We start from the raw sequence: 144,179 nt of genomic DNA, 5'->3' as shown, positions 1-144,179 counted from the left end.
CCACTTTCAGGTTCAGATTGTATTTTTATTAGATTTCTATCTTTGCTAAAGTTATATTTCACCAGGGGAAATATGATCAGTTTAAAATAATGCAAATTCAGAGAGTAAACCCAGGAAGCCATATATAAACTGACTGAATTATTGTTTCTTAGGTCCTGTACTGAGATTTGTCAACTAAACGACACTTACATTTTCTGTTGTTAACCTGAAGACCTGGATGGTTGATACATATGGAGAAAATATTTCTCTCAAGTAAAATTACTTACCTCAATAAAATAAAAATAGGAAAACCCCTAAATTACAGGACTACACAATGTATTTCTTTTTGGAGCCAAACAATGTTGGTCCATAATGTTCTGCCTGTGTGAAAACTGCTAATCTGTCAACATCTCCCAAATAAATACAGAACTCTTTAAGACTGCAGCCCCAAAACCACTTCCAGAAAAATAACCCCACTCAACTCACTGGGACCTATGTGTGAGTAGATATTTGTTATTATATTGCACTGCTCGTGTATGCCTATGACCATACATGTTAAAATAACAATTTAAACATTTTCTGGCCACAATACATTTTCTGGCTGCTCAAGAATAAGCAATATACTTAAGAATACTTAGAAAATGCATATATGAATGAAGGCTCATAAAGACAATATATGAAAAAGGTCAGCCTTTAATTTCTATAATAATGTAGCCTCTAGCAAGAGAATATTTAATTAATATTTTATAACTGGAATTGCACTTTTGGCACCAAAATATCTTTGAAGAACTGGACTCTATTGTGCAAGTTTACAAAATCCCCCATACCTACTGTTATTTTCACATTTATCCATATTTTTATTTCATTCTGGCAGCCTTTGGCAGCATTTCTCATTGTTCACATACCAACTTTGGAAACAAGAAGTCCACAAAGTCATTCATTCCCACAATGACTTTTCAAAACACACTGTGTGGGTCGCATACAAAAGAGCTTGTTTCCTCCCCACCTGCTTGTTTGGTTGCATTCTTTAGACCATCCATATCTACTCTACTTTTAAACCAAGACCCACAGGCAGTTTCCCTTCTCTCTTTAGTTATACTCCCAGACTGAATTCACATGATTGATCAAAGGGCTGCTTTTGGTGTTTCTCAGCTATATGACTTCAAAAAACCACGAGAAATAGCCGATGGCCACTTGCCTGAGAACACACCTGAGGCATGTATTAATGGAGCAATAAAATATGGCCTACAATGTCTTAGTACTGCAGTCCCATTCCATATGAATTACATTTCCCCCAAAATTTGCCATTGGCAATCAGATATTTCATCTTCATGTCTGTTTTGAGACTTTTTTCCCATGTCATTTTAAATTGTTAACCAGCAGATATGCCGTTTCATGTTCATTAATCTCTAGTCAGGCATTTGGATCTGGGATTATTCTGTAAACAAACAGTCCTAGATCCCATGCAATTGAACATATTGATTTTCTTTATATTAGCTGAAACACCTCTCCAGCCATTAGGCTTACACTGTTTCATCAAATAAGATTCCAAATTAATAATATTCCCTTATGAATAGAGTTACTTTTTTGCAGAATAAATTGATGTGATTTACTTTCATTTCCTTTCTTTAATCGAATAAATCCCAAAGTCAGAAATGATCCAATATGTTGCAATCACTAATCAAGGTAGATTGGGAAATACTCAGAGAGTTAAGTATTTTATATAAATTGGATGAAAATAAATGAAGTGCAAAACTCCATAACAAACATTCTCATAGACTTATTATAATAGCAGAAACTGTAGTGTGACTTTAAAAGTTTGATTTTAATCTGGACTGATTCTAATTTAAATGTTCAAATAAAGCATAGGAGAACAATCTTATATTTGTGTTGTCGAAGGCTTTCATGGCCGGGATCACAGGGTTGTTGTATGTCTTTCGGGCTGTGTGGCCATGTTCCAGAAGTATTCTCTCCTGACTATAAAGTTTATCCATACCTCACAACCTCTGAGGATGCCTGCCATAGATGTGGGCGAAACGTCAGGAGAGAATACTTCTGGAACATGGCCACACAGCCCGAAAGACATACAACAACCCTCCAATCTTATATTTCCCTGTTACTCAAAATATTCGGGGCAGCTCAGGTCCACAACTAGAAAGGCCAGAATATGTGTAGAGTTTTGTATAAGAGTCAGTGTGGAGTCATGGTTTGAGAGTTAAATCTCAAGCTCACTGAGTCATCTTGAATAAATCATACTTTCTCAACCTTACAGCAAACTTCTGCTGAATAAATCTTGTCACGAAAACTATTTTAGGCTAGTACTCTGAAAGCCAAGGGATCAAATCCTTGCTCAGCCATGTAAATGTGTTAACTAATTTTAGGCAAGATACTTTATTTTTGTCTCATGTGAAGATAACCCTTTTCCAAATAAATCTTGCTAAAAATACACCTTGATTGTGTCACCATCATCCAGAGTTAATTTAAAGATACATGACAACAACAGAAAAATCTTCTAACTTCTCCAAACAAACACGTTTACAGTGAAAGACTTAAGAGTGCCTGTGTTGTCACGCCCAAGCTGCTTTTAAGGTCTCTTTGGAATTAATGTGTCTTAAGTCTGTCAGCTTGGGAGGATGCTGGATTGCCTTCAGAATTAATGTCCTCTGTCAGCTTGGGAGGAACCCCACAGAATTAATGTCTATACTGTTACTTTGAGGAAATGGTAACAATTTATTAACTGAACTTGGGTCTAACTCTACCCAGGCATTAGCTTTATTTCCTCACAACAAAGTTCATATTTAAAACTTGAAAGGTAACTAATTGATTCTGAAGCTGCCAGATGTGGATGTTTCTGAGGAGAATAGATTATAGTTTCCTGAGGAGAACAGATGACAGTTTTCCTTGCCCTCAGTCTCTGGTATAGGGGCCTCTGAAGCATCCAATGCCCAAGGCATCAATCAGTTGTTGCTTAACTAATTGGTTGTACAAGGTAAAACTGGCTGTAAAGTAGTAGTAGGTAACTGGTTGAAAGAGTATTGACTTGAAATGGCTTGTGCAAGCCTGGCTCTCTGGGATCAACTAAAGACATCCTGCCTCCAAGATTTCCTATGATCTAAAATGGCCCCTTTACATCAGGCCAAGGGACATGGCCAACTAACTGATACAAAATGGCTCCCTTTTCCTCAGGCAAAGGGGCAAAGAAAATGGCAAATTGAGTGCTAGTGCCACAGTACAGGGATTTAGGGGTTTAAGAGAGTGGCCTCCATGCCTCGTGCTTTTGTGTACTTTGGGAGATTGCTATCTCCTTTGGGAGACTGCTGACCGATTTATTGTGGTTTGCTTTGAGGAATTTTGGGTTAGCTGACAAAGGTGTGAATAATTCAGATCAAATTTGTTAAGTTTTATATTTAAGAGGCAATATCCAACATGTAGGCATTGCCCGTGCCAAAAGTTTAACAATCGAAATATGCCCCATACTTTTTCATTTTAGCTTTGTAAATCTCGGAAGGCTCCCAATGTCAGTTTCCTTTTCAAAGCGAAGCCAAAAAGGCTGCCTTAGTGCCTTGCCTTGCCTTTCCCCTAAATTAATGGAGTCTCGGCATTAGGAGTGGGAAAAAGAGGGAGCAATGTTTTCTGGGAACAACACAGAATTCTGGGAAATGTAGTGTGGGAAGGGAGGGGCTCTATATCAGAGAATTCAAAAGGCCATGTCCTAAACTACATTTCCCAGAATGCATCAACATCAGAAAGCACCCATCAGGGTAGTGGAGAGAGAAATTTGACCCTCTCTAACACCATCCAGCGAGGGTTTCAATGAATGGTTGAATCTGCAAAGAGGAGGACTGACGGATACTCTAGTAAGTAAATCTCTGTGCTGGGCTGGGAAGAAATCCCTAAATTGATGGCCCCCATGCTATAGAGGCAATGAAGCATACTAGTTAATTTAGAGGCTGGATGGCTCTTGGGGGTCCTCTCCAACTTGAGGATTTTATGAAAATATAGAATTGGTTAATATTGATTTCTATTGGTTAATATCAGGGACATTCAATGAAATAGCTTTTGTGGCTTTTTTTAAAAAAAACCTATTTGTCAAAACTTTTTAAAATCCCTAAAATTAGTAGATGTATGAATATTTCTATACAATGGGGGAATTATCCCATTATCTCCTGTCATTGTATAGAAAATTGATGGAGATAGTTCTTGTGGTTTTTTAAAATGTTGCTTATGAAAACTTTGAAAATTCTCCAAAACTCCATGGATAAATGAAACATTTTGATCTTTGGTGGGCTAACAATGGCAAATGTGTTCTACCATTGTACGAAGTTTCACCCTAATAACTTTAAAAATGAAGGAGAAATGAACCCCTGAAGTTTCCCCAATTACAGTAATTTATGTGCAATTACTGTGATGAAATTGTAACGAAATTTCATTACTCTCATTACGGTAATGAATTTTTCACTAACTATACTTGAGAATCAATTTAGAAATGAAATGCGAGCATCTTATTGTCATTATTGTCATTTCTAGTACTTTAATGACTATGTCAATTATGTAACTACCTCCCCCCGATTTGACACATTCGCCCTTTGGCCTAGACTTGTGTTTTATATCTGCTTTTAACGCTTTTTCCTGCAATATTGTTTTTATGATGGTTTTACTGATATTGTTGATTTATTGTTGTAAATTTATGTGTTTTGATTTGTTTTTATATTGTGATGTTGGGCAAGGCCCCATGTGAGCCGCCCCGAGTCCCTACGGGGAGATGGGGTGCGATACAAGAATAAAATTATTATTATTATATTATTATCCCCAAGTTATGTAATGACTTCTGAACAATTTTTTATGGATTGCACATCCCTAATTTTGAGTGGTTTTTATTTCTGTTATGTTTGGCTTCATGAAGAGGGAGAGAGAACAAGAGATGAAGAGAGGCTGCAATGAGTACTGTATGAAAAAAATGATGTTTCTGCCTCTTCACTTTGTGCTTTGTGCTTCCTTGCCACAACTTTGTACTTCTACCATGTTGAAATTGATCTTTCTTTTTTATTATTCCATATGAATGTGCAAGTTTTGCCTTTCTGGCCACAACACATTTTGTCACCTCAAATGTGCTTCCTTGTCACAACTTGGTGCTTTTACGATCTTTTTCATTGTTCCTTGTGAATGTGCATTTATATATTATTTGCTATTTATAAAGTATATTTTCTTATTTATTTTTATTTAAAAACATGTAACAAAAATGAGAGGGGTTCCGAGGGATGTAACTGAGTAACAGCATTTCAATGTATTTCAATGGAAAAATTCACTTTGATATAAGAACAACTTGAGTTAAGAGCTCAGTCATGGAATGAATTAAACTTAACTCAAGGTATCACTGTATTTTGACACAAGCTTTGGTGGATTGCCACTTAACCTCTATACCAAATATTCTGGGCATTTTCATTAATCTAGATTTAGCTACTCATTTTTCATTATTTTCTCACCTTCATTTCTGTCCACTCTAAACTATATATATAAAAATTATGAATGATTATAAATTTCAAATTGAACCAAAAAAAACTTAGTTCCCATTGTATTTTCTTGCAGACTTCATATTTGTAAATGTGCAACTTTGTTCTGAAGCAAAAAAAAAAAAAAAGTATGATCAATGTCACTTCTTATCCAAAAGGAAAGTAGAATTAATGTTCAAACAGTGAACTTGCCTCTCCATATGTTAGGTCCTCTATATGTTATGTCCCAAGACAAAGAAGTAAGTCATCTCATAATAGGGTTGTTGTATGTCTTTCGGGCTGTGTGGCCATGTTCCAGAAGTATTCTCTCCTGATGTTTCGCCCACATCTATGGCAGGCATCCTCAGAGGTTGTGAGGTACCTCACAACCTCTGAGGATGCCTGCCATAGATGTGGGCGAAACGTCAGGAGAGAATACTTCTGGAACATGGCCACACAGCCCGAAAGACATACAACAACCCTGTGATCCCGGCCATGAAAACCTTCGACAACATCTCATAATAACTTATATTTATCAGGAGTTCTGCAAAGAGCTTCAGCTGTTTCTCAATCCTGTTTACATGATGCCCTGCTATACATAAATAATATGCTCTGGTTTCTAACTATTTACTTCTCAAATGCCTCTGTGATTACAAATGTAAAGATTATTGAAAGGCACAAAAGATCATATAATCTAAGGTAGCAAGTGATTTATGGCATAGTTACCTCCCATCACTGAGTAAATGAGCCTTGAAACTGACTAATGTTTTCCTTTATTTTGTTTGTCAGAAACATTTATAACTTCACAAGCAACTGTTTTGAGAGCACCGGGTATATGATATTTTAAAATTATTATTGGCCTGTCATTTGATCTTAATTGTACCTGATTAGCATTCTAATTCAAGGAATGGTTTTAATTAGTCTGAACTGCTTTAGATCTAACATTAATAAGAATAATCTCATGAAATGCATTGTAGACCACAAAAGCATATGCCAATTTTTTGGGGGGACTAAATCTAATTGTTATTTGCAACCATGGTAGAATTGAATTGTGCATTTGTTGGCTCTATTCTAGTTGGAATATATAATTGAGTTTAGACAAAATTCATTTTATTGACGGGCTAGGTCCAACAGATTTTTCTGTTATGTCACATTCCAATTGAGTGAATTGAGATATTTTATTTACAACTCTTGGACTGGAATCTTAGCTTTCAGGTGACACAAACTTTTCGCTTGTTTGTTTTTTGCTGCTGCCCTCTGAAATTTCTTGTAAATTTTATTTTTGTGATTTACAGAAATTAAAGTCAATAGTTCAATCCTATAGAAACAATACACATAAAAGACTATGTGGTCAAGCTGCTGTGGCAGGAATGCTTTTTTGGGTGTGTGGTCCACATGTTAGGGCACTTTTTTCTTGTAAATGAAAGTCAACATGTTTTAATGTTTTGAGCTGGATTTGGAGAGATGGATTTTCTCAGCCATGAAATTTCATTGGGCAGCATTGGAGCTCTTTCTACCTTACAGAAAGGCAAACGTCCATTAAATATATGTTTCTGAGAAAACCCTATGATATGGCCAACATAAATTTGAGTTGACTTGAAGAATAACAATGCATATCAATTGGCATGTGGTCACATATGGAATGTTTAAACCAAACAATTTTGTTTTTCTGGGGAATATTAGTGAGAAGAATTGGATTGGATTGGCTTTTTTCTTGCCCCAATGTGTTATGTTTGACTTTTTTTTAATGTTTGACTTTTAGGTATTTGTTCTTTCAGTTCATTGTAACCTATCATTTATTTTATGGATTTATTATAGAATTGTTGATTAATTTAAATTTATTAGAAAATTTCACCAATAATTATAATTTTGTCAATGGTAGCTGATCTTTACTGAATGTGGCTTCAGGCAATACATTCTATGGGAAAACTGCATATAAATAGCTCTAAATACAGTTAGTAGAGTTGAGTTTTTTAACTCCTCCTTGGGACTAACTATTAGATGTAGAAAATAAACTTTAAGCAACCCACCAACTAAGCGTGATAACTTTGTTTATTTTTTTTTTTTTTAACCCTTAAGTCACCATTCAGCATTAATTTTTAAGCTACCTTGTACAAGAACTGGGAAGCCAATTGTCCATATGCCAGGTTTAGATGACCAAGTTCCACATATTTTTTCCAAACACATTTTTTTATCTTATAATAATGAAGTTACGTTATCCCCCAAAATATTGTCAATGAATATTATGTTCTTATATCTTCAAAGTAAAAAATATAATGATGTGTTTGTTTTCACCTTGCTCATATTTACAGAAGAATAAACACTCTGCTTCATATTTAAGGCGTAGGAGGAGAAAGACATTTCTCCTTCCTTCCTTCCTTCCATCCTTCTTCTCCTCCTATTTATGTATTAAGAAACAAATGGAAAAAGTGTTAAAACCTAGAAATAATTTTAGCTCTTAATTGTAAAGTGCACTTTAGATTATGAAAATATAGGCATCCTTATCAATGACACAGAAGTCTAGATGTTTTACATGCGATTCAGTATCCAGTAGATACAACTTCTGTTTGCTAAAATGTGTATCAAGGGAAAAATCAAAACCAAATCACATTTTCACATTGAAAAGAATCAATTTTTGAAAAGGACCATTAAATCACATACTGTGGCCAAATCCATCCATAATAAGTACATGTAATATTTCTTCTTATATCTTCTTCATTTACTGCCATACATATAAAAGTATTTATTTATTTATTTATTTACAGTATTTATATTCTGCCCTTCTCACCCCGAAGGGGACTCAGGGCGGATCACATTATAACACACATAGGGCAAACATTCAATGCCCATAAACACATCAAACAGAGACTGAGAGACACACGCAGAGGCAAGTTAACCTTCTTCTGAGGGGATGTTCGATTCTGGCCACAGGGGGGAGCAGCTGCTTCATCATCCATACTGACGGCACTTCCTCATTCCAGGTCGTAAATTAGTTAATCTTGCCTCCCCACTTTATAAGTGGTACCTTATCTCCTACTTGATAGATGCAACTATCTTTCGGATTGCTAGGTCAGCAACGAGCAGGGGCTATTTTTTATTTTTAATTGACGAGTGCTCACCCCGCCACGGGCTGGCCTCGAACTCATGACCTCATGGTCAGAGTGATTTAAGGCAGCTGCTCAACAGCTGCACCACAGCCCGGCCCCAAGTAAAGTAAACATCTATAGCTCTTCTACACAAAGGTGGGACCTCTGGCAATATAGAATTGAGAATTAAGGGGAAAAGTCATTTGGCTTTTGTTATTTTAATATGATGCAAACTAATTCACACTTCAATAAATGAACTCAAAAAATGATTCTACAATTTCTATGCTTTTCAGAATTTTGCAATGAAAACTTGCACCCCAAACAAAAATGCATAAATTAGGGGATCAGTATACAAGAAAAAATTGTTTTTAGTTGTATGCCTTCAAGTTGTTTCTGACTTATGACTCTAAGGTAAATCTATTTTCCTTGAAAAGATTTGTTTAGAGAAAGTTTATCTTTGCCTTTCCCTCATGTTGAAAGAGTGTGACTTTCTCAAGACCATCCAGTGGGTTTCTATTGCTGAACTCTATTTCCCAGACTTGTAGTGCAATACTACATTACACTGTCTCTCAGAATTGTTGTAAATATGCATTTTTACTATTGTACAGGTATCGGCAAATCCAGGCCCTCATGCTGGATGCAGTCCTTTGGGTTCTTTCATCCCACCCTCCTCTGTCTCACCATTCTATGAGCATGAGAACATGCAGCCTGCAACATCCTCATGCTGAGGACCAGGGCACTCACACACGACTGCCCAGAAATGTCCCTCTTCCTTTTCCTCCTGCTTCTGATCTTCTTTAGGCTGCCTCCTGAAGACCATGGACCAGGGCTAAGAGACAGGAGCCCAATGATGCCATGCAGGCAATTGCCACTGCAATCAAGTCATAGACCAAGGGTGCCAAGGACTATCTGCACTGCCACCCCAGGAATTCCAACATCAGTGCCAATGAGCAGCCGCATGAGTGAACCCACCCCCCACACATACTACACACGGCCTCCCCCCTTCACCAACTGCCTCCAATACGTTGAAGTGTCAAGCTGCTGCAAAAGAGTATCAGCTAGCCTGTTTGTCTCCAGTAATATCTGTCTCAAAATAAAACAAAAGGCTCAATGTTGATCTGTCGAGGGTGCTTTAATTCGGGCTGGCCCTTGTGGTTTATTTCAATTCTATGATTCTATGTTATTTATTTCAGACATTTATATACCACTCTTTCCTTTCTAAGATATTTGATAGTGCTGTGTGCCTTCAAGTAATTTCCAACTAATGGTGACCCTAAAGTGAGCCTATCACTGAGTTTTCTGGAGTTATAAGTATGTGGCTCATTCAAGTAGGAAATAAAAAGCGGGTCTCCATACATTTAGTCCCATGCTCAAACTACTACATCACACTTGCTCTCTCTAAGCAGTTTATTATTATAGTGGTGTTCTGCCCCTACGCTATCTTACCTACTTTGAAGGTGAATTGGCTGTGCAGGGAACAGATTGGAGACTATATAGTTGAATCAAACAGGAATGTATTAACTGACAAGAATTTTAGACTTCCGGTGAGTGGTTAATGGCGACGGACATGGGTTACCAGGGCTCCTGGTGATCCACCCATATGCTGCACCTGGGTAGAACTTAACCTCCCCTCCTCACTGCGGATCGAAGCAGGAGGAGTTGCGAAGTTGGCTTGAGACCCCCGATGGCCCCAGTAGTCACCCACTCCTCAAGAGCAGATGACTGAGAGGTTCCGGGGAAGATCCGGACAGGCAAGGCGCGGCATGGGAAGCAGGGTATCTCCTGCACAAGCCGTTCGCTCTGCTCATTAAAAGAATAATGAGAAACAAGAAGAAAGCCAGTTGAGAAAGGAGACATCCGGCAAGGAAACATATGTTTTCCAAGAATTGCTCTTGGCTTCCAAAGAAGGCGTGTTATGGAAAGAAGAGAAGGACAGAATATTGTGAGTTGTTGAAATGAAAAAAATATTTTTCTGGCAGCACCGGGGGAATCTGAACAAAGGGTCAACTAGAGATACGGAGAAGTTGATCCCAATAAATAAAATCATAATTAGGTATTGCAGAATTGTCTAGCTGACATATACGAAGAGCAGTAAAGGAGAGCAAGGTGGGCTGCTTCTTCGGCTCCCTCTGCTCCCCACTTGTTCCCTAGTCTCTCTTCAGACAATGTGATGTCTCATGGGCCATGTAGTCCCCTTCCTAGTACTATTGTGGCAGACGAAGAGGAAAACTTGGGTTTCCCACCGTTTCAGCCAGAATTGGAGGCCTTGCACCTGCAGGATGTTTGCCTTCCAGAAGTCAGCCAAACAAGCCTTGAGCAGAATTCTCCCCCGTTCTCTCGTAAGGATAATTATAATCGAGATAGAGGCGCTAGGGAGGCGAATCGCCGAAGCGCCAGAATCGCTGCCAGACAATTAGCTGATTAAGCCTGTTTCCCTTGGGAAATCTTAAGGAGTCATGCATCTGGACACAGTATGAGTTTCACTTCTTGTTCCCCAGGGAAAGTGTTCCTTGGCGGGAAAACAAGATCCTATATAGGTGTTTACCCGCAAGGAGATCCTTGCGGAGTCAATTCGTCAGCTTCGGGAGTGAGATCGTGTGTGGACTACGCTACTCCTGTTCCTTGCTTCCAGGACCTTGTTCTTGTTCCAAGCCTGCCTTGTTCCCCGGACCTCGCCACAGACCCAGTTCTTGCTTCTGGCTTCTTGTTGCCTCGAATCAAGTCTTGTTTGCCAAGAATCTAGTTTGTTTTCCAGCCTTGTTGTCAAGCTCCATTGGATTAAAGGACCCTGTCATTTCCCCACACTTTGCTCGGCAAAGTGTGTGTTTCGGTTATTGGATTATAACTTTGGACTCTAATATCTCATATTGGACATTGATTTCCTGGACTATATTTGACCTTTCCTGAAAGGTCTACTTCTGAACTATATTCTTCACTTGTTTTTATTGACTTTATATATTCCTTTAATAAAGATATTAGATAGATTCTGGTCTCTGTGCATGGTTATTGGTGCTCTGCAGCCTGGGTCCTGACAGACAATTCTAAGGACTCCAAAGTCTCAGGGAGACCAAGGCCTCATTATTGCCAAATTAGAGCACTAAGAATTTGGGATAGAATAGCACTCCCCCCTCTCCCTGCAAGTAAGAAATAATATACTCGTTCCCGAATTTGGGAGTTTGAAATAGAAGGGACTGGAAAGTTTCTTTTTTTTTGTTTGGCTGGGCAAGACGCTGCCAGTGGATAACAACTCTCCCCCCCCCTTTAATATGAAATAGAGAGAGACGCTGACCTTGAAGGTATTGGTGTTTTGTCTATGGTGCTGTGTCGGAGTGCGAAGAGAGCCGACGCAAGAGGCAGTGTGCATGGGGGGGGAGCCTGCTGAAGGAGGAGCGTCGCAAGAAGAAAGAAGAGGAAGTGTGGCACTACGGAAACTCAGCCAGGAACACCAACCAGCGAGAGGCAAAGAAAGGATAGAGCAGCAGGAAGAGGCCAAATCTGACGGAAATGCGGGGGAGAGTAATATCAGTCATACCAGACAGCCAAGGAAACTAAAGAATCTACCATAGAGGGATTGCGCTACAGAGGGGCCAAAAAGAAAGGACTGCAAAGATTAAAGAAGATCAAGGTAATAAGTGTGAAAAAGGCCAATGTTGAAATGGACAATATAATAGAGTGAAAATAAGAGAGAAGTGAGGAAAGAAGATAGGAAGATACAAGAGGTATGGGATGTCAAAAAAATAAAATAAAGGTGAGAAGGAGCCATCTAGGAAACCTAAAAAGGTAAACCAGAAAGCTGCGGAGTGTGGCTTTTAACAAATAAACTAATTAATTAAGCTACATAATTTATTCTAATCTTTTACCATGAAATTGAAGGAATAAAATTATTTACAGAAGTAACTGCGATTTAAATCAATTGATATATTGAAGTGGAAGAATTACGTCACTTAAACTAAATTAATTAATTTACACCAAAGAATTAATTCATTAAACCATCAGGACTGTATAAGCAACATTATTAATTACCAAGAAATTGAGAACTCTTCGTGATTCTAAATCAAATAATGACTGCGGTGAAGTGGAAGATGGATATGGACATTAAGGATAACAAGTATTTGCTACACAGAGGGTCGTTAAATGATGAAATAAATTTAAGGGACCTAATGAGGGAGATTCAGAAAATATCGGAAAAGCAAGATACACTCCAAAAGGAGGTGCAAGCCATTGCAGCAAAGCAAAACTTGCAACAGAAGTCCCTTCAAGAAGGCATGATGGAATTGAAAGAAGAAATTGGTTCCTTAAGAAATGGAATGATCAATAATGTGAAAGACATAAAGGAACTGAAAGTTGAAACAGCCAATAATGTGAAAGATATAAAGGAATTGAAAATGGAAAATTAGAAGACTGAGAAGACTCAAAGTAAACTGCAAAAGAAAATGGAAAATTTAGAATCCAAAAGTCAAAATTTAGAAAAAATACAATAAAAATTTGAACAAGAAGAACTAGAATTTCAATTAAGATTTAGAAATATCGAAGAGGACTCCAAAGAAAATATTAGATCGGTGGTGACACAATTAATTGCTAAAATTCTTCAAGGCTCAGAACAAGTTGCAGGTAGCCAAATTGACAGGGCTTACAGGATACAAACTAATTACGCAAAAAGGAATAAATCAATAAGAGATGCAATAGTCCACTTCATTAAGAAAGGCACAAGAGACGAGATATTAAAATGTAATTCGACCAACCCACTCTACTACAAGGAGAGAAAAGTAGCAATATTGAAGTGAATTCCTTCATCAATTTTGAATAGAAGAAAGAGATATTATTTTCTCACCGACGAACTGAAAAGACTACATATCAGGTTCAGGTGGGAAAAATTTGAGGGGATAATGGCAACTTACAGAGGAGAAAAAAATTGGTTAACAACAGAAGAGAAAGCCAGAGACTTCTACAGAAGACTAAAAAAAGATACAGATACAGAGTCAACACCCCCAAATAAAGGGAAAGCGACTAATCCGAAGAATCCCAAAAAAAGATTTGACTCACCAAAAGAAACTGAAGAAAGGATAGGACAGAAGGACAGAACTGACAAAGAAGAACCTACCTCGGAGGCAGACGACGACGAAGAAGATGATGATGACAGTCCAATCAATAAATGACTTTATTCAAACAATTATTTATTATTTATTTATTTACAGTATTTATATTCCGCCCTTCTCACCCCGAAGGGGACTCAGGGCGGATCACATTATAACACACATAGGGCAAACATTCAATGCCCATAAACACATCAAACAGAGACTGAGAGACACACGCAGAGGCAAGTTAACCTTCTTCTGAGGGGATGTTCGATTCTGGCCACAGGGGGGAGCAGCTGCTTCATCATCCACACTGACGGCACTTCCTCATTCCAGGTCGTAAATTAGTTAATCTTGCCTCCCCACTTTAGTGGTACCTTATCTCCTACTTGATAGATGCAACTATCTTTCGGGTTGCTAGGTCAGCAACGAGCAGGGGCTATTTTTTATTTTTAATTGACGGGTGCTCACCCCGCCACGGGCTGGCCTCGAACTCATGACCTCATGGTCAGAGTGATTTAAGGCAGCTGCTCAACAGCTGCGCCACAGCCCGGCCCCAATAAAATGCTTTTCAAACCATATTAATTGTTTGAAGTCGCCAGGTAAAAAAAATGATTATTCAATAAATTGTGGAAAGAGAAATATAACATCACAGCCCTGCAGGAGACCGATATGATCTGGGTGACTAAAAGGTTAGCAACTAAAATAGATAAAATTAAGATCTTACCAAGAGATCTTTCCGACCACTGCCCACTTATTATGGAAATAAATCACAGAAACCATAAAAGAAAATGGAGGTTAAATGACAATCTGATAAAACAAGAGAAAGATATAGAAAGAATAAGAGCAAAAACAAAGGAGTTTTTTGAAATAAATGACACACCTGAGGTTAGCCCACAAATAATCTGGGACACTTATAAAGTGGTAATTAGAGGATATCTAATTCAACGAAGTGCAATTAAAAATAAGAGAAGAAATCAAGAAATAAATGACTTAGTTAAACAAATTGAAGTAAAAGAAAAGGAATTAAAAATTAACCCCAAAAACCAATTGTTAAGAAAAAAATTAGAACTACTAAATAAACAAAAAGATACTTGGGAAATGGAGAAAATAGCTAAACAATTAAAATGGGCGAAACAAAATACGTTCGAAAATGCCAATAAGCCAGGTACGTGGCTATCACAGCTGATAAGGAAGAAAAAACAAAACCAACAAATTGTCAAAATAAGGACAATGGATAAAGAGATAAATACAGATGAGGAAATAAAAGAGGAATTTAAAAGGTTTTACAAGGATTTGTATACAGAAGACCCCATAAATCAGTCAGATATATTAAAATATTTAGGAGAACAAGGTCTATCAAAAACTACGGAGGATCAAAGATATGGACTAAACAGGGAAATCTTGGAAGAGGAAATTAAAAAAAGCAATACAAGGTTTAAAGGCAAATAAGTCGCCGGGCCCAGATGGCTTTACCGAAGGATTTTGTAAGGTAATACAAGATGAGGTAATACAGTATTTGAAAAAAATAATGAATCAGGCGCTAAATTTAAAAAAGATCCCTGACTCTTGGAATGGGGCCGAAATAATTATGTTACATAAAGAATTGTCTGACCCAAAAGAGGTCCAAAATTATCAACCTATATCATTACTTAATACTGATTATAAAATCTTTACAAAAATCTTAGCAAATAGATTTAAAGAATTTTTAAATGAATGGGTTTCAGAGGACCAAATGGGTTTCTTGGAAAATCAAAGTACAAAAGATAACGTCAGAATTATATTAGATACAATAGAATACTACGAGTCAAACCACCAGAAATAATTAAGGTTAATCTCAATAGACGCAGAGAAGGCGTTTGATAACCTGAATTGGGATCTCTTCAAATTATTGCTCCAAGAATTAGATATAGGATGGCAATTTCAAAATGGAATCAACGCTATTTACAAACATCAAAAAGCTATAATTAGGATTAATGGTCTTGAAACAGAAGAATTTTCCATCAATAAAATAACCAGATAAGGTTGTCCCTTGTCCCCATTGATATTCATTTTTGCTCTAGAAGTGTTACTTAGAGCTATAAAGAAGGATAAAAAATTACAAGGGATAAAATTATATAAACAAGAAATAAAAATTAGAACATTTGCCGATGACATAATTTGTATACTCGAAGACCCAAAAAGAGATTTAAACAATTGGTTGAACAAAATTAAGGAATTCGGCAGGGTGGCGGGACTTAAATTAAACAAAAAGAAAACAAAATTATTAACTAAGAATATGATGAAGAAAAACCAAGAAAACTTACTTAAAACTTCAGGTCTAGAAACAGCAACTAAAATCAAATATTTGAGGATCTGGCTGTCAGCAAAAAATAACCAGCTCCTCGAACTAAATTATTTAGCAAAATGGAAAGAAATTAAAAAGGACTTAGAAAATTGGCAAAACTTAAATCTCTCATTATTACGGCGAATAGCAATAATAAAAATTAATATCTTACCTGAATTACTTTATCTTTTTCAAAATCTCCCAGTATTAAGGTAGGTGATACAATAGATAGATATAGATAGATTGATAGATGATAGATAGGTAGGTAGGTAGGTAGGTGATACAATAGATAGATAGATAGATAGATAGATAGATAGATAGATAGATAGATAGATGATAGATAGATAGATAAGTTAGGTAGATAGGTAGGTGATACAATAGATTTAGATATTTAAGGATTGGAATGAAAGGCCAAGAATTAAATACTCTACTATGATTACTCCCAAGATAAAAGGAGGATTTGGTCTTCCAGACCACAGATTGTATTACGAGGCATGCACATTGGAATGGGCAAAAGAATGGGTAACCTTAAAATAAGCAAAAAATCTCACTTTAGAAGGATTTGACCTAAGGAGGGGGTGGCACAGGTACATGTGATATGAAATGACCAAAGTGGAAAAAAAATAGAAATCATTTTATTCGATCAGCCCTGCTAAAAGTTTGGAACAAATATATAAACTATTTCTATACAAAAACCCCATTATGGGTATCACCCCTCAAGGCGAATCAAAGAATACTTTTAGGTTGGGCCAATTGGCCGACCTACAAGGAGATCTTGAACAGATCAAATACTAGAGAGAAAGTGCCCACAGTAAAAGGCACAGAGGAACTACAGAAACATTATAAAAATGTCTCGTGGTTCCCATACATTCAAATTAATGAATTTTATTAAAAAGATAAAATAGTTGGGTTCAATCAGGAAAATGGATTTTGGGATAAGCTTTTGCAATTGAGGGTAAAAAATATAACAATTCTTTAAAAAAATTACTAGAATGGGCAACAGAAAAAGAGGAAATTAAAAATTCGATGATACAGTGGGCAAAAAATATAGGGAGACCAATAGACATAGAGGAATGGGAATCAATTTGGAAAAAGAAAATCAGATACACCTATGCTACAGATCTTATGGGAAATTGGTTAAAACTAATACACAGATGGTACCTAACACCGAAAAAATTGGGCTTAATGTATAAAAATACCTGTAACAGATGTTGGAAGTGCAAAGAACAAGTTGGCTCCTATTTCCACATGTGGTGGAGTTGTAAAAAAATTGAAAAATATTGGAAAATAATACATGCGGAATGCAATAAGATTCTTAAATTAAATATGATTTTGAAACCGGAACTCCTCCTGCTAGGGCTGTATAAAACTGAGAATACTGTTGAGACAAATAAAGACAAACTCTTTACTTATTTTATAACGGCAGCCAGGATGCTTTTGGTGAAATATTGGTGAAATTCCTACTACAGAACAATGGATAAATAAAATTATAGAAATTAAGAGACACGGACAACTTAACTTTCCTGATAAACAATAACTCCGGTAAGGCCATGAAAAAAAAAAACCAGATTGGACAGACTTTGAAGATTATTTAAAAAGAGAATATGAATGAAGATAGAAGAAAACATGTTGGAAGAGAATAATGGAAGTCACCCCCCCCCCCCATCCCCTTGACATAGGCAACATTCCCCTGGCACAGAGCCAGAATCTTTACCCTTCCCCTTCTAAACCATGCTTACCCCTTCTCTCCTCCCTTTCCAACCCCCCAAGTCCTACTTTACTATTCCGTCTACCCTCTCTTCTTTTTCCTCGCAATTCTTTTCCTTTTAATTCCACATTTCACATTTATGTAACAGAAAAGCATTAATAATTTTTTTTAAAGAATTTTAGACTTTCTCTTATCCTGAGTCTCACTACAAAGTCTTTATGAGGAGAGGTAAAGTAGCTGAGAGATATACACAGTTCTCTTCAAACTGAGGCTCTTAAATCTTTATTTCTTCTTATTGTCTCTTTCTTGTATAGTGTTCAATTGTCTCTAAAATAGTCTCAATATTTAATTCTGACTGGACTTTACAGCTCATATAACTTTGACTGGATGTACTATTTGTAGATCTTTTGGCCTTCCCCTCTCTTCACTTTCCAGTCACAAAACAGGCTGACTCTTCCAAGAACCAGAAGTGCCTTGTCTGAGGCTCTACTCCTGAGGGGATTCTTAAAGGGATAGGGTGATGGAGGTTTCAAATGCAAAGAGGTTGCAGAATCTCTACATAAAATATTAATCCTGCTAACTAAAAAGGGCTTAAATAAGGGTAAACAGTGAGGGTCTTCATGGGGCACAACAGGCAGCATTAATTTTTTTAATACTGCCAGGACAGAAGTTAGACAAAGAGTTTGGAGAAGAAAGCCAGTATTTTCTTAATCTTCTCATATCAAGGGGGAAATAACACTTTGGATATAAATGCTTCAGGTAATACATAAGTGGTATGGAAACCATCCCACTTCTGTACCCTTACATGGATTCCAGTTTCTGTCTTCCATATTTACAAAGTTCATCTTCTGTGAACTCATTAGCAACAACATTTAACATGAAAACCTGTGTGGTCCCATTTCATTTTTAAGAAGTGTTTGAAATTATCACTGTAGATTTCCCTATTATTGTCTGAGATTGTAGATCTATTGGAGACCTATCATGCAACCTTATGTATAGGTTGAGGCCAGGTTTTGGAGGTAAAATTATGGATTTTAGTATCCCCCATGAATAGATTCATTTCGTTCTCTGGAGAGGAAAAAGCACCAGTGCTGACCATTGATCACCACTCCATTCCCTCTACTGAAGTATTTTTTAAAAGCTAGAGTCAGCACCATGGAAGAGAGAGTAGAAGTGGTCAGATATTCTTTGAGATTACCTCAGGGAAGACCAAACTCAGAGAAGAGGATGGTTCTTTATTTCATAAGAGTTAAGGTACAGTGCTCACATTGGGTTACACATTGGTACTCACAAATGGGTTAAGTCGACCCAGTTTTTTGAGGCTGATTTTTTGACTAAACTTTCTAGACTTATACATGAGTATACAGTATAGAGTATTTAATATATACTTGAAAAATAGCATAAATCTATTACAATGGTGTAATAAGAGTAGTTCCTTTCTTGTGTTCATTATTTTTTTCTAAAAAGAAAATTTTGTGCAACAACGTATTGCTTGAGGGCATAATTCACATCCTCTTGAAGTGAGTCGTGAAACTTCCATTTATATTACTGTAGCTGAGTTTCAGTATCATATAATTGTGTACAGAGAGGTCAATGAAACATAGGATAAATGTTTCTGTTCTCATTATACTAGAATTCTAAAGTAATTTTACATATTTTAGGTCAAGCTATTTCATAAAGGTTGTTCATAAAGATCTATGATGCAGTAAAGATATAAGCAATATGAATCATGCCTAAGTCACTTATAATGACTGAAAAAATGGTTGACATTGACGCTGTAAATGTAGATTAAAACAACTCTTTTCAGAAGCTGAAAGGATACATTAGGCAATAGAGCAAACAGTCATGTTCTTATGATCATATTCTTATGTAGAATCTTTTGGGTCACAAAAAGTTTTAGCTAGACCAATTCAATAAAAAATCTAATCTGAAATATGTTTTTAAAAATAGTTGACATATTTAAGAAAAGCCAAAATGATCAATATTTCTGACTTTTATATTCCCTCTAAAAGGATAGTTACTGACCAGAACTACCATTGACAAAGGTATAAGGCTAACGGCAACAGGCTTTTTTTTTTTTTTTTAGTAAAATGCAGTGTTGATGTGAGTCTTTCAAAGTTTAAAAACATTAAAGTATTTAATTAGTGAAAATTGAAGATTAGCAAGACATGTCCTAAGAAAATGCTCTAAAATCTGAACATGAATTGTAAATTCACATTTCTCAATTCATAAAGTGCACACAGAATCCCTGAAGATTCCTAGTTTATTCTGGAAGAAGAATGTACTATATATCCAGATGGTATTATAAATTTCAATGGCTTGATGCTACAGAATCCTGTGATGTAGTTTGGTGAGGCACCAGTACTCTTCAATAGAATGCAAAAAAACCTTGTAAGACCACAACTCCCATGATTCCATGGCAGTTATATTAGTGTCAAACTGCATTAATTCTACAGGATAGGTGCACTTCAAGAAACCTTTGTAAACACTGATGACAAACAGATTCAGACTGCAAAATTAGTGTTATTACTCCCTTTTAACCGGCCAATCTCCAACCTCCCATTTTTGGGCAAGGTCCTGGAGAGAGTGGTTGCTTCTCAGCTCCAGGAATTCTTGGTTGAGACCGTTTATCTGGATTCATCACAGTCTGGCTTCAGGCCTGGTCATGGGACTGAAACGGCTTTGGTCGCCTTGGTGGATGACCTCCGCAGAGAACTAGACAGGGGGAGTGCATCCCTTCTGGTTCTCCTGGACATCTCAGCGGCTTTCGATACCATCGACCATGGTATCCTTCTGGGGCGGCTCTCGGGAATGGGTCTTGGGGGCATTGCTTTGCAGTGGCTCCGCTCCTTCCTGGAGGGTCGTTCCCAGATGGTGAAGCTGGGGGACACTTGCTCGGACCCCTGGCCTTTGACCTGGGGGGTCCCGCAAGGTTCCATTCTCTCCCCCATGCTTTTCAACATCTACATGAAACCGCTGGGAGAGGTCATCCGGGGTTTTGGAGTTCGGTGCCATCTCTACGCAGATGACACTTAACTCTACTACTCTTTTCCACCAAACTCCAAGGAAGCCGCTCAGACCCTAAACCGGTGCCTGGCAGCTGTGTCGAACTGGATGAGGGCTAACAAGTTGAAGCTTAATCCAGACAAGACAGAGGTCCTCCTGGTCAGTCGTGGGACCAATCGGGGTATTGGGTGGCAACCTGTGCTCGACGGGGTTGCACTCCCCCTGAAGGCGCAGGTCCGCAGTCTGGGGGTCCTCCTGGATTCATCTCTGGCGCTTGATACCCAGGTGTCGGCGGTGGCTGGGAGGGCCTTTGCACATTTAAAACTTGTGCGCCAGCTGCGACCATACCTTGAGAAGTCTGATTTGGCCACGGTGGTCCATGCCTTAGTTACATCCAGACTGGATTACTGCAATGCTCTCTACGTGGGGCTGCCCCTGAAGACGGCCCGGAAATTCCAACTGGTTCAAAGATCGGCACCCAGATTTCTAACGGGAGCTGGCTATAGGGAGCACACAATGCCTCTATTAAAGCAGCTCCACTGGCTGCCGATAAACTGCCAGGCCCAATTCAAGGTGCAGGTTTTGACCTATAAAGCCCTACACGGCTTGGGCCCTACCTATCTCCGTGATCGCATCTCCTCCTATGAGCCAGTGCGGACCTTGAGATCTTCCGGGGAGGCTCTTCTCGTGCTCCCACCACCGTCTCAAGTGCGGTTGGTGGGGACGAGGGAACGAGCCTTCTCGGCAGTGGCCCCCCGGCTCTGGAATGCATTGCCAAAAGAGATCAGGCAATCCCCTACATTATCCAATTTCCGTAAGGAACTGAAGACCTGGTGGTGTCGGCAGGTTTTTGAGTAATTATATTGGACTACCACCGACTTCTGAGCCTGAATATATTGCATAAGATTTCCCTTTATGGTTCCCGTCCCCTTGATCTGATCATGTAAGTGTGATTTATTGTTATAATTGTATTATTTTACTTTGTTTAATAATGTGTATTATGTTGTTATGTAATGTTTGTGTTGCTTTTATGACTGTAAACCGCCCTGAGTCCCATCCGGGAGATAGGGCGGTATATAAATAAAGTTTTATTATTATTATTATTTTAGCTGCCATGTTTCCATCCAATGAAATCGTGAGACTGCAAATTAGTGTTATTACTCCCTTTTAACTACCATGTTTCCATCCAATGAAATCATGAGACTGGCAGTTCAGGGAGGGGCATTTAGAATTTTCAATTACTGCATCCCCAAAGTACAAGCCTCTAATTTCATAGGACAAAACCATGGCAGGATTTCATAGGACAGAAATATGGCCGTTATTATCACTTAAAATATTGTAATGTGAATAAATCTCTTGGAAAAGCAAAACTTAAATATTTCAGCTTCATAGAACATGTTCACCCAAGGTCGTTATTACCCTTCAAGAGCATAGATAAATTCTGTGCTTGTGTGTATGATGATACCACTCTGATGGCTGAAAGTGAGGGTGAGGAGCCTTATCACCAAGGTGAAAGAAGAAAGTGCAAAAGCCGGGTTGTAGCTAAACATCAAGAAAACCAAGATTATGGCAACCAGACCAATTGATAACTGGCAAATTTATTTATTTATTTATAGCATTTATATTCCGCCCTTCTCACCCCGAAGGGGACTCAGGGCGGATCACATTACACATATAGGCAAACATTCAATGCTTTTTAACATAGAACAAAGACAAACAAACATAGGCTCCGAGCGGGGCTCGGACTCATGACCTCCTGGTCAGAGTGATTCATTGCAGTTAATTGCACTGGCTTGCTCTCCTGCCTGCGCCACAGCCCGGGCCTAATAGAGGGAGAAAACGTGGAAGCAGTGACAGACTTTATATTTCTAGGCACAAAGATCACTGCAGATGCAGACTGCAGCCAGGAAATCAGAAGACGTTTACTTCTTGGGAGGAGAGCAATGGCCAACCTTGACAAAATAGTGAAGAGTAGAGACATCACACTGGCAACGAAGGTCTGCATAGTTAAAGCAATGGTATTTCCCGTAGTAACCTATGGATGCGAGAGCTGGACCATAAGGAAGGCTGAGCGAAGAAAGACAGACACTTTTAAACTTTGGTGCTGGAGGAAAATCCTGAGAGTGCCTTGGACCGCAAGAAGATCCAACCAGTCCATCATCCAGGAAATAATGCCCGGCTGCTCACTAGAGGGAAGGATATTAGAGGCAAAGATGAAGTATTTTGGGCACATCATGAGAGGACAGGAAAGCTTGTAAAAGAACATGATGCTGGGGAAAATGGAAGGGAAAAGGAAGAGAGGCCGACCAAGGGCAAGATGGATGGATGGTATCCTTGAAGTGACTGGCTTGACCTTGAGGGAACTGGGGGTGGCGACAGCCGACAGGGAGCTCTTGCGTGGACTGGTCCATGAGGTCACGAAGAGTCGGAAACGACTGTGTGATTGAAGAAGTGTATGAAGCAATATGCAGACACTACCTATATTGCTTTATGCACATTATACTATAGTCATCTAGCATTTTTTTTCATTATAGGAATAGATGTGGAAGATAGTACCACTCTTTTACACTGATACAAAGTTAATGAGTATTTATTAATGATAATTAATGTGATTGTGGGCCATTTTACACATGCAGTAAAACCTGGAAGTAACTGAGATAAAAGGGGGGTGGCTAAATGATGTTTGGGGAAAGTGTAGGCAGGGTTAACAGCTGAAGACCATGTGTTTAAAAGATGTGCTTAAAACTCAATTCCACCCTTAAATGCATGCCTTCACATGACTGTATATTTTTGTAGTCATGCAAAACACTTGACTTCCTTTCCATCCCTCTGTGTGGACTGCTTCAGTGTATGTGTTTTAAAAGCCTAAAACAGCTGATCAGGCTGTCAAAAATGGAGCCATGTACACACAGGTGGCTAAAGGAAAGCATAATTGGAAAGCAATTAGAACTCTCTGCAACCATTTTTTTCTTATAATATTAAACTGAGCTTGAATTAACAGTTGGGTGAAGAGAGAGGGAAGAAATCTACTTGTATGTGCATTGGGATCTCTGCATGTGTGCATACAAGGTCCAGCGTATCTCAGAGATTTTTAAAAAATGAAATGAAATGTAATGAAACTTTATTTATAGCCCGCCCTATCTCCCAAAGAGACTCAGGGCAGCTTACAACAAAATAAACAATTGCAAACATTCAATTTCTACTGCAGTACATAAAACAAATAAAAATAAATAAATTATAAAACAACTGAAATAAGCAAGACAATGCATAGCACAAACCACATCATTATAAACATATTAAATCCTTAAAACTTATTAAAAGCCTCTAAAATTTGGCTAAAATAGTTGTAAGAGACACGGTGAACAGTGAATTAACAGTTGTTAGCAGCTAGGTGAGGATGCATATAGATGTACGTAATCCTCCTCCTCTCCATAAGCTAAATTGCATAGATGTTTTTTCAAAAGATTTTTGAAGGAGAGGAGAGAGGAGGCCATTTTTAATTCTTTAGTGAGTGAGTTAGGTGGGGAGCGATGACAGAGAAGGCCCTCTTTCTCATTTCCACCAGCTGCACTTGAGATGGGGGTGGGAATGAGAGGAGGACCTCCCCAGCAGACCACAGTGCATGTGTTGGATTGTTTATGGAGACACAGTCTTTCAAATAGTCTGGGCCTGAACTGTTTAGGGCTTTATAGGTAATGATCAGCATTTTGTATTTAGTCCAAAAGCAGATCGGCAGCGATAGGAGCTGCCATAACATAGGAGATGCCCGCTCCAGTTAGTAATCTGGCTGCCAATCTCTGAACCAGTTGTCTTCAAAGGCAGCCTCGTGTAGAGAGTGTTGCAGTAGTCCAAACAGGATGTAAACAAGGCATGGACTATCATGGCCAGTTCTGGCATCTCAAGGTACAGGCGCAGCTGGAGCACAAGTTTTAATTGTGCAAAGGTGCTCCTGGCCACCAGCAACACTTGGGGTTCCAAGGTCAGTGATGAGTCCAGAAGAACCCCCGGACTGCGGACTTGAGTCTTTAGGGGGAGCGCGACCCCATCTAACACTGGTTGTAACCCCACATCACACAGAAAAAAAACTTCTGGCAGATGTCCTTCATCTGCCCTCCATCTTGATCTGCTTCAAAGGAAGATGTGAGGATGGCAGAGGAGCATTTTTGCCCCACTTTTAGAACCCATATTTTACCACTGTCTGGAAGAGCCCTATGCCTTGCTCAAGATGCTCCGTTGTATTACAAATGAATGTCATTCTCCAAAAACAATTTTTTCCTGCTCAGAAAATGAATGGGATTTTGAATATACATAATTAGCAGGTGCAATACCCAAAAACATCTGCCTTCATGAAGAATGTGAAAAGAAAGGGATAATTCTTAAAAGTAAAATAAAGTTCTTCATTCTTAATTAATGTTATTTTCCTCTTATTCCTGATTAAAGTCTGACTGGTTGCTGAAAAATTACTTGAAGTACAAAACCAGGTGTTTCATAGTTTTATGTGCAGGTAACTTTACTGAAGTTAATCAAAGCTTATACTCTCAATAACGCTCTCATTGATTGCTTTGAATTATGTGATCAGACAACTTGATAAAGCATCTTTTAGTCTAATAACTCACTTCTCCATTTTACTTTATTCTCTCAGTTGCTCCCTGCAAATATAGTACATGTCTTTTCTGAGGCAAGCAAACAGGTGCTGCCAGATGTTTTAGCCTGCAAGTTCCAAACAGAATGTCTAATAAACAGGAATTATGAGAAATGATGGAGAGCTTCAGTTTGTTCCAATGTTCCTCAATATTTTCAGGGTGTTCTATGGGTAGAGGATCCTTGTTGTTTGGAGAAGGCCACTTTTGCATGGTTCTTGAAGGGCTTGGGTCTTCATTTTTCACTTTATCTTTCTTCCTTGGAGTTGCATTTGGGGGTGATCCTGATGGCCATCATGGATTGGATAAATATGTGGTCTATCCAGTAGTCATCAGCACTTGTCATGGCTCTCGTGAGGAGCACATCACGGCAGCTTCTGGCACATATAATTACATATTTATTTATTTATTTATTTACTACATTTATATCCCGCTCTTCTCACCCCGAAGGGGACTCAGAGCGGCTTACAGTTCAAATGAAAATACAATATATTATTAGCATAGCACAATATAAGCATTAAAGTACTATATTGTACTATATCATTATATGATAATATTATTAGTAATATTACATTTAATATATAATATATAATTAATATTATATTATATCATATTATATTATATTATATTATTAGTAGTATAATATTGTATTCCATTATAATATTATTATCAATATTATATGTATATACAATATATTATATATTTATAAATTATTATAAATTATATATGTGTGTGTGTGTATGTGTATGCATATAAAATTAGCATAGCATGTTGCTATGGCACAGAAGACAAGATCTCCCTGGCTCTCAGGTTGGTATGATGTCTTCCTGGCCCCCTCCTTCTTCACTCCAGCCCCAGAGTGGCAGTTATTCCTTGCGGGGGAGGGGCTCCCAACCGATGACACAGGAGACAGGTTGGTATGATGTCTTACTGGCCCCCTCCTTCTTCACTCTGGCCTCAGAGTGGCAGTTATTCCTTGATGGGAGGGGCTCCCAACTGATGACACAGGAGACAGGTTGGTATGATGTCTTCCTGGCCCCCTCCTTCTTCACTCCAGCCCCAGAGTGGCAGTTATTCCTTGCGGGGGAGGGGCTCCCAACCGATGACACAGGAGACAGGTTGGTATGATGTCTTACTGGCCCCCTCCTTCTTCACTCTGGCCCCAGAGTGGCAGTTATTTCTTGATGGGGGGGGGGGCTCCCAGCTGATGACACAGGAGACAGGTTGGTATGATGTCTTCCTAGCCCCCTCCTTCTTCGCTCTGGCCTCAGAGTGGCAGTTATTCCTTGATGGGAGGGGCTCCCAACTGATGACACAGGAGACAGGTTGGTATGATGTCTTCCTGGCCCCCTCCTTCTTCACTCCAGCCCCAGAGTGGCAGTTATTCCTTGCGGGGGAGGGGCTCCCAACCGATGACACAGGAGACAGGTTGGTATGATGTCTTACTGGCCCCCTCCTTCTTCACTCTGGCCCCAGAGTGGCAGTTATTCCTTGATGGGGGGGGGGCTCCCAGCTGATGACACAGGAGACAGGTTGGTATGATGTCTTCCTAGCCCCCTCCTTCTTCGCTCTGGCCTCAGAGTGGCAGTTATTCCTTGATGGGAGGGGCTCCCAACTGATGACACAGGAGACAGGTTGGTATGATGTCTTACTGGCCCCCTCCTTCTTCACTCTGGCCCCAGAGTGGCAGTTATTTCTTGGCAGGAGGGGCTCCCAACCGATGACACAAGAGACAGGTTGGTATGATGTCTTCCTGGCCCCCTCCTTCTTCACTCTGGCCCCAGAGTGGCAGTTATTCCTTGATGAGGGGGCTCCCAGCTGATGACACAGGAGACAGGTTGGTATGATGTCTTCCTGGCCCCCTCCTTCTTCGCTCTGGCCTCAGAGTGGCAGTTATTCCTTGATGGGGGGCTCCCCGCTGATGACACAGGAGACAGGTTGTTATGATGTCTTCCTGCCCCCCCTTCTTCATTCTCTAGTATATAGTCTAAGTACATAGTCATAGTACTTTGAATGCTATTTCCTGCTTCTTGGCAGGGGGTTGGACTGGATGGCCCATGAGGTCTCTTCCAACTCTACTATTCTATGATTCTATGAGTACATAGTCTAAGAAGTGCCAATGCTTTGACAGAGATTGTTTCCATGGTGGCTTAAGCTTGTTTTTCAAGTGGAAGAGTGTGTTTGTGATGACAAGGTTGTGTTCCACATGTTTAATAAGAAGTAGGAAGCCATTCGAGTTGCTGTTTCCAACCCCATGTCTTCCTATGGTCCCTGGCCACAGGTTGAAGTCTCTTAAGATGTTTGTCTTAAAGTTCCCCAGGAGGATGATTTTGTTCTTCTTAGTTATCTCTGATAGGATGGTTTCCTGCTGACAGTAAAAGATTACCTTGATATCTTCATCAGCATCTAGTGTTGGTGCATAGGCACTTATGATTATTGTCTGCCAGTTTTTGGTAAGGTTAATTCAGAGGGTTGAGAGTCATTTATTAATGCCAATGGGTGTATGCCATCACACCCAGGCACCCTTTAAAGCTTTAGGATGTGCTTCTTCCTTTGCCCAGGTGAACTGCAGGGGCCTTACTTAGAAGCTCTGGAAATCCCAGTAACCAAAGGCACTTCAAGTAGAACAATCAAACAAAGTCCTTGGCAGACTTGGCACATATAATTAAGGTTGCAAATAAAAACAGTCAACTTATAAAACCTTGCAAATGTTCCTTTCTTGCTTTTCCCCTTTAGTTGCTGGGTTAACTTCCACCAAAGGCGAAGAGATCCTGAGATCCTCTTTATCCTAGCCCTGAGCTGCTATTAAAAAGGTCTATAACTGTCTAAGTTCAAAGCTAGTTTTTGAGGCAAAGTTGGTAGGGCTTCTTCCAGTGGCAAAGAAATCTGGAGATGTTATCTGCCCCAGTGCCAAAGCTATTAGAAAGAACAGGTCTTTCCCCTATCTATGCTCAGCACTGGTTATAAAGGCAGGTCAGTACTTACGATGGCCTTTTCAAGCCACACAAGCACATCTAGGTTATTTCTTCTTCCTGTCTAGAAGGCAAGAGGCTTCTCAAAATGGAGCCTTCGTTCCCCAGGAAAAGGGGCAGTCTCCAGAACAATAAGATACATTTGCAGGCTGCAAGCAGCAAAGCTTTGCAAACTGAAAGTAGCAAAGGCCTGCATGCTGGTTGCAAACCAAACCTCTGGGGGACGGAACAGGGTGCTTCAGACAGATGCTTCACCAGGTTGTTTCTGACAGCAAAGCCAACTCCATATATTCTTTGCTCTTCTTCAGGTAGTGCCTATCAGAAGGTATAGCCTCTTTTTTTCCCCTCCAGCTGTCCCTCTCCTGCTTTCTGGGTCTCCTGAAATGCTACGTCAATGTTAAAGTGCCTCAGCTCCCTTGCAATAATAGCAGTCCTGCATTCAGGGCATTCACTGTCTGTGTTCTCCAACAACATCTGTATGTTCCATGTTCCAAAGTTCTTATTTCTTTTTTAGCCCCAAAATGGTGACTCCTCTGAACACAGCAGTCGAGTCAGGGATGAGAGAGGTGAGGTGAGCAGAATGGATCCAAATAGGGCTGCTCAGTCATGGTTAAAGCTGATGGATTACTCAACTGCCCTGGATCTTGAGGTAGAATGACTGAATCCATATCCACTACCCATGTGCCAGTCTGTGATTAGGGGCTTCCAGATTTCACAATCCTGCCCCCATCACCACTTGCTGATTGTCATGTGACTTTTGGCTTTGTTTTATTTTTCTTGGATGACACCCGTGTGTGCATTTTTAAAAAGTGTGTGGTTGTCAGTGCATGACTAATTAACACGCTGTCTTCACAGAATGAGATTCCCAACCAGTGGCATGGTTAACATGATGACAGTGACTTCTCATCTGTTGCAGCCTTCTTCCATCTTCACAGCCATTGTAACATGTACCATTTTATCTTCCACCTGCTCCACCTATGAGGTCTTTGGGTCTTCAGAGTGTGCTTCGTCTGGATTCTGCCCTGCAGCCCCTCCTGGGAGTACATGACTCCAGTGGTTATACCCACAGGCTCTTTATTTATTTACAGTATTTATATTCCGCCCTTCTCACCCCCGAAGGGGACTCAGGACGGATCACATTATATAAATATAGGGCAAACATTCAATGCCCATATACACATAGAACCAAAACAGAGACAGACGCAGAGGCAATTTAACCTTCTCCTGAGGGGATGTTCGATTCTGGCCACAGGGGGGGGAGCAGCTGCTTCATCATCCACTGTGACGGCACTTCCTCATTCCAATGTCGTAAATTAGTTAAATTTGCCTCCCCACTTTGTAAGTGGTACCTTATTTCCTACTTGATAGATGCAACTATCATGTTCTTTGGAACATGCAAGCCCCCTCACCATGACAAGTTAACAATCCATCAAGGGGGATGTGATGTCAAACAGGGGACTTTCTGATTTATGAAAGACAAATTACTATTGGTCCATCATTTTATCATATTTCCCAGAAAAATTGATATGGCTATAAAATATATTATAGACATTATCTGCTAAGACACATATTCTCATCTTCACAAGCAGTGTCATGAAAAATTCCTCTCAGCACTTTCAGCCTTTTTTATGAGAAAGTAGGAATTCAATTTTCATTAAGAGTTGTTAATTAAACAAGGAAATGTAGAGGGCTCATAATTAGATAATATTCATGTTGTGGCCATCTCATATATAACTTTTTAAGTCAAGGAAGTTCTATCAGTAAGAGTAGTGTGCTTCTTTTACCATATGTCTCATGAGAACCAAAGGACATATAAGGTAAGTAAAATTTCCAAAAGCATCTTTAAAAATAAAAGAAGCTGAGATGTTCTGTGGTAGGCTCAAAAAAAAGCAAACAACTTTTTCATAATAAAGCTATATTGTCAGTTCTGGAAGTTGATAAAACCTGAGCTAAGGAATATTTGTCTCAAGCTTTATTTACAATGTGAACATTATCTTCTTTTTCTTTTCTTTTGCACTCTTACTAAGACATTGGAGCATGTTATCAATAGTTCTCTTTGTAATTTTCATCAACAAATTCCTCCCACCCTTTCCAAGCAGTAAGTGTTGAAAAATCTGAATCAGAATTTGAAGGCTCATGGCTTCCAAACCAGCAGGAGCCAAGGTTTAATTGCTTGGAAATACATTTTCACAGCTGATATTGAAGAACAGAAAAAGTCTGCATGTCAAGAGGCTCTAAACTAATCATTTAACCATAACATACACCACCCCACACCTAGGGACAGAGTAACTGTTAACAGCTTGAAGCTGTTAAAAATACACCAATGGGCTGGTTTCCTTTTTCACACTCCCAGCGATATATTTCCTCTGTCTGAATATATTAATGGGAGGAAAAGGTCCTGTGTTCCATTTTGCCACTGTAAATGACAGTGATAGTGTGCACACTCACGTTTTAGGTTCAGAAAGCATTACATCCTTTAGTATTCATTAAATTGTACAAATGTTAATCCTTCACCTGCACAAATTTAGAATTCTTTGTTAGGTCTAGTTACACTCAAGAGACAGAGGTTTGATTTCTGGGACATGAGAACTGGACAAGGATTGCTTAAGCAATTAGCTATTAGTCATTAAATCTTAATTCTCCACAATAAAAGGACAGTTTCTTTGCCTCTTTGTAAGTGGGAGAATTACATTTCTGGAAGTGCAGGGATTTTTTTAATTCTTTGGAAATCATAAAAATGCAGATCTGGAACTTGTTTTGGTGCCTTGTTAATGTATCATCATATTACTAGTGGGATACAGAAGAAATTGAGAAATTAATTCTTCCAAATGTCAAATGGCATTTAAAAATGAACAAAAAACTTTTCAGTTTTGTGAATCTGCATGTAGAACTGTTAGAAGAGTCCAAGAGACATGGTAGAAATAGCATTCTGTTTCCCTTGCCTTTTAAAAAAAATAAAACCAATAGAGATATATTTTCTTAATATATAAAACATACTACTGCTACGTCGACTAAACGTTAGTTACATACAAATCTACAGTACCTAGTCTAAGGGCTTTACATTCTCAGCCTGATGGTTTTATTTGTTCAATTTTCCATTCCCATTGAAATAAGAAGAATAATTAATACATCCTTTCTCCATAAGACAACACTTTTCTATTATTATTTTTTAAAAAAAATAAATAAATAATGGAGGTTTTTCCCCATCTGGGCTGAAGAAACTTAATATACGGGGCCCCCATCTTTATTGTAATTGATTAGAGATTTCTCCTTAATCAACATCGTGAGTTTGTCCATTTCTGTTCACACATTTTCACAAGCCAATTTTCTTGTGTCAGGATGGTGGATTCTTTCCATCTTTGAGTATAGATTATTCTTGCTACTGTAGTCATATATATTAACATTAGTCTTCCACGTTTTCTATCGAGTTGATCATCTAATATCCCTAACAAAGAGAATTCAGGTTTCACCTCAAATTTAACTTTTACAATTTCTTCTAGAACCACTGTGTTTCTGGGCCTTTTTACAAGACTACCACATATGATAAAATGTATCAACATTTTCCCCACATTTCCAAAAATTACTTGAGCTACTTTTATACATCTTAAAAAGCTGTTCTGGTGTCAAATACCATCTATTCATCAATTTATAAAAGTTTTCTTTCAAATCATTACTCAATGGGTTTTTTTCAAACTCTTTGTTTAAACCCTTTCCCATTGCTCCATCTGTATTCAGTACCTTTTTGATGGTGGCTTTATTAATAAAAATAAAGGCAGTCATATTGACCCTGTTTAGAAGCAAGATCTGTGGTGTTCCTCATATAGGTGAGTTTCAACAGGACTGCTGTAAATTGAACTGGATCAAAGGTTGTATCACATTACTGACAACAGAACCAATCTACTGACTAACCTCAAATACAAAACCTATCCTTTATGCCTGCAATTTTTTTATTATTGAAAACAATCACAGTTTTAAGAGAGCAAACAGGTTTTAGGATGGGTACATACTAAATGAATCAATAATTCTTCATTTAATCTAGAACAAAGTTAAATAAATTGAACTAGTTTATCTTGTATGCTATAACTCTAGTTGTTTTCCCAGGAGATATGCAAATTGCACTACATTTTAATTAAGCATCTTAATTGTTCATCTCTTCAGATTTTATACATTATAGAAAATAATCACAACTGTTGTAATGTCTGTTACAGTATCTGTTTGTCATAATAGTAAATTTCTCGAGATGAACGAAATGAGTACAAGTGAACAATAAAGCACTACTAACTGGTTCAATAAAGCATTGCAATGGTTTATAGGTGGCATTTCTTTAGTAAAAATATACTTTTATCATAAGAAATAAACGTTGCTGTATTTTATAAGAAATAAAGTACTTTTTGTGAACTCATCAAAGGCTTAGGTGGAAAAGGTGCTGTGTGATTTGGCTTTGTTAGACTCTAATCTATAACAAAGAAAGTAGGAAGGCATGTCAGCTGAGACAGTAGATTGTATTTTAGATCAGACTGTCACTTTCTAATGGACTTTAGCAGCTCCTGATGAGATTATAAGGGAGACTTCAAAAGTTGGAAATCAATATCCTAAGGTAGTCTTCCATGGAAACAAGAATGTGAATAAAAAACAGGACGGGGGATACATCCCAATTGATCTAGAGTTGCATCAACTGACAAATATCTAAACATGCAAGGGTCAAAGTTTGGCTCTTAGGTGTATATGCTATGGGGTTGTTTAGGGTGAAATATTGCTGGTATGTTTGATACAAGCATGATCTGTCTGTCAAAAAAAACCCTCAAGGTACCTGTTCATTCAAATGAGTGATGATTTTTTTAATGGTTTAACTATCCAATTTAAAATCATCTTTAGAAATATTTATAGGAATGTATGAAACTCTGCTTTTGGATGTGTGGAAGAGGAGAAGAATTTCAGCAATTGCCTCTTGCCAAACTTAAGACAAAAACAGATACATAAATAATTAAAAGTGATTTCCCACTTTTCTTTCATCAGTTTCACATAGCTTTACATTGTTCTTCAGCCTAATACACAACAACTATTTACTTCTACATATCTCTGCATAAAAAGTAAAAATCTCCAACAGTTTATATATCTTTAAATTTGTTTATAATACGTTTTTATCTCGAGCAAGGATGGGATCAGAGGCGGTTCAACCATTAGGCAAAGTAGGCAGTTGCTGTAGGCTCCATCCCTTAGGGGGCACCGTTGAGGCACCTCTTCCCAGGCTTGGCCTTCCCACTTTCACAGCCTGGCCTGGCCTCCGCAGCAGCCGGGCCACCATGGCAGTTAAAAGTGGCGCCAAGCAGAGGCACAGAGTCACTTCCTTCAAGTGCTTCCCAAGCTTCGGTGGTGACCCAGGTGTTTTGGACTCCAGTTCCCACCAACCCCGAGCATCAGCCAAAGCAGTGAGGCTGTTGGGAGTTGAAGTTTCCTCCTTGGAGGCATGGCCTCAGGAGGAGGCCATTCAAGTTCGGGCTGGCGAGGAATGGACGGCAGCGGCGTGGAAAGGGGGGGCCAGGGCAATGGGGGCGCCTATGGAGCGGCCAAGGCTGGCAGCCCCTCTGACCTGTGGCGCTTCCTGCAGCAGCCCCAAGTCCTCACCCGACTCCTCAGTGCTGTAAGCTGGGACTCGGGGTGGGCGGGTCCCAGTGGGAGGGGGTTGATGGAACTCTCCGAGCGCTCCCAGGGAGGTTAGGGTTATTATTTGCAAATAATATTATTATTTGGAGCCCCGGTGGCGAAGTGCGTTAAAGCACTGAGCTGCTGAACGTGCAGACCGAAAGGTCCCAGGTTCAAAATCCGGGAGCGGAGTGAGCGCCCGCTGTTAGCCCCAGCTTCTGCCAACCTAGCAGTTCGAAAACATGCCAATGTGAGTAGAGAAATAGGTACCGCTCCGGTGGGAAGGTAACGGCGCTCCATACAGTCATGCCGGCCACATGACCTTGGAAGTGTCTACGGACAACACCGGCTCTTTGGCTTAGAAATGGAGATGAGCACAAACCCCCAGAGTCAGATATGACTGGACTTAACGTCAGGGGAAAACCTTTACTGTTGTAGTGGCACCAAGGGGCAGTTCTGGTACTACTGGTAAAATTGCTAGTAGGAGGAAAAGGGATAATGTTAAGCAGGTGCTTGATGAGGAACAGCAAGTAAAGCAGATTCGGGAAATACTTATGGCTCCTACTGATGAGGAGACGTTTGAAGGCTTCTCTAGTGAGAAGAACTCAATGGAGGAAGATGATGGGTTAACAGAAAGTAGAGGAACTAAGAGGTCAACTCGGGAGCAAGAGTCAGATGAGGAAAGGGAAAGAAAGAAGATTTGTGATATACTTACTGCTCCCACGGAAGATGAAACATTTAAAGGTTTTTCTGGGGATGATGGGTCTGAGAGTGGGATGGAAGAAGCTGCAGGTTGGACTCAAGTAAATGTGTGTGCAGCACCAGTTTCTGAGGGCGCATCGGGAGACTGGCATGCTACTGGTACACCAGAGACATGGGGAGATCTAAGTCTTGTACAAAGATGGAGTGATTGGAGGGCTGGTGGGCGAGGTTCACATATGAGATCAAGATCAGCTGTGGATAATGATGACAGGGCGGAGGCCTCATCATCATCAGACTCCGAGGTGTAAGTTAAAAGTGGAATTGAAAGTGAAGGTCCCTTGCAGAAGGCCATGACTTTATTTGGACATGGAGGGGCAATGGAGCCACATATCCCAATCCAATGAAGAATTTTTCAGAGTTTAATGCAAGAAAATTAGAGTTCACAGAAAAGTCCACTATCTACAGGAGTAAACCAAACAGTCTGATTTATATAGGCAAATTAGATGTAAACGAAAGAATTTGCATTCCTTCTTACTTTTAATTACTTCCATATAATTTTAGTTGACATGAATTTGAGCTCTCTGAGTAACTAAAAAGAAGAAAAATCTAACACTTTTTGGGTTTCTGTGAATTTTCTGGGCTGTATGGTCATTTCCAGAAGCATTCTCCCCTGTTTCGCCCACATCTATGGCAGGCATCCTCAGAGGTTGTGAGGTCTGTACGTAGATGGGGGGTGAAATGTCATGAGAGAATGCTTCTGGAACATAGCCATACAGCCTGGAAAACTCACAGGAACCCAGTGATTCCGGCCATGAAAGCCTTCGACAACACACTAACACTTTTTGTTTGTAATGCCACTATTTTAGGTTTTATATAAACACAGTGTATGTGTGTATGTGAATATATAAATATACATTTACACACACACACACACACACACACACACAAGCTTCTCATAAAATGAACTTGAAAAATAAAGGAATACTAATTCTACCCATATAAAACAACTTCGTTATAGTTTTTCTTGTTTAAACTTGAAGGTTGCAAGTTAGTTAAATGAAAAGTTTCCATTAATCTGTGCTCTTGAAATCATTCCTTAGTTATTGTGTTACAAAGAATAAAGACAAACAAAGAGCGTGGGGAACAAAGCTGGCTGTACACAGGGTATTATGGTGAGCAAAACGCTAGGAAGATGCAACTTTAAACATCACAACTTTAAAGGTTGAGCCCATGTACTGTATCATGTATTTCTATCCCTGGTGTCAACCTTTAAAATAAGGTTGAAAAACAGGGCAAAAGCTTTGATGTTTCAGTAGCTATTTTTTAAAAATATCAAGTCAGGGTTTCCCAATGTGTACAATGTTTTTTTCCCCACAGATTATATCTGGGGTTTTTTTTTACTGAAGGTTTTTTAGTGCTTGTTTGGTTCATTTGATGGGCAGACGTATGTTATCAATGTCTGATGAGAAACCAACGGGTCTAGCTTGGCCAACTCTGCTCTGAGCTGTCAGAACTATTTCTCCAGAGCACTTTTGTTTGCTGTGCATCAGAGCAAAATAATATTTTACTGTTCACAGTAATCAATAATTCATCAAAAGAGGTGTATGTGCATACACATGCATGTACACACACGAACCTACACACACAGATATAGATCACAGAATGTCCCCTAGATAAAACTGCTTGGCACAATTGAGGAATTTTCCACCATGTCTTATATCATCTGATATTGGAACAAGCTGGAAAATGTAATATAAAAATTTGATAAATTGCTTTCTGTCCATAAATGAGAAAACAGACTTGTTAAAATGTGAAATGAACCATTCTGGCAAAGTAGAATTTGAGCTAAGAGTGTAAACACTTGAGTTACTGGCTAAGGTATCTTAGAGTCTCAAAAGCTGCAATACTCAGGGAGGGTGAAACTGAGGTTATGGAGTCTCTTCAATATTTTACATTGAACATCCTTACAGGCCATAATTAGACAGATTACCTGTTATGCATGGTGTAGTGTGCTGAACAGTTTTAAACTGGCTTGTCCTCAAGGCAAATGGAAGCAAAGTCAAAAAGAATTACACTCTACACAAATAACACTGAATGTTCTATTAATGGCTCTGGCAAAAATGAAACCTTCCCAGTCAATGCTGTATTTAATTTTTAACTCAATTGAATACAAAAGAGTTGGTTAAATATTTACTGGCCATTTGAATTTATGAATCTAACCTGCCCTACCCTTCTTGCCTTATTGTATATAGTTAAAAAAATCACCTACTGACAGGATTATAAATTGTCGAAACAAACCATAACAAAGCCCTGTGTTGCAATTACTTGAACTTAAATGTGAACTCCAGGATTGTGTTTTGCAGTTTTATGCATCTTCAGCTATCACAGCATTAGCCTAGAGGAGAGATTTATGAGCATTTCTCTCTCTCTTTCTCTCTCTCTCATGGATGATTTCTGCAAGTAGTAATTCCTATTCATTTGGAGACATAAAAACATATTTTCATGCACAAAACAACCGGGCCTTCTGATGAGGGATTTTGGTATTCCAAAACAAAGAACAGCACAAAATATTAGAAATGCCCCAGTCCAAGAGGACTGAAAAGCTGTCACTGTTTGTATGAACATTAATTAATATGCATGTGGACTAAATTTTCATAACTTCTGAAAACAATGCAGATTCCAAGATCTTTCCATATAAAATGTTGTCACATGACAAATCACAACTGCAGTGTAACTCTTCATAATAGATACCATCTCAATGAAATTTTATCTTCTAGCTATTTACATACCAGCCAATTTTTGTGTTATTTTTCTTATGCTTTCATGTAGGACTATGGCTGAGGAAGAATTCACATAGGAAAAAGATCTAAGACAAGAAATAAACCATCTTCAAATAGTAGAATATAGTAGAACAGATATACCCAACTCCTGCGGAAATGCTTCTAAATGTATCTCCACTTCAGTTTACATGGAACAACAGCACAGTTTGTTTGTCAGGCTGTTTTGTATTCACGGAACTATTAAATTAGCTGACTATAACAATAAAATGGTCGGATACAATGATCCTCACTTCACTTTGAAGTGGTACAGTACATTCTACCACTTCAACATGGCATTATCATTTCAGCTTACCATTTTTTAACCCTTCATTTTGAATTTGGTCATAAAGACGCTGTGGATCCAATGTTTTTTTGTGACTGCTAGACTTTGATTCATAAATAAGGTTTCTGTGAATAATGATACAAACCTCAAGTAGTTATTTCTAAGAAAATGTGTAAAATTGCCTTGAGCATTCGTTTTAATAAAAAATCTGAACCCATCAGCCCTGTTGTAGCATTGTTGTAAATTATGTACTTGTAACTTTGGATTCCAATCATATGTAAATTACATGATAGAAAAACAATTGTCTGGCTATGTAATTCCTTCCAAACTAATGGGAGAATTATTTGTTAATTACCTGCCTGCCAGATACAATGTGACATATTACACAAATAGTGGAGGGAAGGTTGGGGGATGATTTTTTAAAGACACAAACATACGCTGCCACCAAAATATAGAGAAGATCAATGGGGTTTTCAAATATTATCTCTGCTGCCACCGTTCATGTGTTCAGGAGCCTTACTTTTATTATTGTTGGGACTTGGAGAGAGAGAGAGAGACTGAATAAGGTGAAACAATAACTGTTTATTTGTCACTGGTGAGGCACATAAGCATAATGGTTTCAGTAATATATATACAGTGCAGATGCTTGGTGGTTACAACAATGGCTTTTGATTATTCTCTTCTGAAGATGTTACTTTAAACTAGTTTCGGTGTGTCTTTGTTCCTTATAGTTCCTTAGCCTTTTTCTTCCTAAAAGGCTTTTACTATATTTCTGACTTTCAAAACCTACACTTCTTAACTGGACTCCAAAACCTGATTAACTACATTTTTCAAAACCTCCTTAAACTCCCTGCCTGAACCAAATTTTCAAGTCACTTAAACTAACTGCCTGAGATACCTCCCAGCTCTCAGCTAACTGCCTAACTCCATTCCTTAGTACCAGCTAATTGCCTTAGCTGTCTCATCTAACAGAAAAAGAATGTTCGGTTAACCCTTCTAACTGCCATTTCTGGCTCCGCCCATCTCACGTGCCTCAGTCCCTGCTCATTTGCATTTGACCAATCAGGTCGCTCCTATGGAAATAGCGGCTAGACGGCTCCTCCCCCAGGCTCTGCTGAATGGGAGAGCCACAAAATGGCTGCCTGACTTCCCAGTTCTACAAAATGGCTGTGCACACACCGATCCTTCGAAGCTGGGCACATATCAACTTTCCTACATAGACCAGATCCGTTACACGGTCCCTTCCAAACTAATGGAAGAATTATTTGTTAATTACCTGAATGCCAGATACAATGTGACATATTACACAAATAAAACTAGATACAGTGAAGATCAAAATTATTCAAATAATGTGAGCTATAATATTTTAGCTTGGCTTAATCAAATTGCAACACAAAGTATGTGGAGTTAATTGTCCCTATAATCTGTACACTAAAAATATATTTCTGCATTCTGTGGTGTAAACAACCCAAATGATCGAACATAAAGGCTTTTTTAAAAGTTACTGTATATATGCTAAATTGCTGAATCCATTTATTCAGCCTATTCAGCCAATCACCTATTGAGAAATTTTATTGTGCCAAATAATCCTAAATTGTATTTTGTATGAATTGGTAACAGAACATTTTTAAGGAGCAAAGATTATGAACATAAACCAGATGTCTTCTATTTATTTATGTATTTATTTATTTATTTATTTATTTATAAAGGCCATGCACCCAAATCTGAAAATTGAGCAGGCATTTTTCATTGAAACTAAGTTTTATACAGGTATGAATTCTGATCATTTCTGCATTTAGATGTATTTTTCTCTATTCATAGCCTGATAGTCATCTCACAGTTTCACTAATCCAGATGGATAAAAATAAGTGTACTTATACCTCCTTACTCATGTATTTTACACCATTAAATGTAGAAAGAAATTATTCATTTATAATAAAGAATCCACTTATTTATGTTCTCTTATTCTGCCAATTTGTAGGCCATAAATTTAGGTCATAGTACTCCTGTCAAAAGGAAGGATTGTTCTTAAATGTGGTTCTCTAAAAGTTGATGTCTTGTCAGTCCCTAGTGGTCATATTATACATAATCTAATGTCATTAGTTTGCCTTCAGAATGACGATAGAGTATGCTGGCATGAATGAATCACCTGATAGGATCTAGCTAATTTATTGTAATGAAACATACTGGATGCAAAGATTAAGGTAACATTTTCCAGAAATACATATGTCTAAGCAAAAAGCACTTTTATATGTTTTTGAATACTCTTTAAATAAAGAAATAAGTTTACAAGAATTTATTATTTATTTATTTATTTGCAGTATTTATATTCCGCCTTTCTCACCCCGAAGGGGACTCAGGGCAGATCACATTACACATATAAGGCAAACATTCAATGCCTTAACATAGAACAAAGACAAGACAAACGTGGGGCTCCGAGCTGGCCTTGAACTCATGACCTCTTGGTCAGAGTGATTTGTTGCAGCTGGCTGCAGCTGGTTGCTCAACAGCCTGCGCCACAGCCCGGCCCCAAGAATTATAAACATTTACATCATGCATAAATTAAAAACGTAATACTCCATAAAATTAAAAGTGGTTAAAAACAAACCATTAAAAGGAACAAATACAAAAATAAAGCTCATGATAAGCCTTTTCCCTCTGAACAATAAACTTTCAAAGACCACCTCTAAGACAATGGTCTTCACCTCCCAACAAAGGAAGAACAAGGAAAGTATCTGTCTCTAAAAAGGAAATTCCAAAACCTGGGTATAGCCATGTAGGTCATCTCCCATATCATCATTAGATATGAGGATGGTGGAATAGAGGGAAGGGCCCAGAAGACCTCAAAACATAGGAAAGTTCAAACAATGAAATATGCTACTTCAGATTACCTAGATCTGAACCATATTTGGCTTTATGGGTTATAAACAACACTTTTAATTGTGCCTAGGAATAAACCAGAAAATAGTGGAATTGTTACAACAAGGATGATGTGTGCTCACCATAGCCAGCTCCAGTTAATAATCTGTCTGCAGATCTTTACATCTACTGATATCTCTGAATACGCTTCAAATGCAGCCTCATGTAGAATGTGTTAGTGTGATCTAAATAGGATGTAACTAAGGCATGTGTCACTGTAGCCACATGTGATGTCTCAAGGTATGCTCACAGCTAGTAGACTAGACTTAACTATGTGAATGAACTATGGAGCACAGCTGAAACCTTAGCTTCCAACCTCAGGGTCAAATTCAGGGGTGCACTGAAATAGTAGTTGCCTTCTCAGAAGAAGAGTACTAGTTTTAGTGTTAACCCTTCAGAAGTGGAATTCCAACCTTTTCTAGACATCTATATTTAACTTCTATTTGTATTATGCTAACAGAACACATTATAAATATTTAGAAAATTAAATAAATATTTTAATTGAAATAATGCATACACACAAACAGACAACCTACAACCTATAGAAAACTTGAGAACACAATGTCTGTATTTGTCACAGATTTGTTTGGCTCACCTAGTGATGTGATGTACAAGTGCTCTGCCCATGTAGAGCAACAGTTTAATGTGTATAGTGATTTTAAAAAAAATCCTTAATAGACAAGAAAATCATTTTATAGTGAGATAAGAATGTTATTTCCCACTGGCCTTCTTCTATTACAATTCCACTCTTTCTATCTAAGCCTAACACACCTCTCATTTTTGTTTTCTAATTGATGGCTCACTTTTTAGCCCTGACTTTATGGGGAGTCCTACAACTCGGGGGGAAAAAATATCAGAATTTGTTACTAGAATGCCACATTTTGGTAGTGAGAGTACTCTAGGATACGAAAGATACTTAATGCTATCACCACTCCCTAGTGTTTCATGTTATTATTCTGAAACTTTCAGAATATAATAGGTCCTTTATATCAGCTGGGTTTGGTTCCAGTTGCTATTGAGTTTGTACCAGGGGCCTTAAGCATACACCAGTCCCATGGATACAGGGGTTGTATTATATAGCATAACATGATATTAATGTTACATGAAAACCAAGTTTTAATTAGCTATCAAATATGCTAAAATCAAAAGTTTATTACCACTTAACTATTGTTTTCAGAACGGTCTGCATTCCTCAGTCCTCTTCCACTCCTCCATTATACTGTAAAAACCTGGTTCAGAAGATTGTCCTGTTCCAATGTGTCACACAGGACTACAGATACAGGGCTGCCAAAAAATCCATCTGACTTTGGATCTTGATCACAGCTCCATGTGATTCTTACCACCCACTGAATTTACAGCTGCCAGTACATCTTTAATTATGATGTCAACACTCCTACTATCATGTAATAATGTAGACAGAAATCCTTCACATTTAGTACACAGCACAGCAGTAATGTTGAAACACAGTAAGTAGAAAATGTAGCTGATGGTATTCTTTTGACATATAGAGAGAAATAGATGAGATGCAAACGAATCTGTTCTCTTGGAATATTTGTTCCTTAAATTGTTACACACCCATTTAAATCATAACACACCCTTGTCATTTACTTAGTGCATTGTTATCAAGGGCCTATTTGGACATAATCATGAAAAAGATAATTAAATTTCAGAGGAAAAGATGGCCTCCAGAAGACAAACTGATAAGGATATCCTGGGTTAAAAATTGGCATGTAGCCTAAACAGCACATTAAAAACAGAGCTAATAGAACACCTCTCCTCTATGGCTCTCTTAAGAGGAGATTGAAGATCTCAGAGTAATGCCAGGGTCAACTACTACTAGTCTATATTAAAAATGATAAGAGTCATTGGGGGATTTAAAATTAAGTGGAGCAAAATTAAATATTCCAGGAGGAACGTATTGCAGGGTTACTGAGTTTGGGCTTTCATTTGAATGTTGATAGCCATTTAGTCCAGGAGGAATTTTCAATAAAATTAAAAGAATGAAGCGACATAAGTAGTTCTCCAAAGCAAATGCTGCTGAATCCAGGCACAATATATATTGCTTAACATGTATATTGTATTATAATATGTAGACATATAGTTTATTTGAGAAGTTATATTAGAGTTGCATTTCCATTTAATTCAGTCTACTCAGATGGTAATCTTACAAATATGTCTTGGATCGAATCCCACTGAATTCAAATGGGGTTTATTTCTGGGTAAACATGTATAGGACTAACAGTCTCAGCACTCATAAGCTCCTTGTAATCAGATAATCACAGATTGCAAGTTCATCTATGTCAACAATTAATTTCTTAAAAGATAATCAGTGCAGTTGCTGTAAGTTGTCACTCATGCTGGATTTCTTTAATCACTGTGCACATCATACAAATAAGGCTGATTTTCCTTTTAATACCCTTCAAAAGAACAACAAAGGAAACAATACTCTGATTGCCTGAAACAAGAGCAACATGTACGTGCATCCATGTTGGTGGAAGGGCTATTTACATAAAAATATTTGAAGAAAAATTACAACCTACGTAATTCCATCCAGAAACTGTAAACTGACATAGAGGAGATGAATGATTGAGGTTAAAGTGGGGGGCCACTACCACCTTCCAGGTGAAAAGGGCAGGATATAAATGTGGGAAATAAATAAGATAAATAAATATATAAAAAAGAAAGAAAAAGAAAAATCCACTACTTTCTATGTGTTTGGGTTAGGGAAAAAAAGGGAAGGGAAGGAGGAAAACTTTTGACTTCCAACCTTCTTCATCACATGAAATAGAGGGCTCACTTAATGCTGACGTCTGAGATAGAATGAGATGACTTTGTGGCTATCATAGGCTATGGTCAGAAACGTCCTTTCCAGAAGAAAATTTCTCAAACAGGGAGAAGCAAAAGAGTTGGGAAGGGCAAAGAACCACAGACAGATTTGATAAAACAAGAAATCAAAGATCTTTTAGAAAAAAAAACAGAGTCAAGTGATTGAACAGTCAAGTCTTCAACAGAACAGGAAATCAAAGGAAGAAGAGAAGAATGGGCCATAAAATGGATGTCCAAAGTTTAAATCAAATATGAGAGGAATAGCCCGTGAAAAGAACAATAGAAGGAGTAACATGGCCATGAAAAAGATAAATAATGTGAGTGGATGAATTCTGGAGACAAACCAAAGGTGAGAAAAGGGGAAAGCAAAATGAAGAACATCACATTAATCAAGAAGAGACATGATTAAACATTGAGCAAGCATTTTTAATATTAGAAACAGATGGAAAATGATAGCAACACTGAAAGGGGGAAAGTGGTAAGATCTGGCAGCAGAATCTATCTGCTAGGAAATAAAGGGGAGTGAAAGACAACACCAAGACAATAGACACACTCATAGAAGTGAAACACAAAATCTTGCCAGAAACAGCAATGGAAGCAGAAAATAATGATTTAAAATGTAACACAATCTATTCATTCTTGTTATTTTTACATTTTTATGTTGTTCTAGCTAGCTGTAGATGTCAGATAATTGAAAATATTGATCTGAAATCAAAATGGGCAGAAGAAGGATAGAAGAAAAACTGAATGCTGTCAGTATGTAAGTCATGATAAAAACTGAAATAATTAATTAATTTATCAATATAAGTAATGTACAGAATAAAACTAAACAGCCATGTCAGAACCCTGATAAGGAATGCCTAGAGCTCAAAAATGCACTTTAAAAAGTAAGTCACAATTTTGATTCCAAGATGCAAAAGACAAAAACAAAAATTAAGAAAAGAAATAATAATTTTAAAAACTGTATAGCTTCATTGAAATTAACAGATTTAATATTCATTATAGCATGTGCTCCTCCTTACCATCATTTTTCTTAAAAGTAGCAAAGATTGATACTTTTAGTTACTTTAAAAATACAGTACCATAAAGGCAGCAGTTTAAGAGTAGCACTATAAGGCAGGGCACAAGTTGGGGGTTAAACCATATTGTATCACACTTTCAGTGGCTACTGTGCAATGATTGTTGTGCAAAGAAGTTGTATTTTATGCAGAAAAACACTCATCCTCTTTATTAGAAAGAGAACAATGTTTGCATTTCTCAGTTCTTATGGATAATCACAACAGATGATTTGCATAACTCTAAAGTGGGTAAAAGACAATGAAACAGGCAAAAGTATCTTATGCCTTATTTAATCATTAAGAAAAAATATTACTGAAGTCTAGAACTCAGAACATGAACACTTGGAAGGGCAGCAAGGAAAGAACAAGTAAGGTCCTCAAGTGTAATGATATAGCATAAATACCAAAGTCAGAATCCTTCTGGCCATGATTGCAAAATCTGGGCAGCTTAAAAAACTGAGAGGAAAGAAACAGTAAACCCGCTTGAAATGTGGTTCTGGGGAAGAGTTATATTGGTATCACAGACACTTTAAAAAGGTCATCAGAAAAGATAATAATTCTGGATCAAAAGGAAGTGCTAGGAAAAGAAGGAGGTCACTTTAAGTGGATCGAGTCAACTGAGGAAACCACAGCCCAGAACTTGCAAGACCCGAGTAGGGTATTTCATTCATAACTTAAAGGTAGACCTGACAGCAAGTAATTATCTCAGAAAATCATGTCTGATTTTAGTTGCAACAATTGAATTCCAAATGATGAATTTTCAGTGAAAAGATGTCATATAAGACAATCAGCATGTTCCACCAGTTTCATGATGTTCAAGAGATATTGCATGGGGTTTGAAATAATGCAAAGCATTGTGAAATCTTTTGCCTGGCTTTGTTAAAAGCTGGTCATTTTAATTGCTGAGTTTCAGGAACCTCTGAAACAGGATAAAATACATAAAGTATTTGTATGTCGTGCTCCCTTAAATATATTGCATTTCCATTTAGATTTTTTAAACCATGAAATGCCTGGTTTAGATTAAGCATTTGTTCTTAAGTGCCTTTATTTAGCACCAATTTAATCCTGAATGCGTTCACTTATAAATTTGCTTTGCTTCTGCAGTTCATTGTAGACAGCTCACATCCGGAGAAGGCAGTAAAGAATAAGAGCAGAAAAAACCCAACCAGTACAAGTCTCCGGGGATGGGGGAAATCCCAGGAAACAATAGGTATTGTTGTCTGCCTAGTTGTTTTTCTGACAAGAAGTTCCACTAAAAACCTTGTAGTACTCTCTTCCCTGACCATGTTTTATGCATTACTCTTTCCTGACATAGAGCTAATTCTCAAGGTTGGAAGAAAGAGTATGTGCTTCATGGGATTTATAAGGCAACGAGAACCTCTCTGTTACCCTTAGGTCACTTTATTGAGAAGGAAAACACATTTCTACTTAAATTTAGCTGGGATGCAAAACACAAAACCATAGACACAGGTATCCCTGCAGCAAAAAAAAAAAAAACTGCATCAGAGGTCCAAATGCAGTCTCTTTAGTTTTAATTTTGTGTTTAAACAAATTCCTCACTGCATGGTACGTGAATTTTGTTTTAGAGGTAAAATGATAATTTCTCCAGGTTTTTGTTCAATGAATCTTCATTTGGGAAGAGAAAGAATTTGGTACAAGAGAGCACTATTTTTTGTGGGCAAAGGATAGGTATGTTGTTTTTATTGTAGCTGCAGTAGTGCTAATGTCTCAGGCCCCTTCCACACAGCTGTATAAAATCCCACATTATCTGCTTTGAACTGGGTTATATGGCAGTGTGGACTCAGATAACCCAGTTCAAAGCAGATATTGAGGATTATCTGCCTTGATATGGCTGTGTGGAAGGGCCCTCAGAATGAACTGTCCCTAGCTCATTTGGATAAAAAAGGGTATCTCAGATGGTAAGAACATTGTGATCCTAATCAAATCAAGAGCCTAATTAATTGGGATCCAAACCAAGAAGGTGGGGGCAATGACATGTAGAATACTAACTGGTAAGTCATTTATTTACCATGTCAAAGCCTTTAGAACTTTTGTGGACATTAATATTGAAGTCTATGTATTGAAGTTAGTTGGAATCAGTTTCTAATGTATCTTAATGAAAAAGATTTGTAAGTAACTTCTACAACATTGTTCATGAGTGCACATATTATTTTGTTACTATTTCTAGAAAACAAGTTCTGAGAGCAATGGGTCTGAATTTTTCCTCAGAATTAGCTGATGGAGAACTATATCAGGTCATTGGTATTGCTCCACAGTTTTAATGGTACCTTAATGCTAATTTGCAAGCCACAAATGGATCTATTTATGTAAAATTAGCTTCTATATTTTGATAAGCCTCTTTAAATGGTAGATAAATCTTTTCTTCCTGTAGTGACTCCACATTTTTTGGGCATTCTTAGACAAAGTACAATTAGTGAGTGAATATGTGTCATGGCATTGAGTTCCTTCTTATTAATGTCAGCATTGTCCGTTCACTTGTCCTTTCTGAGCAAAATCACACATTGCCCAAAGAAAAGGGTAACGCATATATCAGTTCTTGTCACTGTCTGCACACCATGAAAGGCAAATGAACAGGTAGCAATAGCAAGAAGGATGATATTAAAACATGATTCATTTCTCTGGGGTTCAGCAATGGACTGTATTCTAGTTATCAGATTCAAAAGGTAGTAACTAGCTCTGATACTAATCTTGTTTTTTTTCTTGATTTGTGTGGCTTTTTCATAAACCTTCCAGCAGTATTACAAAGGCTAGGCTGTTCCATTAAGTCTTCTTCAGAGCCAGGAAAATTGATTTCTAGACACCCTAGTCATTGACCAAGGTGGCTAGAAGATTCTATGAGACCTAATTATTTTATTCAAGGGTCTGGTTTTCTAACATTGCACAAGAAAACCTTTACTGAGTATTCATGTTCTCTAAAGGATAGAAGGGTACACTCTATTATGCAGACCAAGATATGGAAAATTCAAACTGGTTTGCATAAAGTGCATTAAAATGTGGGGGAGTTTTACACTAAGGACCCTTATACATTTCAAGTGTGGTTATGCTAAATCAATTAAATTAAGCAGCAACGAATATAGGAAATTTAATATTCACAAGTGGAGAAAGTAGTGTCATATAAATAAAACCATTATTTAGTGTTGACTCGGAGTACGAAAACATGTCTGCACTACGTAAAAGAGTAGAAGGGGAAGCAAAATAATCTTTTAAAGGAGTGGCAAAATTTAAGGACCAAAAATATCATCTGAGACAGAAGCCAAGAGGTACTAAATGCAAAAGAGAGATTTGGAGGTCACTGGGGAAGTTAAATATTGGAATACATATTTATACCAGCCAAAATAAACATTGTTTGAGAAATATAACACTATTCATTTAGAAACAAACATTTTCTTCCTTTGTTCTGAGATTTGTTCAGGCTAAGAAACACTGTTGGGAAAGACTTAGAATCTCATGCACCTGTCTATGTCTGTTTGTTCAGTTTAACTTCATTTATTCCTCTCATCTCAGGGGTATTCCAATCCTTTTAAAAGGTTAGCTTAAGCAGAAGAATTATTTGCACAGAATTGTTTTATAGTGACATAATACCACATGAGAAACATGCACATGTTTGTACAACAAATTATTTTGGATATAAATATGTAAATATGAATGAAAAGCATTGCTTTATTACTAGGGAATCTCCTGCTACTCTAACTTACAGTATTAAGGTATTCATAATCATTCAACATGGTGTCACTGAGCTTCCAAACAACTTCTAGATTGAAAGAGAAATCATCTCTTTGTTTACTTATGCAATTGTTTATACAATCTTGTCACCAATTCTGAAAAGGCTAATGCCAGTTTAGTATGTCTAAGGTCAAAAGGAGGGGAGGAACAGTTGAGCCAATCTTTGTAAGAAGTTCCTGAAGTCTTTTCATTGATAATGTGACATGCATGAGCCAATTAGCTTGTATTTGGGTAAGGACCTCGTGCATTTGCTTCTGTTGTGTTTGGGTTGTGGGTAAATGACGTTCCAAAAACCTCCACCCCATATCGCCTCAATCCTTCTTATTGGTTTGCAATGTATTTCTGATTATTTATTTATTTATTATTTAAACTTATATGCCGCCACTCCCCTAGGGCTCGGGGCAGCTTACAAGAAAGGCTAAAATCTAACAATTTAAAAACATTTTTAAAATATCTTTTAAAAAAAAAATCTTAAAAACACTCCCCCAAGGCTCGGAGTGGCTTACAAAAACAAGCTAAAATCTAAGCAATTTAAAAACAGCAATAATGGAGATCAAAAGCCTGCCAAAACAGGTGTGTCTTACATGCCCTGCAGAAGACTGATAAGTCCCGCAAGGCACGAACTTCAGGCGGCAGAGGGTTCCAGAGTGATGGCACCACTGATGTAAAAGCTCTACGTCTAGTTGCTGTTAGACGCAAGGTCTTAAAATTGGGAACTTCCAATAGATCTTGGTCCTCAGAACGGAGGGATCTCTGGGGTTGGTAGGGGGTGAGGCGGTCCCTCAGGTATATTGGCCCTAGACCATGTAAGGCCTTAAAGGTAAGCACCATCACTTTGAAAGTGATCCGGTGCTCAATTGGTAACCAGTGCAGCTGTAGTAAGATTGGTGTTATATGACATCTTATTGGGGCTCCCGCAAGAAGTCGAGCAGCTGTATTTTGTACCAACTTGAGCTTCCGGATCAGTGACACAGGAAGGCCAATGTAGAGGGCGTTACAGTAGTCCAGTCTTGAGATGACCGTGGCCTGGATCACTGTAGCTAGGTCATCCCTTGAAGGATAGGGGGCCAGCCGTCTAGCCTGCCACAGGTGAAAGAAGGCGGTTCTACTAATGGCAGAGACCTGGGCTTCCATCGTCAGCAGAGGGTCCAAAAGGACTCCCAGACTCTTTACCAATGGTGACGGGCATAGCGCCTCACCATCCAGGGTAGGCAACTGGATATCCCCACTGCCCGGTCGACCCAGCCATAGGATCTCCGTCTTTGCTGGATTCACCCTCAACCTGCTGGCACGCAACCATCCAGTAACAGCCTTGAGGCATTGATGAAAGTTATCGGGTAGAGAGTCTGGTCGGCCTTCCATCTTCAACATAAGCTGAGTGTCATCAGCGTACTGGTAGCACTCGAGCCCAAAACCTCGAACCAGTTAAGCAAGTGGTCGCATATAGATGTTAAACAACAGAGGGGAGAGAATGGCCCCTTGAGGAACCCCACAAAGTAGAGAGGACCTTTCAGAGACCAGGCCTCCCCTCTCCACTCGCTGTCCACGGTTGTGAAGAAAGGAGGCCAGCCAATTTAAAGCTGTCCCCCTGACTCCAACAACGGCAAGGCGGTGGGTCAAAAGATGATAATCAACTGTGTCAAATGCTGCAGTGAGGTCCAATAACACGAGCAGCACCGACCCGCCCTGATCGAGCTGGCATCGAAGATGATCCGTGATGGAGACCAGCACAGTCTCTGTCCCATGCTCCGCACGAAAGCCGGACTGGAAGGGATCTAATCCGGCTGTGTCGTCAAGGAACTGTTGCAACTGCTCCGCTACTGCCCTCTCAATCACCTTGCCCAGGAACGAGAGGTTCGAAACTGGGCGATAGCTGGAGGGAACTGAACAATCTAAATCTGGTTTCTTCAGCAGGGGAGAGACCACTGCCTCTTTTAAACCCTCTGGAAAGACTCCTTGCTCAAGGGAGCTGTTTATTATCTTCAACAGAGGGTCACGTAATCCGTCCAAGCAGGATTTAACCAACTAAGAGGGACATGGATCGAGGGAGCAAGTGGTCGGTCTAGCTGCAGCTATGAGCCTATCGACAGCCTCTGCGTCCAGTTGGATGAACCGGTCGAGGGTGGGCCCAGCAAGTGGCCACGGAGTCTCAAGTTCTCTCATTGTATCAATTGTGGTGGGGAGGTCCCGGCGTAGTAGTGAGATCTTGTCAGCAAAATAGCTTTGAAAAGCCTCGGCTGAAGGGGCCTGGTCATCACTTTTTGGGTTGGTAGGAACCGTCGTTAAAGATCTGATTAGAACTCAGAAAATTAATGAATCCATTAGTTAACTTGACCATGGTCCTAGTCTACTTCTGATTGCTTCACTGGATTAACCTTGACATGGCACAAAGGGACTTCAAACAATATGAAGCACTGTACCATTAATCCTATTCATGTGGCCTGAGCCCTCAGGATTGACACCCTGGCATGAACATTTGCAGAGATAAAGACTACATGTAAGCAACTTCTGACCTATTATTCAGTTCTATTTCATTTCTCAGTTTTTCTCAAAAAATATGGGTTGTGCAAAATAACAACAACAGTGTTTGCTCCACAAAATAATTTCTCTGCAACACTTCAGGACATTTGAATACAAGGAAAATACTGCAGAGTAATATTCATCACATGCGAATATTCCTTATGTGAGAGGATGAAAAAGTCAATAATTTCTATCCTTAATTTGGGCCATCTACAGTACAATGGAAGCCCCACCTAACTTATTCCATTTACATGACAGGTCTTTAATAGGAGATGCTGAAATATAGGAGATAAAGGTGATGTTGGGGTCCAGAAAGGACATTGTTGAAAAGGCGTTCATGCAAATGGTTAACATAGCATACATAATACTTATTTCATCCTCCATCTACTCTTAAAATAATTTGGTATTTTGAAAACTCAGCACTTGAGTGGCCTGACATGCATAGTTTGATAACCATTCCTTAATCCAGAGTTAACCGATTCCTCATTAGGTCTGAAAAAGTGCATTTTCCCACACTCTTCCTAAATACAGCATATCCAGTTCTTTCCATCTGATTACTTCCACGTAGTTGCCTTAGCATAGGTTCAGCCAGGGGAGAGATGGATTAATATGTCAGCTAAAATTGACAATAGGATGAGCAATACTCTGACTTCATAGAATTCCTTGGAGTTTCCAGCTTTCTAAGTGAATACTTATAGTCAGAAAGATTGTTTTAAGTACATTTATGTGGTGACTGACATCAGTTCTAAATCTGGATGAAACTAGAGACTTTTTAGTTATTTAAAAAGTTGTGCCATTCCTTTCAACAAAGAATTCTCACATAATAGAATGTTAAGTTTCTTTTAAAAACTGTTTCTACACATGCTGTGAACTCTCCACAACAAAGGAAAACCAAAACAGAAAGAATGCATAATTAGGATTTGAATACTAAAGTCGCAATACATTTTTCTTTTTTAATAAGGAGTGGGAAAACTACAATGACATCCTCGTAACTGCAGAACCCATATCAGCAGTTGCACTTACCCATGCCTGGGGGGAAATTGGCTCTCTAGGAATTTGTGAAGTCCTCCAAGATATTTTATTGCAAGTGAGGTTATTCAATGGTGTTCAGTCTTATCTAATGTTTCATGTAACCATGATCTGGCCAAAAACATATCCCCTGTGGATATGGAGGGGGTCTTATTGTAATGAAAATTGCTTTAGATTCCATATCTTAATGCTAGGGGAGATGCTCACAATGTTATCACATTCAGCAAGACTGCAAGGACTAGTTTATAAAAGAGAATACTTTTTCCCCCTGAATAAAACCTGCTTTCACTCACTAATTTCAAATTCCATCAACTCACTCAGCTTTTGCGCTTTTAAGTACAGTGCTTGCTATTATAGTTTTTGAATTGTGCTGGAATGTCAGAAGAACATTCATGTTTGCTTCACATATAGAAACATTGCTACAAGGAAATATGTTGTACAGATTGCTTCCCACAATGTGCTGTATTCTTAAGACTTGCTTTTAAACATAACCACTCCACTGCTTGCTCAGATGAATTGAGTTTTGGGCTTTAATAATGTGCAAGAAATGGCACAGTTAGTCCTTTGCCATCAAGAAACAAATGTAAAAACTGCTATTATGAGTGGCAAATGGCTCTTTTCTATTTAACCACATTTCTGATAAAATTCTGAATAAGTGTAAAAATGTAATTTAATCCTAATTTTGATCCTGTGTTTATTGATATTGTGAAGATCTTTCTCTAAGGAATCAAGCTGCAAAGAAATAGATTCCTTGTTGTGTTTTTTAAATTGGTGGAATCTTTTCTCAAACACTGAAGAAGACTTATAGTGTTATTGTTTATGATTTGTTGAGCTTCAGTGACTTCAAAGGGTAATGTACAGGGATCCTCTTCCTTCATTTCCTTCTCCTTTCATATTCAATAGAGATAAATTTTGACGCCAGTACAATCAGCTATTGTTCGCATGTTTGGTTATTTATGTAAACCTTCTCTACATTAATCCATATTAATCCACATCAATCTATTCTATATACAGGTGATAGACAAGCGACATGGTGACTGCATGATAAAGAAATTTAGGCATTATCCACTTCTTACAGTCAAGTTTTATCCTGAGGGATAAAATGTCCAAACTGTCCTAACATTGTGTTTCATGATACAGAAGGGGAAAGCACAACAAAAGTGGTATATAACACAGCTCTGCCGACCTTCCTCCTCTTCCCAACATTGTTTGCCCATTCATTTAACCTGGAGATTATTACGCTCCTCAACTGGTTGTCTCAGGGCCAGTAGGAATTTGTTTTTCTTTTGGCCCTAACAGAATGGAAAGTGATTTGACTATACTATAATACCCATAGGGCAATTGGCTTTGGATATGTGGCTTTATTAAATGTATTGGTCAGTGGCTGTGTTATTAATCTAATTGATTCAAGACATTTAGTTGGCTAGACATTTCTCAAAATGAAAATTCCCCAATGCGTGTTGTAGCACATATCAAGAGCAATACAACACTTTTTTAAAAGTCTGTATTCTGTTAAAAAAAAAAAAAGTACTTCAGCTGATCGATGTGTATCCCAGAACACTTATCCCTGCTGTAGCACAGTAAAGGATACCAAAAGGGGGTTGCCAAAGCACATGACTGGGCAACAGGGGGCTAATCGAGCCCCTGGTTGGTGAAATTGGTTGCCTTTGCTACTGTCACTTTCCCCTTTCTCCCTATTGTCATTTCTCCCCTTGTATGTCTCTGATGCATCTCTGTGGGAAATGAGGAGAAAAAAGCCTGCCAAGCGATTTGAAGGCAGGTTCTGTGTCCAATGTAAGCATGTTTCTAGCCTCAAAATAAATTTGAGACATGTCAATCTATTCATCCCATGATGAAGCCAGTTCCTTTTAATCCACTTCCAAACTGGATATTGTTTGTGTAGAACTACCCTAAGGCAAGTTATGCCAATAAATAATGATGAAGGCAAGGTCACCCAGTAATTTTCATAATCAAGTGTGGATTGTAGCCCTATTATCCCCAGTTATGGTCCTAACTCTTCAATGACACCCAATGTTGGTTTTTTGTTTTCTTTGCCAGGAGATTAGTAAAAGCTCTGGATTGATATTTGACAACAGACTTAGATCTGATAAGGATGGCCATTTCATGCAAATAAGAAAGAACAGCTGAAGTTTAAGAGTTTTTCAGATCCTGGTTAAGAGTTTTTTTCTGTTTTAGATGTAGTGAAACACAATTATTGAATGTGAATAATAATAATAATAATAATAATAATAATAATAATAATAATAATAATAATAATAATAATAATATTTCTTACCCACCTCTCCTTGTGGCTCAAGACAGGTTACAATATCACAAAAAACACAATCATCTGAAACATTATATAAAATGCACACATTAAAACATATTTCTACAAAAACATATTAAAATACACAGAACAAAGATTAAACATAAGACATAAGTTTAAAATTCATGATTAAAATATAAATATTGAGAACCAGCATAGAAGAGTGATGTAGAACTCTGGGAATACCTCTTCAGCCATTAAAACCCACTTTAAACAAGTCATTCTTTCTCAGCCAAAGAGGAATACAACAGCAAATCTCCTCTGAAGAAGAAGCTAGACTTATAATTCAATGTTTAGAAAATAGAAATGACCAGAGTCTGCCCTCCCTCCCTCCTCCTGACTTTGGCTTGTTGGAGAAATCAGTCACTCATGTACTGGTCATATCCAAGTTAGATATCTATAAGGTATTTAACATGGGTCAACAATTTTAAAGATAGTCCAAAGACTACATCTGATCTTGGGTGTAAGAGTTTCTGTTTGAGAGGTACCTGTTCAGATCATATTACATCAAGATTCATAAGCCTCACTGATTTCACATTCCCTTCAGTGAATCCAAGATGCTGAATTTCACCTTTAAATTTATAAATTGTCCAGAACAACTCATCTCAGGAACTGCATGGCTCCATAATAATCTCCCTAGAGCATTTGCCTTATAAGTCAACTCGAAGTCTTTCTTTCTTTTCACCTCATGCATTTTACCTCAGTAAAGTCCTCCCTATGAGAGAAGAAGCATTCACCTTTGACACCAATTTTGATTCTAACTAGCCAAGATGTCCAAAGACCATCTAAGTCTGAATTCAAACCCTGCCCTGTCTTAACCGTATGCATACATTGTGGCTGTGTTCCTGTCCTGCAGGGATTTTAAACAAGACATAATATTAAATTACCTTTATTTTTGGCTTTTTCTTCATACAGATCTTTGTCAGCAAAGTAATTCTGCTGGAAGATTTCTTTGTTGTCAGGTTTCTGTGATCAGCTGATATCAAAGGGTTCTGCTATCGAAAAGGCATTTAGGCCAGCCAAAGTTACTAATCCTTGCCTATATAGCTGGTGAATGTTGAATTAGAGTTGTGCTCTGAGTTTGAGCAACCCGTCTCTCATGATGATACTATTAACTTTTCTTGATTCTTGCTTTGGGTCTTGAGTTCTGCCTTTAACTATGTAACTTCTCCTGTTGTTGCTTTGAAATTTGACTTCTTTCTGTCTCCTTCCCCTCTGGTTCATGTCTATCTTAGGCACCTATTTCTTTCAGGTCATGTTCCTTCTTTTGGCCTTCTTTAATTCTCATCCAGCTTCATCTAAGTACAAGGACGCAGCAGCACATAGGCTAACCCTTGAAGCAGCTTAAAACACCCTTGGTTCCAATGATTAATTCAGCCTTGTATTTGTTTCACATGCAAAATGACAGGTCAGTTGTAGAAATCTCTAGAATGCAAAGTGAATGAAAACTAATTCTTCAAAGCCAGCAGAAAAACATCTAGAAACAGGGCCCTGTTGATGCGTCTCATAATACCCAAATTTTAACATAAATGTCATGAAAATATAGTCTGCCTGGATATCCTGTCTTGTATGAAATATTGCTCACTTTCCTGTTTTTATCTTCAGACACAATTCCACTGTGGGCTATCTTGCTATGTTGACTTTAAACAGGAATTTCTTTTTGCATCCCTTGGAGAAACCAGGTTTTGACATTGTCATGACAGTATTTCCTGAATTACATTAAGATACACTACAAGATCCATCTCTACCTGGATTCCAATATCTTATCTTCTTGAAGTAGGGTCAACAGGAGTGAAGTGTTGACATGACAAATGAGGAAATATTTAATCCAGATGCTGCACTGATGAAAGCTGGATATTTGTACATTCCAACTCTATTGAAATTAGAGATGAGGAAAATGCACTAAATTTGTTAAAAGGAACATTCTTTAGCCAATATAGAATTTTCATAATCCCCTAAGTGTAATTTGGAACATTGTCTGGTCTCGTTTGTGAAAGTTCAAGTGGTGAGACTTCCATCACTTCTTAAGGGGGATTATTTTATAGTTTAATAAAGTGCAGCGTTGGAACATATTTTCCTTCCAGTCATCCAAAATTACACCTTCTTAATATCAGTGTTGTAAGAGTTTCCCACATCTGGAGAGTTCTTTTAAACATTTCTCACGCTTTCCTCAGATATTTGTAAGCCATTTGCCATGCTCCATCCCAATCACTGTTTGCGGGAAAATATAGTAGTTTATTTTGGACTCAATACAGGAAACACTTAGCAGCGAAGTAGTTCTTACTAATCTCCAGTTATTCTCTAAAACTAAGCTGTGCAAACACTAGGAAACTTTCAGGTTCATCCACCAACTAGTATAACAACTAGTTGACTCTCAAGTGTCAAGTAGACCAGTGGTTCTCAACCTGGGGTCCCCAGATGTTTTGGCCTTCAACTCCCAGAAAACCTAACATCTGGTAAACTAGCTGGGATTTCTGGGAGTCGTAGGCCAAAAACATCTGGGGGACCCAGGTTGAGAATCACTGAGGTAGACTGATCAAGCCTCTTTTTTCACTGTTGTGGTGCTAAGATACATTTGCACTAAACACTAACATGTTGTGAAATTCAGACAAGACAAATCTGGACAACTCTATGCTACTTTCCTCTTTGCTTCACATTTACAGTGCTATAAGGAACACAATTAATATCAGAGTATTTACTATCCTCATCTGTGTGTTGCTGCAAATACTTCAAAACTTCAGAGTCAAAATAATGGTATAGTTTATGAGCCTAGCTACAAAATAATTTTTTCACTGTACACTTACTTGGTGTATTTCAGAAAATTTGTATGTATATGTGTGTGTGCATGTGTGTGTGTTTCATCGATACTGTTGTTGTTTACTGCCTTCAAATTGTTTCTGACTTACAGTGACTGTAAAGGAAACAAATCACAGCAGTTTCTTGGCAAGATTTGTTCAAAGAGGGTTTGCCGTTCTCTTCTTCTGAAGCAGAGAGACTCTGATTTGCAGAAGGTTACTCAGTGGGTTTCTCTGGCTGAGCAGCAATTTGAACCCTGATCTCCTGGAGTTCCAGCTGAACAATCAAATGAAAACATTGTTCTTCATTCAGAAAAATCTGAAGAGGTGTGGGAGATGAAATGGCTAAATCAACAGTTAGTTGATTGTAGCCCTAGGAATTACTTGATTATAGTATTATGAGTTGTTTGAAAGTAGCACTAGGAACCATCTGTTTGGATCTGGAAATATCCATAGCCTGTAACATATTGTTGCAGTGACTGCAGAGAACCAGTGGTCATGTTTTACAGACCAGGATGTAGACATTTGTTTATGACTATTGCCAGGAAGGTTTTCTGTACATCAACATTATTTTCCCCACCTCTTCCAATGATTGATGAGTCATACTTAGTCCTTTAGGAAATCGTAGTAAATTGTGCATGATTCCAGTTATTCCTCAACCTTTGTGAAAGTTAGAACCCAAAGGGAAGTGGGAAAACAGTGAATAACCTTAGGCTCCCATAACCATATTTAACACAAAAAGTGTACCGGTACTGATGGTTTCTCTGAGAGGAAAAAAGAAATGGGACAGAAGGAAGGTGCATGTGCTTCCTCTTGCTGTGAGCCATTTCTGCCCAAACATCACAATTCCCAATGGTATGTAGATTATTTCTAGAATGTTTTTTTAAATGTATATTTTCTTTTCCCCTTTTTTCCAGTGTGTGATGGAAAATATAATTCTTGTGATCTGTACTGTCTGCTGTGGAATTTATGCTTCATAAGTCCCACTTCAAACTACTTTTTTCAAAGACATTTTCTGAGGTTCACATTTCAAATAATGAGCCAATGTGTTGTCGAAGGCTTTCATGGCCGGGATCACAGGGTTGTTGTATGTCTTTCGGGCTGTGTGGCCATGTTCCAGAAGTATTGGAAATGTTTTGTCTCTTGCCTGGGGACAAGATGGGAAGATGGGAACCAACAATCTGAGGGCTTGACTGAACAAAGGATGCCCCCAGGCAAGAGACAAAACATTTCCAATGCTAATTAGGGTGATTAACTGAAACATTGATGCTGGCTCCCAGTGACAAAGGACTCTTGCCACACCCTGGACTCTACACAGATATATATTCTTTCCTCTCCTTACTTAGTTTATCCATACCTCACAACCTCTGAGGATGCCTACCATAGATGTGGGCGAAACGTCAGGAGAGAATACTTCTGGAACATGGCCACACAGCCCGAAAGACATACAACAACCCTAATGAGCCAATGTTTCTCAAGATATTTCTTTTAATTTTATCAGACTGCTCTGCAGTCTCTATGGAGGATTAAAATATCTAATGTGCTTTCCAGGACATGTCTAAACACAATTATGCAGAAGCAAGTCTCTGACCTTCTGAGTTCAGTAGGATTTACTCCCTAGTAAAGAAAATCTGGATTGTAGCCTCTGATTCTTTTCATACATTTCAGTAAGACAGTACAGAAGAGTTAGGCCAAGAATGTTTTTATTCAGATGATGACATTCCTGTTTAAAATAAAATACAATACAGATATATTTTTTCAAACTACACTTATGTGTGTGTGTATCATTAAATTACTGTTTTAATGCATATTGCTTCTGCCAGCTACTATAAATGCGCACTCTATTGAAATTGGTGACATAAAATGGGAAATCCCTCAGCAGGAGTTCCATATGGTCAAATTCAGTGGTTATGAAATATTTCTCCTAAGTATAAACTATCAACAGGCCTGGATTATAATGTTTCAGTGATGACAGCTGTTGAATTTCACCTCCGTTTGTGTCATTAAGCCATGTATGTTCTTAGTGTAGAAAATATGCTTCCAAGTGAAGGGAGTAGGATTGTTATTGCTTCTATGCTCTTGGGGTGGAGACACAAAACACGGCAAATGACTTGAACTATGGGCTCATCCTCACTATCTCACCCTGCAATTTAAGAGTATTGAAACAACTTGCCAAGTCTCAATCAGACAAGAGATAGGAAAGCACATCCCCTGATTCTTGCAGTTTATGAGCAATATCATCTTCCACACAGATGATACATATCTTCATTTGTTTATTGCACATGAGGATATAAAAATTTCAAAGTTGTTGTTTCATGTGGTAAGTTTTAAAGAGTTTTTGGTAAGAGCTTTTTTCATAAAAATTCATTTGTGCAGAATGCATTGTTTTTGTGCAATAATGTTTTTGTAAAAAAAAAATATTAAAGGTGGATTGAGGAGACACTATCAGCAGTATCATATCTAACCTAGGAAATATGGAAGCTGATTTTGCCATTTTTTTCACCCTTCCATCTTTTCAAGTCATTAAAACATTAAGGATTGATTTGTGTAATCTACCCTTTTCCCAGGAGCCCCTGGTGGTGCAGTGGATTAAACCACTGAGCTGCTGAACTTGCAGACCGAAAGATCGGCAGTTTGAATCTGGGGAGAGGGTTGAGCTCCCGCTGTTAGCCCCAGCTTCTGCCAACCTAGCAGTTCGAAAACATGCAAATGTGAGTAGATCAATAAGTACCACTCTGACAGGAAGGTAACAGGGCTCCATGCAGTCATGCTGGCCACATGACCTTGAAGATGTCTATGGACAATGCCGGCTTTTTGGCTTAGAAATGGAGATGAGCATCACCCCCCAGAGTTGGACTTAATGTCAGGAGAAAACCTTTACCTTTACCTACCCTTTGCCTAAGAGGTCATAAGAAAACATGAATGTAAGGAACTTGACATCACATCACACAGTCTTTCAGCTATTGAATCCTCAAACTACATACCTCTCAGGTGAATGTTTGAACTGCTTCTATTGAAAAATATTGTGTTTCGGGTGATATAAAGTGTCTCATGGTGACACATTCATATAATGATGTGGCAGAGATAAACTGAGAACAGACATGTATGTACAGACCTGAAGTTCATTTGGTGATCTGAAATTTCCACATATTTGAACATGTCAAACAAATACTTTATTCTTGAAAAGCATATTGCTGTATAGTTCAATGAACACAAAGAGATGCAGTCTTACTGAGTTACCAATATCTGTCCTTTGTTGCTTATACTAGTTAATATGATTGATAGAAGCATAAATATCTACTTGGCTTTAGTTCATAGATCTTCATTGTTCAAACATAGCAAATCTTTTCGCTCTATGTTTTGGGAACTTAAAAAAAAGCAAGACAAGAATTCCTTAGCTTGCTATGTACCCGGCACTTAACTTTAAGCATTGCACTAACACGTTCAAGTTTATAGTCCTTTTGTTTCTGAATTGATTCTCTGACCTAGCAATGGCTTTTATGTGCAGTTTCTGTCCGGATTACATTTTCTCTTAAGAAATGCATGAAAGATTTCTGCCTAGGGCTGGTCTGAACAAGAACAGTGACAAATATACCATAAATGTTTCCTTGTGTAGAATTTGACACAGCAGCTGGATATGATCTTTGCCCCTTTGGAGAATGTCTCAAGAGATATTGGCATGCCTGGAAAATCTGCTTGGTAACTCAAGTTACACCATCTCCTAAAGACTTTCAGAACATAAAACACTTCTGTGAAAAGATTATTTTAGTAATGTTGTTCATTAAATGATAATTTTCTAATCATTTAGTGGAATATGAAGGACCACCCAGATAGATGTAATGTACACAAAATGTGTAACTGGCAAATGTTTGACATCAGGTACTCTTGATTCTTGCAGTAGTAGAAGGTTCCAGGTGATGAAATGAATCAAAATGGTATTAAGTCTATGATCAGGGACAAGGTCAACCTATGGATTATGTAAATTTATAGATTATCGGTTAGGAAAAGAAAGAAAAGACACATGAGTTGATAAAGAGATAACTTGGTTGACAAATTTCTACTTCTTTGTCAAGACCCAGGCTACAGAACACCAATAACCATGCGCAGAGGCCGGATTCTATCTAATATCTTTATTAAAGGAATATATAAAGTCAATAAAAACAAGTGAAGAATATAGTTCAGAAGTAGACCTTTCAGGAAAGGTCAAATATAGTCCAGGAAAATAATGTTCAATATGTGATATTAGAGTCCAAAGTTATAATCCATTAACCGAAACACACACTTTGCCAAGCAATAGTGTGGGGAGATGACAAGGTCTTTTAGTCCATTGAAGCTTGACAACAAGGCTGGAAAACAAACTAGATTCTTGGCTAAACAAGACTTGATACGAGGCAAACAAGAAGCAAGAACAAGGTCCGTGGCGAGGTCCGCGGCCAAACGTGAAACAAGGCAGGCTTGGAACTTGGTCCGGGAAACAAGGAACTGGGGTTACTAAGTCCACACACGATCTCACTCCTCAAGCTGACGAGTTGACTCCGCAAGGTTTCCTTTGCGGCAAAACACCTAAATAGGGTCTCGTTTCCCGCCAGAAGAACCCTTTCCCTGGAGAACGAGAAGTGAAACCCAACTCCGTCCAGATGCATGACTCCTTAGAATTTCCCAAGGGAAGCAGACCTAATCAGCTAATTGTTTGGCTGCGATTCTGAGGCTCCGGCGATTAGCCTCCCTAGCTCCTCTATCTCTATTATAATTGTCCTTTCGGGAAAACGGGGGAGAATTCTGCCCAAGGCTTGTTTGGCTGACTTCTTGAGGGCAAACATCCTCCAGGTGCAGGGGCTCCGATTCTGGCTGAACCAGTGGAAATCCCATGTTTTCCTCTTCGTCTGCCACAATAGTACTAGGAACGGGACTACAAGGCCCATGAGACATCACATTCTTGTTATTGTGAGTGTCAGTGAAAAATCTTAAGCAATCTTTTGTTGTTATTGTTGTTATGGGTCTTCAAATCATTTGCAATTAATGGCAAACCTAAAGTGAACTGTCAGAGAGTTTTCTTGGTAAAATATTTATAAAAGTGATTTCCCATTGCCTTTTTCTGAGGGCAAGAGAGTGTAACTCCTCCAAGATTGTTCAGTGGGATTCAAACCCTGGTTTCCCTGAGTTGCAGTCTAAAACTCAAATCACCACACCCTACTGGCTTTACATAAGATTACCTAAGCTGCTCAGAGTTTTCGAACAACCTCATCAGATGAGCCACCAGAATTGCCATGCATCATGGCGAATTCGGTGGTGTTTGGCAGGGGGGGGGGAATGCCCCGCATCGCCTGGCTTCCCCCATTTCATCTCCACCTGGCCTCCCCCATTGACTTCAATCAAACACGGGAAGCCTGCCATGTTGCTGTGATGGTGTCAGGCACTGGTTCATCTATGGTTTTATGATGGAGCCTCACAAGAAGTAGTTTTATGTTGTGGGATGGGAGTTGGCAGGCTCTGTTGTTCACTTAGGTGGCAATGATTTAGGACTGATTAAAGGCAGATCCCTGTTCCTTCAAGTTTTGAATGACATGCACAAGCTTCAGGAGGTGTGGGCTCAAACCAGCTTGGGATGGTCAGCAATTATTCCAAAGCCATATTGGCCACATGGCGATGATAAAAAGTTGGATAAAGCTCAGAAACGGTTCAAAAAAAAAATTTGGCTCAAGCCATGGGTTATTATATTCCACATGACACCGTAAGGTTCAACAATCCAAACCTATATCAGGCTGATCTTTCGGAATTGGGCAACCAAATATTTTTGGCAGATCTTCAAAAAGGAATTAGGGGAATTCTAGAAGATTTGGTGGTGGTCAGGAGCTAAATAGATATTTGCTCCTGATCTGTGGTGGCATACTTAGGGGAATCGCATATTTTGATGTGCACAAGGCACCTCAGTTTTGTTGTAGGCTAAGGGCATGAATCCTCGCCTAGGGTTATACAGCCCCAGCGAGGGTGAACGATTATGGCCTAGGAAATTTTGACCTCATGCATTTCGGAGGCAGAGTTCTCCACCACATTCCTCTTCACATTATCCAGGTTTAGTTATGCTGGGGACCTGGTGTTTCGTCCTAAATTCAGTTAAAAGGATGGTTGGGCAGGACTACCTATATTGGTTTTATGCCTCACCAAATTCATAGATGACTAGGGAAAATTTTGGCCCTAGTTCCAAATTAAAAGTTAATTAGGTAACATTCAATAAAGTTGCCCAGTTTTAAACCCAAGTTACTTGTCTTGACTCATTATTTCAGGGGGTTGGAGGGCAAATATGTGATAAAAAAGTACATACATAGAAAAATACATAGAAAAAAATGCAGTTCTCTTTTTTGGGGGGTTTTCCACCATCAAGCATTCTTCCAGAATATACAGTTCCATTCCCATCCTTTGAAAAATCATTAATACTCAGTGGCCATGGAGCGTTTCAGTCCTCATTAGATTAAGGGGATGGAGTTTTTTTCTTTAAAAAATTGAATATCCCTGTTTCAATAGAGTCCTCTTTTGAGTAGATTGTGCAAGGATCCATGCCCAGATAATTGACTTCCCTATTACATGTTGGAGTGGTTTGAGTGTTGAACTAAAATTGTGTGAGGTCAGGGTTCAAATCCTTGATCAGTCATAGGAAACCACTGGGTGATTGTAAACAAATCACATTCTCTCAGCCAAATAGGAGAATGAATAAGAAATCTAAAGAAATCTAATCAAGAAATCTCCAGGATAACTCAGAACCAAAAGCACATACCAACAACAATAGCAAATTACTATCTTCATCAACGATTGCCTATGGCTAGGCTCCATGATTTGAAAGGTGAAAACTAATCAGAGGTCAATAGGTTAAAGGACATGGTAGAAGAAAGCAAGGGATGGACAGGTAAGTTGAGAGGGAAATTGGCTAATGAAGGTTTAGTTCTTTTTTGTGTAGTAGCAAGTCTGTATAAGGGCTAGACCAAATCAGAATACAAATAAAAATGCTTATAAAATCAGTGATTATTATGGGAAATTAGGATAATTGGAAACACAATGACAACAAATTAACTGTGGAATTGGAACTATCTGCATGGTCACAGTCTTCAAGGTTTTCCTTATATACTTTAGTGCATCAGATATCATTCCATCTCAATTACTGTTCTTTTGGATTTCAATACATTCCAAGTTGATACCAATGTAATTATTCCCTAAATCCAAAGAAAACATATTGATCTTGATCAATATGCTATAAGATCAATCTATATATATAAAAGAGTGATGGCATCAGGGCAGTGGACAAAACAACAAAAGTACAGGCCCCGCAACCTCGAAATTTGACAACACAACCCATCATCCATGCCTCCAGGTTGATACAACAAAAAGAAAAGAAAAATAAAGTCCTAATTAGAGGGAGAGCAATAATTTTTTTTATCCAATTGCTGCCAGTTTAGAGGGCTAATCTCTGCCCACTTGGTTGCCTAGCAACCAGCCAAGGGACAGCCAGGCTTCAGTTAGGGGACAGGATGATTTAGGCCTCACTTAGACTTCTTCCACAGATTATCTGATTTGCACTGGATTATATGGCAGTGTAGACTCAAGGCCCTTCCACACAGCTCTATAACCCATTTATAATCTTACATTATCTGCTTTGAACTGGATTATCTGGACTCCACACTGCCATATAATCCGCTTCAGTGTGCATTTTATACAGCTGTGAAGAAGGGGCCTCATATAATCCAGTTCTAAACAGATAATTTAAGATTATCAATATACAGTAGAGTCTCACTTATCCAACATAAACAGGCCGGCAGGATAAGTGAATATGTTGGATAATAAGAAGGGATTCAGGAAAAGCCGATTAAACATCAAATTAGGTAATCGTTTTACAAATTAAGCACCAAAACATCATGTTATACAACAAATTTGACAGAAAAAGTAGTTCCATGCGCAGTAATGCTATGTAGTAATTACAGTAGAGTCTCACTTATCCAACACTCGCTTATCCAATGTTCTGGATTATCCAATGCATTTTTGTAGTCAATGTTTTCAATATATTGTGATATTTTGGTGCTAAATTCATAAATACAGTAATTACTACATAGCATTACTGTGTATTGAACTACTTTTTCTGCCAAATTTGTTGTCTAAGATGATATTTTGGTGCTTCATTTGTAAAATCATAACCTAATTTGATGTTTAATAGGCTTATCCTTAATGCCTCCTTATTATCCAACATATTCGCTTATCCAATATTCTGCCAGCCTGTTTATGTTGGATAAGTGAGACTCTACTGTACTGTATTTACAAATTTACCACTACAATATCACAATGAATTTAAAACACTGACTACAAAAACATTGATTATGAAAAGGCAGACTGCGTTGGATAATCCAGAACATTATATACGTGAATGTTGGATAAGTGAGATTCTACTTTAATATGAAATAATTACTGGGATAGAATAATGCAGAACAATATACTCTCTAAAACCAGGACAGTAAATAAACAGGGGAATTCCACACAGGAAACAACCAGGGCCAGCTAACACCTCCCAACAAAGTATTCCCATCATCAAAGTCTGGAAAATCCTCTGTTTTCTCAGGGCCACAAACAGTAGAAGCACATAAAATATCGCAAACAACACCACTCTGAAAACAAGGGAATTCCAGACAGGAAAGAATCAGGGCCAGCTAACACCTCCCAACAAAAAATTCACTCAGGGAGGAAGCAGGCAGGCTTTAAAGCTGCAAGGCCATTACATCCTAATCATTTTTCCTAATTGCAGCATTCATACTTGCCTCCAACAGACAAAAAAAACCAATCAGAAATATTGTATATTCACAACCTTTAGGAAATAATATCCCCTGATGGCGCAGCGTGTTAAAGCGCTGAGCTGCTGAACTTCTGGACCGAAAGGCCACAGGTTTGAATTGGGGGAGCGGAGAGCCCCCACTGTTAGCCCCAGCTTCTGCCAACCCAGAAGTTCAAAAACATGCAAATGTGAGTGCATCAATAGGTACTGCTCGGGCGGGAAGGTAACGCCGCTCTATGCAGTCATCCCACATGACCTTGGAGGAGTCTATGGACAACACTGGCTCTTCGGCTTAGAAATGGAGGTGAGCACCAACACTCTGAGTCAGACATGACTGGACTTAATGTCAGGGGAAAACGTTTACCCTTGACCTTAACTACCACCAGTTCCTCAATACTTTATTTCCCATACCACCATATTTTGCCACAGCAACGCGTGGCCGGGCACAGCTAGTATACTATAAATTAATATTAATATACTTTAAATGTGCAAAATTGCATCATGTATATTATCTATTTTCACATGTCATATTGTATCATGATGTAAATATTTATTTTGTTTATGTACATGCAAAATCTTAATAGGAGTCAAGGAACATTTCAAATCATATAAGTGCATGTCTACACAGAAATACAAACTGCCATAGTCAATGGGATCTATGCATGGGGTTACATCCTGAGGCAGCAGTTCTACATATTGTCAATTACCTGGCTGCAAGTTCTTTTTGATTTCAGAGGACTTATTTCAGAGTAGATCATGTAGGGCTGCTTTGGTAATCTCCAAGTATCAAAACACTAGTCCGTGCATAATTTGGTTTTCCACCCATGGCAGGTAGTACCATCAGATTCTATACATTGGATTAATATTCCATTTTTATCCTGAGATGGGATTCTAAATCACCATTATGAAGTATGTGATAGAAATTGGCTTACCACACAGTCTATGTCAATCTTTGCATCTTAAAGAAAACATTTCCAATGGTTCCTGCAACAATAATAAACTAGAACAAACCACTATGTTTGAAAAATCTTAACATACTGCACACCTTTCTTTCACAGTTACAAAACTGAAGCAGATGAACAGCTCCAATACTTCAAACTCACAATATTCTGCCAGACCTTATTTGAGCTCCACATTGAAAGGTATTCCATTTACAGTGCTGAAAGATTAAATATATTTTGAAATGTTTATTTGAGAGAAAATTAATTCTTCTCATTTTGCCAACTTAGGCTTTGGGCAGATTGCCTAACAACTCAAGAATTTGCCGTGTGTTTAGCTTGGCATATTGGCATTGACTAAAATGTTCAGGTTTTTCTTTTCTTCCCATCCACCCCCTTCCCAGTTTGGCTGCAGTCACTCATGTGCTTGAGAAAGTGCAAGAGTCTGGAACTGGTCAGGAAGTGGTGTCATCTGACTCCATCTGTGATATTGTCTTGCGTCCAAATTGAGACAGGGAATATGGAAGCTGGGCTTTGTTGTTTTCTATCAATGGAAAGGTTGTCTGCTGTCTAAGTAGTGAGTTAACAAAGAGATGGAATGCCAGGTTACTTCATACAAGCTGATGGCATAATATTTGCAGCCTTTCTTTCTGACATAGGTTGATGTGCTTTTCATGAACTGGATGCAGAAGTCACCTTTTTGTTTTCTCTAAGACTAGTGCATTGCTTCACCATAGTTCAAGATTTCAAGGCAGACTTTTTGTTTTGTTTTTGTATGTGTTTTGTTTTGTTAACAGCCTCAAAATCCCAGCGGTAGAAATTATATATATATATATATCTGCAGCAATTTTACAGTGTCTTAAATCATTATATCATTACAATGGACCTACTGAATGTGGTCACACAGCGACAAAATACAAACATTGACCCTTCCCTTATAAACCTTGATTTTTTTCCTCTTGCACTGATATTCCAGCAATTAAGACTGTATGCAATTTTGGTTTGGGTTTCAAAATGAAAAACACCTTTTACTACTTATAATCCTAATAGGCTAACATGCTAATTGAAAACTATTGCCCATCAGTGTAGGTCCATATTAAAAGGAAATTCTGGAACACCATTTTTCAAACCTTTGGGAAAGTCTCTCATCTTTCAAACTCCCCCAAAGTCCATAGTCTTAAACTCCCTCAAATGAGTCAAATTTGGCAGAGGCTCTTCCAATTCATATTCTGCTATCCAAGCTTTAGCTACTTTTAGTTATCCTGGTTTCTTTCTCTGTCTTCCACTCTTCCTCCTTGTCCTCATCTTATTTCAGTGGCTGCAATCTGAGTGCAAAGGACAAAGGAAGTTTTAACTCAATTAATTCAGCAGCAAGGAAAGGAATTCCTACAAAAGCCTTTTCTAGTTTGTGTGTTCTTGCACATTAATCGCTTTTATTATCCTTCTAAGAGGTTTCCAATCATTCAGCCTCATAACTTCAAATGGAAAAGTCAGATATTCCTCCAGGATAGCTTCTGTCTCCTCTTGCATTATTAAGCAATTTTCATGGGCAAATCCAGGGACATTGTTAATCTAATAAATGCAACTTTTTTTTAAAAAAAAACAACTACACTTCATTCACCTTGCCCCTACATTTAATTTGCCTTTTATTTATTAATGATATCTTTATCAGTATACATTCTCACTACTTCCACAACCACAAAATACTCTTGGTATTTTTTGTAGGTCAACACTCCTATTCAACCCTACGCATTTCACTCTGTTTTGAGACTGATGTGTGGTCCTGGAGTTCGGCGGGTTTCCTCTTTGAATGCTCACTCCCCAGTCCTCTTATTCTGATTGGGCTTCTGTCAGAGGACTGAGTGCAAATTATCTAGTTCAACTAGGTACAAAATGACATTCAACTAACTGCAGTGTGGCTATGGTAATTGTCTTATTTTCTGTTATATTTGTTCTGTGCACTGTTCACATGAGAAGGGACCAAAAGGAGAAACTCGTAATGTGTTAGGAAGGAGACTTTACAATTCCTAGATTTTTTTTCTTTCTCTTCATACAAAATGCAACAATTCATATGGTGCTATTTATAGTGTCAATTGCAGTCTTGAGAAGAGGGCTTCAAAAGCTATCCACTAATGAGCAACAGTTGCCATAGTTGCAATAGTTCCTTGACTTTCCCCCCCAGAAAGCTGCGACCTATTCATTTCAAATTAACTTTTCTATCTCAATTATGAAATGTCTAAGAGAGATATAAAAGACAAATCAAGATGCATCATGCATACCTATATCCACAGCTATCATTAGTTCACATGCTTGGGTTCTTTGTCTTACACTGGCATGGCACAAAAGGCAGAAGAAGGGTAGATATTAAATGTCTAGAAAATTTCAGCCCTCAAGGTGCTTTGGACTTCAGCTCTGACAATTCCTAAGAGTTGGCAAGCTGGCTAGGATTTCTGGGAGTTGAAATCCAAAACACCTGGAGGGCTGCAGTTTGTCCATACTTGGTCTAGAGCTTTGTAGATAAGTTCAAGGTTGCTTAATTTTGATCAGTTGTCATGGCATTTTACAGGATGCAAAACAGCAAAGAAAGAGGGCTACAAATTGACACTGAGAAAAAGAATATTAAAATTATTCTGTGTCTCAACATAACCACCATCATTATTATTATTATTATTATTATTATTATTATTATTATTATTATTATTATTTTATTATGACACAGCAAACAAGATAGATATGCTGGATTTCATATCACAAAATCACAAGTCGAACACTTCCCAAGTGTCTAGGACTGTGTGATGTATTTTCGGATGATGCGCGCAGATCCCAGCAGGGTGGCCTTTTGCAATTGGCAGATCGTAATTTTGTCAATGTCTATTGTTTCCAAATGCCAGCTGAGATCTTTTGGCACGGCACCCAATGTGCCCATCACCACCGGGACCACCTGTACTGGTTTCTGCCAGAGTCTTTGAAGTTCAATCTTGAGGTCCTGATAGCAGCTGAGTTTTTCCTGTTGTTTTTCGTCAATGCGACTGTCACCTGGGATGGCGAAATCAATAATCCAAACCTTTCTCTTTTCCACAACTGTGATGTCTGGTGTGTTGTGTTCCAGAACTTTGTCAGTCTGGATTTGGAAGTCCCATAGTATCTTTGCTTGCTCATTGTCCAATACCTTTGCAGGTTTGTGATCCCACCAGTTCTTTGCTGCTGGGAGGTGGTACTTGAGGCATAAGTTCCAATGAATCATTTGGGCCACATAGTTGTGCCTCTGTTTGTAGTCTGTCTGCAATTTTCTTACAGCAGCTGAGGATATGATCAATGGTTTCGTCGGTTTCCTTGCACAGTCTGCATTTTGGGTCAACAGCTGATTTTTCGATCTTGGCCTGAATTGCCTTTGTCCTGATGGCTTGCTCCTGGGCTGCAAGGATCAGGCCTTCTGTCTCCTTCTTCAGGGTCCCATTCATGAGCCACAGCCAGGTCTTCTCCTTATCAGCTTTTCCTTCAATTTTGTCAAGGAACTTCCCATGCAATGTTTTGTTGTGCCAGCTGTCAGCTCTAGTTTGTAGTGTGGCTTTCTTGTACTGGTTTTTTGTCTGCTGTGCTTTGAGGAGTTTCTGATTTTTGACTTCAATCAAAGCAGGTTCTTCACTTTGCTTTACATATTCTGCCAGGGCATGTTCTTCTTCTTTGACTGCTTGTTTTACTTGTAAGAGTCCTCTGCCCCCTGATCTTCTAGGCAGATATAGCCGGTCAACATCACTGCGAGGGTGCAGTGAATGATGAATGGTCATGAGTTTTCTTGTTTTTCTGTCCAAATTGTCCAGTTCCATCTGTGTCCAGGTTATGATGCCAGCAGTATATCTTATGACAGGTATGGCCCAGGTGTTTATGGCCTTGATGGTGTTGCCTCCATTGAGCTTGCTTTTGAGAATTTTTCTGACCCTTTGTGTGTATTCTTTACTGACCACAGTCTTCACATGTTCATGCTTGATGTTGTCCAGCTGTAATATGCCCAGATATTTATAGGCCTCTGGCTGGTGACACTTTATTGTTTGGCCATTAGGCATATTTATGCCCTCACTTTCAATGATTTTTCCCTTCTTCATTGCCACTGTCGAACATTTGTCCAAGCCAAACTCCATGCTGATATCAGTGCTAAAAATTCGGACAGTGTTAGTCAGAGACTGGATTTCAGTTTCCGTTTTTCCATACATCCATGTACATCAGATGCGAAATTTTGTGAGAATTCTTAGATGTTTGATAGCCGAGATTTGTTTTTTGTAAGATTGTTGACAGAGGGATCATTGCAATAATGAAAAGCAGAGGGGACAATGAGTCTCCCTGGAAAATTCCTCTCCTGATGTTGACAAGTCCATAGCTTTCATTTCCAACAAACAGTTCAGTTTTCCAGTGCTCCATCATGTTTTCAATGAAGGTGCCAACGTTTTTACTAATCCCGATGGCGTCCAGGCACTTGATGATCCATCTGTGTGGGAGTGAGTCAAAGGCCTTTTTGTAGTCAATCCACGTCATGTGAAGATTAGCTTTTCGGCTTTTACAGTTCTCCAGAATCATTTTGTCAATCAATAACTGGTCTTTTGTGCCCCTGCTTTTCTGTTTGTTGCCTTTCTGTTCATCTGGCAAGATGTTTTTTTCTTCAAGATAGTCTTGAATTCTGTCAGCTATGATGCCAGTCAGTAGTTTAAACGTAGTGGGCAGACACGTTATTGGCCTGTAGTTTCCTGGTGCTGCTCCTTTTGCTGGATCCTTTTGTATCAGGTATGTTCTTCCAGTTGTTAGCCATTCACTGATACTTCCTTTCTGCAGCATCTCATTGAATTGTTGGGCCATTTTTCCATGTAAACTAATCAGATGTTTGAGCCAAAATCCATGGAGTTGATCACTACCAGGCAATGTCCAGTTCTTGACTTTTTGCACTTGTTTGCTGATCATTTCAGTTGTTATTTCCATCTGTTCCATTTTGTTCTGTGAGAATTTTCCTTCAAATTCCTTTATCCACCCAGCGTTTTTGTTGTAGTTCTTATTATTTTCCCAAAGCTCTTTCCAGAACTTCATTGTTGCAGTTTTCTCTGGCTTTATGGTTACTGTGTCTGTTATTTGGTTCAGGCTCTGGTAGAACCGTCTTTGGTCTGATTGAAATAGTTGATTTTTGTCAATGTCTATTGTTTCCAAATGCTGGCTGAGATCTTTTGGAACGGCACCCAATAATAATAAATTATTATTATTATTATTATTATTATTATTATCATTATTATTATTATATTTATACCCTGCTTTATCTCACTCAAGGGGAATCAAAGCAGCTTAACATAATAGTATTAGCATAACCATTTAAAATATACAAATATACGAACTTTAAAACATTATTAAATATAAACAGTATTTAAAAATTCCCAGTTAAAAACTAATAAAACAATTTCAAAGTTAAATACCACAGCACCTCCTAACTTGATCTTAAACACCTTCATCTTTAAAAGTCTGCCTGAGTAAAAAGATTTTAGCCTGCCGCTGGAAGGACAGCAGGGAGGGGGCCATTCTGACTTCCCTGAGCAGGGAGTTCCAGAGTTGAGGGGCGGCCACTGAGAAGGCCCCCCCTCTTGTTTCCACCAACCAAACGTGAGATGAAAGTGGATCTGAGAGAAGGACTTCTCCTGAAGATCTCAGGGCCTGGGCAAGTTCGTATAAGGGGATGTGGTAGCCAAATAGCCTAGATCTGAACTGCCTAGGGCTTTAAAGGTTGTAACCAGCACTTTGAATTGTGCCTGGCAACAGACTGGTAGCCAGTGGAGCTGCTGCAACAGGGAGTTTGTCTACTCCCTGTAGCCAGCCCCAGTGAGCAACCTGGCTGCAGCTCTTTGAACCAGCTGAAGTTTCTGAGCACTCTTCAGCAGCAGGCTCACATAGAACGTGTTACCATAATCCAGACAGGGTGTAACTAGTAGGGTAGGGCAAAAAAAAAAAATCAAATCCTTCTGATGTCATATCTAATTTGTATGTTTTGTCACTTTTGAACCGTGTTTTGAAGTGGGTTATCCTATTGTGTGTATCCCGCGATATCGAACCCTTGATAGCCAATTTTTCGAATGGCGTTGTATGTTTCAGTGGGAGCAAGCATTTGCAAAGGGCGTCCTGGAGAGCTTGGCGGCTTGCTATGGGGCTCTTTAAACCAGTTTGCAGAACAAGCGGAGGGAAGTCTGGGCGTCATGGAGAGCTTGGCTGCTTGCTATGGGGCTCTTTAAACCAGTTTGTAGAACAAGCGGAGGGAAGTCTGGGCATCATGGAGAGCTTGGCTGCTTGCTATGGAGCTCTTTAAACCAGTTTGCAGAACAAGCGGAGGGAAGCCTGGGCGTCCTGGAGAGCTTGGCTACTTGCTATGGAGCTCTTTAAACCAGTTTGCAGAACAAGCGGAGGGAAGCCTGGGCGTCCTGGAGAGCTTGGCTACTTGCTATGGAGCTCTTTAAACCAGTTTGCAGAACAAGCGGAGGGAAGCCTGGGCGTCCTGGAGAGCTTGGCTACTTGCTATGGAGCTCTTTAAACCAGTTTGTAGAAAAAGGGGAGGGGGGCCTGGGTGTCCTGGAGTGCTTGGTGGCTTGCTATAGGGCTCTTTAAACCTATATCCCAGGATCTGACCCCAGATTATTTGATTTAGACTGGATTATATGAGTCCCCACTGCATATAATTTGGGATAAGGGGGAAAGGGACGGATCTGGACCAAGCTTGGCACACAGATCCAATATGACCATTGGCCTGCTGTGAATCCTGGGGGAGTTTTGGGAGGGTTACCCAAGACTTTTGGGAATTGTAGTTCACCCATACATTTTCTCATGGGAGCATTCATAAAAAACAAAAGACTGAGGTTTTAATCCTCATAGGAAGAAACAGCGGCCCCTTTTTGGGACACTCTCAGCCCCAGAAAACCCAATGAAAGAGTTTCAAACCAGGAACAAATTTCCTTATTCAGAGGCTGATGGCCATCTGTCAGGAGGGATTTGATGGTGTACTATTATTTCTGTTCCTGGGTGATAAATGTCATTTCCTAATCGGTTCTGTCATAGAAACATGGCAAAACTTTACACTGCCAAAACTTTGTCTTTGTGCAATGATAGCACATTATAATTTCCTGGAACACTGTCCATCAATTTAACAAAGTTTCAGACACAAAAACAAAGTTTTTGAAGTAGAACAATGACTTTCAAAGTAAAAACAACCCAATGAAACAGGAAATATGACTTTCAAACCAGGAACAGATTTCTGCAATTATTAAAAAATAGTTTATTATAAAAGCTATGAAAATTCACCAAAAATCAGAGGATAAGGGAAATGTTCTGAAGTTTGGTGAGCTAGCAGTGTTAAATGTGTTCTACCACTGTACAAAGTTGGTTCCTTGCAGTATTTGGTTGGTCCCTTGCAGTAAGGAACATGAACAGAATAAATTTCTTCAATCACAGACCGAATGGGAACATAAAGATCTTGCTCCATTGTTTCCCCCTAATTATGGTATTAAGAATTCAAAGGGAATGTATAGAAAGATACAGCAATCTTAATTCCCTGCCCCACTCAGAATTTCACCCAGTAAGCCATGAACCTTTCCAGGGAATTCTATTCTATTCTGTCTTAACTTCAACATTCTCTCCCTGATAACACTCAGTTCTGTGAAACCAATGACATGATCTCTGTTTAGTAAATTTGAGATTTGGATTATCTAGTTTTTTTCCCCTTGTGGGCTGCATCATTTTGATTCTTTCCTGAAATATTTTTAAATAAATAATTGGAAATATTTTTAAATAAATAACAAATATTATCCAAGAATAAGTTTCCTATTGATATGTCATTTGTTCAATTAACTTTTGTTAGAAAGGGGATCTAAGAATCCACACAAAACACAATGCATCGCACAAATGAAAGTATAATTATAATGCTAGAATAACAAATATATCAAGAAATACAAACCATCAGCAAAATTCATTGGAGAACCAGACAGAGTCAAGCCTATATATACCCTCGAAGTATTAACACACACCAAAATATTTTTCTCCACTAAGAAAAAAAACCTCCTCAACTGGATACTGCTGCTTAAAAGCCACTGTGGTAAGTGGTACACCACGCCCTTCACTTTTCAAGGCTGTGGCATGGTGATTGTACTGAGCATTTACTTTACCCAAAGAAAAATTATCTAAAAATTGTCATTGGTCGTGTCACTTCAAATATTCAGGTGAACACTTATGTATGAATGAAGATAAATGACAATAGAGTAAACAGAGCCGAAGTGAAAACAACAACTTGTGATGAACCTAATTTTCAAAACACCAGAGCTAAAGTATTTCATGAATAAATATATTCATGTATTCATAATGTACATATTTCTTCACTATGTATCATGAGAGAGAAACACAGATGAGTACAAAGAAAGGTAATATTTTTTCTTCATGAACTAGGAAGAAATACACAGGAACTTTGTTTAATGGATAGTTTTTTCCCGCAAATAACACAGAGATTTTCCCTTTTTTCTTGTTTGTTTGTTTTCTGTGAAATGTCATACTGTAAAACGGCAATTCAGACCACTTTCAGTGCCAGATGGCAATTTAATATGGTGTCATTTACTTTATTGTTCCAGCATTTGTTTTCAGAATTCTCTCTCTGATTATGATGTTTTCGCAGGCTTTTAAAGGACAATTGCCCTTCTGAAGCAGCCATGTTATCATTTTTGGTTCGTCTGTCCATCTTTACACTCAGTATTTCCTTTCTTGCTCTAAAAGCACTATCAATGTGTGTGTGTGTGGGTGGGGGATCTCTATGTCATTGTGAATTCTGAGCAGCATACTACATTAAGACTATTCCATTATAGAATATAAAATGGGACTGCCTGAAGGCTTTGATTTGGGTCACTTAAAACAGAGGAAAGAAACACAAACCGAAATGTGTAATGTGATGACAGTTTCTCTCTAACCTGTTAATTCATCCTAGTGACATAATGCAGTGTGTGGGCTTTGTTTTTTTAAAAAGTCAAATGTAGCCACAATTTTTAAAAAGGTAACCCAGTTTTTTGAAGCAAGGCAACATTGAGGTTCGGATCCATAAAATGGTGCTCGTGAAATAAAATGTCAGGATGTGACATTTATCACTAAGTTCACCACTGTCAAAGATAATTATGCTTTTTAGATTTGTCATTCTTGTTGTATTTTTCAAAACAGAAAATGGGCTGAATCCTAACTGAATAATTCTTAAGGAACATTAGAAGTGGATAATTTCTGAGGTCAAGGGGACAATTTAACCATCTGAAGTTCACATTTATTTCAAATCTCAAAGTGAATAGATGTTGGAAAAGAAGGGGTGGTGGTGGAGAGAATAATAGAAGCTAAGGAACATGTGAGACTTAGAATAGAGAGGAAGAGGCCATGATCGGTTCATTTAGTAGAATACCAAAAACCTACTACAGCCAGGATCCTTTTGGGATGTTCCTCCATGGTCCTGTATGGATGAATAGTATTTGCAACCTTTGAGATGAGTTATGCATTGTAACTATTTTCAGCAATTTCTTTCTTTTTTAATTAAGTGCTATGTTGGTTCCTATTATACATTTAATTTACAATTATGATGTAACATTATTTGGAGATTTCAAAATTGCCATTTAAGCTTGATTTCTATTGTATATTATTGTATAACAGAAATTTTTTGCATAGTATCATTTGAAATGAAGCGTTTGAACCCCTTTATATTTCTTAAGTATCATAATGCTAGGCTTTTGAAAATTAAAGTGAAACATTTTACTCAAAATTATCTACTGTTTCTTTTTCACTTGGTTTTTCCCTCCCTCTTTAGTCTACAATATGTCAGTGAGAGCAAAATAGCCCATCTCCCCGCCCCCGCCCAAATATGAGAGGGTATTTTATTGGGGGGAAAGTTGTAAAGCTTGTTCAGGATGAATGGAAAGCTCTTAGGAACCAAATGAAGCCCACTCTTATGTAAAGACTGTAACAGTACAAAAATTAAAGGATGAATACATCCATTGAGGACAATAGTTTAGATTAGTTGGACCATATTAACACAGCTGTAAACCTGGTAATGGGTGTACTTATGGCTGCATCCCCCAAACACTTGTCCAGTCCATAAATTTGTAAATAATATTGAAACACACTTCAGAAATTTTCTTTTAAAAAAATGTCCTCTGAATCACCATGAGAATCCCTGAGCTATGAAGCATAGCTGGAATTTGGGACTTTTGGGATCACCCATAAAGTATGTCATAATTTTAAATGCCCAATTTATGTTTATTTCCAAATTGCCATAATTTCATCATTAACATGCTTTATTGCCAGTTTAGCCCAGTGACCTCAGACAGGACTTGATTTTTGCTGTGATTTTCTACTCCAAAACAATGTTTCCCACAAAACTGCTAAAGATGAGGAAAGCCTATTGGAGTGGCGGAAGGAGGAGATGTAATCCTAAAGCAGCACTGTAGGTAAAAGTGAATGCACAGGCATTCAATCCCAGACTTTTTAACAATTGAGGTAAGAAATGAAGGAGAATTTTTAAAACACTTTTAGCCTTCATAAATGGAGGCTGATAGTAGATTGACTCAACAATATATTTAGTAACACAGTGGCAAATTGTCTCTGGCTTTCTCAACCAGGGTTTCACGCTGAACTAGCAATTAAGCCAACTTTATATAAAACTCCCATACAAACATACAGTTGTACCAAATGATAACCAAAAGATTAAATCATATAAATTCACAAATAAGGAGCAAACATCATTGACAAAGTTTGTAAGTCGTACTTGTAAATTTAAACATTCAATTTCTGTGTTCTGGGTGTTATCAGCAGATACAAATTTTAAGTTTTTTGCAATGAGGCTTGGAATTTTTTAATTTGAAATCCCTTGGAATTTACAACATAGTATATGTCTAAGCAATATTCAGGAAATGTTAGTGGGAGTATGTAAGTGGGAGTTCTAGTTGAAAACATGTGGAGGGCACATGATTGCCAACCTCAGTTCTAAAGAACAACTGTCTTTGTATTTAGATTGCATTTAACAAGTTCTTCACCATTTTCTTTTGAAACTCTTTTGCTTATTTTGCTATACAGTTTTGACCATCTATGACCATACAGGCACATATAAGTCCTCACAATTCAGAAATGAGGAAGCGATTTCAGTATCTCAGTAATTCCCCAGAATAAATATTGAGCTAATTTCTTGCTTGCTAAATGGGATGTATGTGAAATTATATCTAATAACTTAAATAACACCATAGATAGTTTTGACCAGGATAATATAAAATTTTAAAAATGAGAAAAAACTATTTAAGGAGGCTGAAATGAATTCAAAACAATGCTAATATAAAGACAACTGTAAATTTGAGTGGTAGTGATACTGTCTCAATGGCTCAGTTCATGCCTATGCTGCTAAGATAAATGAAACTTGTTCTCGTGCTGAAATTTTCCATTATGTGCCCATTCCTACTATAACATTAACATTTAAATGCATTTTGGGATCTCTGGGAGTTTACCATGTGTTTTCTCTTTTAAAACATAGTGGGATTTAAAAAAAATGAAAAGGTTTCAATTCATTCAATATGAGGGACAATTTTGCAGAGCAGATTTTTCCACTCTTCCCCCACCACTCACATACAAGACTCTCTTTTCAGATAATTAAAAATGTCCTTTTTCCTGTCCATAAATACATTCACCCATCAGTATGTGTCTTTAGTTCTTTTTATCCCTTCAACATATGTCTTGACATTTGAAAAATCTATTTGGCAGGTGAAGAAAGAGAGAAAGAAAGATCCTTTGTCATTGTGCACAGAGATTTTGTTTCGTACTCTGTCTGCCAGACAACCCAGAAACTAAGTCATTCTTCAAGACATGTTCACTGCTGGACACTACCTCAGTGACAATGGACAACTCAGCAGCAACTGAAGCGATAGAAGAACCATCTGACTCAGATTTTTCTGATGAATCAAGACCTACAAGCTTTAGATCTGCAGGAGTGGCTGTGGCCAATTTCTCTTCTGTGCTTTCCCTTTATTTCATTATTTCTGACATTGCCGAGATGAAGCTTTGTTATATAACACAAGCTTGTGGCAGTGGACTGGAGAGATAAGAGTTTGCTAAGACAGAGAACACACAAGCTGGGGAAATGTGTGAAAAATTGAAATGACAAGGTTGTGTTGATAGCTTGCCATTTCTGAGCAATAGTGTCTGGGTTAAGAAAGGTTGTTTGTTGGAAGCAGGAGTAAATGAAATATGTGCTGTCTATGCCTTCAGATGAAGAACACCCCCTCCTGAATATGTTAAACCTCTCAGTCAGTTCTTATATGAGATCAAGCAATTCACCTTAAATGTACCAGCCTCATGGGTTCCTGTTCTTTAAACATCACACTTGCTAGGCAGCACATAATGTTTTGGCCTGGTGCCTTTAGGAGCCCATATCTAAGCAAAAAAATGGAGCGCCCATAAGGCAAGCTTTGACTAATAATAATAATAATAATAATAATAATAATAATAATAATAACAACAACAACAACTTTATTCTTATACCCCGCCCCATCTCCCCGAAGGGACTCGGGCGGCTTACATGGGGCTATGCCCGGACGCAACAGCACAAAATCAAAACAAAAACAATAAACAAATCAGCCAACAGTAAAACATCAACATGGATAAAACAGTCATAAAAGGTCAATGTACAAAATAATGTTAAAATCATGAGTTGGATCAAAAGATCTGGACCAAGGTGCAGAAAAAATGCCAAGTCATCAGGGAGGGGTAATTACACAGCAGGTATAGTAATTAAAGTGCTAAGTGTAATCCTGAGAAAGCATACCTGAGGGTCTATTGCTTAGTAGGCAAGTAAGTCGATCCTACAAGGATCAATCATCAAAGACCTTCTGGAACAGCCAGGTTTTCAGGCTCTTCCGAAAAGAAAGGAGGGTGGGGGCCTGCCTAATCTCCCTGGGGAGCGAGTCCCAAAGCTGGGGGGCCACGACGGAGATGGCCCTCTCTTTCATCCCCACCAACCGCGACTGCAAGGGTGGTGGACGCGAGAGGAGGGCCTCCCCCGACGAGCGAAGAGATCGTGCGGGTTCATAGGGGGAAATGCGGTCTCGAAGGTAGATGGGTCCCAAACCGTTTAGGGCTTTGTAGGTAATAACCTGTACCTTGAATTGGGCTCAGAAAATAAACAGCAGCCAGTGGAGCTCCTTAAACAGTGGCGTTGAACGCACCCTGTAATCTGCCCCAGTTAGAAACCTGGCTGCCGAGCGTTGTACTAATTGTAATTTCTGGACCATCTTTAAAGGCAGCCCCACGTATAGTGCATTGCAATAATCCAGTCTAGAGGTAACTAAGGCATGGACCACCATGGTCAAATCTGACTTCTCAAGGTATGGTCGCAGCTGGTGCACAAGTTTTAGTTGTGCAAAGGCTCTCCCAGCCACGGCCAACACCTGGGCCTCAAGTGTCAGCCCCGAGTCCAGGAGGACCCCCAAGCTGTGGACCTGCACCTTCAGGGGGAGTGCGACCCCGTCAAGCACCGGTTGCCACCCAATACCCTGATCAGACATGCAACTGACCTGGAGGACCTCTGTCTTGTCAGCATCAAGTCTCAGCTTGTTCGCCCTCATCCAGGCCAACACAGCGGCCAGACACTGGTAGAGATGGCACCACACTCCAAAACTCTGGATAACCTCTCCCAGCAGTTTCATGTAGATATTAAAAAGCATGGGGGACAAAATAGATCCACAGTATTGGAACTGTTTCAGACTATACTGATGTTTATGTTTGATACTGATTATTTGTTCTGTATTTCTGATCATCCAGATATGTGTTCAGAAAATACAAGGGTCCAGGCAATTCACTTATAATGGAAAAGGTGAAATATGAAGTGGAGATAGACAAAGCCAATGTAGGAAATGAGGGAGAGATATATTACAGCTGTTCCCCCTTCTGGCTCACAATCTGACTAATAGAGTTCCAGCTCCAGTGATAGAATCTCACTAGACTATAAAGTGGATCCATTCTAATCTGGGTTCAGGCCTGGTTGTGGGACAGAATCAGACTTGGTCATCTACTTCTTTAAATGGCTGTGGTTGTGTTGAAGCATTGTTTGGAGACAGTAAAAAACTGAATATGTATGAACATAAAGACAGGATGGAAGCTGCTAGTCAGAAGGATGTGGATGACAGTTTGTTCTGAATGAGGTTCTGCTCTCTCTGAAAGATCAGGTTCATAGTTTAAGAGTGTTATTGGGCCCAGCACTGTTGTTAGAAAGCCAAATTGCTTTGGTGGCCAGAAGCACCTTTGCTCAGATCCAGCTAGTGCACCAGCTGAGCCCTTTCCTGAGGAATGTAGATTTGGCAACATTAGGTCATGCTTTAGTTGCCTCTGCATTATGCATTCTAAGTGGGGCTTATCCTTGACAAGTGTTCAGAAGCTGCAACTGGTGCAAAATTGAACAGCAAGACTAGTGTTAGGTATGCCTTTTAAAGACCATGTAAGAGTGCTTTCTCAGTAGCAGCATTTTGACTTTGGAACTCACTGTCAAAGGTTAGGCTAGCCCAGGCATGGGCAAACTTCGACCCTTCAGGTGTTTCAGTTGGTAGGTCATTAGGAATTATGGGAGTTGAAGTCCAAAACACCTGGAGGGCCGAAGTTTGCCCAAGTCCAGGCTAGCCCAATCCCTTTCAATACAATCACAGCCTTCTAGAGGACAGTCAAAGCAGTGCTTTTCTGCATGGCATTCTAAGTCTGAAATTCCTTTTTGAAGTGTTTTAAAACTGGATTCTAATATTGTATTTAGACTGCTTTTAGGAGATTTAAAAGAGTGTTTTAAAGCATTTAAAAATATTTTATTTCTATTGTTTTGCTTGATTTGTATCTGTTCATTACCTTGGGAGGCTTTAAACAAATAAATATATACATAAAACGTACAATGGTGAGTTATAAAATGCATACATATCACACACATAGTGTGTATTTTCAGTAGGAAAGTGAAAGCCTAAGACTTTCTTCCCACTGGACAAGATTGTGAAAGGTTTTGTACTTTTTTCAATTATGTTTCACATTTCTGGACTTTTTGTGTATGAAAATTTTATTTGCACAGAACTGTATTTCAGTTAGGTTTCCACCCTTGCTTGCTGGGGGTGGAGGGTGATTTGCCACCTGTGATGAGCAAGACCATTCTGAAAATAATTCCGTCCGAAACTATTTTTGGAGTGGGGGGGGGCTTGCTCAGGCTTGCTGGCTGCCCCAAGAGCTCATTCTGATTTCAATGCTGACCACCCTCCCACCCTCTTAACAGTATACTTTTAGGTTGCCTTTGGGGCCAGGTAGGATTTTTCACCCTATGTTCTAGGGGCGTTTTTTGCCTACCCTATACTGTTTTTATATGGGCTTGGGTCATGGATTTTTAAATAAGCCATCATGTGGGAAACAGGGATGGGTTCAAGTCTCAGTGTACACCTAAGGTACCCCTTTGTGATGTAAGCCAGGAATGTAAACCCTCACATGCGGTTTAAACAACCAAGGTGAGGGTGAATGGAAATGGCCTTGGAGCAGGAGTGTTCTGGCTTCAATAAATCCTCAGGAGTTGGGACAGAATTCTTCATGCCATTTCCCTGATCAGTCGCCATGGAAACAGTACAGTTTATTGTACCCAGGGACACATGTGTCTCACCCAAATTAGCTTAGAAGTAGGTCTTAGATGGCCACTGCCTTAGCTTATTACACACCAAGTTCATACCCTATAGAAATGGTTTACAGGTCACAAAAGTTAAATAAGTAACATTAATAAAAGTTGCCCAAATGTATCCCATACTGTTATGTGGTCTTGTTATTTCAGAGGTTTGGGGGGGGGGGGATCTAGCTATTTTGTACAAAATAGATTCTGTACAAAAACAAAAAGCAAAACTGAAAGCAAAAAGTGACAAAAGCCATTACTCTTTCTGCTTTCACACAGGGGACAAACATAGATCCCATTATATTTGGCCATCTTTTTGACACTTGTTCAAATACAAGAAAATTGGTTTTTAAAATTCTACTGTGGGTGGGGTCTCTTTGTCTGGAATGTCCTTTTATATTTGTGCAATAATAATAATCACAATTATTCAAACTTTCCTCTCTCTGTATGTGTATGTATCCATCTGTCTCTACCATAACTCCCAGATCACAAAGCATAGACACCTGGTAACTGGGACAGATCTTAAGGGGATCCTGATGATATGTAGCTTATGCTTGTTTTGTTCTTTGAATAGCTTGTTTACTTTTAATTAATTAAAATATTGTCTGCAATATTACTTTGAGTCAACCATTTCACAGAAGGGAATTCCCAAAGACTACAAGTTTTCTCAGCAGCAGGAAGTCAGGAGATTGGGGGCAATTGCTTGGAGCTGTTTGCAGGGGAACTAGAACAAAGCTAACCAAACATCTAAACCTATGGCTTTTCACTGCTTGAGTAATGTATGTTCTGCTACTGTTTGAGCCAGATAACTAGATAACCTTTTTCTGTTCTTGATTCCATGCAGACCTGTAATGAGAGGGGCAAGTTAAGGGTTCAACCCCCCTCAAAATGTGTCAGGTAAAAAATACCTGGTCTACTCATGAATTGGTTAACCATTTAAAATTCATGAGTAAACCTGATTTTTTTTAACCTGACACCTTTCAGAGGAGGGCTGGTTGAACCCTTAACCCCTCATCTGGCTACGGGCTTGATTCCATGTATGTGAAAATGTGTAAATATCAGTACTTTAACAACTTTTGGAAATTTGCTTCACACAGAATTACAGTTTTTAAAAGAGTAACAGCTCTTGTGTGGCTACCTAGATTTTAAGAACTAAAATATTGTAGCCCTAAGAAAAATGGTAAAATGGTAATTCAAGGTTTTCTTTTTGGATGTTTTGTTTGTTTGTTTTAATATGTTCGAGCTGTGAATGGTTGAATTCATGGATGTAAAATTCATGGATATGGAGGGATGGCTATAATGAGTTACAAATAATATAATTATATGTCATTAGTCACCTCCAGAAGAGTAAGAAGACTATAATGAATACATGTTTCAAAGGTGACATCAGATCCTGGGATATAGGGCAGTGTAGATTCATCATGAGGCCCCTTCCATACTGCCTCTATATCCCAGGATTGGATTCCAATTCCTACACTGCCAAATAATCTGGGATAAGAAGATAATCTAGGATCAGATCCTGGGATATAGGCCAGTGTAGATCCAGCCTGATTCCTCTTCCACATTGCTCCTATATGCCAGGATCTGATCCCGGATTATCTGCTTTGAACTGGATTATATGAGTCTACACTGCCAGATAATCCAGGATGAAGTAATCTAGGATCATATCCTGGGATATAGGGCAGTGTCATTCCAGCCTGAGGCCCTTTCCACACTGTCCCTATACCCCAGGATCTTATCGCAGAGAGAGGGCCTTCTCCGTCGTGGCCCCCCAGCTTTGGAACTCGCTCCCCAGGGAGATCAGGCAGGCCCCTACCCTCCTCTCCTTCCGAAAGAGCCTAAAAACCTGGCTCTTCCAAAAGGCCTTCGATGATTAATTATTGTAGGTTCGAACTATCTGCCCACTCAATATTAGGAATTTTTGCCATTATTACTGTGCACTTTATTGACTACTTTAGCTGTGAAACTACCTCTCCCATTTTGAAATATTCTGAACTTTGGCCCAGTTCCATGTTTTTAGTCTCCCGTTTTTAACATTTTATGCTGTATGTTGATTTTTATGACTGTTTTATTGATACTGATGTTTTATTTTTGGATATTTGTTTCATTGTTTTATTGCTGGTTGTGTCGGGCTAGGCCCCATGTAACCGCTCCGAGTCCCGGGGTATAAAAATAAAGTTATATTATTATTATTATTATTATTATTATTATTATTATTATTATTATTATTTGGCAGTGGGGACATATATTATCCTCCTCCCGGAGGAGGTTTGCAAAGCTTTGGAGAACTTTGTGCAAAAGAGGAAGAGAGAAAGGGAAGCCAAGGGAAACTTCTTCTCCTTTTCCCCCCTCTTCCTCCTTCCTTCCTTGCCTCCTCCATCGGACACAGTGTGCTGCAAGATCCGGAGCAAGCCGATGCTGCTGAAGCCTGGGCAGAGAGGCTGCAAAGGGAGCTGGACACTGGAGAGGGCCCTCTGAGAGCAGGTAGTCAGCCCGGGTTAGTTGGAGCAGCAGCAAGCAGGGCACCCTTTCCTCCCTCTTTTCCTTCCACCCATTCCTCGCTCCTCGCTCCATGCTCCCTCCACATTTTGCACACAGGGAGGCACACTTTTGCAAAATGTGCCCCTTCTCTTCTATGCTCGGCTTTCCCTGCTTCCCTTCACCCCTTTTGCCTTCTTTCCCTCCTTCTCCAGGAGTGGAAATGCTCCAGCCTTGCTTTGTATGGTGCTCTTAAGCCCGATGCAGGAGATTGGTTGAAACACTTTCTCATATATCCAAAGGTATTCCAAAAGGTATTCCAAGGATGGGCTCCAATGCTTCGAATTGGAAGGTTAATTCCAAAGGGTCAATCCACTTTGGAACCCTGTTCAATTGTATTGTGATTAACAATTTTATTAACGAAGTTTCCGATATTTTTGCTCATGCCTAGTAACTTTACTGGAGAAACAAATAACAGCTACTAGTTTTTTCCTATAGCATATTTAAGCAAAAGTTTTAAAGATGTTTTAATGAGATAGATTCTAGAAACTAATACAAACAAATGGAAAAGAGTTAACAATGAAATGTAATAATGACAAAAAGGGAATGAGTGTTATTCAAGTAATGGCAAATGGGTCACAGAATTAAAATGCCATTAAAGTAGTCCATTTACTTTTATAAAATTAACTTTCCAAGATCTGCATTCATTCCTGTGTGTCTCTTTCCAAAGAATGGTCCATGGGTAGCACCTACTTTTGCTAGTTACATTGGTTTGCACATTGATCTTATTGTTACCCCAAGAGCCACATCTGACATCAACAGCACGGAAGGCTGCATATGCACAGATCCACTTTGTTTTCCTTCCATCATGTATACAAGAATAAGGAAGTTTAGCCTTTTCTTTCATGCTCACACAAGTCTTGTGATTAATGGGATATAGATGTAAGTGAAAACCTTTATTCTCCTCTGTGATCTTCAGAGTCCTCCACTGAAACTGTTGTTTTCTGGTTACCAACAGTGACTGGAAATCTGCAGTCTTGGAGGCCAAAGAATTGGATTTTATCTTATTCAAGAAGGAAAAACATGGGCTGGGTCCTTCCATCTTGATGTGTCGGTTGATGTACCCCCAGGGTTTTACAGACATTATGCATCTTTGGCATAAAACCAGTACAACATAAATGAATAATTTATACAGTGACAACTCATGCCCACTAAAGTCTGGCAGCCACTTGGTTTGGAAGGCACATTCAAGAGTCACTAGAGACAAAGTTAAATAGACATTCTCTTTTCATCAGTTCTCCAATCTAATCCTGAGACATGAGCATCTCTTGTTTTAGAAACGGAACAGAATTTTTTTTTTCATGAGAACCTTGATAATGAAAACTATATTATGCCAATTGACAACTTGAGATCAAGAATAAAAAATATTTTGTATGTGCAACTGCTATTTTTTTTAAAAAAATCTGATTTTGAATTTTCAGGAAAACACCAAAGATATGTAATCTCTAGAAGCAGTCTACCTTTTGTCCCCTTGATGAGTGAAATTATACTAGCACGCTAGGAAGAAGTCACTAGTTTTAACAATGTAGAGAATAGTTAGAGGAGACATAGAATACTTATGAGTATAGTCTGAAAGTATGAAAGGAGCCAGTAGTAAAAAATCAGTTCCCTTATCTTGGAAGAACAAATCAACACAATCAACCTGCAATTTTAGAAGCACTAATTTTGATTAGTTGTTTAGGTAATTAATTCAAAGGCGTTTTTTCCACACTTGATCAGGGGAAAACCTAAAGTTTTACTGTAAATGCAATAATGACAAATCTAGGCAACATGTGATGGACCCGGGGATAGGCAAATATAGATTTCCCCCCTGTAATCATGGTTTTTTGGGATCTAGTTATTAAAAGATTGAATGGAAGGTGGTTATTTATCTTACTCAAAATTAGCCTGAATGCTGGAAAGATGAAACACCATCTCATCCAAACCACTGTTTCTTAAAACACACAAAACAACAGACCTATGTAGATTTACTCAGAGGTAGGATTGTCTCTTTTGCTACTAAATCCACTTTGCTTTTAAGAACACATGGCAGGTCACCATTAACACCAGTAAATCACTGCGCAGTGCATGCCAATGTTACTCTCCAACCAAGGGAAAATCAAACTAATTGAACTTCATTGAGCAGAGGCTACTCCTACAGCTTGGCAGGGACCTGACATAATGAAGAAAGTTGCTATAAAACCACAGACCATTGCCCTATTATCTGGCTTTCCCCTCATTTTCCCAGAGTTCTAGTTAAACTTCTCTTGAGGGGACTGGAACATTATCAACAAAAGCAAAGATTATCCGCAGAGAAATGAGGCAAATCAAACTGCCTTTCATACTGACATGTTTTCCAATCTTCCCCTTCCCCTTTTAAAGCATACACAGAGGAGAAAAAGGCAGTTTTACAGAGGTTTACTCAGAATACAATGGCCACAGCACAGTTCATGACAGCATTTTCTCCCAACTAGCCCAACCTTTTCCCATGGTTCCCCAGGCCTTTCTGGGCCAGGTCCATTATGATCCTGACTTGCAAAAGAAGTCATCTAGCTCCTAATTGCTGCTGCCTCTGGTTGTCCTCAGTACAATATTCAAGAGAAACCGACAACAGAAAAATCAAGCACAAGAAATGAAATTATTCCTATAATCCTTTCTACTATAACTTTGACCAGATAGTCAACAAGGTAAATCAGACCAGTGATGCAATGTATTGTCCCAGAACAGAGAATGGCTATTAGTTTGCTGCTTGTCTAAGTACAAAATGACTTCTGTATCAGTCGGATCTCTATCCATTGGTTCATTATCTGAATCCAACAAAATGTGTCTTCTCTAGACATTTTTAGGTTTTCCATCACAATTCTAACAAATTATTAGGTCAATAGAGTTCACTGTTATCCATGGTTTTGTGTATTTCCCACAGATAGCGGAATGATACACTATAGGCAGTAGATATGTGCACAAAAAAATATCCTTTGTTCTATCATTTTGTTTTGACCGTTCAGCTACACAAAATGAATGACAACATTTTTGTAGGAAAAGAGAGGCGACATGAAAATGAAAGCCACACAGTCATTGTGCTTGCTTTCATTTTCCTTTCATTTCGACCCCGTAACAATAAGCAAGTACTGACAGAGGGTTGCTTTCCTATTACAGCTGATGTGTACCAATGGCTGTTAATAATAATATTAACATAAATAAGGATAGTTACTCTGGTACCCTAAGCTGAGTCTGAGAGAGGGCTGCTTTCCCATTACAGCTGATGTGTACCAATGGCTGTTAATAATAATATTAACATAAATAAGGATAGTTACTCTGGGACCCTAAGCTGAGTTTGAGAGAGGTCTACTTCCCCATGACATCTGATGTGTGCCAATAGGTGTCAATAATAATAATATTATTTACAACAGTAGCATTCTAGGGAAGACCCAAATGTTTTAAAAGTTGGTGGGCTAAAAGGAGTCGAAATGCCCTCTGTGTGTTGCAATTTTCACCCCTCTAGTCCAAAAACAGAGCGACGGGGGGGGGGGGGGAGAGACCCTTGGAAGCCCTCCCATTGCAGCCAATGTTCCGAAAATTTTCATTTTTTCGTAATCCAGATGAAAATTCTGTTCTTCTGGGCACCCTATTTTTGTTAGTGGGAACAAATATGACAATCAGACAACATGAATGAAAGTACATAAAACAAACAACATTTCCATACAAAATCACAACACTAATAGGCAGGTCTCTGTAACAAGACAGATAGATGGGTACAAAGATAGTTATGTTACATGGATCTATCTCACCCCAAATGCATTGCATCCTGTGTTAGAGAACACCAGCATGTGTTGTAGCCCAGCCTCCATCTGAGCTGTCATGTGAGCCTAAGGTTGTGTGATGCCTCATGGGCCTTGTAGTCCTGTTCCTGATACTATCGTGGCAGATGAAGATGAAAACATGGGGTTTTCGCCGGTTCAACAAGAGCCAGAGTCCCTTCACCTGCCGGATGTTGATGTTTGCCCTCAAGAATTCAGTGAAACAGGCCTTGGGCAGTACTCCCCTCCGTTTCCCAGGAAGGAATCTTATTCGAGAGACAGAGGAGTTAGAGAAGCTAATCGGAGAAGTTTAAGAATCGCTGCCAGACAAAAGACTGATTAAGTCTGTTTCCCTTGGGAAATTCTAAGGAGTCATGCACCTGGACAGAGTTGGGTTTCGCTTCTCGTTCTCTAGGGAAAGAGATTGTTGGCGGGAAAACGAGACCCAATATAGGGGTTTGGCACGAGAGATTCCTTGCAGAGTCAATTGTTCAGCTTGAGGAGTGAGATCGTGTGTGGACTTCGTAACCCCAGTTCCTAGATTCCCGGATCAAGCTTTCAAGCCTTGCCTTGCAGTTTAACCACGGACCCTGTTCCACGCTTCATGTTTGCTTGTTCCAGTCACGGACATAGTCAAGAATCAAGTTTATTTCCAGCCTTGTTGTCAAGTTTCAATGGACTTCTAAGACTCTGACATTTCCCCACACTATTGCTTGGCAAGAGTGTGTGTTTCGGTCAAGTGGATTAAAACTTTGAACTCTAATATCATTTATTGGACAATACATTTTTGGACTATATTTGACCTCATTTGAAAGGTCTGCTTCTGAACTATATTCTTCACTTGTTTTTATTGCTTTTATATATTTCCTTAATAAAGATATTAGATAGAGACTGGCCTCCGTGTAGGTTTTTGGTGCCCAGCTGCCAGGGTTCTGACAGGTTGGACCTGTTCAGCCTGTGATTGTCTCTGCACCTGGCTTGTCAGAGGACTCTGGGTTTGTGCCTGGGAGTGCTGCTCCTATGCAGCCAGAGTTTGTCCCAGTGTATTCTGGGACCAGAGACATAATGGTTTCAAGCAGGCAGCTTGAACTGCAAGAAGGTCAGACCTTCTTTTGCCAGATGAACATTCTAGTTCGGATTCTGGAAGTGATAAGACTAATGAGCTTGACAGAAAGAAAGTGATAAATCAGCAGAGGAGAGAAAGGGAGTGTTTCAGGTGCAGCAAACGATTGTTATTGAAATGAAATAATGAGCAGGCTTCTCATGGGAAGAGACCTTGAGTTTCCCTTAAGATGGGCTGCTTTCTCTGAGAGATTCAGAGGTGGTAACTTTGCTCAATCAAGAGAGAGAAATCTCTTCTTCATGCTCCATGTTCCTTTGAATTCCATGTTATTTCCTGCAGCTATGTACCCTGATTCTTGTTCCAATCATGTCCTTGCTTCTGGGGATTTTGGTGTATCCAGTTGATGTTCCAGTAATTTTGCAGTTTGAATTTCTGCCTCAACCAAGACCTTGCCTTGTGTTCCAGCATTGATCCTATACCTTGGACTAATCTTGGAGTGTGATCTCCTGTGTTCCAGTTTGATCTCTTTGTGTTCCATTTTTGCTTCCTGTGTTCCAGTTTGATTTTGTGCCTTGGATTAATCATTGATATCTTGTTTGGACTAATCTTGATACCTTTATTGGGACTAACCTTTATATCCTGTTTGGACGCTGTTTGGACTTTTACAGACTCTTGGTTCAAGACTTTCAAGTACTTTGTTTTTGTGGATTTCAACCTGTTTTATTGACTTTGTACTTTGATTTGCTATTGCTTGCATATAATCTTCAATAAACAGCTTGCTTGCTTATATTCTGCAGCTCCAATGTGGTTTTCACAGCCTAGGGTTGCAACAGCATGCTTTTCTGCAGCCATAGAGCTCTAAAGAATTCCTGGCTCTTCTTGGTTGGTTGAGGGTGAATGAACTCCATGACAACCAAATGAAGAACAGGGTCCATTCACCATAATGTGGGAGAAGATTGCTTAATACAGCCTTCTCCTGATTTTAAAAAAGTTATGGGATATTCTAGAATTTCCCTGAAGGTCTGGAGCTCCCCCATGTTTTAGGCCCCCTACACTTCTGGCATCATCTCATCACTCTGGCTATTGTCATTTCAAGTGCCAAATAGTGACCAATTCCATTTTCCTGCCAGATGAACACCACAAAGCCAAGAACAACAGGACAAGGTAAGGGTGGTGATTTGGCAGTACCAAAATGGTTCTGATGGCACTGGGCCATGCAGACACTATCCAGCTACCAGGCGAGCTTAGGGCATGAAATGTGGATACATGCCAGCCCTCAAGTTAGCTTGGTGGCTGGTCATGCAAATTATGGTGATGCTGACCCAGAGTGCTGAATCACTACCACTATTTGTGGCTTGTGTATATGGGCACTGGGATGCATGGTATAATGTCGTTGTTTTCATTCTTGAAAGGTCTTGGCATGTTTAGCTTTCCTTTCCTTTTCTTGCATCTTTTTTTTTTAAAACATCTCCTTTCAACCTGAATCATGACAGATAATTAACACCTCCAACATTTGTGGTAGAAAACATCAATGGCTACAATTTCATCCTAGAGCCACAAATATTTTTCCCATTTGGAGAAAGTAGGGGATGGTAGAGGGAGAACTGAATCCTTTCAGTGATAGTGTGATACAGAGAATTCCCTTCCCTTGTTTTTATGTTTGATTGTAAGTAGATTTCTGGGAAAAATTGAGAATTCGAAGTTTTTTTAACTATCTCCACTACTCAGCTATCTCTATTGTTCTAACACAACTGAGAAATCCTTTTACAATTGCCAGAGCAATAGACTCTTAGGAGGAAATGAATATTACTGATTGGATTTAGGTAGTTTTGTTGTTTGAATAGGTGCTATTTCAAACGTTTTGGCAAAGTGACCCTCATAGCTGAACTCTTCCTATCAAACCATGAGCCAAATTAATGTAAAACAATGTTAATATACCACTGTTTGGACCATTCTACTCTGTGCCAACATAAATGCCCTCATCCATGAAAAAGGGGGGTCATCTGTTTGCAGTTTAAATTGAGAATAATACATGTTTTGCACCTGCATGCTATATAGTCCTCAGACTAAGAACAATGAAAAAGACAACTGCTCAGTTGGCAATGAATACATATTTGCTTATCAAGTCTGACTTTAAAAGTTTAAACTGGACAAGCATTTTATAGAAAACCATGATATACTCAAAGATCAGGAACATCATTAATGGAAAGAAAGCTTTTACAAAAACACTTAATTAAAAAGTATTCAAACTGAACACAGAAATTAAAAGCCATCATAATTTGGCATCTTTGGATCAGGCTTCCTGAAATGTGATGTGTTCTCACATGAGCCTGTCTTGTTTTTTAGAATAACAACAAGAATTTACCAACCTCATAGGCACATTTGGTGCCACATAGGCACATGAGAGATTTTTCCCAGTGGCTGCTCTCAGGTTGTAGAACTTTCTAAGTGAGGCTAGGTTGGATCCCATTTTTGTGGTCCTTCTTCTGACAGAAGATATTTTTGATAAAGATATTTTTATTTTGAAAAGACTTTGAGCAACTAACATTGGTTACTGAGTAAGATACTTTAACTGGGTAGATGTGTATGGAGAGGGGATACTTTCCTTTGAAAGGAAAAAACACTTTCCCACAATAAGTTTTAAAATTGTTTACAATTCTTTTGTATTAATGTGATAATCTGTTAATTTCACATTTATAATATATATGGTATTTTTAGCTATATTGTCACAGGGAAGATGTATTTTTAGTCATCTTTGAGGCTTGAGAATCTATATATAAGAGTGATGGAATCACGGCAGCGGACAAAACAACAAAACTAAACACCCCACAACCTCAAAAATTGACAGCCAAACCCCTCATCTATGCCTCTAGGTTGATACAACAAAAAGAAAAGAAAAATAAAGTCCTAATTAGAGGGGCAGGAATAATTGTTTTTATCCAATTGCTGGCAGTTAGAAGGCTAAGCTCCGCCCACTTGGTCTCCTAGAAACCCACTCAGCCCAGGGGACAGGCAGAGTTAGGCCTCACTTAGGCCTCTTCCACAATGCCTATAAAATACAGATTATCAGATTTGAACTGGATTATATGGCAGTGTAGACTCAAGGCCCTTCCACACAGCTATATAACCCATTTATAATCTTATATTATCTGCTTTGCACTGGATTATCTTCACTCCACACTGCCATATCATCCACTTCAGTGTGCATTTTATACAGCTGTGTAGAAGGGGCCTCATAGAATCCAGTTTTAAGCAGATAATATAAGATTATAAATATACAGTAGAGTTTCACTTATCCAACATAAACAGGCCAGCAGAACGTTGGATAAGTGAATATGTTGGATAATAAGAAGGGATCAAGGAAAAGCCGATTAAATATCAAATTAGGTAATCATACAAATTAAACACCAAAACATCATGTTATACAACAAATTTGACAGAAAAAGTAGTTCCATGTGCAGTAATGCTATGTAGTAATTACTATATTTACTAATTTACCACTAAAATATCACAATGAATTTAAAACACTGACTACAAAAACATTGACTACTAAAAGGCAGACTGCGTTGCATAATCCAGAACATTGGATAAGCAAATGTTCGACAAGTGAGACTCTACTGTAACATGAAATAATTACTGTGGTAGAATAATACAGAACAATATAATCTCTAAAACCATGTCAGACCCAAGGCAGCGAGGCACCAAGAACCATACGCGGAGGCCAATTTCTATCTAATATCTTTATTAAGTAAATATATAAAAGTAATAAAAACAAGTGAAGAATATAGTTCAGAAGCAGACCTTTCAAATGAGGTCAAATATAGTCCAAAAATGTATTGTCCAATAAATGATATTAGAGTTCAAAGTTTTAATCCAATAACCGAAACACACACTATTGCCAAGCAATAGTGTGGGGAAATGCCAGAGTCTTAGGAGTCCAAGGTAGCTTGACAACAAGGCTGGATACAATCTTGATTCTTTAACAAGGTCCGTGACTAGGAACAAGGCAAACAGTGATTCTTGGAACAAGACCCGTGGTTAAAAACAAGGCAAGGCAAATCTTGAATACTTGATCCGGGAAGCAAGGAACTGGGGTTGCGAAGTCCACACACGATCTTACTCCTGAAGCTGCTCTGTTGACTCCGCAAAGATTCTCCCGTGTCAGGCACCTATATTGGGGTCTCGTTTTCCCGCCAACAACCTCTTTCCCTAGAGAACGGGAAGCGAAACCCAACTTTGTCCAGATGCAAGACTCCTTAGAATTTCCCAAGGGAAGCAGGTCTAATCAGCCTGTTGTTTGGCTGCAATCCGTAAACTCCTGCGATTCTGTTCCCTCACTCCTCTGTCTGCAGAATAGGACTGTCTCCTAGGGAACGGGGGCGAGGAATGCCCAAGGTCTGTTTTACTGAGTTCTTGGGTACAAACATCAACATCCGGCAGGTGAAAAGATTCCGGCTCTTGTTGAACCGGCGAAAACCCCATGTTTTCGTCTTCATCTGCCACGATGGCACTAGGAACAGGACTACAAGGCCCATGAGGCATCACAAACCAGGACAGTAAAGAGCAACACTCTGAAAGCAGGGAAATTGGGAATTGCACAAAGGAAACAATCAGGGCCAGCTAACACCTCCCAAAAAAGGATTCTTCCAGAAAGGAAGCTGAGAAGGGAGTGAAGGACTGTGTATTACCAAAGTCAATATTATTACTATCATTACTATTATTATTATTATTATTATTATTATTATTATTATTATTATTGTGTTGCTGTGAACCGTGAAAATGAATACAGTCTGGCTCCAAGTATTCAAAAATACTAAAATCAAAATATATAAAAATTATTGTGGTATAATAAAACAGAACAATACAATTTCTAAAATCAGAACACTAAATAAAGAACAACACTCTGAAAACAGGGGAATTCCACACAGGAAACAATCAGGGCCAGCTAACACCTCCCAACAAAGTATTCCCATCACCAAAGTCTGGCAAATCCTCTGTTTTCTGAGGGCCACAGACAGTAGAAGCACATAAAATATCGCAAACAACACCACTCTGAAAACAAGGGAATTCCAGACAGGAAACAATCAGGGCCAGCTAACACCTCCCAACAAAAAATTCACTCAGGGAGGAAACAGCTGCAAGGCCATTACATCCTAATCATTTTCCCTAATTGCAGCATTCATACTTGCCTCCAACGGACAAAAAAAAAATCAGAAATATTGTATATTCACAACCTTTAGGAAATAATATCCCTTGATGGCGCAGCGTGTTAAAGCGCTGAGCTGCTGAACTTCTGGACCGAAAGGTCGCAGGTTTAAATTGGAGGAGCGGAGAGGGCCCCCACTGTTAGCCCCAGCTTCTGCCAATCCTAACTTTCAAAAACATGCAAATGAGAGTAGATGAATAGGTACTGCTCCGGCGGGAAGGTAACAGCACTCCATTCAGTCATGCCACATGACCTTGGAGGAATCTATGGACAATGCCAGCGCTTCGACTTAGAAATGGAGATGACCACCAACCCCCAAAGTTAGACACGACTGAACTTAATGTCAGAGGAAAACCTTTACCCTTTACCTTAACTACCACCAATTCCTCAATACTTTATTTCCCATACCACCATACTTCGCCACAGCAACACATGGCCGGGCATAGCTAGTATACATATAAACTACAGAATAAAACCTAATATAATTTATAGGGTATATTACAGGAAGCCAGACTCATTAGAGTTTGTGTATGTATCACTGGGAACTTGGTTTCAGTTTAAATCTGGGAAAATGCCTACTCAACTGTCAACAAGGCATGACCAGGAATAATTCATATTAAGGACGTGAGCAGATATGACCTGTAATACCCACTAACAGATGCAATGTGCTCTATTTTAATCATGATAAAAGGATAGTCAGTAGATTTGATCAAGAATAATCTCCTAGCAGGTGCTGTGATGGCTGAAGTAATTAGGATGGCAGGTAATCAAAGATTCCTACTGTGCCCAAGGTACCCCCATCTTTTAAAAAAATGGTTAATTGGATATGTTAAGGAACAGTGAACACCTTTCATTGGATAACTAATCTTCTAGGTGAGACTAAGGAGAGACTAATAGAATTAAAAATCATACTGCTTTTTGGGCATGTCTCCACTGATGAAGGCTGCTACAGTTGGGCAGTTTCTGGTAAACTGAAGGACTAATAGATGTCTAGCCTGTCCAAACACTGCTAAAAGATGGTATCAGTAAGACACTCATGTAGTTTCATGCTTAAATTAAATATGTTCAATTAAGAGTGTTATAGAAGTTTATTAATATGCATATGATTATAACAGATACTATTAAGATTTCACAGTGCTTAAGTAGATTAACTATTGAATGCAACATTTAGAGGTATTTAGTTGTTCTAGTGATGAATATATATACCAGAATGGATAAACTGATAAATTATGACATGTCTGTATGGTTTCCAAAGCAAAAGGGACATTGCCACTCTAAGCAATTGCTCAGAAAGGAAGCCATTCTCTTCATCACAATTAATAGGTATGATATTTATATATTTATTTCCAACATTTATATCCCACCCTTCTCACCCAAGGGGACTCAGGGAATCTTACAACAATGGCAGTAATTCGATGCCTACACACACACACACACACACACACAAAATTACACAGTACATAAAATCAATTAAAACTCTTAAATACAATATAAAAATTTTAAAATATATAGTCAGATCCATTCATCCAAAAAAACCTCGTGCTGTAGCCATAAGTCAGTCCATATTATCTTTGCCATTATTCATTAAAAGCCTGAGCACATAACCATGCTTTTAGGGCTCTTCTGAAGCCTAAAAGTGTTGGAGCTTGTCGAATATTTCTGAGGAGGGTGTTCCACAGCCGGGGAGCCACCACTGAGAAGGCCCTGTCCCTCGTTCTCACCTGCCGCACTTGTGAGGCAGGTGGAACCGAGAGCAGGGCCTCACAAGATGACCTTAGGGATCTTGCTGGCTCATAGGAGGAGATACGTTTGGACAAGTAGATTGAGCCAGAACCATTTAGGGCTTTATAGGTCAAAACCAGCACTTTGAATTGGGCTCGGTGGCATTTCAGCAGCCAGTGGAGCTGGCTTAGCAGGGGGGTGGTATGCTCCCTGAATGCTGCCCCCATTATTAATCTGGCTGCTGCCCAGTGTACTAATTGGAGCTTCCAGGCCATCTTCCAAGGCAACCCCACAGAAAGCGTTGCAGTAGTCCAGTCGGGATGTAACCACAGCGTGGACCACTGTGGCTAAGTCAGACTTCCCAAGGTACAGGCGCAGCTGGTGCACATGTTTTAGTTGTGCAAATGTTACCCTGGCCACCGCTGAAACCTGGTGTTCCAGGCTCAGTGATGTGTCCAGGAGAACACCCAGACTGTGAACCTGTGTTTTCAGGGAGAGTGCAACCCCGTCCAACATAGGCTGTAACCCTATACCCTGTTCGGCCCTACGACTGACCAGGAGGACCTCTGTCTTGTCTGGATCCAGTTTCAATTTGTTCGCTCTCATCCAGTCCGACACAGCAGCCAGACACCTGTTCAGGACCTGAACAGCCTCCTTAGTGCCAGGGAAGGAGTGACATCCCTGCAAATTTATAGACCTCTTTGCTACATGGACAGCTACATGAAACAAATACATCTATTTCATGAGATCAACCCTCTTTGGAGTCTTCACTTTTATAGATCAGAAAGCAAGTCTATCATAATTATTTGATATCTGATCTTTTTCAAAAACAATTTGACCCAAAGTGATATAATACATTATTGTGATTCTTTAAATGATCCCTTTTTTTCTAGGATGATACAACCCATGATGAATACTTCCTACAAAAATTGAAAAGAGGAACCTTTAAATATGTGTTCATTATTTAAAAACGGCTGGGAGTTTTGGGAAGAAGACAAACACATCTTTCCAATGGTCTTTTTGGGAGCCAACATATTCATAACAAGAGGATATAAATCTCTTTTCTGGTTCCTCTATCTGATTCATTGCCCCACTGGCTCTTCTGCAGTGCTTATCTTCTTCCATCAGCAACTCAGGAGAACTTTTAGTTGCTAGAAATTCACAAGGAAATTTGTCCAGGGTCTTTAATTGATTTGGAACTCAGCCCATTTTAAAATTAAATGATAAGAGAGGCCTTTTTCTCACAACTTAAATAAGAACACAATTTTTAGAAATCGTGCCTCTGCCTTTTTGACCAGATAAATTAGCCATGATGTCCTCTTCAGCAATTCATTAACTACTAATGACTGCAGTGACATCTGCTGATGACAGTGAGGATGATCTAATGCTACTTCCATTGCTGGTAAACTCATCCAGGAAGGCACTCAGGAAATTTGGCTGCTGCTCACATATTTATACTTCTAGCAAAGATTCCTGCAATGCTTTGATAGGGCTTTAAAAAAACAAAACAAAAAAACAAAACAAAACAAAACAAAAAACAAAACCATTGCACTTAAGAAACGTACAGTAGCATCCTAACTCAGCAAGTATGCCATGAGACTCTGGATCTAATCCTATGTTGGTTGAATCAGTGCCACATCTAAATTTGTCAATCAGGGAGGGGTGGGACCTGCAGTGGTTTAAGTTGGGGACACCAAATAAAGACATATACATTTTATGTTTTATCCATGAGTCCACCAGTCTCCAACCAACAGCCAAAGATCACATAGCAGCTCTGTTAGCCAATGAAAGGCTGCTCTTTAATAATAGAGCAACTGGTCAACAATTAAAGATACAGAGGCAAGTTCAGGAACTTTGTGTAACAAGAGAGCCCAATCAGTCCAGTAATGCCTACGATGGCAATTCATTTATCTTTCTGTGCCAAAATCCACCTTGTGCTGCATCGATTTGTAACATCAATGCCCATAATCCCAAGTTTCTCCCAGACCATCCAAAGCATTCAGAATGGTGGGCTCTCCTTCTTGGATGATGTCATTAAGCAGAAGCCATATGACTGACTACCTGTCAGATAGGGTTTTAAGTCTACATCTTCTATATTGGTAGGTGGTGGGTTTGAATGCTCACTGAGTCAATGTAGACACTAGGTGGTGTGCTGGAAGGGATAGTGACTGAGAAAAAGGAACTGCCAAGTGAAGGCATATTAAAGAAGCCTGGGAGGAAGCAAAGGAAGCAGGAGATAGACAGGTACAGGTATGGAAAAGGAGATGGGAAACACACTGGCTCCATACCTACGTATGTAAACCCCAGCTGTATGTATTCTAATTTGTAATGTATCATAGTTTGTCTTACATCTGGAAATCTCACAGAGGGAATACTTCATGGATGGATGGGAGAACATGAAAGTGGCAGAGTCAGATGCAAAGTCCTGCTACCATAACACATTCCACCATCCATCAAAGAAAATATCAAAGCTTGTGGTTTTGGTTTGCATTACATTTCTTTCTCTGAAAATTAATCCCCTTGCACTACTTCATGAAAAAATATAGGGACAATTCTATGGAGAAATATTTATTTTCTTCCACAATGAAAAGAAAATCACCTCACTTTTGAGGTGAAAACAGTTTACGTGTTGCGTTGCTGGGATGTGGCATCATTCATTTCCTTCCCTGTTCTGTTCCTTGTTTTGGCTTTTGTGCTGGTTGATCTCTCAGCCAACTAAATCTCTGATATCAGACTGCCCAAGAGGTTTATGCTAGCCTTGAGTCAATTTATTCATTGCCAGTGCCTAGTCCTCATTCTAACTCATTACAACTGATCTTTAATTTCGAGTTAGGATTTCACTATAAATTGGCACAATGCTGTTACTCGACTACTATTTCATTTGTAACAGAGTAAAAATGAAGGAAACAGAAGTAATGTATAAAATAGCAACAGTGAGAATACTACACTATATTCAGATGTGGCACGGAGGATTTCATTCTGCCAGTCTTGACCCCCTGCAAAAGCAACCCAAAGCAATTTCATTAACATCAATGCCCTTCTAAATTCAGTGACTCATGACTCTTAACACCCACTTTAAAGCCTATTTGCATTGTCAGAGCAGTGTCGATAAGCCAAAGACAGCTATCCTGAGATCATTTGTACTTGAAGTTAATTACTCAGGTGATTTGCAATCTGAGGCCTACAGGTTGAGCTGTCAGATTCATTAAAGGACAGGTTGCCTGAGTAGTTAAGGATATTTTGCATGTAATTTCTGCTGTTAATTTTCTGTAAACCTAATCAGCATTCTTTTTTGATTTAAAGAAATACAAAACTTTTTTTTTACAATGTGGCAGACAGCCTCATTTTAGCTCTCCTTAACCAAGATCCTGTGTCTCTATATTTACATTGCAAATCCTTTTCAAAAATCGCTGCTATTGTTTGCTAAACTGAATAAATATTATTTTGTTTCTTTGTTTGTTTACTTTCTAACAATTCCCAGCACTGAGATTCAAGGTGGTTATTTTTTATACCTTGTCCCATATAGTGCATTTGATATCACATGGGTGAGGAACCTGAATTTAAGAGGATGGGTGTCTTCCATTCCTATATTTCTATATAGGCCATTCACATCCATGATATAATTGATGCTGGAGTCAAAAGCACTTGGTACTTTACCATGAGATTTGTTAGTTTGGATCAATTATGGAACAGCAACAGCACATGCACACATAAGAAGAGTATCAAATTTAAGAGGCCTCTTTAGTCCAACTTGGTTTACATTATGCCCAGAAAACTTTGCTCTTCCATGCTCCTCTTTTCTGCATGGAGAAGTAGTAGTACACATTTATGAGATGGTGCTTCAGATGTAGCAAAGCTAGATTTACTCCTTCCTCTTCATACTATGGGCAAGCTGCAAATGGCAAATCTCTTCTATCTTTGGCCACCAACAACAGATAGCAGGGGTTCTCTTCATGCTGAACCTCAGGGACAAATGGGACAGTTGTACTGATGGGAAAACAGACCTGATCTACTTAGACCAGCAACCTAGAACCCAGTAACTGAACCATCATATTAAAGTAGAATCTCAAAGTAGAACAGATGAAAAATCTTGCTTGACAATCTGGGAAACCATTGCTATCAGTCAGTGGACAATATTGGATTAGATAGACCAATGTGTATGCAATGATACAAATTTGGGTATTGAAAGAGTTCATTTGGGACAGCATCATATTTGAGGACAATGCACTCATTTTGTCCCACTCATAGCTACACTCCTGCCCTTGCTTCAGTTTTCAGTTGCTACTTTCTACTTTATCAACTGCAATTGAAAAGGAAATTTGAGAATCAGAAAGAGTTCTTCTTTATTTCCCAGCTTTATAAAACTTGTAGTCTTTGTAGGATTTATTTTCAAGGCTCTATTGTTTGTTCTTTGTCTCTGTAGACTCGTGTTTCAGTTCCATACTTTTTACATTGAGGTCTTATATTGTAAGATCTACAACATTGACCTGAATTTCTGGGATCAGAATGTAATGGTGAATTGATAATACAGTAAAAGCATGCAGTTGGGGTGACAGGTGGTGAAGGAGAACTACTGCTGTGAAATGCTTCAATCTGCCCATCACGTTCAATCTGCATTTATGCGCAAGTATTAGAGTTCAAGGATGTGTTGTATTACAAAAAACAAGGTATTTGTTGTTGTTGCTGCCATCGTAACTATAACTTTATATGTCAGTGGTTACTATACATGCAGCAATGGAATGATAATGAGTTTATCCTGTTAGTAAAGGTCATTGTGTCATGAAAATGCTCCCTTAGAGTTCTAGGGAGAGATGGATAGAGTATTTGCCACAGGGATATATTTACTACTGACCCTGACAAAGCATCTGCAGGCTTATCTGACCTTGGCTGAGCTATTTAAAGCCCGAGGGATTCTAGCCACAACTGAAACAGTGTAACCAATGGTTGTGTCCCTCTCTAGCTAGATCAATACATATATTGAATAGGACAATTTTTTCTTTAAAGAGCTGTGTATCTTGTTTCTCTGCTCAACACACACAGGAGTTACTAATCCTTTCATCAGACTATGCACACCAAAAAAGTTACTGAACCAAATGACTAGAAATTTTGTTCCCAGTACAGATCCATGTCATAGCTGAGAAAGACAATTTGAGAGGGGGTGGGAGGGAGGGGGAGAGAGAGAGATGAAAGGCAAAAGTCCTGCTGTCCCTTGTAGTTTGCATCACTGGTGTTAAGTTATATAGCCAGTCCCTGAAATAATTCTCTTTATTTTATACACAAAGATTGGGGCTGATAACTCAAAACAGAGAAGAAGCGATGGCAAAATGAGATTAGTAAATTTTTAAACACATGCATTTAATCATTGCTCACAATCAGGGATTGGAATTATGTAGCTGTGGGGCCAGTAAAGGGAAGAGACTTGGTTTTTCATTATAAATTCTCTTCATTTATGAGCTCTCAGCTAACAAAGAACAGCTGAAATGCTGCCACTGTCTTCCAGATGAAAAGCCAACAGCTTATTTGGGTTAGAATTGTTGGATTTGTTTTCAAATTGCAGCACCCTCAGGTGTTAGTGAAATATTTTGTCCTTTGCAAGTTTAACTGTAGGGCATCCACACTGACTCAGGGATAGATAAAACCTCAGTAAGTCAGCAATAAGCTTAATCTTCCTTCTCATGGTCTGATGGACCATTGCACATGGCATAAATATCGATACATCAAAAGAAAATCATTTCCATGTGTATCCTGTTGAAGGGGTCACTGGACCAAAGTGACCCTGAGCCGATGGGCTCGGGGCCGACAGCTTTTGCCAGCCTCACACTGCTGTGTGGCTCTGTCAGCCGGTAGCTACCTAATAAAGGTTGTTTTGTCCTCAACTCTTTGGACTCCGAGTGTGCTCATAACGACTTGGCGAAACCCGGTATTTCATGTGATTGGGGTACTTGCCCAAATCACCCCTTTCATTTGGGGGCTCGTCCGGGATGAGATTATGGGCTCTGTAGTCAAATTTTGGACTTTGTAGTGTCGCCAAGGTTCCGTTGAAGCTCACTCGGAGCTGCTCTTGGGAGCAAGGCGTGTCCGCTTCTTCCCCTTCCGGGGTGCCGCGTACAGTCCGCGCCGAGACGTGGCCACGGCCTCTAAATAGAGGTAAAGACCGGTGGTTCCCTTCGCGGCACCCGAGGGAAGGAAAGGCGTGCTCTCCTCCAAAACAGAAGTTGTGAGACAACCACCGCTGGGAAAGTCGGCCGGCCGCCGCGGGACGGAACGAAATTAGGCAAGTATACCTCTTAAACCGCTTGTTGTTTAGCATTGCGGGGAGGGAGAGTTTTAAATTGTAGAAGCCGTTCTGGGTCCCGTAGGAATCCCTTGGGAACCAAGAGAACCCCAAAGGGAAGAGAGCTCTGGGAAAGACCTGCAAGGATAGTCCGACCAGGTCCGGAGGCAGGCCCTAGTAGCAAGACGTGCAAGGATGGTCCGACCACGGTCCGGGGACATACTCCACTAGGAAATTTATTGTTGGGTTTTCTTTTCCCGTCTCGTGGGAGGGCGGAGGAGACCTTGCGTTCAGGCCAGGGTCTGCTCCGCGTACCGCAATGGAGGGAAAAGAATCAAGATACTGGAAAAGAGGAGGATGGTTGAAAACATCATTTTCCCCAATGGGAAAGAGATGGGGAAGACAAAGTCTCCCCTATCCAAATTTAGGGAATCCGGCTGATGAGCCTATGCCAGCTCCCCCGTGTACACCTGCCTTCTGTCCTACACTGTCACCACTAGATGAGGCAGTGTGCCCCATAAGGGAGGTGCTACAGTTGGAGCCCACTTCCCCAGGTGACCAGGGGAACCCTAGGTTCGAAACTGGGACTCTGTGTCAGCGTATACCTACCACCAGTTCTGATATTTTGGATTGGCAAATGGCCTACCCTACTTGGACGGAGGATCCAAGGGGCATGGCAAATCTGGTCAAAGGTATTATTCTGATACATAGTCCTAGTTGGGTGGATTTGAAGCAGTTGATGGAGGTTTTGCTGACCGTAGAAGAGAGAGTGTTGTTGACTCAAGTAGGTAGGCAAGAGGCTGCAAAAGAACATGCAAACTCACATAGTTTGGATGCTGTCGATGTGTACCAAGAGAAAGTGTTCCCAGTGAGAGTAGACCCTCAGTGGGATCCAAATACAGCAAGTGGTAGGGATTCTTTGAAATTGTACCAGAAGTTAATTGTTGGTGCTTTAAAGAAAGGGACTCCAAGAGTTCCCAATGTAAGGAAAATGAAAATTTACCTAATGAAACAGGAGCAGGCTGAAAGTCCGGTGGCATTTTTAGAGAGGATTAGAGGAGCATTTGAAAAATTTTCTCCTTATGAGATGAAGGATCATAATGATCTTGCCGATGGAAGAGTAGTATTGAACAGTGTTTTCATCAGCCAGTATTGGCCAGACATACGGAGAAAGTTGCGGAAGGAGGTGGGATCGGCCCACTTGACATTGAAAAGGATAATGGAAATAGCAAATCAGGTTTATCTGTCTCGGAAGGCTATGCAAATGAAACAGGAGGTGGCAAGAGCGTCTCGTAGAGCTAATGATTTGGTTGCTGTGTTCCAGGGAGACCAGCCCAGTTGGGGTCCGGTTGCAGCTGGATTGGTTGATCCTACTTTGAATGAGCATGGGCTGGTTTTACTGAGAGAGGATGATGAATTTGTGTTTCCAGGAATATCTATATAAAATGATAAAAAGGGTTTCTGAATAAAAAGGGAGCTGAGGCATTATGCCCTACAAGAGTTTTATAGATCTATGTGAGGTTGTACGGAAGGATCCAGAATGGTTGAAAGAATGTAAGTGTATGGCAGTAAACGATGTGATAACTGGAAGGAATAGAGTTGTTGTTTCAGATGGTTCCCAAAAGGAAATTGGCATTTGTGAGTTTTGTGGAACCAGTGTGGTTTTGTGTTATCATAGCCAAAGATGCTTTGTTTGTTGCGTGTTCTTTGAACAGATAGTAGAGGAGAATGTTTGAGAGGCTTTGGTATAGTTTTGTTTTGTGATAAAGGTTACAAGGTTTTTGGAAAAAGGCCCAGCCAGTGTTAAGCGCATGGGATTTCATTTGAAAAAAAAAAAAGGTCTCCGGAGGCTAGAGGTGGAGCGCAAGGAAGCCATCTGCTCCATCCCTACTCCCCAAACTCGGAAACAGGTCAGAGAATTCCTAGGAGAGGCAGGGTTTTGTCGTATATGGATTCCGAACTTCGGACTATACGCCAAACCCCTCCATGAGGCAACCAAAGGGAAGTCAGGAGACCCCTTGGCGTGGGGAACTGAACAGCAAGATGCGTTTGAGCAATTGAAGAAAGCTTTGATGTCTGCCCCCGCATTGTATGTATGTAGGAGAACGAAAAGGAGTGGCTGTAGGAGTGTTGACTCAGCCGGTGGCTTATTTGTCTAAGCAATTAGACAATGTGGCCTGTGGATGGCCTTCATGCTTGAGAGCTGTAGCGGCTGCTGCGGTTCTTGTGGAAGAAGTAAACAAGCTGACCTTAGGGCAGCCTGTGATTTTAAAATGTCATAGGGGACACTATTGGCTCACCAATAGCCGAATGCTTAAGTATGAGAGCATGTTGGTGGACAATCCACAGGTTAAATTGTCAGTATGTGCCACTTTAAACCCAGCTACCTTGTTGCCAGTAGAAGAAGGAGAATTGATGCAGCATGATTGTTTAGAAGTGATGGATGAAGTGTATTCAAGTAGGCCAGATCTCAAAGATCTGCCACTACAGACTCCGGAATGGGTGTTTTTCACAGATGGGTCAGGTCGTGTGGTTGGTTCCGACAGGAAGGTGGGGTATGCAGGGGTGAATGGCAATGGGGAGACCCTAGAGGCAAAGAGGTTGCCTCCGGGGACTTCCGCACAGCGGTCCGAGTTGATTGCTCTGACAAGGGCCAATTGGCTAAAGGAAAAAGAGTTGATGTTTATACTGACTCAAAATATGCCTTCACCACTTTGCATGCCCACGATGCCATTTACAAGGAAAGAGGACTGCTGATCTCTGCGGGACAGCAGATCAAGGATGCAACAGAGTTTTTGCAACTTTTAGATGCAGGTTGGGAATCAAAAGAGATAGTAGTCATGCATTGTAAGGGACATCATTATGGTGAGGATCAGGTAACACAGGGGAATCGCCTGGCAGACCAACAAGCTAGGAAAGCAGCAGATGAAAGCACATCAGAAGAAGCAATTTTACAATTGGATGTTCCGCCCGTAGTAGAGTCCATGACTTACTCTGCACAAGAGAAGGAGTGGGCCCTAGCCGAAGGGGAAAGATGGAAGGGTAAGGGTTTTATCTTACCAAATGAGAAAATTTATGTCCCAAAAGCTCTGGGATGGAAATTATTAAAGAAATTAGTAGACAAACCCATTTGGACGCAATTGGTATAGCTTCGCTCTTGGAGGGGCAGCTCTGGGAGGATAGCTTGCAGGCCTCGGCCGGAGCTGCTACCCCAGGATGTGAAATTTGTGAACAACTCCCTTTGAATCCTTTGAATCCTTTGAGTCCTTAATAGTTGATTTCGCCGAAGATGCCAAGGGTCTGGAGTATTCAGGGTGGATTCCAACCACCGCTGGAAGAGTTGTAGAGGTCAGGCGTGCCTTGTCAAGGGATGCAATCCCTGGGCACGGGATGCTCTACACATTGGGGTGACAATGGCTCAGTCATTTGGTCACCAGGTGGCAGAGGCCCGCGGTCTTTGTTCACCAGGTCCTTGGGTGCCTAGCCCAGTTGGGAGGCACCGCTTGGAAGATGCGTTGTAATTGACCCTAATCTTCGGGTAAAAGAATGGACAGGGCTCTGGAAAGAAGTCCAATTTTTGGACAGGTTGTTAACCAACATGTATGAGAGTACCAGGTTTTTGCCAACCTTATGAATTGTCGTATGGAAGACCCCCTCTGAGAATTAGACCTCTGCAATGAGACATACATGAATTGGGGAAACAGGAATTGATAAAAGAGGTCCAAATTTTGGATATGGTATTAAACAAACTGTATAAATGTACTGTAATGCTGCGTTATCCCTTTCCCTGTTACTGCGCTACATGTTTTTCTCACCAGGAGACTAGGTTTGCTTGCAAGATTGGAAGTATGATCCCCTCGGCCATGGTGGAAGGAACCACTGGAGGTGTTCGACCACTGGAGGTGGTCCAAATAGCTCTCACTACTGTGAAGTTAAGAGATGTGAAGCCGGGGGTACATTGCACTTGCATCAAAAGGACTACACCACCAAAGACCCAGACATCTGGAAGGTAAACCTGCATAAGGACAATCCACTCAAATTCACACACCCTAAGGGTCAAGCTACCAAGAGCTGCCCTGAAGAGGAGGGGCCCGAAGCTACCTAGAGCTAGCCCCAGAGGTCAGGTTACCTAGAACCGCCTTGAAGAAGGAAGGAGGGTACACTTCCGAGAGTGTCCCAAACGACCGAATGGACACTGGGTTTTGGGTGTGGGGATTCGTGGGTTGTATTGTATTCTGTTTCTGTGTTGGCTAAAATGTTGTAATGTTGAGGACAAACACAAGTGTAAAAATGAGGACACAATTGTGCTTTTTAATGTTGGTCATGATGCCATTGGTGCAGACTCAGATGGGTTGGGACAAGAATATGTTCCACCAATTAATTAAAGATATAGTCAAAGAAGCAGAGGTGAAAGACTGCTGGATTGGTGCCCATAGCCCTCACTCCCAATATGAGGGTTGGGTCATGAAAGCAGGACCAATGCTGGACGTATCTAGATGGAAATTGTTCTCCCCTTGGACGCATGCTGATGAAGAGGGGTTGACTGATTCGGCTCAATTTCTATTGGCCCTTGATGATTCTGCACCAACCGCATCAGCTTGTTTAACACGATCCAGAGATGGCATCTCAGAAATTAATCATAAGAACTTTCCCCAAGCCACCCTCATAAAAATAGGAGATTACCCTTATTGTAATCTCACTCTCCCTGTATATATGACAACATATTCATGAAAGTTGAATAGCCACAAAGAGATGATCACCTGGAAGAATCAAGAAGGCAAGTTTCCTTGCCAGAGGGTGATGGTAAGAAACCACCTTCTCGTTCGGCACGATATGTGGTTAAGCCCGGGTCGGAGCTGCCTCAGGCAGCAACTCAGCCACCTGTGGCGGGAGCTGTGCCTCCACCACGACAAGATCTGGTCCGGACATGAGGAAACTTCCCAATGGAATACCAAATTCCTGATAGGCCAAGGCCCGGTATTTTGCTTGATAACCATGTCATGGGAGGATGGCCTCCGGGGTATTTCTGAATATGTGGGAAGTGGGGAGGTAAAGTCTTGCCCCCACTTTGGGTTGGTACCTGCTCCATTGGTACCCTAGTCCCCACTGACATTGAGATACACCCGAGGAAGCAGCCCCCGCAGGCATTGGAAGCTACTGACTGGTGAAACAGGCCTAAAAGAGCTTATGATGAAAAACGTGGCTATGATCCTGATATCTAACTGAGGGAGAAGGATTTAGAACAGGTTCGCTGATTACCTTGTGGATTGGGTGGCTGAGAGATCTCATCAAAATATTATCTGTCATGTTGCAAATCATGGTTCTTGCTTTGTTTCTTTTGCCATGTATCATGTCATGCTTAAAGATAAAATAATGGAGAGACTGATCACTGCTACTTTCACTCAGCACAGAGAAGTTCAACATGTTACATACAGCTGAACACCCTGGAAAAGGAAACCACCCCACTATAATTAGATACCTGTGCAACCAAGAAATTGTCTTTCTTGGTTACAAGAAAAAAACGGGGGAATGAAGGGGTCACTGGACCAAAGTGACTCCATTTTGAAATGCCTGTATGGTTGAAACTAGAAAATCAGTCTCCCTTTGACAGTAAAGACAAAGTGTGCAACTTGATGTCTTGTGACAGATGACATGTGTTCTATGTTTAGCAATAATCAGTTGTGCCGATTCTGAGAAATTTATGCAATGTTTATGAAATGTATGCAATACATGTACTTTTTGCTGCACCTGTTGAAATATTCTACAGTTCATGATTGGGCAATATCCCGAAGTTGTTTACAACTCAGGAAGTGCTTGTAGTTCTTCCAGTAAAGCCCAGTTCAGAATGGGGAACTAGAGAAGTGTATAAAAGACCCTGAGCCGATGGGCTCGGGGCCGACAGCTTTTGCCAGCCTCACACTGCTGTGTGGCTCTGTCAGCCGGTAGCTACCTAATAAAGGTTGTTTTGTCCTCAACTCTTTGGACTCCGAGTGTGCTCATAACGACTTGGCGAAACCCGGTATTTCATGTGATTGGGGTACTTGCCCAAATCACCCCTTTCATTGTAATAGCACATAACAAACAGTCTGTCAGTTAGGTGTTCAAGAAAGAAAGACAGCCCACAAAAATGGGTTGTTATCATCAGCCACTGTTGGTTGTCAAATTTTCTTTATCCTGTACACCTTTCTGAATTTGCAAAGAAAATGGGTATGATTATAAGGTCTTACATTACCCGGAGTTCTCAATTTCAACTTGCTCTAGCTGTAGTCCCTACTCTGGTCTTTGCTCTTTGACATTTCAGATTTTTGCTACCCACGACTTGATTTCCCCTCTGAAATCTTTCTGAAATCACCAGGAGTCTTGTTTACATGTCTCGAGCTTAAAAATTACAGGAGTCTCATCAGCCTGTCCTCCTAAAACTTCCAGTTCTTATCTTTTCATAAAGTCTTCCTCTTCTCACAACAACAACAACTGCAAAATCCAAAGAGTTTCCTTTGAAGTCCTGGTCTGTTTTCTAGGGGTTATTTTCATATATTATTTTTCTTCCTACTGAGCACCCTCTTCCCTATAGTGTATATAGGGAAATATTACTGTTTAAGCCACTTTGTGGCCACAAGCCCAGACATTTAGTGATTTAGTCTTTTATTTGGCAATTCCTAAAAATGATCACAGGTATGTTTCCTGTTAAAATGCGGGTTCTTTTTATCTTCAAAGGATAGGGCAGACCAAAATGTTTAAATCAAGCCAATCTTTCTGAAAGATGCAGAATGAACATGGGGAAGAAGTGCAAGATGTCTGATTCAGAGTAAGTGTGTGAGTTTTAGAATCAACCTTTCAAATCACTCTGACTCCCCATTTTTGACATTGTGACATTGCTATCTGTATCTTTTTAATTTTGCAACAAACTACTTCTTCCTTGACCTTTGAGCTCCTTCAAACTTCGTTTTCATCCCACTAGCAGAAGCCATAGAATCCTTACTTTACTTAATCTCAGCACCTACAATTTCTTAGAACTGGCATCCATTCATGCCGGCATAGGATTGGCCAGGTTCTTAAAAAACTTAAAAGTGTTTTCTTAAACATCCTCTAGTTTTAGAATTTTATTCATCAATGTCTGCTTGATTTTCATAGTATGTATTGTACTTCTATTTTTGAGCTACCGTAGGAATCCTTCATTAATTTCTGCTATTTCTTGATATGATGGTTGAATATACTTTCATTGCTCCCCACCCAAAATATCCTATGAGAATGTGTGTCGCTGGTAAAAAAAAAAAAAGGTCTAGATAAAAAGTGTAAAAATATTTTTAAAACATTCAGATTATGGACAAAAATGGGTTTCCTAGGTGTCAGTAAACTCTGATAGGAGAATTCTAGGCAAAAGTATATCTTTGTAATTTTGACATTATTTTGCATTTAAAACATCACATGAGAATTTATTGTGCAGAAAATGTGATTTTTCTGCACAAAAGAATAACCTTTTTGTACAGAAAAATCATGATTTCTATAAAGAAAATTGCAACAGATAGTAAAATTGTAAAATTATTCATTTTTGCTAATAAGTACAACCAAAGTTTTGACAATTTACTTCCCTTATCTAGATCCACTATTGACAAGTATCAAAGAGCTATTAAATGCACATTTCCTCTGAACATGCGTATATACATGAGTCATTAAAACAGAACTGTGAAGAAATTGGATTTCATATGGACCATGGAAGGACAGGTTGCATACCTTTAACTGTGTATCTTGAAGTGGTCCTCTATGAAGTCATGCATATGGGTTTGCTGCACCTGCGCTAGGGCTCAAACAGAAAAGCTTTTTAATTTTGTCAGTAACTCCATCCTCTCCTCCAGAGGCATTTAAAATGACCATGGCTATGTCTCCCCGATTCTCAGGAGGAGAAAGTTGGTCTGGAATGGGAGGACAGGTGGGGTTATGTGACTTCACAGAGGTCCGCTCAAAGAAACAATGTTACAGGTATGCAACCTGTCCTTTGTGACCTCTGTGAATCATACATATGGAGACTAGTAAGCTAAGGTATAGGAAGGTGGGAATGTGCCACACCTCAACACCAGACATGTTACAAATAAGTAGCATTTATTGGAATCTTATGACAGACAGGAAAAAATGTAATGAACATCTATAATACTGTGATGCAATATAAGTATGTCAATGAGATGGTCCATGAGGATGTGCTCATGGGGTGTATCCCTGTGTTGTTATTTTTCTCTCTCTCTCTTTGATATAGCACTGGGGAGGTGTGGGAACAGTATTTCAACAAAGGAAAACCCTTGGGAAAACCCCAGGATAGTAAGAAAGTGAAAAGAAGATTATGTATTACATAAACAGTGTCAGGGAATGAAAAACTGAATATAGCTGAATATAAAAAGACCAATCAGCATCCAGATTAAGTTCCCATGGTACAGGGTTTTTTTTTTCAGTAGTTGATTATTTTACAGTACATGATCTTACATTTACCTAGTAATTATAATTCATGAAGTGTCGTTTTACCTCCTATTACTGCTTCTTTCAACACAGTATCTGCTTTTAACAGAGTAGCTGCTTTCAACACATGTGTGACTTGTCCGCATAGGTACATTTTGATGCCAATCCTGTCACATACACCTGTTTTTTTACAGTGTATGTGATGGAGTTGGCACGATGTCATCATGCCAGGTACTCATATGTGGGCATATCTGCATGTAGGCAGGCCCACCTGGAGATGGATCTTAGGCAACCCCTGTGAAAGGATCATTCAAACTCCAAAAGGGGTCGCAACCCACAGGTTGAGAATCACTGCTCCAGACCATGAGGTAGAGGGAAGCAATGTCTGGATGAATGATCAGCTCTTGCTCCTAAATGAGGAGGTCCGGGAGGGGAGGGGGCACAGTATCGATCATCTGAGAGATTGAGGAGGGGAGCGAAGAAGGCCTGTCTGGGTCACCCCAGCATTATGGGGATGCAGTCTTTGGATTTCAGGGATATTTGCTCCACCATTCTGGTTATCAGTGGGATTCATGAGAACATATAGAATAGAATCCAGGTCACATTGATCAAGAACACATTCCTGAGGCACCCTGCTTTGTGAACTGGGTAGGTTCTAGCACCAAAGAGGGGAAGCTTTGTGTTGTCCCTCGAGGCAAAAAGATCTAGCTCCGCTTGATCCCCAGTGCTGAACAACTTGAAGAGTTCCCCAGGGTGGAATCTCCAACCATGGCAGGATCTGCTGAGCAAGCCCACTAATTTGTTGTCCTTTCCCAGTAGGTGAAGAGCTGTCAGAGATATTTGGTGGTTTATGCACCCTCCCCTGTTTGTTTGTTTTTTTGGGTTTTTTTGTAAATGTTTAAAATTTTATTGTGTGTGAATGACAAACAAAAAGTAAAATTCAAGTGCAAATAGTACACTAACAGACTGTACATTTATAACATCTTATCAAACCCTTACCCTCCTTCCCCATACCTGCGAATCTACCACCTATGACTTCCGATGCTACTCAGTGTGAATATTATACCTATTATACCTATTAAACCTATTCTTATATCTGTTTCAATAAATTCCCCTTGCAGCTACTTAAAGTCTACATTTGTCTACTTTTCCAAATATCCAAATGCCAGTCTCCCTTTTTTGAGTGAATTCCTCATTGTTTCCTCCTCAAATATCATTTCTTAGCTTGGCCATATATTCTAATAGTTTTTCACTCCTGTCCTTTATAAGTAACTCTTTCCCCCCTTCCAAGAATTTGCTATTGTTAATCTTGCAGCAACAAAGATGAAGAAATTGGCAAATTTCTTAATATTTTTTGATGATTCTCTCTCTAAATAATCCTAAAAGACACATTTCTGGGTTTTTCTTAACCATTTTAGTAATTATTTTGTTTGTTTCTTTAACCACCTTTTCACAAAAAAATTGTACCAACCTGCAGGTCCACCAAACATGGAAAAATGTGCCTTTCAGCATCTTGCACCTCCAGCATTCTGCCCGATAAGGTTTATCTATTTTAGCTAACATCTCTGGGGTTAAGTTGTTTCTGTAAAAAAATTGTACATATTTTATCTAATGGATCCAGCTACTGAAAATTTAAATCCTCTTTTCTATAGATGTTCCCAATTCTCTAAATCAATATTTTTCTGTAGATCCTTAGCCCATGAAATCGTAACTGTTTTTATACAGTTATCCTCTAAATTGTATTCTAAGACATATTTATATAATCTGGAAATTAATCCTTTATTACCCTTCTCAAATATGTTCTCCAATGTCAATATTCTTTTGGAGGACCCTACACTAGCGTCTTCCATAAATTGATTGTGTAATTGATAGTAAAGAAACCAGTAATTTATCCCTATATATTCTCTCCCTGTTTGTTCAACACTGTATTGCCTGTTAGGATATGGACTACCTTGCCACGAATGGGGTTGCTGAAAGTACAAAGGGCTTTAGCAGCTCTAAAAAATTGATGCCCTGCTTCATTTCTGCTGCTTCATTTCTGCTGGAGACATCCCCACATCAGCTGGGGAGAGTGGAAGAGCATTCCCTTGCAGACTTGTTCTCCCCTTGGTCCACCACTCCAGTTTCCTGTATCAGTTTTGGTACCAACAAGTAGCAGGATTGATGATCTGTCAAAGCTCTGAATATATCCAGAAACCATCTATGGAGAAGACACTCTGAGGTAGGTATGAGGCATAACCAGGACTGTGTACTCCATGTTGCCTAGGATGAACTGGATTGTCTTGGTTTGCATCTGCCATTGATGTCAGCACCATAGCATCTGTGTCCAGAGCATATCAAAACTTTCAGATAACAGGAAGACTCTTTGCACTGTGGAGTTGAGCATTGCCTAAATGAACTTGACTGTTCTGGAAAGGTTGAAAATGGGTTTCTGAGTTCATTATGAGGTCCAGGGAGCTCAGAAGGTCCCGGATGAGTTTGACATGTGGAAAGAGGTTGGGCTCTAATATGCTACTAGGAGCTAGTTGTCTAAGTAGGGGGAAAGGGTGATCCGACATCTTCAAAGCTATGCTGCAACCACCACCATGCATTTTATGAATACCCTTAGGGTTGTTGCAAGTCTGAAAGGGAGGACCATGAAGTGCTAAGTGTAGTGGTTTATTGCAAAGGCGAAGCAGTGATGGAATGGTCTTATGGAAATAGACATCCTTTAAATCACCCTTTTGAAGAATGGAAGGATGGAGGGTATTGATACCATGGCATGAGGAACTCATTCAAGTTCTGAGGTCCAGCATGGAGCATAGATTTCCATCCAATTTTGGGATGGTGAAATAGTGGGAAAAAATGAGCTTGGGCTTAAGAGTTGTTGGAACTGAATGTATTGCCCCTTTTTTCCAGGAGGGTTGAGGATTCCTTCCTTGAGGATTGGTGGAGCTCCTTGAGTCTTGAGAACAAACCTGTTAGAGGACGTTTGTCGAATTCTAAGGCATAGCCTCTTCTGACAATATCAAGAACCCACACATCTGAGGTGATAGATTTCCAAGCTTGGACAAAGGTAACTTGGTGTCCCTCAAATGAAAGGATAACTGGCCGTGATGAGGTTGGCAGGTTGTCTGGTTATGTAAAAAAAGGGGGGGGGGTTATGGTGGAATCAGCATCAGTACCAGAGACTGGATCAGCATCAAAAATGATAGTGAGGCTGGTCTAGAGGAGGCCCTCTGTGTCATTGCCTCTGAGTTTGAGGGTGACGCCAAGGGAGTGGGAATGGCACAGACCCTCTCAAAGATCTCTTCTTGCTCTGTTGAGTGTTGTTAGTAAAATGCTATCTATAGTGTTGGGGGTGCCATCTCGGATGGGGAAATGGTAGTGGGTCTGAGTTGGAAGCCAGCACTTCCTGGTCAGAATTTTAAGTTCTGGTTTGACTTCAGTTGTCATCTGTACCCATATTGAAGAGTTTGAGTTCATCAAATAGAAGGTCCATAAAGTCGAGGATTGGCCAGAGGTCTGGAGCCAAGCATGGCATCTGATGGCGATAGTGTGTGCCATCATCTTACCGGCTGTGTCAGTGGTATGCTTTGCCATTTAAGTCTGGTTGTGTGCTAGGGATGTTGCTTCCTGTCTCAACATGGTTAGCATTGCTCTGTTCACTTTGGAAAGCTTGGCATGGAAGGGACCTGCTTTTTCCTAAAGGTGCTCTTGGTAAATTCCTATACAGGCTCCATAATTTGATATCCTGGTGAGAAGTAAGGCTCCAGAAAACAGTTTTCTGCCTATGGAGTCAATTTTTTTTACCCTCTCTATCAGAAGTGGCAGATTTTGATTTGGAAAAGGATTGTGTTGTTTCTACAATGACTGAGTTTAGTTGTGGGTGGTGCACCAGCTATTTGTGTTCCTCCTCATCAGGCTTGTTTTTTAGATGTAGGTGGAATGGATGAGGCTTTCAAAACTTTAAGAAGGAAGGATAGAAATGGGAGCAGTGTGGTTAGTAGATATTGGCTTTGGACTCTTTTAGACACAGGGTCATCTATTACCTCAGAGAACTGTTTGACTTCAATTTCCAGGGCTTCCACCATTCTTATCATCTGCGCCAAGAAAGGCCTAGGTTGTCCAAGGGGATGAGAGGTCCACCAAGGAAAAGTTTTTATGCGGGGGGAGGTTGATCCTGAGGGATAGCACAGATGTGAAAGATTCTCTGTTGGAGCCATTAGGTATGTCATAGGGGTCTGTAGTTGAGTGCTACATAGAGGAGTGGACTATTTCATCTGAGGTCCCCGGTTAAGACCCGATCTGGGAAGTTGTCTTTCAAGGTGGGTCAGGTAGGGGTGCCGACTTTGGTGACTTGGAAGAAACTGGTGTGCAGTTTCTGCCAATTCTATCAATGTCTGAGTCGACTTTGCTAGGTGAGCTGTCTGACATCCCCTGTCTTCTGGTTAAGGAGTGGATCCTCCTTGGGAAGGAAAATGTTGTTGCCAGCAGGAGTCATGGCCATTTGTGGGGCATGCACAATCTCTGACACCTAGATGATGGTGCGTATCAAGTGAGGAGGCAAGTCTTGGACTTCTCCTTCCAATAGCTGTTCGGTCATTTCTTGGAGGGCTGGTGATGGCTGGGTTGACTAGTACTCTGAAGGGGGTGAGGCATGGCATGACGATGATGCCAATGATGAAGTCTTGCACCTGTCCCTAGAGGAAGAGGAGGAGGTGTGTTCAATCTTCCTCTTCTTGGTTGCTCCCTTTCAAGTTCTGCCTCATGGGATTTACCCGATGTTGGTGAGATGGAAGGTAGGCTTCCAGGTACCAGAGTGTTACTCTGTACTCATTTGGCTTCTTCAAGTGAGTGTTTAACAGCAGTCCTCATAGAGGAGGATGATGGTGAGGCAGCTGAGATCTATGGCAGTGATTTGGCTGTGGCTACTGAGGCTGAGGTACACGAGGCCACTGATGGGGCTACTGATGGGTTGGTCTCTTTGAAGTGGTAGTCTTTGGTTTCAAAGACTTCTTTGAGGTTTCTGAAGTTTTGGATGAGGCCCTCGATGGTGCAGTTGAACTGGATGGTGCCAAGGCTTGTTAATAGAGAATTGCGTAAAGCCTTGCTTTTCTATTCTTCCTAGTTTGAGCTGGCAGTGCCGGCAGGTACAAACCACTTGTCTCTCTCCTTGACACTGCATGCATTTGGAGTGCCTATTGGAGTCCAGCATCTCTGCAGCACATTGGCCACACCTCTTAAAACATGTTGTCAGCATCCTGAATAGTAGCATAGAGCAAAAGGTCCATAATGACCTGGACCTGCTGCAATGGTGAACGAAAAGAAACCAGGGAGCCATGGCTGCAGCCAACTTTTATGCTTCTGGAAGAGTGGGCAGGGTTGCAAAATTCAAAAGCTAGAGCTTGGAAAAAAATTCCATTTGAACCTGCACAGACACAGTAAACTCATATGTGTGATTCACAAAGGCCACAAAGGAGAACTGTTTTATGACCAGAATCCTCTGAAGCTATAGGTAACATCATTCTACTAACATCTGTGAGAAAATATGCAGTACACATACAGTGAGCCAAAGATTCACTGATCCATTGGCTTGTCATTAAAAGTGATATAAGATGTTTAAACTGCATTAGATAGGTTCTCATAGAATGAACATTGCTCTTTGTCAATATGGAAATTGTTTTCTTCTTGGAAATTATTTTCAAATACATTGGAGTTGGGAACTTTGGTCTAGGGGTTAATTTTCACTTTCTCAATCTTCCAGGGGCACATAAAACACACAAATGAGACTTCCCTCTCTCTCACTCCAAAGTGGTTACAATTGGCTCTGGTTGGGAAGAGATCTGTATAGAAAAAAAAATAACAACATGGCCCAGATCACTTAGATAAGACTGCCATCCCTTTGTATACTTGCTCCACAGGAGACCATTGTAACAAGATCAAATGAAATATGGATTTATGATATGTGGTATGAATGGAAGAATGAATGTGAGCTAGTAAATTTGAAGACACCAGTCTGTAGACTAAGGCCTGAAAAACATTAACTACCTGCTCAGGAATTGTAATTAAAACCTGTTAATGAGACCTAAAACAGTTGATCTGCCTGGTAAACTGTGATAAGAACTGTGACTGATAAGAGAAATGTTTACATCAAGATAAGAGAAAAGTTTACCACTGTTAAGAAGGAAGTCTGCTTGTGTTTGCTAACACCAATCAAGAGGAATCAACATCTGGTCCGGGAAACTGAGGATATTCCAGGATGGAAGATGTCTATCATTCATTTACAACTTTGGGACAACATCAGCAAAAGATTGCTATATAAGTGACCCTATGACAATCCAGAACTTGTGACAGTCAGCGACGCTGTTCACCTGGCATGCTCAGTGGAGAAGGTGTACTTGGGAGTGGCAGATCTGCTATGGGAAAGCAGGATTCTGTTCACTTTTTGGGGCCTCCTTTTCTCAGGGAAAGAGTAAAGAGTGCATTTTGAAGTCATGGTCTTTTTGGAGTTTGAAAGTTTTGGCATTTTGGCGTTTTGGAACTATATCTTGGCAGGTAGCAGTGGAAGCTGGGTCTGGCCTAAGCAGGTGCTTCTCCAAGGAGGGAGAAAGAATATGGTAATATTTGTGTGCATGAAGATGGATGCATGTTGTGTGTGAATGAAGAATGAAAATGTAACCCTCCCTTTGTTTGTTAGCCAATGTAACAGTAGGTTGTTTGTGAATCCAATGTAGTTGCATAGAATTTGTATGTCTGTATGTCTAATGTTATTCCTTGTTGTTCTGTAAAAGTTCTGTTGATATGCCTCTCAGACTGAACTTGCAATAAAAAGAACCTATGCTTCAAAGTTATTGATATGTTATTCATAACATTTTTGGTGTCAGAAGAGGGATATTCTGTTCAGTCTGAGCAGGATATTTTAACTTTTGTTTTTAAAGTCTTCATGACACCATCTCACTCTACCTAATTGCAGGACTGGTTTGAATTTGTCCAAAATACTATCCTGCAGCTATTTCAACAATTAAAAAGGAGTCCCTAATATAAATTAGTGTGCTCGCTAAAACCATTGAAAAACTGGACACTTTTTTGCAAGATAGGTATTTGAATTCTAGAATTGCAATCTATGAACTTGACACAAATCACCTTAAATCAGTGAAGCAAGCTTATTAAATTTAGCGGAATCTAGACTAGAAGAATCATGTGATATGAACCATCTGTATGTTCAATGCATACATTGTCAGTGAGAAAAAAGGAAAAAAGAAACACTGAAAGCATTGAATTACTAATGTTCAGAGAAAACATTCTATACAAAATCATTACAAAAGGTCACTGGAGGATTTGAAGTGAAGTATCATCATTCGCACCAGTACAGGGATGGCAGGATGCAGCTGAATAGTATTGAAAGAATTAAGGAATGGAAACAGAGGACATGATGCAACAAATAGAGAATCAAGGAATGAAAGGAGGGGGGCAATGGGGGTTAAAAGGGAGGGGAAGAGACAAATCCAGCTGGGACCACACAATAGGGGCTGGCATGCATGTGGCCCTGAAATCATAATTCATCTTTATAGCTACATTTAAGCTGAAATTCTATACGAATTGTTAATGCCAATTGGTGACTCTGATGTTATTTAATCTACTCTAGGCTTTAGTCTGAACTTTAAGGAATTTTCCATGTGGCTGAATCTATTTTGTGGATTCAGTTCAGCCCTTTCAATGTTTTTCAAGTTTGTGCTGAATCCAAAATACATTCAGTTTATCACGCCGATAGCTCCAATTATGGGAATAGGACCTACTGGATCTTTTCCTACACACATGGGATTTCACTGTGAAATAAAGTTGTCTCCATTTTGGTGTACATCTCACTATTGAACCTTTACTACTGAAGGAATTTGTTTCAATTAATATTTTACAGAGGATCTGTAATTTTTAAAAGTGGTTGAAGGCTATAAAAATCAGAAATCCTAGGAAACTATTGGGTTTTTTTAATTGTAAAGCTAGCTCTGTTTTAATTAAGGCAAATTACTGAGAAAGAAATTGGGAAATGGAAGGACAATAAGAAACATGCTGACACTGCATATTTGATACTGCTATCTACATTCCTAGCCATTCACCCTTTTTATGAAGCTTTAAGTTTACAGAAGCGGACTACAAATATATCTTTTCATGTGCCTTGGCATTATGATAATGTTCTTCTGTAGTTTAGATGTATTTAACTCACAGGTGGGAGACTCAGAGCTACAGGCCATGTGTAGCTTTCAGATACCTTGTGACCAAGCATAAATTTACTTGAACTCAGAGATAAGAGATCCAGCTACACTCTTAGAGATACAGTCAGTTCTTCACATTTACAATAAAAGTGAAAAACTGCATTTATTTTTGTTACAAAAATGATTTTTCCTCTTTTTTTTAGCTAGAAAAGCATCTCTTTAAAAGTCTCTAAGTCTTCCATGCATGAGTCTGTGATCACCTTCTGCCAGACGTTGACCCAAAATCTCACTGGAAAGCATAGAGATTCCTAGACAGACCATATTAATAAAATCTATGAATAATCAAATCTATAAAAGTCAAACCTGCAAATGTGGACAGCTGATTTATAGTTACAATTTATATTTATATACTGCAAAATGATTGGAGTAATCTTTTACAGAGAATGTTATGAGTCAATTGACATTTCAGTGAGTTAGTTTCCAGGTCTGCCTTATAGAGCTTATGCTGTATGAATATGTTGATCGACAAATATATATTTTCATTTCATACACTCAGACATAAATAAAAGAAGAGAAAGATACATCAATTTGTATTGTCAATGATCTGTAGCTCCTTAGATTAAGCCAATTTTGTAAAGTAGAAGAGGTTCACAAGTTGTGAATGTACTTGAGGTGAACACTTCAGTCTCCTAAAACATTATCTGACCTCAGTATGGCCTTCATTGAACAAAATTATTTTAAGGGAAAATTTCAGCAGAACAAGAATCAGTCCTATGACATGAATAGTGACAAAGTTTTGCTTTGTTTCAATTACAGGTATTATTCACTTTGTTTATGTAATGATATTTAACTTGTCATCCAACTACTGCTTGTTTGTGGTCACTGTTAAAGTAATTAGCACCGTTTTGTCTGATTATATTTCATTTCATTCAGATTCCACCCCAAAACATACTTAACTATCTTCCAGTTAAGACAATAGTTCATGCATGTGATTAAGTGGTCTGTTGTCTACAATAAATGTGTGCCAAGTCAACTGCATTAATTTTGAAAATACCACATGGAGGTTATTTTGCCTATAGTTGGACTTAATATGGCTAGACTCCTAGATGTTGTTGGGTGATATCCAAGATATATGCTGTGTTTTGTCATTGCACTTCTGTTTTGAACACAGTCAGTTCTACAGCTAATGCTGAATTTGCTTCATAAACTCATTTGTGAGGAAATCTGAATCCACAAGTGAGCTCTTCCATCGCCAAGTTATTCTGCAAAGAATCAATCTACATCCAAAAAATAGTGTACTTTCAAACAAGAGTTTAAAAAAGTGATACAGAGGTTAACTAAGGATTTATTAAGAAATGTGACTTATTTTTATTAAACATACCATATTCTTTCATAAGTCTTTAAAGATATCAGTTTCAGTATCTCTCTGCACTCTGGGATTGCATTTTTGTTCTCTTGAATAGGCAGGAAAAGAAGATATGAACTATGAGAATTGTTAGAGCTAAAGAAAAGTCTCTCTGTGTTTTCTTTTGCGGGTAAAGGTAATTTGTTAAGAAATCTCCTTGACAGGATGATGAAGCATAGTTATTCTGTTGTTTTTTTCCCACAGTGTACAGCCAAGAAAGTCAAACAAAAGCGGGGCTTGCTGCAACACACTGACTGACAATTAGAGTTTGAAAACCTAGGAAATAGGATCCCATAATGGCACCTAATGGGATTCTGAAGCAAAGCCTCCTGCTCTCAGGTATCATCAGGTAGTGAAATTAAAAGAAAAGCATAGCAACTCAATTATGGCCGAAATAGGCTCTTAACGGCTGCTGTCACAAATAGAAGTTTCTTTGGCTCCATGACAACACTGCAAATTTTGGGTTTCCTGAACTATTAGAGATTATTATGCCTTGTAAAATTAATAAACGTGTATCATATTGTTGGCATGCTTCACACTCAAAAACCTCCAGGGATTCCTTTTTTGTGCTTCAACACATACCCTAGCCACCCCCTTGAATCAGGATAATAAAAGTAAGGAATCCTAAGAGAAAATTGTAGCATACAGTAACTTGAAACAGCATCACATTATATGATTTGGAAATGTAAATGATTTAGTAAATGAAACTATTATTGAAACATTAGTTCCTCTACACTCTGTAATTTTAACTTGGTGCCATTATGATTAATAAAAATTCTATTTATAAAAACTAATATTAACAAAAATCTTCAAGAAATATGATCCTTCAGAACTCCCATTCATTTCAGCTGGATTTGTTCTGGAAAACATCTTTGTTGACTGTGCTGTAGATTAGGATTCCTAAGTGACCTCTACTACAAACATATTTGCCACATGACTAAATGAACAAAGAATAGCACAGAAATGAAAATTAGTAGGATATACAACCATACATTTCAATTAAAGTAAACATTTAGACGATGAACTACATTTGCATTGAAATATGTCATATTCTGTTGATTTGTCAAATCATGGGAAGAATTGCACGGGCTATCTAGCCCAACCCCCTGCCATGCAAGAATACACAGCTAAAGCACTCCAGGGAGGTGGTCATCCAATCTCTGATTAAAGACCTCCAGTGAAGGAGATTGCAAGGCCATGTATTCTGCTGTCCTTTACTATCAGAAAATTCTTTTTCATGTAAAATCACATTTCTTTTGATTAGAACCCACTGGATTATGTTTTAGACACACTTATTCCATCTTCCACATTATATTAGATATTTAAAGTTGACTATTGTGTCACCTCTCAGTCTTCAATTCTCCAAGTCAAACATACTCAGCTTGGTTTCCAGACATTTGACCTTTAGTATCCTCAATCACAATGATCTAACCCTCTCCTTCTGATTGAAAAAAATGCTTGTGGAAGCAAAAACAGAAGGGTAATATGTAGATATAACTGCTGTATGACATGACTGAGTGGGAAACAAAAGTCTATACCTTAAGGCATCAACAAAAATGAAGCTTGGTGAGCAAGAAGATGACAAGTCTGTTAATTCATACTACAACTACAATATGCAGAAAAGTGGTAAGAAAGCCTTCCACAATAAAAATGGGAAACAGCATAGAACGATATGAACAAGTGTGCATATGGGAAACCTTTAACTAAGTGTTAACTGGGCTTAACTCTTCTTAATACTTCTTAACCCTGTTAACTGGGGTTAAGAAGTATTGAAGGTGAAAATCAGGTAAGACAGAACAGGAGGCAGCTGAGGAGCAACCAAATACTGCCCCAAACTACCCAAATGAGCAGGCAAAATACCACAGAAATAACACTCCGGGAAGAGGGAACCAAACTCACCAGTCTTTCTCTTTCTGGTCACCCCCAATTCTCTCATGTTCTTTTTGTCTGTCATGTTTTGTGCCTCTTGAAGAGTGACAGACTCTGATAAGGAAAGCTGGGGATGTGTTGGAGTAAAGGAGCATGATTGCAAACAAAAAATGTTATCCTTTATATTGTTATCCTATAAATGATCAAAAATATATTTAATTTGAAAAGAGAACTTTGTATTTTGTTTCAAGGGTGTTGTTGTTTTTTTAATATATACTTTTGGGAATTAAAATCAGTACATTGGTTGCAATGTGTGGTTAAGGTATGTCATGTTGCTGTTAAGTCAATTCTGATTTATGATGACCATATCATAAGGGTTTTTTTTGGGAGGGGGGAGATTTATCATTGCCTTGCTGAAGGTTTGTGATTTGCCTAAAGTCACCCAGTGAGTTTCCATAGGTGTGTGGGAATTTCTTTCCTGGTCTCCTGGCATGAAAGTCTAATAAGGTAAAGGTAAAGGTTTCACCTGACGTTAAGTCCAGTTGTGTCCAACTCTGGGGGTTGGTGCTCATCTCCATTTCTAAGCCGAAGAACCGGCGTTGTCCATAGACACCTCCAAGGTCATGTGGCCAGCATGAGCGTCTAATATTCCAATAAAATCACGACCATCTTCAAACCTTTACCCCAGGATTGGGACTCAAAGTGGCTCACAACTTCAAAAAGCAATAAAATTAAACATGTACAATTCAAAACAACAATAAAAGAAATAAAGTGCTCTTTAAACATCATTTAAAACAATTCTACAAAAATAATGCAATGCCCTCTAGCTCATTTTTTAAAAAACCTTATGTTTAAAAATCTGTCTGAATAAAAATGGAAAACAAGGAAAGTACCATTCTGGCTCCAGATGTTTTGGCCTTTAACTCCAAGAAATCCTAACAGCTGGTAAACTTGTTAGGATTTCTGGGAGTTGTTGTCCTGTTTTGTATTGCAAGAACAGCCTTAAGACACTATGGTAAGTAAATGAAAACTGCTTTTCTTCAGTAAAATATAAAGTACAGCATACTCAATGGAATAATGCAAAACAAAGCAAAGATGTCTTAGGGCAAATGCAGTTCTTAGACTCCAATACAGTCCCAAATCAAATAGCAGTCTTACTTCAGACAAAGAAACAGCAATAAATCCAGATGCAGACTCGGAACAGGAACACGGGGAGCGAAGGCATTCGAGTCAGTTTGTTACCAGCAAGAGCTGGCTGAACCTGCTTCTGCTTTATATCCCTGGGCCCCCTCACAGCTGCTAGGGCAGTTCCTAATTACTCTGCTGCATTTCTGGCAGCTATTCTAGCTGAACGACGTCTCTGTTCTGTTTCCTTTCGCTTCTCCTGAAAAGTGGGTACTTGCAAAATCTCCTCCTCAGATTCCAACTCACTCTCAGATTCATGAACACTTTCCTGCTCCCTTTCCTCTTCTGAAGAAGAGGAATCCCTAACAGTTGTAGACCAAAACACCTGGGAATCTACAGGTTGAGAATCACTAATCTAGGGTCAGCCACTAACATCAAGAAGGCCCTACTTGCATCCCTACCAATTGTACTTGCGATGTAGATGGGACTAAGACAAAATCCACTATATACTGCACTGGCTCCCGGTAATGTGCCCTTCTAGTCATAGTTTGGTGACCCTATCCTAGAATATTATTTTCTTAGTAGACAGATAGAAAAGAGTAGCAGCTAGTCACTCATATGCCTTTACAGTTTTAATTAATTAATTAATTAATGAAATCTTGGATTCTAAAATTACAAAATAAACCTGGGGGCATTAGCCAGCTGTGCAATTCTGACCCTCTATTAGGCATTAGCCACCTGGAATTCTTCACATTTGGATCTTTGCATTCAAGCTAGTCTCTGGCCTTCCAAGAATGACCCCTTATCCATGTATGCTGACAGCTTAATTACTAATGTGAATGAAGAATTACTCTCTATAGCCTTTCATGAACAGTCCAAGCCAAATTTACAGTGGAAATCATGGATCCTTTTGCTATTATCCTTTCTCACATTTTCCCCACTCCTTTCCCAAATTAGCAGCTGCAGTGAATTCAAAGAGAATGCCTTTGTGTTGCTCATCATGAATAATGGAACCAGAATCAGACCCCTGAGCATTAAGCAATATGCAAAGTCCTTGCTCCATTGGATAAAAATGGGCTTAAGGTAGTAATGAGGAGTTAAGTGTTAATGTGTCCTCATTAACACAATGTGAATTAACTTTAATGGAGTGCAGCAAGAAGTCATGGATAATGTGCCTCCTGATGGCTATGGCTGAATGCTCCAGCAAGATGTGACTGCTGTTGCTAGTGACTGGGTCATCCCATGGCATCATTCAAGTGCTGGCACACATCCCAGTTTATGCATATCTCAAGAGAAGACTTATATATCTTATTTCAAGAAAGGAAACTCAGAACAAGAATGTGTTCCTTTGTGTCTTCCACTTTCAAAACCATCACAATGCCGGTGGCCATTTGTATTAACCAGAGCACCCCCCTCTTTATGGGTACAGATTCTTTCATCCACAAGTCCTTGATGCCATGCAGAACTTGCCATATCTAATACCATTGCTTGACTTGCATCAGATTTACAATTAGTTGATGCAAAAAGCACAGAATGCATCAAGAGCATGCTTCTGTGTACTTAAATGGGTCATGTACATTTGCTCAGCATATAGTTCTACAATTCACTCCCAGCTTCCCCAGAAGAATTGGGTAAGAGATTGTGAAATTGCATGAATCCTCAGCCATTGACAAGTAATTTATCCATGTTCTGAATTCCAATAACATGATTTCAGTATAAAATGGTTCATGGTAATTCCCCCCTTCAAAGCATGGAGATTAGCAACCTCTCCTTTAATTATCTGGTCACTACAGGAGAGTAGCATGATAGTTACCAGATTTACAATCTCATAAATGTGGGGCATTCCCATGTAACAATGTGATCCCTGAGTATAGTTCCTGAAACCTACATTTGCAATGCCCCAAACCAGAGCTTTGTTACCTCTTCAGCAAAATAAGTTGTGCTTAGGACTTCAAAGAAAGAGGGACACCACATAAATTTTCCATTGCTGGACCATATCATGCAAAACTGCAAATGGTCCACCAAAGGGATTCTCTAAATGACTTTGCAATTAGAAAAAATAGGAGAGGACCTTAGAAATATACATAAAGTGGAAGTCTACAAAAGTATTGTTCCTCTTACTGCAAATTTTGTTTTATTTCAAAAAATAGCATTTTATTTTATGGTCTATTGATGTTTTATTTTGAATTATATATTAGGCACATGTGATCCATAAAAAAATAGTTCTAAACTCTGTTCAAAAGTAGAAGGTGCTGGCACTTGGTTTCTACAGTCATTTCCAAATTTGGAAGGCAAAAAGTTCAGAACTTCATTAGTACCTTGTTAATGGTGGATGCACATAAGCATGAAGGAAAACATTACTGTCAATGAGGAAACTTGAGTGGCTTCTCTCTCCCTCATTTTTGAGCTATCCTGATGAAATTTGCTACAATAGTAGAACACATTTATCACTGTTAGCACACCAAATTTCAGAACATTTGGCTTTTCCTCAGATTTTTGGTGAATTTTCAAAGTATTTATAAAACATGTTTAATAATAAGAAAAATCTGTTCCTAGTTTGAAAGTGTTATTTCCTGTTTCATTGGATTGTCTTGACTTTGAAAGTCATTGTTATACTTCAGAAACTTTGTTTTTATGGCTGAAACTTTGTTAAATTGGTGAAGAGAGAGTCAACATAATGTGCTATTTATAGGACAATGTTCCTTGCACAAAGAAAAAGATTGGCAGTGTAGTAAAATTTCACCATGTTTTTATGACAGAAACAATTAGAAAATGACAACCAGGAACATAAATCATATCACACCATCAAACCACTCCTGACAGATGGCCATCAGCCTCTGAATAGGGAAATCTGTTCCTGGTTTGAAAGTGTTATTTCCTCTTTCATTGGGTTTTCTGGGGCTGAGAGTGTGTGACTTGCCCAAGATCACCCAGTGGGTTTCCATGGCTGAGTGGGGAATCAAGCCACAATCATAGTCCAACTCTCAAACCACTACACTACACCATGCTGTCTCTCTCTCTCTGTAAACTTCTCATACCCTCCAAGAATTCACAGATGAAAACCGGGACACCTATGGCCAAGCAACATCCAAGTTTGGTCAAGATGGTCAATGTTATTAATAAGGAAAGAGTGAGGACAAAAGGGGGTAGGGAATGTCAAGAGGAGAGAGGAACTGGGACATCTGGGAAACATAATTTTAAAGCAGGCATATGGCTCCTCCGTTATTATTGGGGGCTGCTATCTCCCTTATTTTTAAAACTATTGGGGTGAAATGTGCTACAGTAGTAGGACCAATTTACCATGCTTTGCTCATCAAGTGTCATAATGTTTCACTTATCCATGAAATTTTAGGGAATTATTAAAGCTTTTTTAAAACAACTTTTTAAAAAGATCATCCCAGCCTCCTCCCCCCTCCCCTGTCAGCCTTGATTGGCTGAGAGGCACAGGTTTAGCTTCTCCAGTATTGACACACAACCACATAACTTTGCACAGGTTTATATACTATTATTTCCTTAACTCCTCTTTGCAGATTCCATTATTGTATATATTATAATAATTAAACTGTCTCTCAATGCCACAGATTGCTGCTCCAGCCCAATGCATTCTGGGAAATGTAGTTTAGTGCAGGTATGTGGCTTCTCGCTTCCCATTAAATTAATATAAATGGGGAAAATTCAGAAGCTCCTTTCTCCCTCATTTTTAAAGCTATTGGGATGAAACTTGCTACAATGGTAAAACATATTTATCACTCTTCACCCATCAAGTTTCATAATGTTTCACCCATCCACTGATTTTTTGGGAATTTCAGTTTTTTAAAACAACATTTTTTAAAAAGAAAGACAACAAGAATGATGCCTCCGCCTCCCCCTCCCTCCTCTGTCTGCCCTGATTGGCTGAGAGGCATGTTTGGCTTCACTTCTCAGCGGGGCTTGGTCACAGCTACATCTGAAGACATCTGAGACTTAAGAATCGAAGGCTCCTTTTGATTCAAACTCTTAATATTGGGAAGGCAGTGAGCAGGTGGCTCAGAACTCGCTTAAAAAGTGCTTTAGATCCAAATTAGATCTGAATTTAATGAAATTCTGAACAAATTGCACAAGCCTATTAGATATATATGGGGCACCAAAACATTGTAAGTGCTCAGGATCTCTAATGGTTTTCATCCAGCCCAGACACCCTCTTGGGTGTCTGAGGTACTGCAGATCAGCTTCATTCTCCCAGTTGCAGGGTAAATTAACACAAGCAGTTATGGCAGGATTTCAAGTAGTCCCTAGGCCCATCCAGACAGCCTTTTAGAAGTGAGAGCTTCTGCTTCTTTACATGGGGCATCCAAATGATGGCCCATGTAAAAGCGATTGCATTCAGCACAAAGTAGGAAAACCCTGTTTTATGATCAGGTAATTTAACACCCGGAAAGACCCAGGTCTTTCAGAAGACCCGTGTCTTTCCAGGTGTGGGGGCTGTGTAGATGGGACCAGGGATTTTACCACGTGACTTCCAGTGCCCATCTACACATCTGTCTCAGGTTTCTTCAGCTCCTGGAGCCCAAGAAACACAATACAGCCCCACCCCCTTCCAAAGTCCCCAGAAATGCCTTTTAAATATAAAATAACTTGCCTGGCCACCATTAGACTGCTGCCGAAGCTCTCCTGGTGCGTAGGAATGACGTGACAGGAGAAGGGGAGTAGGAGCAATTTTTCTCCATCCCCCTTCTCCTGGCGTGTCATTCCTATGCCCCAGGAGAGATCTGGCAACAGTCTAATGGCAGCCAGGTAAGTTATTTTATTTTTAAAGGCTTTGGGAGGGAGTGGGGGATTTCTCCCTATACTCCTGGAAGGTTCCGCAAAGGCATCTGGACACCCCCGCCCCCCAGAAAAGCATGATCCTTCTGTGGCGGTGTGTGGACTGAAACCCGGGAACAACTACATTTAACAAATGCAATTGCTCCCAGGTTAAAGGTATGCCTGGAACTGCCCCTTCAGTCTGTTCTCAGAGAGCACTGCAGGTATCTTTTCTCAGCACCATGATCTGCAGCATCTCAGAAATACTTTGACTGAGGATCCTCTAGGCTGAAAAGATAGTGTTTTGAGACATAACTATGATGATGGAACTCTGTCACCATAATTCCATCTGGTGATGCAGGTCTCAGCTATTTATTTATTTTTACTCCTTTACATCCTTGACATTATTTTGCACCTTTAGAAGTTGAGGACAAACATATATTTATTAGCTGAATTCAACTACAGGAGACTTGTAAATTAGCAGGCATGTAACTTCATAAAATTCATTGATTCAATGGATTTAGCTGAAAGTAACAATAATATTCTGGTCACAGTGTTGTGACAGAGCAACACATGCTTATGCAGGCACACATGGCCACAAGGAATCTAAAAACAATGATTGTTGAACAATAATACTGTCCAGGTAATTATTGCATAATAATTTGCATAACATTATACAATGCATAATTTTTATACAATGCAGCTTCATTAGATGCTTCACCCTGACCCTTGGCTGTCTAAGAAATGAATTCTTGCTGGATGCCTTCCCTGACACTCAGGAAAAGAATCTGTGAACTGCAGCTGAAGTCATTTAATGTACTCCAGAAAATCTCATTCCATGCACTTACTAAAACAGATGTACATACATTATTAATAATAGCTAACCTGCAGTCATGATCAAGGACAGAAAAACTATACTCCATCAGGAAAGCATACAAACATTATGATTAGTAGGAAACACAGACAAATCTTTAGAATGTCTATATTGAGTGAAATAGTAGATACTTACATGTCTGGCAATATTGATGAGGAAAGCCATTTAAAGGGGAATGTGCTTTAGCCATGGAGAAAAATCCGCAACGGAAGTATATAATTTTCTCTAAATAATTGAAAACTTAGGATACATTTCAATTAGCAGCTCAATGCAAATGAGTTGTTATAGTTATTTGGCACAGTCAATTAAAAATTACTCTCAAAAGTTCCCTAACACTTTAATATCAACAAACAAGAATTCTTGCACCAGACCAAAAGAAAATCATATAGTTTTAGACATCCAATGCGAAAGACAAGCTAGAAAATTTTTGGTTGATATAATATTAAAAGGAGATGATTTTATGTGCTCTACAAAGTTTATGCAGAATGTAGGCCAATATGGTATGGTTGATGGCCAAGATGGCACTCTCAACATATTGAAAAGTGGTAAACACTCAGGAGGAGGCCCCTCACCACTAAAACATGTGGCCAGATGTTTGTGAATAAGTAGATGTCAAACTGCTTCTCACTTAAAGCATAGCCAGGCTTGCCCTTAGAAAGATGTTGATGGAAGCTTCAGTCTCAGTCAGCTCCCATGTGACAACTAAATTATATTGTGGATCTCCCTTTGTTAATATTAATGGAATTGTACTTTTTTTTTTGCTCCTTGTTATATTTGTGAGTAAAAACAAGACTCCAAATGGCATAGTACACTTTCATGTCATTTGTGGGCAACTGAAAATTCTGTTACAGTTTTCTCATAGTGTCATTAGGAATCAGAAATGATTTGAAGGCAAACAACAACAACTTGCTACAAAGTGATTTTTTTAACTATGAACTGAGTATACTTGTGATATGGGTACATAATTTCTTAAATAGGTTAAGTATTCCTTAACACTTTTCTATATATATAATATAAAAGTATTTTATCTCTCTTGATGGGTTGGTTCTTGTTGATATTAAGAAAACAAACATGATGACTACAGATGATTGATGATACATAAAAGTGGATGATAAAGATATCTATATCTTGGTTCAGATATAAATCAAAATGGAAACTATAAACTATAATCAAGAGATCTCAAGATTACTACCAAGTGCAGCTACAAAGGAACTAGATAAGATAGGTAAAGGTAAAGGTTTCCCCTGACGTTGAGTCCAGTTGTGACCAACTCTGGGGGTTGGTGCTCATCTCCATTTCTAAGCCGAAGAGCCGGCGTTGTCCATAGACACACCTCCAAGGTCATGTGGCCGACATGACTGTATGGAGCGCCATTACCTTCCCGCCGGAGCGGTACCTATTGATCTACTCACATTTGCATGTTTTCGAACTGCTAGGTTGGCAGGAGCTGGGGCTAACAGCAGGTGCTCATTCCGCTCCCGGGATTTGAACCTGGCACCTTTTGGTCCGCAAGTTCAGCAGCTCAGCGCTTTAACACACTGTGCCACCAGGGGGCCCTCAATAAAATATTCAAATAAAAAGATAAATATCACTGAGATCTCAATACGTAACTTAAGAATGATCGTTTACTCAGTGGATGTAATTTGGTCACTGCTTTTCCAGTCACCAGTTGACACAATGATTTCTCGTTTATATGGTTAACATTAGTTGATGCCATCCTAACTGCCATTAACAACAACAAAACTCTGTGTGTATGTGTTTAAAAACCATGACTGTATCAGGATCTACCTTACAATATTTATTTCCTGTTGTCATGCTTCAAAATAATAGCAAACCAAATGTCACAATTTTTTTGTCACATGAACATGGCCAACAATCTCAATATGACTACTCTCAGATGGAATTTGCATGTTGCAAGCAATATTCTGCAAGTTTCTCCATTGGGGGACACTTCCCTAACCATCCAAATATTGTACTTGATGTGCTACTCCTGCATGTGAATGCTCCTTCCATATGTGTTTAGAGGACATACTGTGGGAGAATCCCAATGTGTTGCTACCAGGGTGTACACATGAATGTCTTGAGTTGGCCAAGTATAGAGGTCATAAATCATGCTCAGAAAGAGATTGATGATGTTTGTGAAATATTCGCTCTGGGTGCCAGAAAAGTGTTTGTTCCTAAAGCTTAAGAATTATTTTGTGGGAAAACATTTTATCATTAAGGTTGATGATGTGTCTGCTTTTCAGAAAATGAAACAGCAATCCTTACACCAAAATGATTTGTAGTCCTTTGCATGATAAAAAAGGAGAACAAACTGTTAGACACATCCATCCCCTCTTGACATTTATGATTTGTTTTTGTTGTTTCTTAAATGTTTAGGGTGTTTGTAACAAAGGTCTGAATTCACAGGCTTGTGGTTTTTATCCTTTAATCTAATTTGTATGGGATCTGTAATATCAAATCTAATTTATCCTTCTGATCTCATTTGCATACAGAAGAGGTATCTTAAACACATACTGTCCGTATAATAAACACAGCAACTTGCCTTAACACGTTGATTTGTTTTATGAACACTTAATTAGAGTCTTGCCAGAAGATTGCCTAGACAAGAAATGAGTAGAAAAAAATTCACATTAGTTGTGCTGCTACAAAAAAAAATCCTTTGCTGTATGGCATAGTAGTCAGTTTAGAAATGGAACAGGTTTAGATACAAAAAACAAAAAAAGCCATATGGCGAATCAATACACAAGTATATATGCATCTTTGCAAACAACATTTTTAAGAAGATGTGTGAGAATATATATAGGTTGCTGCATAAATTAACTTGACAAAGATTAATAATGTAAATAAAAAGCTAACATTAAAATCCAAATCAATTGGCACAAAGACAGGAAATGAAGTTTGGGAAGGGGGGAGCTCTATGCCAGAGAATTCAAAAGGCCATGCCCTAAACTACATTTCTCAAAATGCATCAGCATCAGAAAGCACTGATCAGGGTTGTGGAGAGAGAGATTTGTTCCTTCCTAAGAGCAGCACATTCTTAAGACTAAATACGATCCCTGGAGAAGGCAATGCCAAACCACTCCAGTATTCTTGCCATGAAAACTAAGTGGATCAGTATAACCAGAGAAATGTCAGTATACTATCAGAAGATAGGACTCCCATGTCAGAAGATGGTCAAAATACTACTGGGGAGGAGCAGAGGACTAATCCAAGTAGCCCCAGATGTGATGACGCAGTTAGCTCAAAGCCGAAAGGAAGGCTAACGGCCAAGGGTGCTGTAGGTGAACGACAAATCCGATGTTCTAAAGATCAACACACTATAGGAACCTGGAATTTAAGATCTATGAGCCAGGGCAAACTGGACGTGGTTATCGCTGAGATGTCAAGATTAAAGATAAACATTCTGGGAGTCAGTGAACTGAAATGGACTGGAATGGGCCACTTCACAAAAGATGACCACCAAATCTACTACTGAGGACAAAAGGAACACCGAAGAAATGGAGTAGCCTTCATAGTTAATAATAAAGGTGCGAAAGCAGTGATTGGATACAACCCAAAAAATGATAGAATGATCTCAATTCAAGTTCAAGGCAAGCCGTTTAACATCACAGTGATTCAAATATATGTCCCAACCACAGCTGCTGAAGAAGCAGAATTAGATCAGTTCTATGAGGATCTGCAGCACCTACTGGATAACACACCAAAAAGAGACATTATTCTTATTACAGGAGATTGGAATGCTAAGATAGGTAGTCAAACGACAACCGGGATCACAGGCAAGCATGGTTTGGGACAACAAAATGAAGCAGGACATAGGCTGATAGAATTTTGCCAGGAAAACTCAATGTGCATAACAAACACTCTCTTCCAACAACCTAAAAGACGGCTTTACACATGGACTTCACCAGATGGCCAACAGCGAAATCAGATTGACTACATCCTCTGCAGCCAAAGCTGGCAGACATCAATCCAATCGGTGAAAACAAGACCTGGAGCTGACTATAGTTCAGACCACAACTTCTTATTGCAAAATGCTAAAGAATGTTCAAACTTCCGTACAGTGGCACTTATTTCACATGCCAGTAAGGTTATGCTCAAGATCCTGCAAGGCAGACTCCAGCAATACATGGAGCGAGAGTTGCCAGATTCCAAGCTGGGTTTAGAAAAGGCAGAGGAACCAGAGACCAAATTGCCAATATCTGCTGGATAATGGAGGAAGCCAGGGAGTTTCAGAAAAACATCTACTTTTGCTTTATTGACTATTCTAAAGCCTTCGACTGTGTGGACCATAACAAACTGTGGCATGTGCTTGGTGGTATGGGGATACCAAGTCACCTTGTTTGTCTCCTGAGAAATCTGTATAAAGACCAAGTAGCCACAGTAAGAGCAGACCACAGAACAACAGACTGGTTCAAGATTGGGAAAGGAGTATGGCAGGGCTGTATACTATCGCCCCACCTATTCAACTTGTATGCAGAACACATCATGTGACGTGCGGGGCTTGATGAATCCAAGGCTGGAGTTAAAATTGCTAGAAGAAACATTAACAACCTTAGGTATGCAGATGATACCACTCTGATGGCTGAAAGTGAGGAAGAGCTGAGGAGCCTTATCACCAAGGTGAAAGAAGAAAGTGCAAAAGCCGGGCTGCAGTTAAACATGAAGAAAACCAAGATCATGGCAACCAGACCGATTGACAACTGGCAAATAGAGGGAGAAAACGTGGAGGCAGTGACAGACTTTATATTTCTAGGTGCAAAGATCACTGCAGATGCAGACTGCAGCTAGGAAATCAGAAGACGTTTACTTCTTGGGAGGAGAGCAATGGCCAACCTCAAAATACTGAAAAGCAGAGACATCACACTGGCAACAAAGGTCCGCATAGTGAAAGCAATGGTATTCCCCATAGTAACCTATGGCTGCGAGAGCTGGACCATAAGGAAGGCTGACCGATGGAAGAATAGGCTAACATTTTTAATGAAGAGGCATACAGGGAGACCAATTGCACCCATAGATTGGTGACCCTTTAAAGAATATATGAAAATACAGCAATAAGAGACAATTTAACCAAACAACTATTAGAAATACAAGAATGAAAGATCTCAAAACTTGAGGCAAGAAAAGGGGAAGAGACTATTATATTAAATAATTAGAATAAGAATTAAGTGCAAAGCAAAGAAGAAGAATGGAATGGAAATAACTCCTCCCTCCTTTTTGATTCCCTTCCTCTTCCTACACCCGCACACCCCTATACCCCTATATCCCTTTTCCTATGCCATTTTAATTAAATTTGCTTTTGTGAAAACTTTTAATAAAAATGAAATTTAAAATGTAGAATTGTTTAATATTGTTTTCTATTGGTTAATATGAGAGACATTCAATGAGATAGCTGTTCTTTTTTAAAATAGGTTCGTCAAAACCTTTTTTTAAAAATCCCTAGGTAGTAAAGGTAAAGGTTTTCCCCTGACATTAAGTCAAGTCATGACCAACTCTGGGGGTTGGTGCTCATCTCCATTTCTAAGCCGAAGAGCGGGTGTTGTCCGTAGACACCTCCAAGGTCATGTGGCCGGCATGACTGCATGGAGCGCCGTTACCTTCCCGCCAGAGCGGTACCTATTGATCTACTCACATTTGCATGTTTTCGAACTGCTAGGTTGGCAGGAGCTGGGGCTAACAGCGGATGCTCATTTTGCTCCTGGGCACCTTTGAACCTGGCACCTTTTGGTCCGCAAGTTCAGCAGCTCAGCGCTTTAACACACTGTGCCACCAGGGGCCCCTAATGTATGAATATTTCTGAAAGTTGGGGGGGGGGGATGATCCCGTTATCTCCTGTTATTGTATAGAAAATTTAAAGAGATAGCTCTTGTAGTTTGTTTAAAAACGTTGTTTATTAAAAAAAAACTTCCCCAAAAATCTGTGGATAAGTAACGTTCTAACAGTGGTAAATGTGTGCTACCATTGTAGCAAGTTTTCCCCAAATAGCTTTAGAAATGAGAGAGAAAGGAGCCCCTGAAGTTTCCCCAATTATAGTAATGTATGCGCAATTACTGTAATGAAATTTTGTTACCCTAGTTATAGTAACGATTTTTTCATTAACTATGCTTTAGAAACACTTTGGAAATGAAATGTCAGTGCCCCTCAGTTTTGTAATGACTTTGAACCATTTTTTATGGATCTCGCATCTCTATTATATGCCTAGCAAAGAGAGTACATTGATAACTATATTTGGGATGGCCATTTTGAATATCTCTCTTGCTGATATCATTATGTGCACTTTTTCTGGCCCCATTCCATATGGATGTATTTTGAACCTATAAGTCAATTCCCCATCAAGCTGTCATTCTTAAACCTATGTTTTTTTATTTGATTTTCTTGTAAATGTGATATTTTCCTCTCCATTTTTCACATGGTTCTTTCCTTCTGACCCAATCAAGAATGCACATTTAAAGCTACATATTGTTTTAATTATAACAACTGGTGCCATAAGACTGAGAGCACTACCATTTTTAATTTCACAAAGTAATTCTATTTCTAAACAAATGTAATGCTACTGATATTTGATTTTCTATTATTTTACAAGCTCTAGCATGGTGATCTAATATGGTCCGCTAGAGAATTAAATCCCAGCAAACCAAAACATTGGGAGAGGGAGATCTTTTTGCAGATGTGTGATGACCCATGGGCCTTGTAGTCCTGCTCAGGACATTGTAATTCCTGATGAAGATGAAAACTTGGGTTTTTTACCTTCCCAGTCTGAACTGGATTCCTCTCAGCCAGATCTTTCCCAGGCAGATCTGGGAACCTTGCACCTGCAAGAAAGTTGTCTCCCAGAAGTATGTCAAACAAGCCCAGAGCCTACTTCTCCCGTATTCTTGCGCCGGGAGTTTTGTAAACAACAGAGAAGTTTGGATTCAGCTTCGCGCAGGAGTGCAAGGATTGCAGCTAAGAATGTGGCCAATTAAGACTGCTTCTCGTGAGAATCTTTGGGGAGTCTCACATCTGGTCTCAGAGTTAGCTTTCGGTTCTGATTCCCAGAGAACTGCTTCGGCGGGAAAGCTAGACTCTATTTAGGTGTTTTACCCGCGTAGTAACTTCGCGGAGTCAATTCGTCAGCCTACGGAGCGGGTCGTGTCTGGACAGCGCGCTCCGATTCAAGCCTCGCTCTCGCTCAAGCCTTGCCTTGCTATCCAGCCTTCGCCTTGCTTCCCAGCCTTTGTTTACCTACGGACTTTGCCTTGTTTCCCAGGACCAATCCTTGCCTTGTACCACGGATTTTACCAAGTTATTCCACGGACCTTGTTCTTGTTCCTAGTTACCTTGTTCCACGTTCAAGCCTTGTTTCAAGTATCAAGTTATTTCCTAGCCTCGCTCAAGTTTCATGGACTAAAGGACCTTGTCATCTCCCCTCACTTTGCTTGGCAAAGTGAGTGTTTCGGTTATTGGATTACAACTTTGGACCTTAATATTTCTTATTGGACATTGCTTTCTTGGACTAATTCTGACCTTTCCTGAAAGGTCTAATTCTGGACTATTTTCTACACTTGTTTTTATTAACTTTATATATTCCTTCAATAAAGATATTAGATAGATTCTGGCCTCTGTGTATGGTTATTGGTGCTCTGCAGCCTGGGTCTTGACAGTTTGACTCCGCCACCCTAAGCACCAATTAACCTCGGCCAGAATGTCTACCGGAGTCGTACCTGGGCCGAGCGGCCAGCCGATTACCTACACCATCGACAAGGAGGAGGTGGACCGAATCCGTGATAAGCTCAATGCACAGGATGGAGAAATAAGGGGTTTGAAGGAACGCGGAATTCGTCTTCCGGCCATGGCGTTGCCAACCAAGTTTACTGGAGAAGCTTCTAAGGTTCATGTCTTCCGTCGCCAATGTCAAGCTTATCTAGAGGCCCGTGCTGCCGAGTTTCCCCAAGAAGACATCAAAGTGGCATGGGTTTACAGTCTTCTAGACGGGCCAGCGGCCAGCTGGGCGACGGCACTGTACGACCAAGCCTCTCCACACCTAAGATCAGCGCAACGCTTCTTGGACCACCTCAAGGAGACTTGGGGAATCGAGGACAATTTGGAGGCAGCCGGTCACAAACTCCGTCGCCTTTTCCAAGGAGACAGACCTATGTCTCAGTATATAGCCGAGTTCCGAGTGCTGGCCCACAACACCGGCTGGAACGATGTAGCCCTCAGGGGACAATTCCGGGAGGGTCTCAACATTGAAATGCTGGAAGAAATCTCCAAGGTGGATCCTCCCCAGACCCTCGAGGCACTCATTGATCAATGTTTACGGGCTGAAGTCATGATTGCCAACAGGAAACAGTGGGTTCGAGGCCAGGGCGGTAGAGCCGGGGCAAAACCCCCCGCTCCCGCCAGCGTTCAGCCACGTCCGGTCTGGAGACCCCCACCGCCAACCCCATACCCCAGAGGGAGCGAGGAGGTGCCGATGCAGTTGGGCAATGTGCGTCCCAGACTAGATGCCGCCGAGAAGGCCCGTCGTCAACGCTTAAACCTCTGCTGGTACTGCGGGAACGGGGGCCACTTCGCCAGAGAGTGCCCAGCCAAAGGGAAGCCTGCCGCCCGTCTTGCGGCGGCGTCCTCCACGGAGACGAAGACGTCTGAGCCGACTGGCACACAGCCGGCGGGGGAAGCCAACGACCGGGTGTAGAGAGGCTCGCCAACCCGGTCAAAAAATCCATCCAAGAGCCGCCAACCGGGGTCCTGTTCCTTCTCGTGGTCACATTATGGTCAGCAAAAAGGGGACCCGTCATGATCCACGCCATGATAGACTCTGGAGCTACCAACAATTTCATCGATAGAGAGTATGCCGACTCTCTGGGATTACAATATCATGATTTCAAGAATGCCCGTGTGGTGCAAGCCATAGACGGCCGCCCCCTCAAGACGGGCCCCGTAAGTCAGTGGTCGGAACCCACCAGGATGTGGATAAGGGAACATATGGAAGAGATTTCCTTCTTTGTTACCGAGGTTCCTCATTTCCCTGTGATTTTGGGAATTCCATGGCTGACTCTCCACGACCCTAACATCTCCTGGTCCAACAGAGAACTGCAGTTTGCTTCACCGTACTGCCAAAACCATTGCCTCGTAGCCAAGGTATGCCACGCCACGGACACCGAGCCCATCATCACCTTGCCAAAGAAGTACTCCGAGTATTGGGATGTATTCAATGAGAAAGAAGCCGAAAAATTACCCCCACATAGACCTTATGACTGTGCCATTGACTTGGTGGAGGGGGCCCCGATCCCGCGAGGGCATCTCTACTCCCTGACTGAACCAGAGCAAGAAGCTCTCAGGGAATTCCTAGAGACAAACCTTCGCAAGGGATTCATCAGACCCTCTCAATCCCCAGCCGCCTCCCCAGTGATGTTTGTGAAGAAGAAGTCAGGGGAACTACGCTTGGTGGTGGACTACAGAGCATTGAACAATATCACCAAGCGGAACAGCTATCCCCTGCCCTTAATCTCGGATCTATTGGATCGGCTTCGAGGAGCCAAGGTTTACACCAAGCTGGATCTTCGGGGGGCTTACAACTTAGTTCGCATCAGGGAAGGGGACGAGTGGAAGACCGCCTTCCAGACCAAATTCGGATTATTCGAGTCCCGAGTTATGAATTTCGGTTTATGCGGAGCCCCCGCAACGTTCCAGCATTTTGTCAACGACATTTTTCAGGACTATCTAGACAGGTTCTTGATAATCTACCTGGACGATTTTTTGGTGTTTTCTAGATCACAATCAGAACATGAGAACCACGTCAAAATGGTGTTACAACGATTGCGGGATCATGGACTTTATGCCAAGCTGGAAAAATGCGCCTTTGATCTACAAGAGGTAGATTTCCTTGGTTACCGCATCTCGCCTCTAGGGCTTTCCATGGATCCAGCCAAGGTTTCAGCAGTATTGGAATGGCGGGCGCCAACTAACAAGAAAGAGGTGCAGCGTTTCTTGGGGTTCGCGAACTATTACCGCAAGTTCATTCCAGATTTTGCCCGCTGGTCCGACCCCATCACTAGCTGCATCCGTGGAAAGCAGCCTTTCCGCTGGACTGATCAAGCAGAGAAAGGGTTCCAGCAACTAAAGAAACTATTCACCTCCCAGCCAATTCTACAGCACCCAAATCCTGGAACCCCTTTTGTGGTGCAGGCGGACGCCTCTGATGTGGCAATTGGGGCTGTACTCTTACAACCGGTGGGAGATCACCTCCATCCCTGTGCCTTTTATTCTCGTCAACTAACCACACCAGAGAGGAATTACACCATTTGGGAAAAAGAACTACTGGCCATAAAGGCAGCCTTTGAAACTTGGAGACATTGGCTAGAAGGGGCCAAATTTCCCATTGAAGTCCACACTGATCATCGTAATCTAGAACATCTAAGAACTGCCCGCAAACTAAATCAGAGGCAGCAACGTTGGGCTTTATTCTTTGAACGTTTCAACTTCCAGATCCATTATGTGACCCCAGCCCAAACCAAGCAAGCAGACGCCCTGTCACGTAAACCGGAATACGCTGCAGGACGCAAGGAGACCTTTGAATCCCAACTGCTACAACCCGAGAACTTTGCCACGCTCACGGTGGGGAACACCAAATCCATTCCCATTGGTTCAACTTCCCCTACTCCAGGACCCATCTGTGCTCAAGAAATCAGGGCTAGTCAGCAAGCAGATGCCTGGGCGCAGGACCAACTTCGCCAAGGTCTGCACTTTCCCTTTTCGCTTAAAGATGGGCTGCTCTGCTATAGAAATCATGTTTATATCCCACCCGGACCGGGCAGGGAAAAAGCGCTTCGTCTGTGTCATGACTGCAAACCAGCAGGACACTTCGGACTATTTAAAACTATGCATTTGATCCTAAGGGATTTTTGGTGGCCCAAGATCCGCAAGGATGTGGAAAAATATGTCAACACCTGCCCAGTATGCCAGCGCTCCAAGATACGAAGGGAGAAGCCCTCAGGGCTTTTACACCCCCTTCCTACCCCATCTCGCCCATGGGAAATAATTTCCGCGGATTTCATCACTGACCTACCACCTTCCTGTGGATTCACCACGATTTTGGTGGTGGTGGACCTTTTCACCAAGTTAGCCCATTTCATTCCCTGTGAAGGCCTCCCCACGGCCAAAGAAACTGCGGATCTATTTCTTCAACATGTTTTCAGACTACATGGATTGCCCAAGAGTTTAGTCACAGACCGTGGATCTCAATTCACCTCTCGTTTTTGGAAGGCACTACAAAAACTATTGGGCATAGACTCTCGCTTATCTTCAGCTCATCATCCCCAAACAGATGGGCAAACGGAGCGCACCAATGCCACTTTGGAGCAGTATCTTCGCTGTTATGTAAACTACCAACAGGACAATTGGGCTTCTCTGTTACCACTGTCTGAGTTTGCCTACAACAATGGAGTTCAAGCTTCTACAAAAGAAACGCCGTTCTTTGCAAACTACGGCTTCCATCCACGTTTCTTTCCCCCTGTCATTGAAACTTCAGAAGTTCCCGCAGCAGAGGATTGGCTGCAGGAACTCACAGCGGTGCAACAACTTTTGCTCCAGCAACTGGACCAAGCCAAGGAGGACTATAAACGCCACGCTGACAAACATCGCCAGCCGGGCCCCGAAATCAAGGTAGGAGATCGGGTTTTTCTGTCCACTCGCTTCCTGCCCTCCCACCGCCCCTGCCGGAAGTTAGATGCCCGTTTCATTGGCCCCTATCCAGTGGTGGCGCAACTTAACCCCGTGACTTTCAAACTCCAACTTCCGCGTTCAATGCGCATTCACCCAGTGTTTCACCGTTCCCTGCTCCTTCCGGCGGATGGTGTGCGACCTGATACAGACCAACCGGCCCCCCCTCCTGTTTTGATGAATGGGGAGGAGGAGTTCGAGGTTGAGGACATTTTGGATTCTCGCTTTCACCGCCGCCGCCTACAATATCTCATTGACTGGGTGGGTTTTGGCCCTGAGGAACGCTCCTGGGAAGACGCCTCCACAGTCCATGCTCCTGATCTAACCCGTCGCTTTCATCAGACCTATCCCACCAAACCACGACCTCGCGCCTCGGGGAGAGGGCCCCAGTTTGGGAGGGGCCTTGAGGAGGGGGATAGTGTGATGACCCATGGGCCTTGTAGTCCTGCTCAGGACATTGTAATTCCTGATGAAGATGAAAACTTGGGTTTTTTACCTTCCCAGTCTGAACTGGATTCCTCTCAGCCAGATCTTTCCCAGGCAGATCTGGGAACCTTGCACCTGCAAGAAAGTTGTCTCCCAGAAGTATGTCAAACAAGCCCAGAGCCTACTTCTCCCGTATTCTTGCGCCGGGAGTTTTGTAAACAACAGAGAAGTTTGGATTCAGCTTCGCGCAGGAGTGCAAGGATTGCAGCTAAGAATGTGGCCAATTAAGACTGCTTCTCGTGAGAATCTTTGGGGAGTCTCACATCTGGTCTCAGAGTTAGCTTTCGGTTCTGATTCCCAGAGAACTGCTTCGGCGGGAAAGCTAGACTCTATTTAGGTGTTTTACCCGCGTAGTAACTTCGCGGAGTCAATTCGTCAGCCTACGGAGCGGGTCGTGTCTGGACAGCGCGCTCCGATTCAAGCCTCGCTCTCGCTCAAGCCTTGCCTTGCTATCCAGCCTTCGCCTTGCTTCCCAGCCTTTGTTTACCTACGGACTTTGCCTTGTTTCCCAGGACCAATCCTTGCCTTGTACCACGGATTTTACCAAGTTATTCCACGGACCTTGTTCTTGTTCCTAGTTACCTTGTTCCACGTTCAAGCCTTGTTTCAAGTATCAAGTTATTTCCTAGCCTCGCTCAAGTTTCATGGACTAAAGGACCTTGTCATCTCCCCTCACTTTGCTTGGCAAAGTGAGTGTTTCGGTTATTGGATTACAACTTTGGACCTTAATATTTCTTATTGGACATTGCTTTCTTGGACTAATTCTGACCTTTCCTGAAAGGTCTAATTCTGGACTATTTTCTACACTTGTTTTTATTAACTTTATATATTCCTTCAATAAAGATATTAGATAGATTCTGGCCTCTGTGTATGGTTATTGGTGCTCTGCAGCCTGGGTCTTGACAAGATGAGATCTAATGAGTGGAAGCTGCCCCAAATCCTGCTGGAGAGGGGGGCGGGATATAAATAAAGATGATGATGATTGGCATATATGCCAGGATGCTGGAATGATAGGGGTTGTGGCTATGTTTATTTAAGGTACTTATGCTTGCCTGGCTTTCTTTTTCTTTGCTGCTTTGTTGGTCTATCCTCCGACCTCTGCCACAGTGGACTTAGAGGTCACTTCAGGGCCAGGAAAGCATTTTTTCTTTTAATTATGATTTTTTTTGCCTATTCTGTTTTGGGGACTGGGTGATTGGCTCAGGTGGTGCCTTAAATGGCAAGTTTGGGAGGACAAGTTAACATTAACATCTCAGTGAATACCTTAGGCATCCTGTTTCAGTGAATGATGGAAAGGGAACTCCCCCAATGAGTTAGGCAACCAAGGAGTTGGTGAAAGGGACTGTCCTTGAGGCTACTCTTGATGTTAATCTCACTTAGGCCTGTGTGGCTTGTGGTTGGAATTCTGGGATCAGTTTACCTAATGGGCAGACCTGAGAACAACTGGATGAAAGTGTGGTTTTTCTCAGGGAACTCAGGTGTTTTTTCTTAGGAAAGTTAGGGAGTAGGTCTGGGAGTGACTAGGCCCTTCAGCTTATTCTGCATCAAGTTGCTCTCATCAGTTCTTTAAGAAACTTTAAATAGGTAATGTTAAATAAGGTCTCCCTTAGTTATCCCATATTGTTGTCTTATTTCATTGGTTGGTCAGCAAAAATGACTAACGTAGTTCCATTTCCAGACCTAATGCCAACCAGCAAAATATTGATTAAAGGCATTTGAGGTTCTGAATAGAAAGACATTAGGCAAGCTGAAAAAAATTACTGGTATACAGATTTAAAAGGAATCATAAAATTGAAGCCATTTACAGATGATCTAATGATTAACCTGACAAATACACTTGAAAGTGCAGAAAAATTGATGGTAATTTTTGAAGAATTTGGAGTTTTGGCAGGTTTTAAAATTAGTAAACAAAAGACTGCAATGCTAACAAAGATAAGAAGTCCAAAACACTTTATCAAAAGGGCTGTGCCATTTTATAAGGTCAGTGACCCATAGAGTTGATGGTATTTATAAAGAACAAAAATGAAAACAAAAGCAATTATCAACTTAATGCCAGTAACTGTCTCATTTTTTATTTCAAGTTCTGGAGAACACCATAGTCAAAAGGTCCGGTCCAGTCATCAAACACTGGGAGTTCAAGGATTAAAGTCCAAGGATTAAGAGTCTATACTGTACTCAATAGTCAGTCCAGAGATTCAAGGTTCCAGGGTTCTAAGAGTTCAGAAGACAGGTCAGGATACCAAAAATTCTCAAACCTGGGGAAAAACCAGCAGCATCCACAACAAAATAAAACATTCTTTTCTCCCAAAGATTAGTCTCCAGGCTAGCTCCTTATA

The 144,179-nt window shown here is 39.8% G+C and overlaps 1 long non-coding RNA gene across 3 annotated transcripts; it reads left to right on the top strand.

Moving 5' to 3' along the window:
- The first annotated feature begins 42,066 nt into the window (after positions 1-42,066).
- On the top strand, positions 42,067-122,390 carry LOC134298342 (uncharacterized). 3 transcript variants are annotated; one of them, XR_010005370.1, is made up of 5 exons: positions 42,067-42,113; positions 44,144-44,233; positions 45,636-45,741; positions 66,813-66,896; positions 121,209-122,390. It is a non-coding gene; the product is annotated as an uncharacterized LOC134298342 (long non-coding RNA). The 3 variants fall into 3 exon arrangements; XR_010005369.1 differs by lacking the exon at positions 121,209-122,390 and adding an exon at positions 78,471-78,963; XR_010005371.1 differs by lacking the exons at positions 66,813-66,896; positions 121,209-122,390 and adding an exon at positions 60,562-60,705.
- The last annotated feature ends 21,789 nt before the right edge of the window (positions 122,391-144,179 follow it).

Source organism: Anolis carolinensis, chromosome 4, assembly GCF_035594765.1.
Source record: "Anolis carolinensis isolate JA03-04 chromosome 4, rAnoCar3.1.pri, whole genome shotgun sequence".
Taxonomy (NCBI): domain Eukaryota; kingdom Metazoa; phylum Chordata; class Lepidosauria; order Squamata; family Dactyloidae; genus Anolis; species Anolis carolinensis.
Note: the sequence above shows the minus strand (reverse complement) of the source record. Positions and strands in the feature narration are given on the sequence as shown.